Source organism: Heptranchias perlo, chromosome 44, assembly GCF_035084215.1.
Source record: "Heptranchias perlo isolate sHepPer1 chromosome 44, sHepPer1.hap1, whole genome shotgun sequence".
NCBI classification, from domain to species: Eukaryota; Metazoa; Chordata; class Chondrichthyes; order Hexanchiformes; family Hexanchidae; genus Heptranchias; species Heptranchias perlo.
Window position 1 is genome coordinate 2,814,854 of NC_090368.1, and position 140,677 is coordinate 2,955,530.

The window sequence follows — 140,677 nt, forward strand, 5'->3', positions numbered from 1 at the left end:
CTCCCCCACAAGTGGAAACATCTTCTCTCCGTCCACCCTATCGAACCCCTTCGTAATCTTAAAGGCCTCGATCAGGTCACCCCCTCAGCCTCCTCTTTTCTATAGAAAAGAGCCCCAGCCTGATCAATCTTTCCCGATTGGTTATAACCACTCAGTTCTGGGATCATTCTAGCAAACCTTTTCTGCACCTTCTCCAGTTCCCTACTCTCAGCATCCAACCGTGTCTCAAAACTATTCCAGGGATTTTGCCTCCACTTCCCTCCGTCCCACACGTCGATCACTCTCCGGGTGTGGAAACACTTCTGGAGGTCAGTCCTAAATCCCCCCGGACCTCAGTCTGACTCGGTGCCCTCTTGTCCTACTGTCATGGTTTGGGTTGAAGCCGACTTCTGAATCTACCTTTTCTACCCCGTTTACTACACAGAATTTTACAGCGCAGAAACAGGCCATTCTTCTCTTGTGTGGGATCTTGTCAAAGGCTTTCTGAAAGTCCATATACACCACATCCACTGCATTTCCCCCAGCCACCATATCTGCCACCTCTTTAAAGAATTAATAATCTCATGGGCACCAAAGAAAAAAAAAACTTGCATTTCTATCATGCCTTTCACAGCCTCAGGATGTCCCAAAGTGCCTTACAGCCAATGAAGTACATTTGAAGTGTACTCACTGTTGTAATGTAGGAATCTCAGCAGCCAATTTGCACACAGCAAGATCCCACAAACAGCAATGTGATAATGATCAGATAATCAGTTTTAAAAAAAATAAAAGTGATGTTGGTTGAGGGATAAATATCGGTCCCAGGACACCAGGGAGAACTCCCCTGCTCTTCTTCAAAATAGTGGCTGTGGGATCTTTTACGTCCACCTGAGGGGCAGACGGGGCCTCGGTTTAACGTCTCATCTGAAAGATGGCACCTCTGACAGTGCAGCGCTCCCTCAGTACTGGCACTGGGAGGGTCGGCCTGGATTATGGGGGGGCTCAAGCCTCTGGAGTGGGGCTGTGGCGATTTCTCCTCCCTCACTGCAGCTGACCTGTGCCCTCCCTGACCTGTGAGCTGGAGCTCTCCCGGTGGGAGCGCTAGTGCCAGCAAAGGGCTGGGGAAGATTGGGGAAATATACGTTACCAGCAGTGCGTGAAGAGATGTCGTCGCAGCCTTTCCGTCTGCGTCCAACCCGTCTCCGGCCGTGACGCCCGCAAGGCGAGGACACCGGATCGCGTGTCCCAGTCGGACCAGCTCGTCTCCAATGTCTAGGTTCTGTACCAACAGGAGAGGGCGAGAGACAACAGAGCCTTTCAATAGCTGCTTGACTGATCAGAGTTTATCAGATCTTAGATGGAGCAGTGGTGGGGGGGGGGCACTACAACTGAACCTCAGCATCCTGGGGCTACAGAGAAAGTGGGATGAGGTGGAATCAGCAGGGATCCTGCTCCTGATTGCTATCCAGTGACCCCCGCTATCAGGAGAGGTCGGAATCAGGCTCCACTGCAGTTCCCACACGGTTGCATAGCCTCCCAGTCTAGAGTCACACATGAACGATAGTCACTAGGCGAGGCGGTAACCAGCGCCCGTGTCCCAGCAAGTCAGCACCTTCCGGGGGAAGAGAGAAGAAACACATCCAAACCGGATTGCAAGCACAATCTCAATATTATAGACAGTTCACAGAATGGGAGAATTTTACAGCACAGAAGGAGGCCATTCAGCCCACTGCGCCCTCTCTCTGGACGAGCTCTCCACTCAGTTCCATTCCTCACACTAATTTTTCTTTTACAAATATTTCTCCTTTTAAAAAGGATTCTGCTTCCCCACTGTCTCGGATCAGGCAATCCACGTCCTAACAACCCTCTACACAAACAAAATAACTCTCCTAACCTCTCCCTTTGATCTTTTGGTGATGATTTAAAATCGTTACCTACTCACTGACCAATGGAAATAGCTTTCACCCGATTTACAGCACAGATACAGGCCATTCGGCCCTACTGGTTTATGCTCCACACGAGCCTCCTCCCACCCTATCAGCATATCCTTTCTCCCTCATGTACTTATCTAGCTTCCCCTCTATGCTATTCGTCTCAGCTGATTTACTTCATTAAAACCCCTCATAATTTTGAACACCTCATTCAGATCTCCCCTTAACCTTTGTTCTAACGAGCCCCAGTTTCTCTACCAAAATAAACAGAGAATCCTTGAAGCACTCAGCGGCTCAGTCAGCATCTGTGGAGAGAGGAGACTACTCAACGTTTCAGGCAGGGGCCTCTCCTCATAACTAAAGCCTTTACCCTGGTATCATCTTAGTAAATCTCTTCTGCACTCTTTTTAAAAAAAAGACAGGAGGAGGCCATTCAGCCCCTCGAGCCTGTTACACCATTCAATTAGATCACGGCTGATCTGTATCTTAACTCCATCTCCGCCTTGGTTCCCTAACCCTTGTGGAAGTGCATGAAGGGATACTTGACCATATTAACTCTTTATTAACTCACTTAACTCACACAACAGGTTTAGCTACAGTACACATAGAAGCACAATTGTGTAATTACGTTTAAGCCTTGGTATGTTGATAATTAAGTTAGTTGAACAGGTGCTTAGTACAGCCTGGCCTCTCTTAAAGATAAGGGTGTAGCTGACTACAAGAATATAATAAGAATACAGTTTCTTGAACGGCCATGTGGCCTTGAGACTAGCTTCAGCCCTACTGATAACAAGAGGCAGGAATGTAGGAAGGAAGGGAATGCTCAGGCCTACGTGCAAAAATAATAAGATGGCTATGGATGTTCTGGGGGCAGGCTCAGTACTTGATTGACCAACTACCTGAGCCAATAAAGAATGTACGTGTACGCCCATATTCTGTAACAGATGGGCGTTCCTTATTGAACTGTATAAACATGAGCTGTTTCACTGACTCGAGGAAGTTGTACCTTCAACCATTGTTTTGAGATGCTCTTCCAGTTGTATACAAGTTGGGCTCAATAAAGTTTCTCTTTGTACTACTTGTTTAGGTGTTAATGCATTGGTATAGTGTAAGTTTCGACACCCTTAACACCCTCACCCAACAAAAATCTCACTCTCAGTTTTGACATTTTCCAATTGACTCCCAGCCCCTCAACAGTTTTTTTTAGGGGTGGTGGGGGGGGGGGGGGGGAAAGAGAGTTCCAGATTCCCACTCCCCTTTGTGTGAAGAAATGCTTCCTGACATCACCCCTGAACGGCCTGGCTCTCATTTTAAGGTTCTGCCCCCTTGTTCTGGACTCTCTCCCACCGGAGGAAATAGTTTCTCTCCATCGACCCTATCGAATCCTTTATCCATCTTAAACACCTCTCCATGGCCTTTCTATGCTTCTTAATGTGAGGCACCCAAATCTAAGCACACGGTGGGGAAATGTTAACCTGACCCGCCCGTCGGGGAACTGACTGGATCGGGAGCAATGCTGGCTTCACACCCCGCCCGGTTTAACTCGCCAACTAAATCAGTATTAGGCAGGGTGTAAAAACCAGCATCCCACCCGACCCCATGAGATTCCTGCCCGGCGAGCTGAATTAAAATGACCCCCCCACCCCCCCCCCTCCAAGCGGTGAGTTGAGCGGACCGACTGTGGGTGTATTCCCTACCTGGTCACAGGTTCGGTCGAATAGTTGCACCTGCGGCCTGGTGACTCCTCCGCTCTGTGAGTAACTGCAGATCTTAGCCAGGAGAATCTTCCACTCAGCACAGTACGTGAGACGGTCGAAACAATTCATTGCTTCCTCCGACCACTGCTCCCCTGCAACGCACAACACAGGCCTCGTGTTCAGTCACTTGCTTCTTTTTTTAAAAAAAAATCTCCTTTTCCCTGCCACGCACTCCCCTCCCCTCCCGCCGATGATGCAATAGAACGATACAGCACAGGAGGTGGTCATTCGGCCCATCGTGCATGTGCCGGCTCTTTGAAAGGGCTATTCAATCAGACCCACTCCCGCCTGCTCTGTCCCCGTAGCCCTGCAAAAATTTTCCCCTTCGAGTATTTATCCAATTCCCTTCTGAAAGTTACTATTGAATCTGCTTCCACCGCCCTTTCCAGATCAGAACAACTCGCTGCGTAAAAATTTGTTTTCCCAATCGAGGTCTTTAAAATTACGAAGGGGTTCGATAGGGTAAATATAGAGAAGATGTTTCCACTTGTGGGGGGGAGACCAGAACTAGGGGTCATAAATATAAGAGAGTCACCAATAAATCCAATAGCGAATTCAGGAGAAACTTCTTTGGCCAGAGAGTGGTGAGAATGTGGAACTCGCTACCACAAGGAGTAGTTGAGGCAAATAACATCGATGGATTTAAGGGGGAGCTCGATATGTACACGAGGGAGAAAGGAATAGAAGGATATGCTGATAGGGTTAGATGAAGTAGGGAGGGAGGAGGCTCGTGTGGAGCATAAACACCGGCATAGACCATAGAATCGTTACAGCTCAGAAGGAGGCTATTCAGCCCATCGAGCCTATGCTGGCTCTTTGTAAGAGTAATCCAGTTAGTACCATTCCCCCACTCTTTCCCCGTAGCCCTACAAATTTTTTCCCTTCAAATATACCAGTTGAGCTGAGTGCCCCGTTTCTGCGCTGTAACTCCTATGTAATATTAAAAGACATTCTTGAAGCAGCGCCAGGCTATTTGACCACATGCTGCATCACAGCTGAGCCCAATCCTGCTCCCATGCAACCTCTGCACTTTTCAGCCGCATCAGAAAACCCTGGCTGATCTTTCTCCTCTCTAGCCCAGGGGCCGATGGCAGTGCCTCAGCCTCTGCCCTTGGCGAGCGAAGCTAACTCAGTACAGAACGAGCATCCAAGCAAGACCCTTCCTGGCCTGAAGGCCTCAGCTACCGTGAATGGTGACGCTCGAGGTGCGGGATGTTAGTGCTGGGGAAACGGAACGCTCTCCAACTCACGGGCCCGCCATCAATAAAAACGCCCAAGCCAGATAGCTAGGCGCAAAGCAAAACTCCCTCGCCACTGCCAAAAAAGTTTCTCCGCCTCAGTAAGGCACTTCCTGCTGCACCAGTGAGATTTCCTATTCCCTACACCAGCCATCCTCTGGGGAGATTCAATTTTGGGCAAAATTAGGGGCAACCTTTGGGCTTTGAGAGATGCCCACAAGAAACCAGAGGTGGTCGTGCTCAACTCTATTCTTGGAACAACTTCTGGAATTCCCTCCCTAAACCTCTCCGCCTCTCTCTCTCCCCCTTTAAGATGCTTCTTAAAACCTACCTCTTTGGCCAAGCTTTTGGTCACCTGTCCTAATATCTCCTTATGTGGCTCGGTGTCAAATTTTGACTGGTTTACACCCCTATGAAGCGCCCTGGGACGTTTCACTGAGTTAAAGGCACTGTATAAATGCGAGTTGTCTCCCTGCAGAACTGGACTTGCCAGAGTCCGATGACTCTTCAGGCCCACCCTTCTAGTTGGTCGAATGGTTGGATGAAAATAACTCACCGACTGGCTGGATTCCATCGAGGCTGCATTCCACGGCCTGGAACGGGAGGCTCAGGAAATCACTCCTGAAACCAGAACAGAAAAATCATTGCTAGATGTAAACTCCTTCATTGTTGAATTTCCTGGCATATTTCAGAGGATGGGAGTAAGTAAATTAAAAAAAATGCGAGGAAAAAAAAAAGTGAAAAAGGGCCGTAGCCCCCCCCAGCATGGCTCAGCCCGCCTGGGACTGAAGGAGAAGGGGGGGGAAACATCACACTGACCTCAGGATCTGCAGCTTCCCGATCGGAACCTCCCTGTTGTCTCCGTAATCGACGTAATATAGGTCGGCGTTCCCGCTCTCCAGGAAACCCAGCACTCGCGCTCGGTACCAAAAGCCGTCGTCCTGGAATGGAGCCGCCACGATGTTCCCCAGCTTTGGGGTGAACTCCTCCCCCTGCGGGCATTTTGTAAGGAAAGGAAGATGAAAAGAAAGGAGACAAAAAGGAAAGAGAGAAAGGGAAAGAAAGACTTGCATTTCTAACGTGTCTTGCATGACCTCAGGATGTCCCAAAGCGCTTTACAGCCAACGAAGTACTTCTGAAGTGTACTCACTGTTGTAATGTAGGAAATGCGGCAGCCAATCTACGCACAGCAAGATCCCACAAACAGCAATGTGATAATGATCAGATAATCTGTTTTAGTGATAAATATCGGCAAGGATACTGGGGAGAACTCCCCTGCTCTTATTCGAATAGTGGCAGTCGGATCTTTTACGTCCACCCGAGGGGGCAGACGGGGCCTCAGTCTCATCCGAAAGACGGCGCCTCCGACAGTGCAGCGCTCCCTCAGCACTGGCACTGGGAATGTCGGCCTGGAGTACGTGCTCAAATCCACAACCTTCTGACTCACAGGAGAGTGTGAGCCATGGCGGACACCCAAGGGAAGTTGGAGGGAACTTTTGTCATTGAAGAGGTAATCGAATTGTGGAGTAAGTATTGACCTGCACAGTACAAATGGGATCAAGATGCGTTTCTAGGGAGAGAGAGGATTGAGGGATGTGGTGAGAAGGTGGAGCAGATGCACTAAAAAGGAATGGGCTCCAGAGACCTTTTCCTGTTCCTAATAATTTTTGGCGATGTCGCTCTGGGCTGGATTTGAACACGTGTCTCAGCGATAGAAGAAGGAGATACATAAACTACCTCAGCCAGTGTCCTTTCTCTAACCCGTCTCCTCCACTGTAAATAGTGCTCCCTATCTCTGTGACCTCCTCCAGCCCTACAACCCTCCGAGATCTCTGCGCTCCTCCAATTCTGGCCTCTTGCGCATCCCCGATTTTCATCGCTCCACCATTGGCGGCCGTGCCTTCAGCTGCCTGGGCCCTAAGCTCTGGAATTCCCTCCCTAAACCTCTCCGCCTCTCTACCCTCCTTTAAGACTCTCAAAGCCTGCCTCTTGAACAATCTTTTGGTGACCTGTCCTAATATCTCTACGCGGCTCGGTATCAAATTTTGTTTGATTTACGCTCCTGCGAAGCGCCTTGGGACGTTTCACTGCGTTAAAGGCAAGTTGTTGTACAACCTGCACTCACCGTACCACTGACATTGCCATAATAGCGAGACATCTCGTAGGTCAGGTTGTCGAGTTGTAGACACCTGGAGCCCAGGATCTGGATCCAGAAGTGATTCGGGTTTTCTGCCGCCGAGACATAAACTTCCAAATGTTCGTCTGCCAGGAAGCTGAAGTCGGGGCTGGGAACTGCGGGAAAGGGAGGGGGAAGAAAATAAATCAATCAGGTTACGCATCCTGAATCAGTGCAGGAGAAATTGTACATGCAGGATTTTCCAAAGTGGGGGCTGTAGTTGCATTGGGTAAAGTACACTCTGAGGGACAAGTCTGGCTGAGGTTTAACTGGTTTTAATTCAGAAACCTGGGTGAAGAGCCCAGTCTGAAGCACGTTGCCATGACTGAAAGGATGAGAGGTAAATCAGGAAGTATTAAGAGTTTACAGCACAGAAAGAGGCCATTCAGCCCAACTGGTCTATACTGGCGCTTATGCTCCACACCTCTTCATCTCTCCCTATCAAGTACTGGTGAGGTGACGCCACCTTAAACCCCTCTAGATTATAGGACAAGGCGGCAGAGGGAGTTAAGATTTGAAGTCCTGTCCGTAATGTAGTTACTGGACTAGCAATCCAGAGGCCTGGACTAATAATCCAGACGACATTATCCCACCGCTGAACTTGAATTCAGATTTTGGAAATAAAAAGCTATCAGTAAAAAAAAAAAAGTGACTATGAAGCTGTGGAATGTCGTAAAAACCCAACTGGTTAACTAATGCCCTTTAGGGAAGGAAACCTGCCGTCCTTACCCGGTCTGGCGTGTATGTGATTCTAGTCCCCACAACACTCTTAACTCAAACTCAGGGCAACGAGGGATGGGCAATAAATGCCGGCCTTGCCAGTGATGACCTCACCCCCAGAATGAATTAAAAAAACAAAAAAGGAAACAGTGCAACAAGTCTTGATTTGAACACAGAGGCCGCAAGGCGGAGGCAGAGTGTGTTGGATGGGGTACTTGAAGCTGAGGAGGGGTAGGGCAGATATTACACAACCCAATAACTAACAGAGCAGTGTTAAATATCCTATAAATATTTTAACAATTTGCAAGGCTATGGGGAAAGAGCCAGGGGGGAGTGGGACTAATTGGGTAGCTCTTTCAAAGAGCCAGCACAGGCACGATGGGCCAAATAGCCTCCTTCTGCGCTACAGCGCTCTATAATTGCATAAACGTTTAAAAGAAAGGAAGTACAGAACAATCGGCTCGAAGGTGCCTGTGCAGAGTGTACTGAATACCAACCGTTCAGTCTTACCACTGCATTGAGCTATGGGTCCAGGAGGAAGTGATTCTCAAGGGGCTGCATACAGCTCTGATCTGAGCTACCCAGTTATCGAGAGCCTGGAGGGTAGGGGGAAGGGGTAAGCACTCACTAAGCGAAAGACACAAGCCAGCATGGGACTGCTCAACACTTTGGATGAGGGGCAGTGCACCAGTAAGTACGAGGCGTCCAGGTGAGGTCGGGGACACGCACACACAGGAGCATAAGGGTATCTGTTCCTGGTTATTACGAACAGCAGAATGTGTGATTCTTGAATAATTGCTCGCAGCATTGCCTTCTCAGCGATTAGTATTGTCAATTATTCTCAAAATAAATACACCATTTAATTTTTACCCTGGTCATCACATACCAGGCTCAAACTATCCGTCTGTTCGGCAGGATTAAAAGCGAGGTAGAAAAATGTAACCTGATGTGCAAATGGAGATTAACATTTTACATGTTGGAATTTGCTGCCCAATGTTTCTGTCACAATTGCCTTTGATTTGAAAGGTTTCTTTTTAAAAAAAAATCCATTCTATGCAAAACTTTCTTCCAAACACTAATCTGTGAAATCTGTCATTTGAAGGACTGCCTGCCATTGACAGGTTGCTGGTTAGCTTGCAATTAAGAATATTAACCTTCCCTTGTTTGCTACTTTTGTAAAGAAAAATATGTTACATTCTTCAAATAACGTAATTGGCCCTGTCTGGGATTTTGGGAAGTACACATATACCATCCTAACTCGGGTAAGACCAGGTTTATTTTTCAATATTACAGATCCTACCGAACCCTATCGATTTGACCTCTGATTTGTAAACTCCGCGGTTACCGATGTAAAAAAAAAGACATAGGAATTTCTGTTCAGTCCCCCTTTAATTGTGATATAACACTGAAATATATGAAGTGAACTAAAATGCCGAGTGCAGTGGGAATTAGCAGTAACTTTATGCAATTGCGAAGAGGGGTATTATGATATTCATAATCGAGGCAGAAACTATTTTAAACTCAGTACACTAGAAGGGATTGTGGGTTTGCTGTTCAAAATATATTTACTCAAGGTTGTAGGTCCAATCCCTGCCTAAAAAAGTAATTTATTTTGTTGAGAATGACATCTTTAATATTCTTTTTGATCACATTTAAAGCACACACTTGTTATTTTGTAAGAGGTTTATTCCGAAGTTGAAGACTTGCTAACTAAAAATATGTAGGATGGCGAGCACTTTAATGTATACACAGAGCCTGAAGCAGTGCTGATTTGGTGCAGTCTCATTTTTGGTCGTTGCAATTTATTGTATGGGTCTAATTATGGATTTTTGTATTCAGTGCCGTAAGTATGCTTTACTAAACACCCGTAACTTTTGCAAACTAATACTGTTGTAAAATATTTTACTGTACTAGGAGGAACTGATCTCACCACCTTAAATAAATTCAGCACAGTTATTTTGAATCTGTATTAGGTAAAAATACATCAAGGTTTGCTGCCTCTTACACTGCAAGTTAAAAAAAATAGCAGTTACTGATTTGTGCAACTTTACCAAATAAAATTTGATCATGATCTGAAGTTGTTGAACTCAAAACGTCGAGTCCGGAAGGATGTAAAGCGCCCCATCGAAAGACGAGACGCTGTTTCTCGAACTTCAACGGAGGCAGAGGGCGGAGAGGTCAGCGTGGGAGCGGGACGGAGAATTAAAACGGCGAGTGACTGGAAGCTCAGGGTCACGCTTGCAGACTGAACGGAGGTGTTCGGCAAGGCGATCAGGCAATCTGCATTAGGTCTCCCCAACGTAGAGGAAACCGTACAGTAAAATATTGAATGCAGAATACTAAGTTAAAAGAAGTACAAGTAAATCGCTGTTTAAAATCAGGGTTGGGCGGGGGGAGGAGGTGGTGGGGGGGACTTGGCAGCACCAAATTACTGGCTCTTACTCTCAAATTTGGACACTCTCTGGTCGTCTTCCTCAGCGTCTCCCTCATCCTGCTGCTCGACGGTGATGGTCGGGTTTGTTCGGCGTTCATCCTCCTCGTCCTCGTCTCCGCTCTCCGGTGAGGTCACGCCTCCGTTCCCGGAGTGGGCGCTCGAAGCCCGCTCCGTCGGCGCACAGATGGGGTGCTTGCGCTGGCGCCTGCTGGCAGCGGAGCAGGCCAGCTCCTGGCGGAACGCTGCCTCCTCGTCCACCTTCGCCGCGATCAGCGCCTGAGGGGGCGGGGGGGGGGAAGAGAACAGGAGGGGGCCGTCAGACGGAAATAAGACGCTCGGCCACAAGAGAAACCGGTGCGGAGCTTTTTTGTTTGGAAGCTGCATCTCAGAAACCTTAATAAAAAAAACAAGGCGTCCAGCTCTCCCGACTGTAACAGAGTCTCGCTCAGTTCCTGGTCTGTGTGGAGTTAGCGGATCTCAGGCAGGGTAACAATACAGGAGACACTCCCGATCTGACTATTTAGGCTCCCAGTTCACACCTAACCAGAGTCTATAAGATTTTTAAAAAATGCCTCATGACTACTTAAACAAAGATAATGTTATAAATTGGAGAGGGAGCTCCCCCTGATGGTTTAATTAGTAACTGGACCACCCAGAGTGGCACTGAGCACACTGACCAGGAAGATCCTAGATTTCATCCTGGTGTTTTGATCACTTCACTGATCTCAACTGAGTCAGTCAGTCTCCGTGCGCTGGGCTAAGGACGGGAAAAGGCAGGCAGGGTTCCTGCTCCTGATCGCTATTTAAAAAAAATTCATTCTGGGGATGTGGGCATCGCTGGCGAGGCCGGCATTTATTGCCCATCCCCTAGTTGCCCCTTGAGAGGGTGGTGGTGGGCCGCCTTCTTGAACCGCTGCAGTCCGTGTGGGGAAGGTACTTCTGTGGGGAGTTCCAGGACTTTGACCCAGCGACGATGAAGGGACGACCAATACTTGTCCAAGTCGGGATGGTGTGTGAGAGACTTGGAGGTGGTGGCGTTCCCCATGCACCTGCTGCCCTTCTAGGTGGTGGAGGTCGCAGGTGCTGTTGAAGCCTTGGCGAGTTGCTGCAGTGCATCCTGTAGTTAGTACACACTGCAGCCAGGGTGCGCCGGTGGTGGGGGGAGTGGGTGGGCTATCAGTGGCTCTTGCGCCTCGACCCAGTTCTTAAGCCAGCCCCCTCGCCACTTGCGAGTAGCACCAAAGAACATCGACTAGTGTTCAATAAAAAAAAGCAAACATACACACAGACTTACCTTGGCTGCAGCCACTTCTTGCCTCGTGCCACTGATCCTGACAGAGCGCCTCATATCCAGAATCTGCTCACAGGTCTCCTTCTCGCACACGATCTTTGCCCCCGTGTTCCGACAGATCGCACGGATACTCTCCCCTCCGCGACCTGGTGCGAGGTCAAAACGGTTACTGCTCAACAGCCAACAAATCCCGCACTAACCTTCCATCTAAAATAGCGCAAGGCGGCAACGCAAATTAACTTTCTGGTCACTTCCTAATATTACTTTAAGGTTTAGCTGCGGCTCAGCGGGTAGCACTCTTGCGCCTCGGAGTCAGAAGATCTTGGGTTCGAGCCCCACTCCCAGAACTTGAGCACAAAATCCAGGCCGACGCTCCCAGAGCAGTACTGAGGGAGTGCTGCACTCTCGAAGGTGCTGTCTTTCGGATGAGATGCTAAACCGAGGCCCCGTCTGCCCCTCTCGGGTAGGCGTAAAAGATCCCGTGGCCACTATTTCAAAGAAGAGCAGGGGGAGTGCTCCCCAGTGTCATGGCCAATATTTATCCCTCAACCAACATCAACAAAAACAGATTATCTGGTCATTTATCACATTGCTGTTTGTGGGATCTTGCTGTGCGCAAATTGGCTGCCGCGTTTCCTACATTACAACAGTGACCACGCTTCAAAAGTACTTCATTTGCTGTACACCCTGAGGTTGTGAAAGGAGCTATATAAATGCAAGCTCTTTCTTTCAGGAGAACGAGAGGAGCATCTAAATTAGTTTAAAGTAAATTTAAAACAGAGCTCAGAAAAGGGCTTTTACTTCAGAAAGGGGTTAAATGTAGCAGGTAAGGTTGTGGAATCAAGGATATCCGGGGGTTCAGCATACAGTGAGATGGACGAGTTGGAAATGCTGGAGGGAAGCCCTTACTGAGCTGAATGGTCTGTCTTATCCTTGACGATTTATGTTTTCCCCCTCTCTCTCTCTCCGTCCCTCCCTCCCCAAACTACTTGCGATCCAGTGTCCCAGAGGCCTCCCCCACCCAAGAGTTGCTCTATCTAAACGGCTGGAAGGAGCGCCCTTATGGCCGAGTGAGTTAAATCAGTGAACTGCTAAGTTTGTTGGTCTCCTTGTTGCACACGATTGTCTCTCGATCCACCCCGTCTAATCCTTTAAATCATCTTAAACACCTCAAATCAGATCACCCCCTTAATCTTCTATACACGAGCGAATACAAATCTGAGCTGTGCGGCCTGGCTGTTTTGAACAGCTGGTACTTTGGTCTGTTGGGCGCATTACCTATGATGCGTCCCACCGCTCGATGCGGGACGTGCAGCTCCTCTGTTATCTTTACACCTTCAGCCAGGAGCTGGTGGATGGCGACCTTGGCTTTGCACACTTGTACCGGCGACCCGACGATGGTGAGCAGCCGCTCCGCTGCCCCCTCGTCCCCGTCCGCCTCCTCGCTGTCCTCGATCTCAATCCGGGCCCCCGTTTCCTTCCGCAGCTAGAGGCGGAAGGAAAAGGAGAAATGTTGGTGAAACAATTAGGAGACCGCTTTGTGCAAGAGGGATCTCACCGAATTCCATGCTCACCTGTTTGACGGTGGAGCCCTGCCGTCCGATTATGATCTTCACCGTATCCCGAGGAACTCTCATCTCCATGGCAATCTGACCATCACCGACCAGCACACAGTGCTCATCTAGACCAGAAACACAAGCACAGTCATCGCAGGATGGAGACTGCCCTGAAAAATACAGTGTGCTGCTGAGCCGTATGGACCGGGCTCAGTTGCTGCAGTGTGTACCATCCGCAGGATGCACTGCAGCAACTCGCCAAGGCTTCCTCGACAGCACCTCCCAAACCCGCGACCTCCACCACCTAGAAGGACATGGGCATCAGGCACATGGGAACACCACCACCTGCACATTCCCCTCCAAGTCACACACCATCCCGACTTGGAAATATATCGGCCGTTCCTTCATCGTCGCTGGGTCAAAATCCTGGAACTCCCTTCCTAACAGCACTGTGGGAGAACCTTCACCACACGGACTGCAGCGGTTCAAGAAGGCGGCTCACCACCACCTTCTCAAGGGCAATTAGGGATGGGCAATAAATGCTGGCCTTGCCAGCGACGCCTGCATCCCATGAACGAATAAAAAAGTCTGGACCGAGTGGTTATGATCTGGAACTTGCTGCCGGAAAGAGCAGTGGGAGCAGATTCAATAGCAACTTTCGAAAAGGGAATTGGATAAATACTTGAAAAAAAAAACATTTGCAGGGCTATGGGGAAAGAGCAAAAGGGAGTGGGCCTAATTGGATAGCTCTTTCACAGAGCCGGCACGGGCACGACGGGCCGAATGGCCTCCTTTTGCGCTGCATCATTCTATGAAGGTCTCAGCCGGGATGATTGTGGGGGCTCGACAATTAGCCATAGTACCTGGGCTAGACAAGGAGGTAATGAAAAACAAAAGGCCGGACTGCTGTACCTGATAGATATCCGGGACCCTTACTGGAAAGTGCGTTCGTGTGCACAGGATTGGGCTAAGCTGTGATGCCTCGTCATGGTTTAATATCCCACCAAAAGTAAGGCCTAAGCTTAGAGAGAGAAATCACTTCCACCTGTTGTTACAGAGATGCCCCCCTCAAGCCCCACCAGAAAGAGGGAGGAGTTCTGATGCGAGCTGCCCATGGCTGTGACCTCCCACTCTACGATTTGTACCAGTGCTTGCCCTGGTTCTAGCCGTCACGTAAACGTTGTTCTCCCCGCTCCCCGTCAACCGCTGGCTCTGGTGGGCAGCGTTTAAACAGGGTGCTCCATTTGCACTGTCTGACGTACACCCAGGCATGCGCTGAGAGGACCAGCCGGCAGCAATTGTGGGGGGGGGGGGGGGGGGGGGGAGGGGTACGGAGGCAGGACGCAGCGGAGTGAGTCACACATTGCCTCTTCGCCACCCCCACCACCTGATCCACTGAAAAGTCGGTGCATGGGAGGGAGAGGCAGGGAGGACACGTGGTCAGAAAGCAGAGATCGGGGTTGTGAAGAATGGGCACTTGGTGTGAGACTGGACGGCAACCGTGGCACCCATGCCCGCGCAAGAGGGAGCAGCAGAGAAAACCGGGGAAGATTCACCTGCAGAAACTACCGATGGGGTAGCCAGCGGGAATCAGAATTAGCTTCGAAACGCATTCAACGCTCTCCAGGTTGGCTGCCCGCCCTTACCTCGGGTCTCCCGGTATCTCCTGTACAGTATATACAAAGCAGCAGCGCTGGCTGGGATCCCGACAGCTAACATCACCTTCTGTGTTGCCGTGAGGCTATTCCAAGGGTTTCTGCCCGACATCTTCCCCGCACGCCGTGTAAACCTAGACCCTCCTGCGGGAAAACAAATCTCCGTTTAACCAAGGGAGTAAAGTACATCAGCACCACACAACCCTGAGACCAATTCCCAGAGTAGCAGCATCGGTACTAGGATTCCAGTACAGCGTAACGCTGAGACTTTCGTACGACGTCATCCCGTGTGAGAGAATGACAGTGCACTTCTAGATTCCACCCGTCCACACTTGTGTCCGGAGAGAGGTGTACAGCAGCAGGGTGGAGTATCACAGACCTACCGAGTGGATACAGACCTGTAACTGGAGTTGGGAACAACTCGAGGGGATGAATTGAGTGTCTCACACAAGAAGAGTAACACATATTGACCCAAAGTATGATTTTCCCCCGCCTATTAAGATATTAGTACTAATCATCTCCACTCCCCAGCACCAATTAATCTACTTCCACTCCCTGGCACTAACATCTCTTGCCTTGAGGGACGCAAAAAATTCACCAGAACAAAACTTCATAAATAGATGGCTGATCTGTATCTTAACTCCATCCACTCGCCTTTGCTCCATATCCCTTAATACCCTTACCGTACAAAAATCTATCAATCTCAGTTTTGAAATTTCCAATTGACCCCCGGCCTCAACAGCTTTATTGGGAGAAAGAGAGTTCCAGATTTCCACTCCCCTTTGTGTGAAGAAATGCTTCCTGACATCACCCCTGAACAGCCTGGCTCTAATTTTAAGGTTATGCCCCCCATGTTCTGGACTCCCCCCCCCCCCCCCCCACCAGAGGAAATAGTTTCTCTCTATCCTCTTCAGGAGAGAGTTGGAGGGGAAATCAGGAAATAAAACTCAAATATTTCTCTACTCCATATTATACTCAGTCGCTCCTCAGCTTTGCTGCAAATAGTTGCATTTTCTTTTATTTCTTCATCAACTCAGTTTCTAGATTTTTCACAGCAATTAACTTTGAGGCACTCTTGCTGGGACTCAATATTCACCTACGTTTGCAAATTTAAAAAATTAGTTTTTTTCACTACCCCTGTCTCCTGATGAACTCATAAATGAGAAGATGGAGCAGAGACTTGCTCCCCTATTGCTGCCACGGTATATTAGTCATGGAGCTGTAGCCAAAAACTGACCAGCATAGACCAAAGTTCCCTGACCAAACAAGTGAACTCTGACTGACCCGAGCCTGTGCTTACTTAACAGCTAGACTTCGTAGCCTTAAAAAGGGACATAGATGCACCTTAGCATCAGAATAATACATATTGCATTACATGGGATAACACTCCTGATGTTATAGAACCATACATCAAACTACTTCTATGAAAAACTCCCAGGAAGATTTGTTTATATTATACAGTATTTACAGCACAGGCCATTCTGCCCAACGGGTCTATGCCGGTGTTTATGCTCCACATGAGTCTCCTCCCACCCCTCTTCATACCTCCCTATCAGCATAGGCTTCTATTCCTTTCTCCCTCATGTACATATCCAGCTTCCCCTTAAATGCATCTGTGCTATTCGCCTCAACCACTCCATGTGGGAGCGAGTTCCACATTCTCAACACTCTCTGGGTAAAGAAGTTTTTCCTGAATTCCCCATTGGATTTATTAGTGACTCTCTTAAAGTTATGGCCCCGAGTTCTGGTCACCGCCACAAATAGAAACATCTACCCTATCGAACCTCTTCATGATCTTAAAGATCCCTATTTGGTCACCACCTCAGCCTGTTCAGTCTTTCTCCCAGCCTGTTGAATATATATAATGAATAACTATTAATAAGTGATCTGGTAGGGTGTGACATGGAGCGTATTTCTACACTTGGGTAGCAAATTGTGCTTCATGTGCTAAGTGACAATGTCTGCATTAAAAATTGCCAGAAGCAGTTAAAGTATCAGTATGAGTGATAATACATATCATACATAGGTCAATATGGATATTACAGCTCCTCTAAACTTTTCTCTCATTCATCTTAGAAGCTCCAAAAGCCCCATCCCAAACAGAAGACTTTTTACAGCTTCTCTTCTTATTCTTTCCCAGACCCTCAAAAGCATGGAGACCCTTACCTCCCCTCAGTCTACAGGCTTTTACACCCAAGCTCAGTGCCACCATATTGATTTTATTCCCCAGGGAGTTACCTCAGGCTCCAGCACTATCCCCCACCCCCACCTTTTTATATTGAGATGTCTCTTCCCACCCAGGCCCCCAACACTGCCTCCAGGCATCCAACACATCCCATCCCTGCCCCCAGTATCCCAACTCATCCCCCCCATACCCCAACTCATCCCACCCACGCCCCCAGGCATCCAACTCATCCAAGCACCCAGTACCCCAGCCCACCCCACCCATGCCACCCGACTCATCCCGTCAATGCCCCCCACACCCGACTCATCCCGCCCATGCCCCCCACACTCGACTCATCCCGCCCATGCCCCCCGACTCATCCCGCCCATGCCCCCCGACTCATCCCGCCCATGCCCCCCGACTCATCCCGCCCATGCCCCCCGACTCATCCCGCCCATGCCCCCCGACGCCCCGACTCATCCCACCTCTGCCACCCAGCTCATCCTAACCCTGCCCCCAGTACCTCACCTCATCTTATCCCACCCCTACTCATCCCCACCATCCCCTCAGTATCCTCCGCCCCGCCCCATCCCCCATTCATTGGCTGCAGCCTCTCCATCCCATCCGTCCCACCATCTCTTCTCCGCCCAGCCCCGGGGTCCCGGTACCTCAATCCCTTGTGTCTCTCTCTCTCTCTCCCCCCCCTCACGATCTCTACCGGCCGCTCCTCCTCCTCGGTCTCCAGCCCGCCCTGGGGCCGGCCCTTTAATCGCCGCCCGTCCACAGGCGCCGCGGCCCCTCCGGCCCCCAAAACGGCCAACCAGCGGCGGGGGCTGGTCCCGCCTTTTAATCCTGACCAATCAGCGCGGCCGTTGGCATCACATCCGGGACACCCAGCGGGCCCCGAACTGCACGCTGGGAGTTGTAGTTTTCCCGCTCGGCTGCCAGTCCTTCAGGGGGGGGGGGGGGGGGGGGGAGCAAATCGAGGCCGCAAGTCCGCTTTCCCAGCTAATAACCATCTTTTTTTTCCCCAATCCGCATCCCCCTTCCCGTTCTGTCGGCGCGGTTCCCGGGATAGTTTTTCCTATTTTTATTTTCGCGGCGTCGGCGCACGCACGCCAATTCTGCGCATGCGCGGGACGGTTTTATTAGGGAGGGGGAGGGTGGAAGAAACCAAACGAAACGGCTTTGTTTTACCCAGCGCGCACGCGCAGAAGAGACGGAGGCGATCAACCAGAGGCTGAGGAGGTGCGGGCGGTCGGCGAGGTACGGACTACGCGTGCGCAGTAGGGGCGGAGGGAAGGTGAGTCCCCGCCCTCCGCCACGAGCGCTCCCTCCTGACAACACGTGATGTGTTTGCCGCGCGCTGTTTTCCCGCGCTCCCGGGGCCCCCGCGCGTCGTTGGCCCGAGAGGGTTTTTTGAATGGAGTGACGGTTGGAACCGGAGCGCGCGCTGGCGCGAGGAGGGGGGAGGGGCGAGTCTGGGCGGGAAAAGGGAGAGGAAAATGGCGTCTGTTGCCCGCCTTCGTTCACCTTCCTCCCGTTACTAGTTTTACATCGTTTTTTTAAAATCTCGAAGCGTGGTGGGGGGGGGGGGGGGGTGTAAAGGAAGAATCGTGATGCCAACTGAAGAGAAGCCGCCTCCCTTTCACTTTGGGTGAGTGTCCCAAATAGAGTTAGTAGCCATTCGGCCCACCGTGCCCGTGCTGGCTCTTTTGAAGGAGCGATCCAGTTAGTCCCACTCCTCTACTCATTTCCCCATCGCCCTGCAATTTTTTTTTCCTTTTCAAGTATTTATCCAATTCCCTTTACTATTGAATCTGATTCCACCGCCTTTTCAGGCAGCGAATTCCAGATCAGAACAACTCGCTGCGTAAAAAAAATTCTGCTCATCTCCCCCCTCTGCTTCTTTTGCCAATTATCTTAAATCTGTGTCCTCTGGTTACCGACCCTCCTGCAACTGGAAACAGTTTCTCTCTATCTATCTATCAAAACCCTTCATGATTTTGAACACCTCAATTAAATCTCCCCTTAACCTTCTCTGCTCTAAGGAGAACAATCCCAGCTTCTCCAGTCTCTCATAATGAAGTCCCTCATCCCTGGTACCGTTCTAGTAAATCTCCTCTGCACCCTCTCCAAGGCCTTGACGTCTTCCTAAAGTGTGGTGCCCAGAATTGGACACATTAGTCCCAGCTGAGGCCTAACCAGTGATTTATAAAGGTTTAGCATAACATCCTTGCTTTTGTACTCTATGCCTTTATTAATAAAGCCAATGATCCCTTATGTCTTTTTTAACAGCCTTCTCAACTTGTCCTGTCACCTTCGAAGATTTGTGTATATACACTCCCAGGTCTCTCTGTTCCTGCACCCCCTTTTAAAATTGTACTGTTTAGTTTATATTGCCTCTCCTCATTCTTCCTACCAAAATGAATCAGTTCACACTTCTCTGCATTAAATTTCAACTGCAATGTGTGCCCATTTCACCAGTCTGTCTGTGTCCTCCTGAAGTCTGTTACTATCCTCTTCACTGCTTACTACATTTCCGAGTTTTGTGTCGTCTGCAAACTTTGAAATTATTCCCTGTATACCCAGGTCCAGGTCGTTAATATATATCAAGAGGAGTTGTCAACTATTGCCTGGTCTAAAAGGAGAGCGGGGCAGGGCAGAAAGTGGCCTCACGACTGGGGATCTGGCACCTTCTTCGCTAATGAAAACTAGTTTAAAACATTAATCAATAACCAGTCCACCTCCATTGGCATTGCACATTGTTCAAGATCAGCTGTAGTCACAGGAACAGGAGGAGGCCATTCAGCCCCTCGAGCCTGTTCCGCCATTCAGTGAGATCATGGCTGATCTGTATCCTGACTCCATCCATCCTCCTTGGCTCCATATCCCTTAATAAACCTTGGATAGCAAAAAAATCTATCGCTCTCTGATTTAATTGAGCTAGCATCTGCTTTTTATGGGAGAGAGTTGCCACACTTCTACCACCTTTTGCATGATGAGAATTTTAAACTTGGGGCATTGTGGAACGAAGAGGTAACGTAGGCCAGCAAAGACATGGATGATGGGTGAGCGGGACTTTGTGGGGGATAGGATACGGGCAGCAGAGTTTCAGATGAGCTGAAGTTCATGGAGGATGGGAGACCGGCCAAGAGGGCATTGGAATAGTCGACAAAGGAATAGATGAGAGTTTCAGCAGCAGATGGGCAGAGGTAAGGGAAGAGGTGGGTGATGTTACAGAGGTGGAAGTAGGTGGTGGCTTAACTGCCTGACAGTGTAATATTTACAGCCTTCTAGACTGGACAGGAGAGCCTGGTGGGCATCCCACATGGTCACCAGTGGTAAGCCTGTGGTAAAAGAGGAATTGATAGTCATGTTCACTGCACGTACAGCTTTCTCAATCATTACATGTACTGCTCTCCCACTCACTGCACGTACAGCTCTCTCAATCATTACACTTACAGCTTTCCCATTCACCGCACGTACAGCTCTCTCAATCATTACATGTACAGTTCTCTCAATCAATATATACTGCTCTCCCATTCACCGCACGTTCAATCACGTACAGATATACAAGATACACAGATATACAAATGATTGGACAAAAGGCAGACACTATTAACATTCAGTCCTTTATTTAAACATTCATTTATGTTGGACCAGATAATCCGATCACAGTCACGGTGCTAATACACTTACAAAATTAAACCGATACCGTTTAAAAAAAAAAGAGGCCCTAATTGGACCTGGAGTGTAACATCCATTACAGTTCAAGGCATCTTCAATGGGAAATACAGTTTTAAAATGCACTGGCCCCAGTAGGCAGGTCGCATAAAGGCCAATATCACTGCTTTAAGTATTAAGTGACTCTTTTGCCTAGGTGATATTAGAAGTTTAACACTAGTGGCTGTATATTATGGAATGCTTACAGGGAGGGGGCATGGAACCTAGTGAGCACAGAAAGGAATGTGTCTTTCCGAGGGGCCTGGTGTACTCAGAGAGCGGCAAAGCTGGTCACGCACAATAGGCAGTTCTTCTATCACCGCCAACCTTTTATTGGGATATAGTATTCCCCCTCCTCTTGCTCGATTCCACAGGCCCCGGTTGCCCCAAATGGCCATTAGTCATGTGCGAGTCTTGACGGTAAGAGTGAGCAGGCTGTTCGACTGAAGGGGCATCACACCCGAGCCTGATCCTGTCCTCACTCAACATTTGTCAAATCTTATCTGCTCCTGTATAATGTGTAATTATCTGCTCCTGTGTAATTGGGAAGTTAGAGACGCTATATAAATGCAAGTTGTGGTAATGGTATGTGATTGAATCTTAATGCCTTCTGAAATGGCCTAGCAAGCCACTCCATTATACAGAAAAATGGGTAATAAATGGGGACTTGCCAATCAAATTTTTAAAAAAGTTGACACCCTGGCAGCCGATCCCTGTTAGTAGAAAAGAGAGGCGATCACAAAAATTTTCAGCAGCACCATGCAGGAACATTCTGTCCTTGGAAGGTACGAAAGTATTTAATCCTTAGCCCAGAGCCCACTGTTCAAAAAAAAAAATTGCACTCTGGTTCCTGTAAATATTTTATAAATGCATGTCACATCCTAAAATCATGCATATACACACCCGAAATCATGGTACATCGGTAATAACCATTCCCTGGCAGTGAAGTAATTTATCACTCCTGTCTCCTGTCTCCCTGCTTAAAGAGGCATACCATGCTTATCCAAAGGATGAATTTCTTGTCTATGCTTGGGATGGCAGTGCAGTTTTCAGTAGAACTAGCAAATCTCTGATTTCCACCCCCCCCTCCCCTCCCTGTGAGTCTCGTGCCCACTGCTGTTGCTTTACTGAGCGACACTGTTCAGTGTTGTGACATCCTGATTAGGAGCAAGTCAGTCAAGAGGCACGGGGCAGTGACACTGATCAGTGTTGCGACAGCCTGATTAGAAGCAGGTCGGGCAAGAGGCATGCAGTGCTGAGCAACTCTCTGGGTACACACAGTTCCCGCCCCCTCCGCCCTGCCCCAAAAAAAAAGCATTTCTATTCCAACTCTACCACGTCCTCTCTTTGTAAGGGCGCTCGAGGAAATTAGTTTGGGCAGTCTCAGCCCAGGTCCCAATCGGCGGGGAGTGTGTGGAACAGACAGTGGACGCAAAGGGACGGACTGTAATAGCCCCGCACATCCTTGTCTTTATTGGAGTCGATGATCGGGAATCAGGGCTGCCTTAGCAGTGAGTGCCAGGTGATGGCAGTGCTGAGGTCACCAGGCAAAGATTGGTACTGCAGAGCAGGAGAATAGAATAATAACAAAGAAAAAAACTCATGGATAATAATACATACATATCATACGAGTAACTTTAATATCTAGATTAGCATTCCCTGCACAATTGGGGATTATATACTGTTTGATTACTCTGGGCTCGTGCAGCACGAGGAATCAGTGAGTGCCAAGTGTTTGTGGTGGTCTATGATTTACTCTACATTTCTTGTCCAGGCAGTCGCCACAAGGACCTATATGTGACGGGACCACTCTCATCTCGTGTGAGGAACACACATATCTCTCAGTCTGGGGAGACTCTTCTCTTTTTCTGGAACTTTCAGTCTTTCTCCCCTCCTGAAGATGCTGATTTGTGCCCAGGTAGTTTCACAGGCACCAAGCCGCTCTCTGGTGCGACACCCCAGGACCCAAGTGTTGGCAGGCTATCCATATGTGGAGGGTTTTACGGGAAACTCTGACACTTTCCTCATCTGACACACACACACACACACACACACACTACAGCAGGAGTCACTGGACAGTGGTCAGTAGCGGGAACCTTGGCTTGTTTTAATTTACCGAACCCTGGGGAGCGGAGACAAATTGTAGCACTCTGACTGAAATCAGCATAGAACGGAGATCTCACCTGTGGCTTTCTTGGTCTGTGTGGCTCAGTACCACGATGAGCAGTGCTGTTACCAACTGAGCCATCAGGAGGAGCTCTACTGGGGTGGGGTGGAGGGGGGCTAATGGGACTGGAAAAATTACATTCACCCCTCTTATTTCACAACATCCCTGAATGGGAAGACAGAAAATCCCATCTAATTTGTGGAAAGCTGAAAACAGATGCAGTGTGTGTTGATGGGTGCCCTGCTTTGATACCAATTGTGTTTAAATGGAAATGGGTTAGTTAGAAAGTAAAGCTCCCTCTACACTGCCCTATCAAACACTCCCAGGGCAGGTACAGGGTTAGATACAGAGTAAAGCTCCCTCTACACCGTCCCATCAAACACTCCCAGGGCAGGTACAGCACGGGTTAGATACAGAGTAAAGCTCCCTCTACACTGTCCCATCAAACACTCCCAGGGCAGGTACAGCACGGGTTAGATACAGAGTAAAGCTCCCTCTACACTGTCCCATCAAACACTCCCAGGGCAGGTACAGCACGGGTTAGATACAGAGTAAAGCTCCCTCTACACTGTCCCATCAAACACTCCCAGGGCACGTACAGCACGGGTTAGATACAGAGTAAAGCTCCCTCTACACTGTCCCATCAAACACTCCCAGGGCAGGTACAGGGTTAGATACAGAGTAAAGCTCACTCTACACTGTCCCACAATGTCCCTCCATTCCCAACTGTAAATGAGCACCCCCCTCCCCCTCCCATTGCACCTGTGTGATTTTAAAAAAATCTTTCCCCCCCACCACCTCCCAATGTCGCTCCCCGTAGTGTCTGAGTGAACACTCCAACTTAGTGCCAGGTTAGAGGTAGTTCTGTGGAGCCACCCCATTAGCAATTGGATGGAGCGTGCCACAAACTCATTTCAGATTGAAATCACCAGGCACCTGCCCCTCTCCCCGGCACTAACAAAGGTTCAGCATCAGACCGACCAACGAAGGCGGGATCCTAATTACCCGAATTCACTGAAACAGGGTGAGCCGCTCCTATAGACCTGTAATCCTTCACTGATCGAGAGCCGGAGTTCGGCTGCACTTCACAGAGCTCTGGCCAGTCACCGTTGGGAGAGTGTAGATGGGTGTTTGGGTGGGCAAAGAGGGGGGGGCAGGTTGGGAGGTTTGATTGGCTAATTGAGTTGGAGAGACTGTGATCGATTCATAAATAAATCACCTTTCAAGATAAGATGCCAGCTTCCTTTTTCCAGTGGGAGAGAGTTTACATTCAGTATGAAATTCTCTGACTCTATGCGTGCATCCGCCCCCTGACTTTCTCCCTACATCAGGGAGAAAATAGCAGCAAGACCGAAAACTACCACCCCGTGCTCCAGCGTGTTTCCGTCGTTCAACGTGACTTTGTAGGCGGCCAGTTCTTCCTTCAGACCGTCCTCGCTGGCGGTGCACTTGAAAAGCCCCTCGCTCATCGGGACCTCCCCGTTAAATATCAGCGGGCAGGAGCCATCCTTGATGGTGCAGGCAAACTGATCCTTCTGGTTGTAGCTCCACGTGTAGACGGCATGGTACGACTTCACCGGGCACGGCAAGTAGAGGTAGGCACCTGAATTGATGGTCAACTCTTTTGGCTGCTCGCCAAACACCTCGACATCTGTGGGGGGAACAGAGAAATTCATTGAAATTCTTTCCTACTCATTCGATTAGGTTCCCTTCCCCCCTCCCTCCACCCCGTCAACCACCACTTCATATAACATTGCCCCGACAGGGGAAGCTATACACGCAAATAAGGAAAGGAATATTCCACCTCTATTGGGAGGGGCGGGGAATTGAATATTTCACCAATTGTTGCACTCACTGTTAGCATCAAGTAGACCCAGGTCAGTACAACACGGGTTAGTTGCAGAGTAAAGCTCCCTCTACACTGTCCCATCAAACACTCCCAGGGCAGTACAACACGGGTTAGATACAGAGTAAAGCTCCCTCTACACTGTCCCATCAAACACTCCCAGGGCAGTACAACACGGGTTAGTTGCAGAGTAAAGCTCCCTCTACACTGTCCCATCAAACACTCCCAGGGCAGGTACAGCACGGGTTAGTTGCAGAGTAAAGCTCCCTCTACACTGTCCCATCAAACACTCCCAGGGCAGGTACAGCACGGGTTAGATACAGAGTAAAGCTCCCTCTACACTGTCCCATCAAACACTCCCAGGGCAGGTACAGCACGGGTTAGTTGCAGAGTAAAGCTCCCTCTACACTGTCCCATCAAACACTCCCAGGGCAGGTACAGGGTTAGATACAGAGTAAAGCTCCCTCTACACTGTCCCATCAAACACTCCCAGGGCAGGTACAGCACGGGTTAGTTGCAGAGTAAAGCTCCCTCTACACTGTCCCATCAAACACTCCCAGGGCAGGTACAGCACGGGTTAGTTGCAGAGTAAAGCTCCCTCTACACTGTCCCATCAAACACTCCCAGGGCAGGTACAGCACGGGTTAGATACAGAGTAAAGCTCCCTCTACACTGTCCCATCAAACACTCCCAGGCCAGGTACAGGGTTAGATACAGAGTAAAGCTCCCTCTACACTGTCCCATCAAACACTCCCAGGGCAGGTACAGGGTTAGATACAGAGTAAAGCTCCCTCTACACTGTCCCATCAAACACTCCCAGGGCAGGTACAGGGTTAGATACAGAGTAAAGCTCCCTCTACACTGTCCCATCAAACACTCCCAGGGCAGGTACAGCACGGGTTAGATACAGAGTAAAGCTCCCTCTACACTGTCCCATCAAACACTCCCAGGGCAGGTACAGCACGGGTTAGATACAGAGTAAAGCTCCCTCTACACTGTCCCATCAAACACTCCCAGGGCAGGTACAGCACGGGTTAGATACAGAGTAAAGCTCCCTCTACACTGTCCCATCAAACACTCCCAGGGCAGGTACAGCACGGGTTAGATACAGAGTAAAGCTCCCTCTACACTGTCCCATCAAACACTCCCAGGGCAGGTACAGCACTGGTTAGATACAGAGTAAAGCTCCCCCTACACCGTCCCATCAAACACTCCCAGGGCAGGTACAGCACTGGTTAGATACAGAGTAAAGCTCCCTCTACACTGTCCCATCAAACACTCCCAGGGCAGGTACAGGGTTAGATACAGAGTAAAGCTCCCTCTACACTCTCCCATCAAACACTCCCAGGGCAGGTACAGCACTGGTTAGATACAGAGTAAAGCTCCCTCTACACTGTCCCATCAAACACTCCCAGGGCAGGTACAGCACTGGTTAGATACAGAGTAAAGCTCCCTCTACACTCTCCCATCAAACACTCCCAGGGCAGGTACAGGGTTAGATACAGAATAAAGCTCCCTCTACACTGTCCCATCAAACACTCCCAGGGCAGGTACAGCACTCCCTCTACACTGTCCCAACAATGTACCTCAGTCACAACCTTACAAAAGCACCCTCTACTGCACCAGTGAGACATTTTCTTTTCCATTTCCCACACCATCCATCCTGTAACCTCGAGTTGGATTGGCAATGTAGTGCTAAATTATGGACAGTCTGCGCTTCGGGGCCAGTTAGATCTGGGTGTAGACGACCCCAAACTCGTTTCACGTTGGACCCTTACTTTCAGCAGAAAGAGACCTTCATCGGATCATTCATAGAATCATAGAATGATACAGCACAGAAAGAGGCCATTTGGCCCATCATGCCTGTGCTGGCTCTTTGGTAGAGCTATCCAATTAGTCCCACTCCCTCCCCAACCCAGGCTCTTTCCCCATGGCCCTGCAAATTTTTTCCCTTCAGGTATTCTGGACTGAATTTCAACTTGGGTCCCGAAGTACAAAGCCAGTCTAACCTGCTCCTCCTTGCAAACCTTTCAATCCCTTCGAGAACAGACTGGAGCTGTTAGTTTCCCCTGCTCCTTGTCCTGTGGAACATCTGCACAATTCATTTTCTGCCCATTTCTGTAAAGGCTCAGAAGCTCTGAATTAGAAAACTGCACTGAAACATGTCAAAGCACCACTCAGCTGCACCGCCTGCTCTGGTACTTAGACAAACAGAACAGGAAGATCCCCAGTTCCTTGCCTGGTCTGCGTTTGGTTAGCTTTTTAAAAATTCATTCTTTGGCTGTGGGCGTCGCTGGCAAGGTCGGCATTTATTGCCCATCCCCTAGTTGCCCCTTGAGAAGGTGGCGGTGAGCCGCCGCCTTGAACCTCTGCAGTCCGTGTGGTGAAGGTACAGTTAGGTCGGGAGTTCCAGGATTTTGACCCAGCGACGTTGAAGGAATGGCCGATATATGCGGGATGTGTGTCACTCGGAGGGAAGCTTGGAGGTGGTGTTGTTCCCGTGCACCTGCTGCCCTTGTCCTTGTAGGTGGTAGAGGTCGCGGGTTTGGGAGGTGCTGTCGAAGAAGCCTTTGCGAGTCGCAGCAGTGCATCCTGTGGATGGTGCACACTGCAGCCACAGTGCGCCGGTGGGAGAGGGAGTGGATGTTTAGGGTGGTGGATGGGGTGCCGATCAATGGGCTGCTTTGTCCTGGATGGTGTCGAGCTGCTTGAGTGTTGTTGGAGCTGCACTCATCCAGGCAAGTGGAGAGTATTCCATCACACTCCTGACTTGTGCCTTGTAGGTGATGGAGAGGCTTTGGGGAGTCAGGAGGTGAGTCACTCGCCGCAGAATACCCAGCCAATCTCAGCTGGAGCAGCAGTTTGGTGGGAACAAATGACCCCTGGGTTTGGGAGGGAGAAAAATCAGCCAGGGCTCATCTGTGGATCACTGTCCAACTGGAAAGGGCAGGTGTGTAAAGACAGGATCGGGCTTGGTTGTAATGCCCTTCACAGTTGAATAGCCTGTGCAAACTCATGGCCTAAGTGCACACCTGAAACATGGCCCCTGGGTGAGGTGCCTGCGGCACTGTAAGGCAGCAAGAGTCGGCAGCTTCGAGAGGGGGAAGCAGTTGGAAAGGGGAGAAACCGTCAGCCATGCGCACTGAGCTGATGTAAGCTGGGTAGCCAGGGTCCGTCTCTGAAACTGAAGCAGGGATTACCTGATGCGCCGTCACAAATGGAGACATTGAGCTGCTCAACATTCTGGAGGATCTCACTGCAATGGGAATAAAACACTCAGTGAATGCCCCGTAACACGCTCAGTCCTGTAATACAATCAGGACACAGTTATTTGTAAAGCACATTGTGTTACAAGCCATCAACAATAAGAAATGAAATCAGAAGGTTGGGCTTATTATTTAAATTTGTCATTTTTTTTGTGGGGGAGTAAGTTCTGTACACGTTGAGGTGAGAGGTGTCAAAGACAATGGAACACTTTTTCATTTCAGGCCCTCACTGTCAGCATCAAACACTCCCAGGGCAGGTACAGCACGGGTTAGATACAGAGTAAAGCTCCCTCTACACTGTCCCATCAAACACTCCCAGGGCAGGTACAGCACGGGTTAGATACAGAGTAAAGCTCCCTCTACACTGTCCCATCAAACACTCCCAGGGCAGGTACAGCACGGGTTAGATACAGAATAAAGCTCCCTCTACACTGTCCCATCAAACACTCCCAGGGCAGGTACAGCACGGGTTAGATACAGAGTAAAGCTCCCTCTACACTGTCCCATCAAACACTCCCAGGGCAGGTACAGCACGGGTTAGATACAGAGTAAAGCTCCCTCTACACTGTCCCGTCAAACACTCCCAGGGCAGGTAAAGCACGGGTTAGATACAGAGTAAAGCTCCCTCTACACTGTCCCATCAAACACTCCCAGGGCAGGTACAGCACGGGTTAGATACAGAGTAAAGCTCCCTCTTCACTGTCCCATCAAACACTCCCAGAGCAGGTACAGGGTTAGATACAGAGTAAAGCTCCCTCTACACTGTCCCATCAAACACTCCCAGGGCAGGTACAGCACGGGTTAGATACAGAGTAAAGCTCCCTCTACACTGTCCCATCAAACACTCCCAGGGCAGGTACAGCACGGGTTAGATACAGAATAAAGCTCCCTCTACACTGTCCCATCAAACACTCCCAGGGCAGGTACAGCACGGGTTAGATACAGAGTAAAGCTCCCTCTACACTGTCCCATCAAACACTCCCAGGGCAGGTACAGCACGGGTTAGATACAGAGTAAAGCTCCCTCTACACTGTCCCGTCAAACACTCCCAGGGCAGGTAAAGCACGGGTTAGATACAGAGTAAAGCTCCCTCTACACTGTCCCATCAAACACTCCCAGGGCAGGTACAGCACGGGTTAGATACAGAGTAAAGCTCCCTCTTCACTGTCCCATCAAACACTCCCAGAGCAGGTACAGGGTTAGATACAGAGTAAAGCTCCCTCTACACTGTCCCATCAAACACTCCCAGAGCAAGTACAGGGTTAGATACAGAGTAAAGCTCCCTCTTCACTGTCCCATCAAACACTCCCAGGGCAGGTACAGGGTTAGATACAGAGTAAAGCTCCCTCTGCACTGTCCCATCAAACACTCCCAGGGCAGGTACAGGGTTAGATACAGAGTAAAGCTCCCTCTACACTGTCCCATCAAACACTCCCAGAGCAAGTCCAGCACGGGTTAGATACAGAGTAAAGCTCCCTCTACACTGTCCCATCAAACACGCTCAGGGCAGGGACAACAATAATGTTGAAGCTTTTCACCTTCATGGGCTTCTTGTAAGGTGCATAACGTGGAGCTTTGGGGACACAAGTAAAGTTGAAGATCATGCTCCCATTAATCTGTATATATCTCTCAAACTGCTAATACTAAAAGATCTTGGTTTTCTGACCTAGGATTTATCCACCAAGGAGACAACAGCACTAAGCATAGTCCTTTTCCTTCGAGCGACACACGGACAGAACAAATACGAGAGGCAGAGAACGATTGAACAGTTGAACAAGGGAGAGACGGAGGACAATGAAAGCTGTCAAATGAGGTTGGTCAAAGGCAGTCTGGAAATGAGGTCTGTAAATTGAGGCCCTACCTGTCACTAACATTCAGCTCCCGAGGAATGGACGCACACTTCTCTTTGGCTGTATCCCATCCACAGTACGGGTCTCTGGCAGCGACACACTGCTTACAGGTGTTTCCGTACCCCTCACAGTTTGCTAGTGGTAGACGAACCGTCTCCAGTGGGGTCCCAACAAATAGGTGGCCCTGAAAGGAATCAGTCAACAAATCAGTCAGAGTAAGCACTTTGTGTGCTGTGTACAATGTGCTGGCACCAATTGCACATTCTGTGACCAGTATGGTTGCAAAGGGACATGGATGGATTGCCTGAGTGGGCAAAACTATGGCAAATGGAGTTCAGTGTCCCTAATGTTGCTATGTGATGTTACTGCATGTGGTTTCATGTAGAAGGAGCTGTATCTCAAGTGAATCCAATACAAGCTGTGTGATGCATCCCACCTCCCCAATAACTTGATGGGTAAATGCACCCCCCATTGTGGTACTGAACCACACAGAACAGGAAGACCAGAGTCTTGATTCCCAGTCTGGACTGATCCCAACTGGGGGAGCAGTAGGTGGCCTCAGTGGAGGGGGTGCGTAAATCAGCTTAAGTCCCAGTTCCCGATCTCCATCTCGTGACTCTGACTGGAAATTGCACGGGTGATGACAGGATAGGGTTCAGCTCTGATACTCCTGTGGGTGAATAGCTTGCTGGCACTATCTAGGCTCACACATGAAAAACTGTGATGGTAAGGTACAGGAGGGGTGCCCGTCCAGAAAAGTGACTTCAGAAACTTTCCCCACAACGCCACTATTGTCCAGATCCTGGAACTACATCGTTACAGTCAACTGTTTACATGCAAGATTAGCATTCTAACCTCATTCCTAACAACAACTTGCATTTATACAGCACCTTTAACACAGTAAAATGTCTCAAGGCGTTTAACAGGAGTGATTATCCAACAAAATTTGACACATAGCCATATAAGGAGATATTAGGACAGGTGACCAAAAGCTTGATCAAAGAGGTAGGTTTTAAGGAGCGTCTTAAAGGAGGAGAGAGGTGGAGAGGTTTAGAGAGGGAATTCCACAGCTTAGGGTCTAGGCAGCTGAAAGAGGCAAAGAGAGTAGGGGATGCGCGAGAGGCCAGAGTTGGAGGAGCACAGAGATCTCGGAGGGTTGCAGCTTCAGTGTTAAAGGTCGACGTAAAAGGGTGACCAAAAATCATGAGAACAGGAAGTTGGACGGGGAGCGTGCACGTACACAAGTTTATTTTAATAATACAAGAGATTATTCTCCAATTTGCCCGTCCCCATCTCTCCTGAAGGAGCTGTCTCATGCTGGGCACGTGTTCCACAGGTTCCCTTTCCGTAGGTCACCCAAGTGGGCATTTTTCACACGTGAATCTGGACAGTGAGTTGGCAGGGCGTCAGACCATGAAAGGCATCACGGCTGAGCCCGATCCTGCGCTCATTTGATGTGTACACACACACACACACACACACGTTCCCTTTCCTGCAGGAGTCCCTGGCTCGCAATCAGAAACAGGAGTCCTGATTTTTTTTTTCTCCTGTCCTTCCCAGGGATGCTGAGGTTGAATGTGGCATCCCAGTTCCTGTCCCAGCTGAGATGACTTAATTCAGCACCGCCTGGTCTGTATGGCTCAGTGCCACATTGCACTCTCACCCCGCTATGCATCAGGGAATCGGGTGACATGCTGCTTATCTGAATATTACCGTTCCAGAGTCCAGAGTCATGGCGGAGATGGGAGCTTCGGTCTGAAAGGGGCTGAGCTCAGAAATGATGAAGGATTTCCCATTGCTGTGAAGAACTTTATGGATCTTCCCGTTTCCTTTAAAAATAAATCGAAACAAATAACAATTAAAAACATACACACACATTTACCACACCCACAGAATATATGCCAACTACATATCTGACCCATAGAGCCTAAATCCAACCTACAGTAAAGGCACCCAACCACAGAACTTGTAGCCTGGTCCCACCTGGCACAATTAGTGTATATACCTCAGTCCCACCTGGTGCAGGTTAGTGTATGTACCCCAGTCCCACCTGGTGCAGGTTAGTGTATATACCCCAGTCCCACCTGGTGCAGGTTAGTGTATGTATCCCAGTCCCACCTGGTGCAGGTTAGTGTATGTATCCCAGTCCCACCTGGTGCAGGTTAGTGTATATACCCCAGTCCTACCTGGTGCAGGTTAGTGTATATACCCCAGTCCCACCTGGTGCAGGTTAGTGTATGTATCCCAGTTCCACCTGGTGCAGGTGAGTGTATACATCCCAGTCCCACCTGGTGCAGGTTAGTGTATATACCCCAGTCCCACCTGGTGCAGGTTAGTGTATATATCCCAGTCCCACCTGGTGCAGGTTAGTGTATATATCCCAGTCCCACCTGGTGCAGGTTAGTGTATGTGCCCCAGTCCCACCTGGTGCAGGTTAGTGTATGTACCCCAGTCCCACCTGGTGCAGGTTAGTGTATGTACCCCAGTCCCACCTGGTGCAGGTTAGTGTATACATCCCAGTCCCACCTGGTGCAGGTTAGTGTATGTATCCCAGTCCCACCTGGCACAATTAGTGTATACATCCCAGTCCCACCTGGTGCAGGTTAGTGTATGTACCCCAGTCCCACCTGGTGCAGGTTAGTGTATGTATCCCAGTCCCACCTGGTGCAGGTTAGTGCATATACCCCAGTCCCACCTGGTGCAGGTTAGTGTATGTGCCCCAGTCCCACCTGGTGCAGGTTAGTGTATATATCCCAGTCCCACCTGGTGCAGGTTAGTGTATATATCCCAGTCCCACCTGGTGCAGGTTAGTGTATGTGCCCCAGTCCCACCTGGTGCAGGTTAGTGTATGTGCCACAGTCCCACCTGGTGCTGGTTAGTGTATACACCCCAGTCCCACCTGGTGCAGGTTAGTGCATGTACCCCAGTCCCACCTGGTGCAGGTTAGTGTATATATCCCAGTCCCACCTGGTGCAGGTTAGTGTATGTACCCCAGTCCCACCTGGTGCAGGTTAGTGTATGTACCCCAGTCCCACCTGGTGCAGGTTAGTGTATGTATCCCAGTCCCACCTGGTGCAGGTTAGTGTATGTATCCCAGTCCCACCTGGTGCAGGTTAGTGTATGTACCCCAGTCCCACCTGGTGCAGGTTAGTGTATGTATCCCAGTCCCACCTGGTGCAGGTTAGTGTATGTACCCCAGTCCCACCTGGTGCAGGTTAGTGTATGTATCCCAGTCCCACCTGGTGCAGGTTAGTGTATGTACCCCAGTCCCACCTGGTGCAGGTTAGTGTATGTATCCCAGTCCCACCTGGTGCAGGTTAGTGTATGTATCCCAGTCCCACCTGGTGCAGGTTAGTGTATGTATCCCAGTCCCACCTGGTGCAGGTTAGTGTATATACCCCAGTCCCACCTGGTGCAGGTTAGTGTATATACCCCAGTCCCACCTGGTGCAGGTTAGTGTATGTACCCCAGTCCCACCTGGTGCAGGTTAGTGTATATACCCCAGTCCCACCTGGTGCAGGTTAGTGTATGTACCCCAGTCCCACCTGGTGCAGGTTAGTGTATACACCCCCGTCCCACCTGGTGCAGGTTAGTGTATGTATCCCAGTCCCACCTGGTGCAGGTTAGTGTATACACCCCCGTCCCACCTGGTGCAGGTTAGTGTATATACCCCAGTCCCACCTGGTGCAGGTTAGTGTATATACCCCAGTCCCACCTGGTGCAGGTTAGTGTATGTATCCCAGTCCCACCTGGTGCAGGTTAGTGTATATAACCCAGTCCCACCTGGTGCAGGTTAGTGTATATACCTCAGTCCCACCTGGTGCAGGTTAGTGTATACACCCCCGTCCCACCTGGTGCAGGTTAGTGTATATACCCCCATCCCACCTGGTGCAGGTTAGTGTATGTACCCCAGTCCCACCTGGTGCAGGTTAGTGTATACACCCCCGTCCCACCTGGTGCAGGTTAGTGTATATATCCCAGTCCCACCTGGTGCAGGTTAGTGTATATACCCCAGTCCCACCTGGTGCAGGTTAGTGTATGTATCCCAGTCCCACCTGGTGCAGGTTAGTGTATATACCCCAGTCCCACCTGGTGCAGGTTAGTGTATGTACCCCAGTCCCACCTGGTGCAGGTTAGTGTATATATCCCAGTCCCACCTGGTGCAGGTTAGTGTATGTATCCCAGTCCCACCTGGTGCAGGTTAGTGTATATACCCCAGTCCCACCTGGTGCAGGTTAGTGTATGTACCCCAGTCCCACCTGGTGCAGGTTAGTGTATGTACCCCAGTCCCACCTGGTGCAGGTTGGTGTATGTACCCCAGTCCCACCTGGTGCAGGTTAGTGTATGTATCCCAGTCCCACCTGGTGCAGGTTAGTGTATGTATCCCAGTCCCACCTGGTGCAGGTTAGTGTATGTATCCCAGTCCCACCTGGTGCAGGTTAGTGTATGCACCCCAGTCCCACCTGGTGCAGGTTAGTGTATGCACCCCAGTCCCACCTGGTGCAGGTTAGTGTATGTACCCCAGTCCCACCTGGTGCAGGTTAGTGTATGTACCCCAGTCCCACCTGGTGCAGGTTAGTGTATGTACCCCAGTCCCACCTGGTGCAGGTTAGTGTATGTATCCCAGTCCCACCTGGTGCAGGTTAGTGTATATATCCCAGTCCCACCTGGTGCAGGTTAGTGTATACATCCCAGTCCCACCTGGTGCAGGTTAGTGTATACATCCCAGTCCCACCTGGTGCAGGTTAGTGTATGTACCCCAGTCCCACCTGGTGCAGGTTGGTGTATGTACCCCAGTCCCACCTGGTGCAGGTTAGTGTATATACCCCAGTCCCACCTGGTGCAGGTTAGTGTATGTATCCCAGTCCCACCTGGTGCAGGTTAGTGTATGTACCCCAGTCCCACCTGGTGCAGGTTAGTGTATGTACCCCAGTCCCACCTGGTGCAGGTTAGTGTATGTACCCCAGTCCCACCTGGTGCAGGTTAGTGTATGTACCCCAGTCCCACCTGGTGCAGGTTAGTGTATGTACCCCAGTCCCACCTGGTGCAGGTTAGTATATGTATCCCAGTCCCACCTGGTGCAAGTCACTGCCTGTTTACTAATGACATAGCATGTAACATACCCGTGCCAAGGAACAAGACATGATAGAAGTTCTGGCTGACACCCTTGACTCTGTCAGCAGTGATCCTGGTGTAGCTGCTGTGCTTCATGACATAGAGAGGGTGCCTCTTGATAGGGTAGATGGGGTCCTCAATCTCTGGGTGGTTCCTGATCGCTGTCAGAACATTTTTATGCACGTTGCTGGTGGTGCACTGAGAGAATGGAAACAGATCAGTAGAATTTATGAAACATACGAGACTGTCCCCCGTTCCTGGTTTTGATCCCACCTCCCAAATATCAGTTATTCTATATGTGGTCCCTGTGCATGAAAATAAAATTTTGCTTGTAATTAAACTTAAAACATCCTAGTTTAAGCACACATATTTATAGATTATTTCAGTTTGACAGATTGGGGAGGACCAGGGAACACGAGCTTAAACTACACAAGAGTGGGAATAGACTGGGTATTAGGCAGTTCTCCTGTTCCCAGAGAGTAGTGAGCCTCTGGAATGTGTTGCTGGTGGGTGCTGACTCTGCACACCTTAAAGAGGGAGCTGGACCCATCCTTGACTGGGACAGAGATCGCATCATCTGGAAGGTTAGTGGCTTTACAGGTAACACCTGGTCCATGTGATCTCCTGGACTGGTTTTGAGCATCTGAGGAGGTCGGAGAGGAATTTACCAGGGTACTTTTTCCCCTTATGGCCCTGGGTTTTTCTCTTTTGCCTTTCCCAGAAGCTTACATGGTTGCAGAGCGAAAGTGGGGGAGGTGGGGGTGTGTGGTGTCGTCACGATGTCCAGGCATCATGAATGTGGGGCAGGCTTGATGGACCAGCTGGTCAGTTCCTGCCCAAGTGTTCATAAATAGTATAAAATAAAATATGAATATAGGAAAGCAATGGAGTGCAATGGTGTCTCCTGCAGCACGACACAAAACATTAGTCAAGGTTTCACCACCAACTGAAAATTGTAGTTCACTATTACATTTTTAGAAAACTAGTGGATGCCCCATGCATTTCCCATGGTAAGCTGGATGATACACTGCTTCACATGGACAGGAACGGTACCACATGATGCACAATGTTTTAATCTGCTGCAAATATAGAGCTACCTGGCTCTTAAGGCCACAAAAATCTGTTTTTTGTTAAGTAAAGGGTCTTCCACAATCAGAGTTTAATTGTTTGGTGAGGGACTGGCACGGGGTGAGGTAAATCAGTTTATCTGAAATCAGACATTCTGGCTCCCTTGTCAATTAGGTATTTGTTGGTAGTGGAGTTTATTTGTACATTACCTTTTTTTAAAAAAAAATTGTTGAAGACATTTCCATATGAGCTAATCAGTGTCAGAAATTTGCCTAGAATTGTGAGACGGGAAATGCTAGCTGCTGAACAGGAAATGGATGCATGTGTAAAGTTTATAAATGTGTTACAATATACCAGCAGGGCTGTGGTGTTGCTCGTGGTAATTTGGATGATGAGGACGGGAGCGTTACACCGTATGTATCATCTTGCTGCTAAGTTGAACCTGTTTCTTTAAGCCTACAAAGTCTAATTGATAAGTGAACACTGGGCGACTTCAAAGGCTAATTGCTATTTTGGCTGGGGATCAGTACCCTGACTTTGTGGGAATGCTGGTTAAGAGCCTGCAGATATTGTGGCTCTGGTATTTTCTGTTCCTGGAGAATGTCATGTACAATGCAGATGGCTGCCTTTGTTTGTACTTTGAAAAAAAAAAATGATGTGACAAATGAAATTTGCATTAGACCGTGTGTGATGTCTGACGTGTGACAGACGGGCAATACTAGACGTGATTTTTTTACCACGTTTCTAACCTCAAAATAACTGCATTTGAATACAAAACTGAATCATTTATCTGCTGTATAACACAGATGTTCTTATGCAAAACTCCACCCGTTTCTCAACTGTAACTGAACTTTTACTACAATCCAAACCAGCTTCTATAAAGCAAGGGAGATAATAACACGGGTTTCCTGATCACCATCCCAGGCAGTTTTACTTTTTCCATTAAGAATATATTTTCTATCTGGCCGCAAGTTGGATCATCGGAACTCCTCGATTAGATTCCAGTCTGTAACTCACTCCCGGGTCTCTGTTATTCTATATATTAACTCCCCCGAACCCCTCGATTAGATTCCAGTCTGTAACTCACTCCCGGGCATCCGTCATTCTATATATAAACCCCCCGAACCCCTCGATTAGATCCCAGCCTGTAACTCACTCTCGGGTCTCTGTTATTCTATATATAAACCCCCCCGAACCCCTTGATTAGATTCCAGTCTGTAACTCACTCCCGGGCATCCGTCATTCTATATATAAACCCCCCGAACCCCTCGATTAGATCCCAGCCTGTAACTCACTCCCGGGTATCTGTTTTTCTATATATAAACCCCCCGAACCCCTCGATTAGATTCCAGCCTGTAACTCACTCCCGGGCATCCGTCATTCTATATATAAACCCCCCCGAACCCCTTGATTAGATTCCAGTCTGTAACTCACTCCTGGGCATCCGTCATTCTGTATATTAACTCCCCCGAACCCGTTGATTAGATTCCAGCCTGTAACTCACTCCCGGGTCTCTGTTATTCTATATATAAACCCCCGGCCCCTCTCCATACTGTAATCCAGTGTGTGTTGTTTGACTGCGGAGGGGATATTGCAGCTGAGCCTCACCCTGTCTTCATACAACACACGTGAACTTTCCAGCAGGGGTCACTGGATAGGGATGAGAAGCAGGAACCCTGACTGGTTTCCTCCTCCCTTCCCCCTCCCCGAGATACTGACCATCTCCCTAGCAAAGATCATCTCACTCGACGGAGACTGGAAGTTGAACTTCGAGATCAGTTCAGTTGCCGATTCTCGAGCTGAGCCACGGGAGAGCTAGGACAAACTCAATTCATACAAAACACTCTCGTACCGTTCCTGGCCTCTGATTCCCCGCCAGGTTGCCAGTGAAACCCTTCAGTTTGGAGGTTTTAAATGCCCGGTCTATGTCCCCTTGTGAATAGGCGCAGACTGCAGTGGAGTTCCTAGAGAAAACAGAATATCAGCAAGTCAATTCCGAGACTGCCTACTGTCCCACAGTGCCACACTTTCTGTTTGTATCAGGCACCACGTCCTATCCCCTTTTCATCCTTCAACTGAAGGGTCTCTTGGATAACCAACTTTGGTTTTCAGCTCATGCACTGCAACACTGGGCACCATGCATATTAGGCCCAATGCAGCCACTGCAGATGCACCCGGTTCATCGCCCTGGAGAGCTTGGCCTCCACTTGGAACCAGCTGTGAACCCTGCCCTGTGTGCGCTCCAAGATCAGAAACTCTCCACACAGGGAACAGCAAACCATGATTCTACCAGTGGGTTTTGCCGCCTTCATCCATATTCTGCCCGTGTCCCGGCTGGCACAGTCTACTCTTCGTGCCCTGCTCCGACATCAGCTGGTAATCTGTCACCCACAACACCCTCTTCCCCGATCCATTTCACCTTGTTGCATCTCCTTGTTTATTACGGTGTGTAACAGGTTGTTCCTGGTACCAGTCTTTCTGAAGCAGTCCAAAGGGTGTGTTTTTATTCAAAGTATAGAGAAGGAGCTTGGGGCTCCCGTCTTTCGTTCTCATGCTCATCTACATTCCTCTCACCTGTGAGCCCACAACACATGGTTCAAGCCATGGAGTCTCACGGGCAACCTAAAAGGGTATAATCACCAATCTCGCACTCCCAGCGGGGGGGCTTTGCTCATGGGTCAGAGAATTCAGTGCTCCACCCACCTCCAACCCACACTCCCTTCAAACGCAAATCCTCATGGAAGCAGTGAATTTACGCTATGAGTATAAATCTACGGTCCTATTCATTCGCATCGATCTCAAACTGCTGATAAACATAAGAACATAAGAAATAGGAGCAGGAGTAGGCCAACCGGCCCTTCGAGCCTGCTCCGCCATTTAATAAGATCATGGCTGATCTGATCCTAACCTCAAATCTAAATTCATGTCCAATTTCCTGCCCGCTCCCTGTAACCCCTAATTCCCTTCACTTCTAGGAAACTGTCTATTTCTGCTTTGAATTTATTCAATGATGTAGCTTCCACAGCTTCCTGGGGCAGCAAATTCCACAGACCTACCACCCTCTGAGTGAAGAAGTTTCCCCTCATCTCAGTTTTGAAGGAGCAGCCCCTTATTCTAAGATTATGCCCCCTAGTTCTAGTTTCACCCATCCTTGGGAACATCCTCACCGCATCCACCCGATCAAGCCCCTTCACAATCTTATATGTTTCAATAAGATCGCCTCTCATTCTTCTGAACTCCAATGAGTAGAGTCCCAATCTACTCAACCTCTCCTCATATGTCCGCCCCCTCATCCCCGGGATTAACCGAGTGAACCTTCTTTGTACTGCCTCGAGAGCAAGTATGTCTTTTCTTAAGTATGGAGACCAAAACTGTATGCAGTATTCCAGGTGCGGTCTCACCAATACCTTATATAACTGCAGCAATACCTCCCTGTTTTTATATTCTATCCCCCTAGCAATAAACGCCAACATTCCGTTGGCCTTCTTGATCACCTGCTGCACCTGCATACTAACTTTTTGATTTTCTTGCACTAGGACCCCCAGATCCCTTTGTACTGCAGTACTTTCCAGTCTCTTGCCATCAAGATAATAACTTGCTCTCTGATTTTTCCTGCCAAAGTGCATAACCTCACATTTTCCAATATTGTATTGCATCTGTCAAATCTCCGCCCACTCACCCAGCCTGTCTATATCCCCCTGCAGGTTTTTTATGTCCTCCTCACTCTCTACTTTCCCTCCCATCTTTGTATCATCTGCAAACTTTGATACGTTACACTCGATCCCCTCCTCCAAATCGTTAATATAGATTTTAAAGAGTTGGGGACCCAGCACCGACCCCTGCGGAACACCACTGGCTACTGGTTGCCAGTCCGAGAATGAACCATTTATCCCAACTCTCTGCTTCCTGTTAGATAACCAATCCTCCACCCATGCCAGAATATTACCCCCAATCCAGTGCTTCTTTATCTTGAGCAATAATCTTTTATGTGGCACCTTGTCGAATGCCTTCTGGAAGTCTAAATACACTACGTCCACTGGTTCCCCTTTATCCACCCTGTACGTTATGTCCTCAAAGAACTCAAGCAAATTTGTCAGACATGACTTCCCCTTCATAAAGCCATGCTGACTTTGTCCTATTAAATTATGTTTATCCAAATGTTCTGCTACTGTCTCCTTAATAATAGACTCCAAAATTTTACCCACCACAGATGTTAGGCTAACTGGTCTATAATTTCCAGCCTTCTGCCTACTACCCTTTTTAAATAAGGGTGTTACATTAGCAGTTTTCCAATCTGCCGGGACCTTTGCCGAGTCTAGAGAATTTTGGAAAATTATTACCAAAGCATCCACAATCCCTACTGCCACTTCCCTCAAGACCCTAGGATGTAAGCCATCAGGTCCAGGGGATTTATCCGCCTTGAGTCCCATTAATTTACTGAGTACCAATTCCTTAGTGATTTAAATCGTATTTAGCTCCTCCCCCCCTAGAGCCCCCTGTTTGTCCAGTGTTGGGATGTTCTTAGTGTCCTCTACCGTAAAGACTGAAACAAAATATTTGTTCAGCATTTTTTGCCATCTCCATGTTTCCCACCATTAATTTCCCGGTCTCATCCTCTAAGGGACCTACGTTTGCCTTAGCCACCCTTTTTCTTTTTATATAACTATAGAATCTCTTGCTATCTGTTTTTATATTTTTTGCTAATTTATTTTCATAATCTATCTTCCCTTTCTTAATCAATCCTTTAGTTACTTTTTGCTGTCTTTTGAAGACTTCCCAATCTTCTATCCTCCCACTAAGTTTGGCTACCATATATGTCCTTGTTTTTAGTCGGATACTATCCTTAATTTCTTTACTTAGCCACGGATGGCTGTCATTTCTTTTACACCCTTTTTTCCTCAGTGGAATATATTTGTTTTGAAAGTTGTAAAATAACTCCTTAAATGAACACCTAAGATGCTAACAGATCTTGGTGTTCTGACTCATGATTTGCCCGACTATGAGGCAACAGTGCTCAGAACAGCCTTCCAGGCCCACAAAATTCAAAGAGGACAAACCAGCGAGTAAGAAATCTAATCACCAAAAGTTACCTGGGCTTTCATGGGCTGGAATGCTGGGACTTGGGGGGCCAAATGTGGCTCATGGACCACCGTTTGGACAGCCCTGGTCTAAACCCTCATGGAGGCTTCAAAATTAGTACCAAGACATCTCCACTGTGGTGTAAAGAAATCTGGAATGGGACCGTATGACCTGCACAGGAAACTGCTTCGTATTGAGCAGTTTCTGAGAATGCAATTTCATGAGTGGGTTGTTAATTACAGAGCAATACAGGCACTGGAGGTGATGGCACACACAGTGCGTGTCTGGAGTGAGTAAATGGGCAGAGCTCGGATATATTGTGTCTTCTGTTTGCGACACCATCTTCATCAGGCACCTGCTCTTAGCTCACATTCCTCTGTCTGTGTAACTCAGTTGGTAGCACTCTCACTGCTGAGTCAGAAGGTAGTGCATTCAAATCTCACTTGAGCACATTATCTAGGCTGGCACTCCAGTGAGGGGTTGCTGCACTGTCAGAGGTGCCATCCTTCAGATGAGATGTTAACTCACGGTCCCATCTGCCTGTTCCAGTGATTCAGATAGATCCCATGTCACTATTTGAAGAGCCGCAGGGAATTTGGCAATGTCGGCTGAAGAAGGAATGTCGGCCAGACCGGGATAAAATTGGTTAAATGGCCATTCGCGTCATTGCTGTTTGTGGGATCTCACTGTGCACAAAATAGCTTATATTGCAGCTGCACTTCGAAGTAACTTTCGACAACACCTCCCAAACCTGCGACCTTCACCGCCTAGAAGAACAAGGGCAGCAGGCACTTGGGAACACCACCACCTGCACGTTCCCCTCCGAGTCACACACCATCCCGACTTGGACATATATCGGCCGTTCCTTCATCGTGGCTGGGTCAAAATCCTGGAACTCCCTTCCTAACAGCACTGTGGGAGAACCTTCACCACACGGACTGCAGCGGTTCAAGAAGGCGGCTCACCACCACCTTCTCAAGGGGCAACTAGGGATGGGCAATAAATGCCGGCCTCGCCAGTGACGCCCATGTCCCAAAAATGAATTTTTTAAAAAAGATGGGTGGCTGCATCTGTCACAATAATTGAATGGAGTTGACTAAGGCTAACAGAGTGGATAGTCAATCACAAAGCACGGAATGGGTCCACAATGCCTAAACCCTGCAAACTCCTTTCTTCCCCTGGAGAGTTTCCACTCACCACAAGCTGGAGAAGATTCCATACACGACACTGTTCTTTGTGTCATCGTCCACAAGGAGGACAAAAGCATCTTCGATCTTGTTGAAATGCCTCGATTCAGTTGGGAAGCCACAGATTAGTCGAGCCTTCAAGAAGGTTGTCCACGAGTCTTGAAGAGCAGTCTTTGATCCTGCCTCATCAACCTGGAAAAACCCAACAGAAGGTAAATGGAGTTAGTCGTATTCAAGTCATGACCAATCTGTTGGGAAGATGGAAGGGCGTTGGGGGTGGGGTTGGTGGAGAAAGCGAGAGGGGAAACAGCTTTTGAAAGGAATTATCCTTCAAGGCCTAGAGTGGTCAGCTCGTCTGCTAAACTATAAACAAACTGTAATTTACCCACACTTCCAATTTCAGGTTCTTCCCAGGCATCGCTGGCTGCTTGAGCCCCTTCAAATCAATTTGATAATCCTTCTGTTTACCATTATGGCCTCGACTTACCCTGCCTCAGTGGTGTTCCTCAGCCCTATATCCTCACTCCCAACCATTGTTCCTTTGACACTGGTTCCTTGTTCCCCATCTATCCTCTAGACTTCACCACAGTTGGCTGCCCTGGAGGAAATTATGTCTTGACTTCACTTCCCCTTTTGAATTGCATCTAGATAACATTGGCAGAGGCCTTAGCTGAGTTGCCCGAGTTTGTAATGGACAGAGTCCCGAGCTGAGTTGATGGAGGTCTTAATAAAGGCCCTAGTTGAGAACTGGTTTTAATTCTGAGCTGGGTCTGCCTTACCTTACACACACGCCCAATCCGGGACTTGTAGGGCTCCCCGTCCAAACCAACACTGTCTTCAGTCTCACTGAAGAAAAAGTAAATTTCATCCTTGCTGCTGTCCTTCCCTTTAATCCAAGCTGAACCCACAAACGTTGGATCTAATTTGGAAGATATAAGAACCTTATTGAAACCACAGTTGAGGCTGCTGATTGAGCATGGGAATTACTTATTAACAAAAAGTACTGGAAATACAGCATTTGAAAAGACAGGTTGATGTTCTGGTGCAGACTCGTTTTTTTCTTTAATCTTAAGGTCACTGGTCAAATCTATAAAAAACCGTTTCCACAATTTCTCCAGGGTTTCCGCGGATCTTCTGCCACAGTAATGGCAGTGGATCGGGAAACCTCGGTGGAAATTAATGGCGATTGTCTCTACCTGCCCCACTTTCCAGCTTATAAAAAAAAAATCTATTTCCCAGGGTATTAAACCCATTAGCTTCTGCCTTGTGCTAGTTATCACAGCCCAGCTAATGCCCGAGGTGATATCAGCTAGCTCAGTACAGAGGGTGGGAGGTTTGGAGTTTGGGAACTTCCTGCTTTGTACCACATTAAAAGAAGGAACTTGCACCTTTCATGACCTCAGGACACCCCAAAGCGCTTTACAGTCAATTAAGTACTTTTCTGAAGCATAGTCACTGTTGTAATAAAGGAAATGAGGCAGCCAATTTTGCGCACAGCAAGCACCCACAAACAGCAATGAGATAAATGACCAGATCATCTGTTTTTTTACACGGGATAAATATTGGCCAGAACACTGGGGAGAACTCCCCCTGCACTTCTTCAAAATAGTGCATTGCGATCTTTTACATCCACCTGAGAGGGCAGACGGGGCCTTGGTTTAATGTCTCATCTGAAAGACAGCGCCTCTGAGGGGGCAGCACTCCCTCAGTACTGCACTGGGAGTGTCAGTCTGGATTTTGTGCTCAAGTCTCTTGAACCCTCAATCTTCTGACTCCGAGGCGAGAGAGCTACAGCTGGCACCGTGCTCCTCCCCTCCTCAAAATCAATTTTTCACTCCGGTCTCTTTTGGGGAAATGTTGGGAACAACACAGCAGATCAGTCGAGGACAGCACATTTACTCACTGCACCATTGCGGTGTCTCTGGAGTCTGTTTGAGTCTGGGTGATACTTACTCTGAAGCCATTTGTCCTCGGTCTTCATGTGCTTTATCCTTCCGTAACTGCGCTGAATCCCACCACTGCTCTGGCCGGTGCTGGTAATCGCTGAGTACAGATTTCCCTCTGTAGCCGAGAGAGGTGAAGTAAAATTGAATAATGTTTGTCGCTAAATCCAGCTGGGTCTCCACTGTCGTTCAGTTCATTAGCGATGGAAAATAGGCAGCCTATCGTATTGGCGCACGTGGGATTGGCGCGCAGAGGCATCAGCGCATGGGTAGGTTGCATCAGTGCGCAGACACACTGTCGGCACAGGGACACGTCGCAATGGCACTCAGCCATATACAGAAACCCATTGGACCCAACCCCTTCCCATTCGCTCCCATTGTACAGAAACCCATTGGACCCAACCCCTTCCCATTCACTCGCATTGTACAGAAACCCAATGGACCAAACCCCTTCCCATTCACTCCCATTGTATAGAATCCCAATGGACCAAATCCCTTCCCATTCACTCCCATTGTACACAATCCCAATGGACCAAACCCCTTCCCATTCACTCCCACTGTACGGAATCCCAATGGACCAAACCCCTTCCCATTCACTCGCATTGTACAGAAACCCAATGGACCAAACCCCTTCCCATTCACTCCCATTGTATAGAATCCCAATGGACCAAATCCCTTCCCATTCACTCCCATTGTATAGAATCCCAATGGACCAAATCCCTTCCCATTCACTCCCATTGTATAGAATCCCAATGGACCAAATCCCTTCCCATTCACTCCCATTGTACAGAATCCCAATGAACTCAACCCCTTCCCATTCACTCCCACTGTACCGAATCCCAATGGACCAAACCCCTTCCCATTCACTCCCATTGTATAGAATCCCAATGGACCAAATCCCTTCCCATTCACTCCCATTGTACAGAATCCCAATGGACCAAACCCCTTCCCATTCACTCCCATTGTATAGAATCCCAATGGACCAAACCCCTTCCCATTCACTCCCATTGTATAGAATCCCAATGGACCAAATCCCTTCCCATTCACTCCCATTGTACAGAAACCCAATGGACCAAACCCCTTCCCATTCACTCCCATTGTATAGAATCCCAATGGACCAAATCCCTTCCCATTCACTCCCATTGTATAGAATCCCAATGGACCAAATCCCTTCCCATTCACTCCCATTGTATAGAATCCCAATGGACCAAATCCCTTCCCATTCACTCCCATTGTACAGAATCCCAATGAACTCAACCCCTTCCCATTCACTCCCACTGTACCGAATCCCAATGGACCAAACCCTTCCCATTCACTCCCACTGTACAGAATCCCAATGAACCAAAACCCTTCCCATTCACTCCCATTGTATAGAATCCCAATGAACCAAAACCCTTCCCATTCACTCCCATTGTATAGAATCCCAATGAACCAAAACCCTTCCCATTCACTCCCATTGTATAGAATCCCAATGGACCAAACCCCTTCCCATTCACTCCCACTGTACAGAATCCCAATGGACCAAACCCTTCCCATTCACTCCCATTGTATAGAATCCCAATGGACCAAACCCCTTCCCATTCACTCCCATCGTATGGAATCTCAAAGGACCTAAACCCCTTCCCATTCATTCACATTGTGTAGAGTGTTCCAATTTTCCTGCTCAGTAACAGTGAAGCACTGATAAACATCAAACACAATAGGTACCAGTATATTTGGGAGCATATATTTGAGGAAGGGGCCCCATCCTCAAAGAGCAACCAATGGAAAATGTACCCAACTCGCTAGAGTACATTTTCCATTAGCTGCTCTTTGCTACGATTCTTCTTGTGTGAGCCCCCACACTGAGTTGCTATTCAGCTTTGTGGGCATCACAGCCAAGTCAGACCCCGTCTTCACTCAACAAGCAGACACATGTACTTTCAATCATTGCATCACTGGATGGTGACCAGGGAGAGGAAAGTGACTGATTTCCCTTCCCTCCTCCGGGAGCAGTGAGAATTTTGGCACCTTCCCCTGCCCTGGCTGAGATCAGCTCAGAGACTGAACGGGAGACCCTCGTGCTCTGCAGGGCTCAGTGCCGTACCAGGTGGTGCATTCACCCAAAGAAAAAGTCCTGAAACCTCCTTTCGCTTTCATACTGACCAACTGCGATGGTGATAGGACGTTGAATTGGTGATGGGGGTGAGATTCCTTTCCCATCCTGCGTGACCCCATGTCCCTCGTTGTCACTTGCCAGCTGTGTTCCGTTATTACGCTGAAAGAGGCAGATAGAAGTCATGTAGATTCGCTTTGGGACAATCACGGGCTGGCAGTGACCCTGCTCGTTAAACAGGGACTAATCGTTACTACGACTGACTAAACGGGTTAGTTTTAACTTTACAAAGTAACAAAAGCTTTTACCAAAAACCAGCATGTGGGATTTCCAGCGTGGGTTCCACAGACGATAAGCGTGCTGCCATTGATTCTCTCTATCACTGTGATCACATTCTCACAGAAGTCCTGTAGCAGGGGAGCAAAAGCTGAGCGTTACAATCAAGGTTGACGGCCTTAATAAGAACCAGTTCATCTACACTGGCAGTGCCCGCGGGCAAAATGTTCTAGGAATTGAGCAAGCTGCTTACTCATAAATTGAGTCCCAGGCTGTTCCAGGGACCCAAGGCCTCACCAGGAGCAGGCTATCAATTTAGTTAAACCTCTTAGAGTTGTTTCAACTTACTCATTCCAGCTTTTGATGCTAAACTAGCACGGCTGCCTTCAGTGTTTGTTGGGAATGTGATTTTCACGTTGAATTTTCGTTGTTAACCGAGAGGGCTGACAGGGCCTCGGTTTGGCGCCTCATCCAAAAGACGGCACTGCCGACAGTGCAGCGTTCCCTCAGTACTGCACAGGAGTGTTAACCTACAGTCTGTACTCAAGTCTCTAGAGTGGGGCTCAAACTCTGACTCAGGCGAGAGCATGCTACCCATTGTCACCTAAGATAAGATCTGATAAGGCCATATAGAAGTGTAAACAATGTACTGGGGTTCATTTCTAGAGGAATAGAAAGAAAAGCAGGGAGGTAATGTTAAATCAGACCACTCTTGGAATATTGTGCACAGATCTTGTCTCCATATTACAAAAAAGGATATAGAGGCACTAGAGAAAGTGCAGAAAATATTTAAAAGAATATTACCAGAATTGAGAGGATTCAACTATCAGGAAAGATTGAACAGGCTGGGGCTCTTTTCTCTGGAAAAGAGAAGACTGAGAGGAGACCTGATAGGGGCCTTTAAGATTATGAAGGGGGTTCGATAGGGTGGGATTGTGGAGACACTGTTTCCAATTGTGGGCGAGTCCGGGTACAAGGTATAAGATACTCACTGACAGATCAATTAAAGAATTGAGGAGGAATTTCTTTACCCAGAGAGTGCTGAGAATGTGGAACTCGCTATCACATGGAGTGGTTGAAGCATATAGCACTGCTACATTTAAGGGGAGGCTTGATGCATACATGAGGGAGAAAGGAATAGAGGGATACAGGGGCTGGGTGGGAAGAGGTAATTAGAATGGGAGGCTCACGTGCAGCATAAACACCGGCAGAGGGCAGTTGGGCCGAATGGCCTGTTTCTGTGCTGTAGATTCTACGTAATTCTATACAGGAGCAGCCAAACGTCTAACGATGCGCAATTAGGGTGAGTGATTAACGTCAGTTATCAGTGTGTTCACGGGATCAAACCTGGAACACACTGAGTAATGGAGGTACAGATCAGCCATGATCTAGCAGAATGGCGGGACAGGCTGGAGGGGCTGAATGGCCTCATCCTGCTCCTGTGTGCAGTGTGGAACAGGTGGAACCCTGTGAATCAGAAACAATTGCAACTACACTAATAGCAGCATCGCAATCTCCAACCAGATATCCGCTCGGTTAATGTATCAATATTCCCTACAGCAGTGCTTTATGGATGGGGCCTGATGCCCCGTAACGCCCAGTGACGGTGACCCTCCAACGTCCAGTGGCGGTGACCCCGTAACGTCCAGTGACGGTGACCCTCCAACGTCCAGTGGCGGTGACCCCGTAACGTCCAGTGGCGGTGACCCCGTAACGTGCAGTGACGGTGACCCTCCAACGCCCAGTGACGGTGACCCTCCAACGTCCAGTGACGGTGACCCCGTAACGTCCAGTGGCGGTGACCCCGTAACGTGCAGTAACGCGCAGTGGCGGTGACCCCGTAACGCCCAGTGACGGTGACCCCGTAACGCGCAGTGGCGGTGACCCCGTAACGCCCAGTGACGGTGACCCTCCAACGTCCAGTGGCGGTGACCCCGTAACGTCCAGTGACGGTGACCCTCCAACGTCCAGTGGCGGTGACCCCGTAACGTCCAGTGGCGGTGACCCTCCAACGCCCAGTGACGGTGACCCTCCAACGTCCAGTGACGGTGACCCCGTAACGTCCAGTGGCGGTGACCCCGTAACGTGCAGTAACGCGCAGTGGCGGTGACCCCGTAACGCCCAGTGACGGTGACCCCGTAACGCGCAGTGGCGGTGACCCCGTAACGCCCAGTGACGGTGACCCTCCAACGTCCAGTGGCGGTGACCCCGTAACGTCCAGTGACGGTGACCCTCCAACGTCCAGTGGCGGTGACCCCGTAACGTCCAGTGGCGGTGACCCCGTAACGTGCAGTAACGCGCAGTGGCGGTGACCCCGTAACGCGCAGTGACGGTGACCCCGTAACGCGCAGTGACGGTGACCCCGTAACGTCCAGTGGCGGTGACCCCGTAACGCGCAGTGACGGTGACCCCGTAACGCCCAGTGACGGTGACCCCGTAACGCGCAGTGACGGTGACCCCGTAACGTCCAGTGGCGGTGACCCCGTAACGTGCAGTGACGTGCAGTGGCGGTGACCCCGTAACGTGCAGTGGCGGTGACCCCGTAACGCCCAGTGACGGTGACCCCGTAACGCCCAGTGACGGTGACCCCGTAACGTCCAGTGACGGTGACCCCGTAACGTGCAGTGACGTGCAGTGACGGTGACCCCGTAACGTCCAGTGGCGGTGACCCCGTAACGTGCAGTGACGGTGACCCCGTAACGTCCAGTGGCGGTGACCCCGTAACGTGCAGTGACGTGCAGTGACGGTGACCCCGTAACGTGCAGTGGCGGTGACCCCGTAACGCCCAGTGGCGGTGACCCCGTAACGCCCAGTGGCGGTGACCCCGTAACGTGCAGTGACGGTGACCCCGCAGCGCCCAGTGACGGTGACCCCGCAAACGCCCGGCGCCGGTGACCCCGCAAACGCCCGGCGCCGGTGACCCCGCAAACGCCCAGTGATGGTGACCCCGCAAACGCCCAGTGACGGTGACTCCGCAAACGCCCAGTGACGGTGACCCCGCAAACGCCCAGTGACGGTGACCCCGCAAACGCCCAGTGACGGTGACCCCGCAAACGCCCAGTGACGGTGACCCCGCAAACGCCCAGTGACGGTGACTCCGCAAACGCCCAGTGACGGTGACCCCGCAAACGCCCAGTGACGGTGACCCCGCAAACGCCCAGTGACGGTGACCCCGTAAACGCCCAGTGACGGTGACCCCGCAAACGCCCAGTGACGGTGACCCCGCAAACGCCCAGTGACGGTGACCCCGCAAACGCCCAGTGACGGTGACCCCGCAAACGCCCAGTGACGGTGTTTTTTTGAATGGGTGCAGCAGCGTAAAACTAGCAACAGATTCTGAATGTTTAACATCTAGCATTCATTTGTAGAGCTGGGTTGCAGATGCCATCCCCCTGTCTTACCTGGGTCAGGGGCCCTCTGCTCTTACAGCTCTCCCTTGCGTTGTCATCCAGAGATAAAGGGATCTGATTGAAACAAATTTTAGATTAAATATTTCACTTACAGCACTTGTTTCAATCTTCCCTCTTGTGGTGGATCCTCTCCTAACCCAATGCAGTTAGAAGCACTCAATACTGATCTCCATCTTGCTATTTCTCCCATCCTAGTGGGGGACATCTTCCCTCTTTAGATGAAGTGGGGCCGGATGGAGAGATCCCCCCCACCACCACCACCACCACCACCAAAAGGAAGTCCCTGCATCATTGAAGATCTTTCTATTTTCCATATTTTTTAAAACACAGGTTATTTTCACAACCCAATACCAACTCGGCTGTCAGCCCACGAACCCACCGAGTGTCACCCAGTGCCAAACGTACACATTGCGCCCTCACCTGAACCCACAACCCCGCCCCCTCTGCTGTCAACCCCCTAGATCTCCCAGTGCAAAGTACAAAAAGGCAACACGAGGGCCAGTCAGTACCAGTGTATGAGAGGCATTGAATTCGGTGAAGGACACGAGCAGTACAGTCCCCGTCGCTCCGATGTAGAGTGTCTCCGATCTTTCGTCGTGGAATTGCACCGTGTGCTTTTCCAGAGTCTCAAACTCCACACGGGGCAGATCTGGAGAAGAGGATAGAAATGGTAAACGATCTGCACCTCACTCCCTCCCTCTCTCCCTCTGCATCGTCAAACGCATCTCTGCAAAAAAAATATACATTTACAAACAGCAACAGTTCCCTTCTGCCTCTCCGATCTCCCCGGGATCTATAAAGCTCTCCCAACCGCAGTAGCGATTAACTATGAACGAGATTTCCCCCCTCTCTCCATCTGGGAGGGAGGGGTGCAATTTTGTCGCATTGGGTTCGGAATTGCTGCATTGCAGCTTGCGGCAGAGCAAGATCCCAGGACAGGAAAAAGGGATCATTATGAATTAAAATATTACATCCAGTTAACCAGCAGAGCTAAGGAGGATTATTAGGGAGACGGGTGAACTTAAAACAATGTTATCAATACATACAAGATTTTTTTTTTTTGCAGGGATAAAAAAAACATCTGGAACATCTGGCATTATAAATTCTACTTTGAAATGTACCTTTCAGCGTAAATTTCAGTCTGGGAATCCTTTCTGCTGACCCCAGGAGCAGGAGGTGAGCCAGCACCAAAAGCTGTGCGTTCAGCATCTCGGAGCCTTATCTCCTCTCCCGATCTCCTCCTTCTCTGCTTCTCTTTACGTGGAAGCGGATGCGCCGAGGTCCCTCTCTCTCCCTTTCTCACTCACCCCCTGGCGACGTGTCTCTACGTCTGCGGTTACGGAACGCAGCCTAAAGATGTTAGCGGCTGGGCTGCACCGCATTTTTTTTTCCTCTTGCCTAGGGTGGGGTCCCTATGACACAGGCAAGGGAGAAAAAAAGAACTACCCAGTGCTGCAAATCTCCTCCCTGCAATGGCTTTAGTGTTTAAGCTAGAGCCCTCCAGACTGGGAAGGTGCCAAGTTCATACTCTCCCCAGTCCATGCTGGGAAAGCTGATTAGAGTACTTTATGTTTTGTTACATTATTTTATACTATGTCACATTATGCTTTATGTTATGTTTTACGCTAATTATGTTTTACGCTAATTATGTTTACCCTAATTATGTTTTACGCTAATTATGTTTTATGTTACGTTATGTTTTACGTTATGCTTTATGTTACGTTATGTTTTATGCTATGTTTTGTTACGTTATGTTTTACGTTATGTTTTATGTTATGCTTTATGTTACGTTATGTTACGTTTTATGTTATGTTACATTTTATGTTATGTTATGTTTTAAGAACATAAGAAATAGGAGCAGGAGTAGGCCATACGGCCCCTCGAGCCTGCTGCACCTTTCATTCAGATCATGGCTGATCTTTGACCTCAACTCCACTTTCCCGCCCAATCCTCATATCCTTTGATTCTCCGAGAGTCCAAAAATCTATCTCAGCCTTGAATATAATCAATGACTGAGCATCCACAGCCCTCTGGGGTGGAGAATTCCAAAGATTCACAACCCTCTGAGTGAAGAAATTCCTCCTCATCTCAGTCTTAAAATGGCCGACCCCTTATCCAGCGACTCCACCCTCTAGCTCTCGACTCTCCAGCCAGGGGAAACAATCTCTCAGCGTCTACCCTGTCAAGCCCCCTCAGAATCTTACATGTTTCAATGAGATCACCTCTCATTCTCCTAAACTCCAGAGAGTTTTGGCTCAACTTTTATGTTACATTATGTTTTATGTTACGTTATGTTATGTTGTGTATTCATGACAAGAAAAGGTTGTCAGGCCCTTATCTGCTCGCTCTGTTTCTTACTGGGTTCGTCTCCATGTCCCCTCCCCAATACCCATCTACCTCCACCTCCTTGGCGAGGCAAAAAACAGAGACCTGTAACCAACTCAGGAGCCTCTGTCAAGGGCATTCAGGGGGGCTCCAGCCAGTTGGTTGTTACCCCAAAATCCTCCTTTCTTTCTTTATGTCTGTCTATCTGTCTGTCTTTCTTGATTTTGTCAATTTCCAGAAATGCCTTCTTGAAGGACTCCTCACTGAAACCTCCCACATTAGGGTAGGGGAGTGGGAACTACACTTGACACTGGCACCCCTGAATTAGGAGATGGGGGGGGGGGGGCGCACAGGGGGAAGAAATCAGCCAGGGTTCCCGCTCCCGCCTGAGGTGAGGACAGGATCAGGCTCGGCGGTGATGCCTGCCACAATGGAATAGCCCACTGCCAACTCACCAGACGTGCACGTGAAGACCAAGCCACCGCGGCAAGCCGTCCGAGTAGAATATTAACCCGCCTCTTGTTCTTACAGATGGCCACCAGCCCGCTGTGAATTTTCTGGGTCCTTCTCCCTATGATGTCGCCTCCCCCCCCCCCGCCCCTCCCCCAAGTCGGTTCGAAGACGGGGTACATCGGAAGCCCCCCTCCCCCCCCAACCCACCACTAATCTGTCGCAGGTTTCTGAAGGATGCACAGTTAGTTACGTGTAGTTGGATGGATGAGTGAATCGGTCAGTATACCTGACAGCAGAGACCGTGCTATTACCCCACAGGAGTGTTGGGAGAGTGGCCCCACATGAGTCGGCCTGTACAGCTCCCCTTTGGCTCCCAGGGCCTGGTGATAGGCAGAAGATTCGGAGCAGGTCAATTAACTGCGCACTTTGACAGAGGCTGCTCAAAGGTACGTAAAGGAAAGAAAGACTTGCCTCAGGACGTCCCAAAGCGCTTTACAGCCAATGAAGCACTTTTGAAGTATAGTCACTTGTCATGTAGGGAAACGCCATAAAGGGGCACATTTTAACCGAGTCAGCTCCAGTAATTCAGGGTGAATGACTGCCCGGTGCGGTACTGAGGCACACAAACCAGGAAGAATCACCAGCTCCATCCCTGGTCCGAGCCGAGTTGTGCTGATCTCAGTTGGGGCAGGATTGCGATTTGCTACAGTTGGCCTCAGCCACCCCTTGGGCCAGCGAGGGGAATCAATCAACCTGATCGCTATCCAATAACCCCTGCTGGAAAGTGCAAGTGTGAACATTGGATGAGAACAGGCTTTGATGCCACCCCCGGCATGGTTGAATGGTTGGACAACACTCACTGTCCCGGCTGACACGTGAAGAACGACCACTTCAGTGCGTGAGCTAACACAGGATGTCTGTGGAATCCGTACCCCAGCAAGAGTCAGCGTCCTCGGGAGGAAGGAAACACACTCTACAAGGAAAGTAGAGAGTAATTCAAGTCCAAGAGTGATGGGGTTAAACAGGAGCCTGGAGAGGGAGCTGTGTTGCTGGGAGTGGCACCAGGACATTCTCCTGAAATAACCAGGCCTGGAATGGACCTGAAGCCCTTTTATTGCTTGCAGTACATCTGTAGCAGTGGAAATCTCAGCAACCACTTCAGTTTGATTGAGGCCAGCTATTGACTGGACCCTGGTTGGGATCATTTAGAAAGCTGCTGTCTGGCAGACATTATTTTGCTGGGAATATGATGCTGTGTGGATGTAAAGATAATTGGAAGGTCTATAACTCTCTCCTACTGTTACCCATGCTATTCTCTTGTTACTGGATTCCACCACTTCGCTGACACGAGGTGTATGTCACCTGGTCCCAATAACCAAGGAGGTGAAGGCACCACTCGTTATGGTACTGGTTTTATCACCGGTCTGTGCTGAGAATCCCAGGGCAAGTTACATACAGAGTAAAGCTCCCTCTACACTGTCCCATCAAACACTCCCAGGGCAGGTACAGCACAGGTTAGATACAGAGTAAAGCGTCCTCTACACTGTCCCATCAAACACTCCCAGGGCAGGTACAGCACGGGTTAGATACAGAGTAAAGCTCCCTCTACACTGTCCCACCAAACACTCCCAGGGCAGGTACAGCACGGGTTAGATACAGAGTAAAGCTCCCTCTACACTGTCCCATCAAACACTCCCAGGGCAGGTACAGCACGGGTTAGATACAGAGTAAAGCTCCCTCTACACTGTCCCATCAAACACTCCCAGGGCAGGTACAGCACGGGTGAGATACAGAGTAAAGCTCCCTCTACACTGTCCCATCAAACACTCTCAGGCCAGGTACAGCACGGGTTAGATACAGAGTAAAGCTCCCTCTACACTGTCCCATCAAACACTCCCAGGGCAGGTACAGCACGGGTTAGATACAGAGTAAAGCTCCCTCTACACTGTCCCACCAAACACTCCCAGGGCAGGTACAGCACGGGTTAGATACAGAGTAAAGCTCCCTCTACACTGTCCCATCAAACACTCCCAGGGCAGGTACAGGGTTAGATACAGAGTAAAGCTCCCTCTACACTGACCCATCAAACACTCCCAGGGCAGGTACAGGGTTAGATACAGAGTAAAGCTCCCTCTACACTGTCCCATCAAACACTCCCAGGGCAGGTACAGCACGGGTGAGATACAGAGTAAAGCTCCCTCTACACTGTCCCATCAAACACTCTCAGGCCAGGTACAGCACGGGTTAGATACAGAGTAAAGCTCCCTCTACACTGTCCCATCAAACACTCCCAGGGCAGGTACAGCACGGGTTAGATACAGAGTAAAGCTCCCTCTACACTGTCCCACCAAACACTCCCAGGGCAGGTACAGCACGGGTTAGATACAGAGTAAAGCTCCCTCTACACTGTCCCATCAAACACTCCCAGGGCAGGTACAGGGTTAGATACAGAGTAAAGCTCCCTCTACACTGACCCATCAAACACTCCCAGGGCAGGTACAGGGTTAGATACAGAGTAAAGCTCCCTCTACACTGTCCCATCAAACACTCCCAGGGCAGGTACAGCACGGATTAGATACAGAGTAAAGCTCCCTCTACACTGTCCCATCAAACACTCCCAGGGCAGGTACAGCACGGGTTAGATACAGAGTAAAGCTCCCTCTACACTGTCCCATCAAACACTCCCAGGGCAGGTACAGCACGGGTTAGATACAGAGTAAAGCTCCCTCTACACTGTCCCATCAAACACTCCCAGGGCAGGTACAGCACGGGTTAGATACAGAGTAAAGCTCCCTCTACACTGTCCCAATATTATGCCTCAGTCCCCATCTTAGAAGAGTGTCCCTTACAGCCCACTGTGAAATTTCCATATATTGCTATATAAATATAAAACTCTTGCTTCTTTCTTCAGTTCTCTCTTAAATAAATGATCCTGTGCCCCCATTTTGGCAAAACAAATTCCTGCTGACACAGCAAATATAATCGTTAGTCTGATGGAATGGAAATATCCTTCCATACCGATGTTAATGAAAAGGTTGAACAGGATGCTGGCAGACAGTATTAAAGCACTCTTATTGTTGATGACACTCACAGCCAAACAAACAACCAGACCACTTAGAACTAATCTAGCTCTCCGATTACCCCCATTCCCTAACGTCCTGGAGACGGGCACGGGTTACAGTTCTGTGCATGCAGGCCGCCCTCCAAGTGACCAGCTTCATGTGTGTTGGCTGGGCCTTCGATACAAGGGGATATCCCAGTCCTGCCCTCGCCTGATGTCCAGACGTGAGCCCACAACCTGGGCTGGGTCTGTACCTGGTTAACTTCCTATTTCAACAGAATTGGATTTCACAACAGCAGACAATTGCCCCTCCCCAAAAAATGCCTCAGTGGGTGAATGTACCACTCGATGTGGTTCACGAGCCATGTGGACTGGAAGGTCCCAGGTCCGATCACTGGTCTGTGCCGAGTTTGCTGGTGCCTGCAGGAGCAGCAGTTGAGGGCGGTCCAATTGGGGTTTTCAGGAGTGGAAACAAGTCAGCCTAGACTCCTGCTGCTAACCTGGCGACCCCTGCTGAAAGTGTGCATGTGAGTGTCGACGAGGACGGCCTCGGGCTCGGCCGTGATGCCTTCCACATGCAAATAGCCACACATCACTGCCCAGGCTCACTGAGATTAGCTGCCTCAGCCCTGATTGGGGATGGGACCCAAGGGGCCATACTGGTCTGTTGGGCTCAGTAGCCCACCTGGCAGTGCATATACCCACAGAGCCATCGGGCGGAAGTTGTTTGATGAATGTCTCCACAAGAAAACACTGCACCCTGTGAGTCTGTGCAAAATACTTTATTGAAAATAAAATTAATTTTTAAGAAGGTGTGACAATCCCATAATATTTTGAGGTAAACATTGCTGTTAGGATTTTAGTAGCCACGGTAACATTAATTTAATCCAGATTTTTACTCCATGGGTCCAACACTTTTAGTCACCAATGAAGGAGGCCGCAAGTTCTCTTCTAGTCATCGAGGACCCTACATAACATGTCGAAAGGCACAACCAGCACTGCCAGGGGCAGGACGATGCCCCCTGTGTTATGGAGAGGCCCTCTCTTTCCCCCCCATTCACCACAAACATGTTGACAATGAGGCAGATTTTTGTCCACTGCCTGGGTGGTAATTTGGCACGGAATAAAAGGCGGGTTCTATGAAGGGTGTGTGATCATCTCCGCCTGATTACCATCTACCCCAGTGTGTCTGCCGGCTGGAACTGTTGACTGTGGCCTCGGCCTAAGGCTGGATTAATACCCAGCAGTGTAGACTCTGTCCTGGAGGCCTAAAGAACAGAACTCCTCTCACCAACTCCACAGAGAGATGGGGAAAAGGCTGCTAGGAGAGGGAAGATAGGAGTACACTCCCGGCCGGCTCCAGGCTCCACAAGAACAGTGCCCATCCTGACGGAGTCCCTGGAGAAAGTAACGGAGCCTTTTTAGACCCCATCCCTCTCTTTCTCCCACCCATGGCCACCACCACTGACCCCGAGGTGTGTAAAACTACCATCCCACTCGTGTAAATAGTGTGTCAAACGTACAACAGCTGTACCCCTGGAGCAAAAATCTGACCTAGCCTTGGAACTGCACTAATCTTAGTCAGGATCATGGGAGGGTAGGCCACCAGTGAGTGATGCACCAGAGTTGGGGGATACCTGAATTCTGCCCCTCTCCCTCTCCTTCCCACTGGTGAGTTCTCAATCTCAAGCCGTAGTGCTCGAAAGGAAGTGCCCCAGTACTCAAGGCGAGGCAAGACGGGAAATTCAGGGACACGGGTCCAAACTAACAAAAGATTAGTCAAATTCTTCACATAAATAGCAGAGGAGTGGAGGCAAAAAAAAACCCCTGGAATCATTTAAGGGACGGTTAGATTCTGAGATGGGAGCAGAGGGGTGAGGAGGAGGGGGCATAGGATGTCCTTGGTTGGATGAGTTAGGCTGGGCAGTGTGCCCTTGTGATCTGCCTCAGTGTTCACAGGGCTGCCCTTTCTTTGCCCCCCCCCCCCTCCAGTGGCTGGTTTCGGAGGAGCATTGGGGGAGAAGGGGATGATGCTTGCCAAGCAAGGAAGAGAGAGCAGGATGCACCTTAAAGAAAGGGAGTGCCACTCTTAACAAAAAAAAACAGCTGGAAAGACTATTAACCTTCTGTCAGACTCTTACCAGTTTTACTAGGTATTGACTCTCGCCAGGTTCCACAGAGCCCCCAGCACCCCACCTAAGGGGCCATTCTTCACGTCTGAGCCTAGGTAGCAAGTGCCAGTGTGTTTGACCGTAGGGTTACCACAGCCAAGCCCAGTACCGTCACTGGATAACACTTTGGCAGCCCCTCCCAATCCCACCACCTAGAAGGACAAGGGCAACAGGTGCATGGGAACACCATCCCCCTCCAAGCTCCCCTCCAAGTCACGCACACACACCATCCCGACTGGGACATATATCGGCCATTCCTTCATCGTCGCTGGGTCAAACTCCTGGAACTCCCGATCTAACAGCACTGTGGGAGAACCTTCCCCACACGGACTGCAGCGGTTCAAGAAGGCGGCTCACCACCACCTTCTCAAGGGGCAACTAGGGGATGGGCAATAAATGCCGGCTTTGCCAGCGACGCCCACTTCCCCAAAATAAATTAAAATAACTAGCGATCAGGAGCAGGAACCCTGCCTGCCTTTTCCCGTCCTTAGCCCAGCGCACAGAGATCGACTGCAGCCCCAGTTGAGATCAGTGAAGTGATCAAAACACCAGGATGAAATCTAGGATCTTCCTGGTCAGTGTGCTCAGTACCACTCTGGGTGGTCCAGTTACTAATTGAACCATCAGGGGGAGCTCCCTCTCCAATTTATAACATTATCTTTGTTTAAGTAGTCATACCATCATGAGAGGAATTGGCAGGGGAGGGGTTACACTGAGCCCGACAGGACATCGAACTTGAATTAAAACTCACAGCTCAAATCCCCTCCCAGTTCGCGCTGCTCCGCCCATCCCATGATGTCGTTGGCATTCTCTAAACGAAAGCATTCATAAAACAGAAATTGCGAAAAAGAATAATGACCAAGACTCGGAATTGTTTGGGATTTAAAAGGGGCCTTGATAGTGAGATTCCCTCTATAAAGGGGGTCCTGATAGTGAGATTCCCTCTATAAAGGGGCCTTGATAGTGAGATTCCCTCTATAAAGGGGCCTTGATAGTGAGATTCCCTCTATAAAGGGGGTCCTGAGAGTAAGGTTCCCTCTATAAAGGGGGTCCTGAGAGTAAGGTTCCCTCTATAAAGGGGGTCCTGAGAGTAAGGTTCCCTCTATAAAGGGGGTCCTGAGAGTAAGATTCCCTCTATAAAGGGGTCCTGAGAGTAAGGTTCCCTCTATAAAGGGGGTCCTGAGAGTGATTCCCTCTATAAAGGGGGTCCTGAGAGTAAGGTTCCCTCTATAAAGGGGGTCCTGAGAGTAAGATTCCCTCTATAACGGGGGTCCTGAGCGTAAGATTCCCTCTATAAAGGGGGCCTTGATAGTGAGGTTCCCTCTATAAAGGGGGCCTTGATAGTGAGATTCCCTCTATAAAGGGGGCCTTGATAGTGAGATTCCCTCTATAAAGGGGGTCCTGAGAGTAAGGTTCCCTCTATAAAGGGGGTCCTGAGAGTAAGATTCCCTCTATAAAGGGGGTCCTGAGTAAGATTCCCTCTATAAAGAGGGTCCTGATAGTGAGATTCCCTCTATAAAGGGGGTCCTAATAATAAGACTCCCTCTGTAAAGGGGGCCTGATAGTGAGACTCCCTCTGTAAAGGGGTCCTGATAGTGAGACTCTCTATAAAGGGGTCCTGATAGTAAGACTCTCTATAAAGGGGTCCTGATAGTAAGACTCTCTATAAAGGGGTCCTGATAGTAAGACTCTCTGTAAAGGGGTCCTGATAGTGAGACTCTCTCTATAAAGGGGTCCTGATAGTGAGACTGTCTCTGTAAAGGGGGCCTGATAGTGAGACTCCCTCTGTAAAGGGGTCCTGATAGTGAGACTCCCTCTGTAAAGGGGTCCTGATAGTGAGACTCTCTATAAAGGGGTCCTGATAGTAAGACTCTCTATAAAGGGGTCCTGATAGTAAGACTCTCTATAAAGGGGTCCTGATAGTAAGACTCTCTGTAAAGGGGTCCTGATAGTGAGACTCTCTATAAAGGGGTCCTGATAGTAAGACTCTCTATAAAGGGGTCCTGATAGTAAGACTCTCTATAAAGGGGTCCTGATAGTAAGACTCTCTATAAAGGGGTCCTGATAGTAAGACTCTCTATGAAGGGGTCCTGATAGTAAGACTCTCTGTAAAGGGGTCCTGATAGTGAGACTCTCTCTATAAAGGGGTCCTGATAGTGAGACTGTCTCTGTAAAGGGGGCCTGATAGTGAGACTCTCTCTATAAAGGGGTCCTGATAGTGAGACTCTCTCTATAAAGGGGGTCCTGATAGTGAGATTCCCTCTGTAAAGGGGGCCTGATAGTGAGACTCCCTCTGTAAAGGGGGTCCTGATAGTGAGACTCTCTCTGTAAAGGGGGTCCTGATAGTGAGACTCTCTCTATAAAGGGGGTCCTGATAGTGAGATTCCCTCTGTAAAGGGGGCCTGATAGTGAGACTCCCTCTGTAAAGGGGGTTCTGATAGTGAGACTCTCTCTATAAAGGGGGTCCTGAACATGAGACTCTTTATAAAAGGGTCCTGATAGTAAGACTCTCTATAAAAGGGTCCTGATAGTGAGACTCTCTCTATAAAGGGGTCCTGATAGTGAGACTCTCTCTATAAAGGGGTCCTGATAGTGAGACTCTCTCTATAAAGGGGTTCTGATAGTGAGACTCTCTCTATAAAGGGGGTCCTGATAGTGAGACTCTCTCTATAAAGGGGGTCCTGAACATGAGACTCTTTATAAAAGGGTCCTGATAGTGAGACTCTCTCTATGAAGGGGTCCTGATAGTGAGACTCTCTATAAAAGGGTCCTGATAGTGAGACTCTCTCTATAAAGGGGTCCTGATAGTGAGACTGTCTCTGTAAAGGGGGTCCTGAGAGTGAGATTCCCTCTGTAAAGGGGTCCTGATAGTGAGACTCTATAAAGGGGGTCCTGAAAATGAGACTTCCTCTATAAAGGGGTCCCAGATTATGACTCCCTTTCTAAAGGGATCCCTGATAGTGAGATGCCTTTCTTAAAAGGGGTCCTGATGGTAAGACTCACTCTTAAAATAGGGTCTGATTCTGAGACTTCCTCTCTGAGAGGCGTCACTGATGGTCAGATTCCCTCTTTTAAAGGGATCTCTGATGGAAAGATGCCCCTTTCATAAAGGATCCCAATGGAGAGACCCTTTAAAAGAGACCTTAATGATGTGACTCTTGAATGGGCCCTCTGGTGAGACTCTCTTTGTACTACAGCTAGATGGGCAACCCATTCCCCTTATCATGCATAACAAATTAAAGAACAGTGCCTGACTAATCCTTGTTTTAACACAAAATATTCTGGTCTTTCAGCGTATTTTGTACACAGGGTAGTTCATGGGTGACGCCTAATCTAGGAACACTGCAAATCAAAGCAGCCAATGAGACGCTAAGCATGTCCAAGCAGTTCCAAGGACTTTTATTCCCTGTCAAACTCACTATGTACGGTGCTGTTCATGACTGTCAGTGTGTTCCTGTTGGACGAGTATTACAGGGCAGGGTAACAGAAGTCCTATGGTACACATGCTGCTGTTGGCCAAAGTCAAGGGCAATTGATGTCAAATGAATAGCCAGTTGGATCTTTAAGATGGGCAGTGGTTGGCAGGTTTGCCTTCTTCCATTCCTCTCCTGAGGGTGCTAGCGCATGTTGGGGTTCAGATTCCACGGGCACTGTTCACCCCTCCTGTACCTTCGAGTGAGAGCCTAGACAGTACATTCAACAGACAGGCCATAACAGCGAGGAGCCAACGGTAAAAAAAAACATTTACCAGCAGGAGTCACTGGATAGCAATCAGGAGCAGGAACCCTGGCTGATTCCTCCCCAGGGGTGCTCAGGCCAATTGTAGCAACCACCTTAGTGCTGCCCTGGGTGAGATCAGCCAGTTCAGCACAGTCAGGATATAGAACCCAGGACCCTGTGGTCTGTATACTTCAGTAATCACACCAAGCCGTGCATTTACCCACTCAGCCACGAGAGGGAACTAGTTCTGCAGTGTTGAAAATAATTTTTGCCCTTCTTCCCCTCTTCTTCACATCATTTTCGTTGTGTACTTGATGGCTTCTGACTGTACGTTTCCCCCGGTGGAGTGCAGCATCGCCTCGAGTTCGCTGGTGCGTTTAATTGGCCCTTTCACCTTGCTCCAGAAGAACAATAGTGTGAAACAAAAGGCAACGATGCTTAGAAAGCATGCCAAACCCATGGTGAAGATGACCCATAGTGTCTTCTCATCGAGGACATAGCCCAATGGGGTATGACTGGTGTCGACCCCCGGCTGACTGGTGGAAAGGTCAAGGGTTATGTTTGGCCTAAACCTTTGCACTTGGAGAGTGGCCATGGTGGTATCGTTGCCAGCTGCATTGCTGGCGGTGCACTGGTAGGTGCCAGTGTCCTGCGTCTGTGCATACCAGATCTCCAAGGAGCCGTCACTGAGCACCCTGAGCCTGCCACTGTTCGCACTGTTCAAGACTTGTTGCTGAGGAGTGGACCACTCGATGGCAGGAGTCGGGTCCCCTTTAGCTTCGCACCGGAAACTCGTCGACTCCCCTTCGCCCACAGTGACCGCCTGCAGCATCTTGTCCGGAATCCTTGCTTTGCTGCAGGCGAAATGACCGGGCAGAAGTATTGCCCCAAAGTCCTTGAATGCCACGCCGCGCACAGGCTCGGGGCTGGCGCAAACGGGCTCGTGGCCCTGGAAGTTCAGCTGTGTCCTCCTCACGACAAGCCACAAGAGCCTGCAATCGCAAGATAGTGGATTGGCGTCCAGTCGAAGGGTCGCCAAGCTCCCTGAGGAGTGGAACACGGACTCCTCCAGGGTCTCCAGCCTGTTGCCGGAGACGTTGAGCACCAGAAAGCGACTCAGGCCCTGGAAGGCGGTCGCTTCGATCGCAGAGAGCTTTCCGCCGACCAGATGCAGCTCCTGAAGGTGGATTAGCTCACGCAGTAAGCCCCCCCGGACCACCGTGATAGGATTGTAGGACAGATCTAAAAATTGGAGATAGATCATGTGCTTCATGGAGTCATAGGGGACTGAGGCAAGGTTGCAGTTGGTGATGGAGAGCGAAGTTAGGTTTAGACCATGGAGAGAGCCTGGGGTCAGAGTGCCGAGCCACGGCCATCGCTCGATCTCCAGAACGCGGAGCTTGTACAAACGCTGAAACGAATTGTCCTGGAGCGTGCCAGCGTTTAACCTACGAAACCTCAACGTCGTCAGATTGCGGAGGTGAGAGAGTGCGGCGGTGGGGACAGTGCTGGAATTAGCCTTTCCCAGGGTGAGCCACTGCAGACCGCCCAAACCGACGAAGGCCCGTGGCCCTACGTAAACCAGCTTCTCTCCCAGCTCTAGGTGGTGGAGATTAGGAAGTGTTTTGAACGTCTCGTCCAGCAGAATGACGAGAGGATTCTCTCGGACGTCCAGCACGGTGAGATTGGGCATCGCTCCAAACACGCCTGGCCAGATAGTTTTCAGACGGTTGTTTTTCAGCCGGAGTGTGCGCAGGTTCAGCAAGCCATCAAAGGCTCCGGGATCGATGTTGGAGACCAGGTTCTCGCTGAGGTCCAGCTCCTCCAGCTCCAGGAGGTTGTCAAACTCGCCCTGTCTGATTGATGCGATGAGGTTCCTGCTGAGGTCCAGTATTTTTGTCTCCAAGGGAACTCCTTCAGGAGCAGCGGTGAGCTCCTTCCCACGACAGAAAACAGTTCCATTCCCCGTCCAACAGTCACAGGATGAAGGGCATCCCTGTGCACAACCGCAGAGAAACACCAGAAGGATCAGTACAAGACCAGGCCGCACGCACGTCAGACTCTTGACGCACAGCTGGGCATTTCCAGTTGCCATCGCCTCTTCCATCTGAACATAGGAAAGCACAGAATGAGAAACGGTCATTCATTCATCAGGACAGTGGAAGCAGATTCAATAGTAACTTTCAAAAGGGAATTGGATAAATACTTGAAGGGGAGAAATTTACAGGGCTACGGGGAAAAGAGCAGAGGGAGTGGGACTAATTGGAGAGCTCTTTCAAAGAGCCAGTACAGGCACGATAAGCCGAATGGCCTCCTTCTGTGCTGCATGGTTCTATGATTCTACGATCATATCAACCCTATTTCTCCCATAAATCATGTACACGCTCCCCTATCATAGACTGTACCCTCCCATTCAATCTCCTCCCCACAGCCCATGTACACTCTCCCCTCTCACAGACTCTACCCACCCATTCAATCTCATCCCACAGCCCATGTACACTCTCCCCTCTCACAGACTCTACCCACCCATTCAATCTCATCCCACAGCCCATGTACACTCTCCCCTTTCATGGACTCTACTCCATCCATTTAATTTCCTTCCAAAGCTCCTCCTCTCATGGTCTCCAACCCACTAATTTAATCATGCAGTAGCCCTCCAGAAGATTGTAGGATGGGTCTAAACATTGGAGATAAACCATGTGTTTCACAAAGTCGTAGGGGACAGAAGTGAGGTTGTTCATGTACAGACTGACTGGCAGTGCCAGAGACCTGGGAGAAGATAGCAAGCTGCCCATTCGACTAGCAAATGGTCAATTACGCAGCAGGACCTGAAGAAGAAGGTTAAGGGGAGATTTAATAGAGGTGTTCAAAATTATGAGGGGTTTTCATAGAGTAGATAGGGAGAAGCTGTTCCCAGTGGCAGGAGGGTCGGTAACCAGAGGACACAGATTTAAGGTAATTGGCAAAAGAACCAGAGGGGAGATGAGGAGAAATTTTCTTACACAGCGAGTTGTTCTGATCTGGAATACGCCTGAAAGGGCGGTGGAAGCAGATTCAATAATAACTTTCAAAAGGGAATTGGATAAATACTTAAAAAAGAAAAATTTGCAGGGCTATGGGGAAGAGCAGGGGGGCGAGTGGGACTAATTGGATAGCTCTTTCAAAGAGCCAGCACAGGCACGATGGGCTGGATGGCCTCCTTCCGTGCCGTGTGTGATTCTATGACCTGGAGAGGAGGAAGGGAAATAACCGTTAATTAAGGGTGGAGCGTAAATTCCTGAATTGCTCCCTCGCCCCTGGATATTCAGAGAGAAGTCTGGCACGGGCAGCTGCTTACCTGTCGTCACCGACCTGGCGAGGTCGGGAACCTCCCCCCCTCAGCTCCCTGTCCTGGTGTGAAATCTCCACAGTCACAGCCAAATGGTTCCCCTCTGGCCCAACGTCAGCACGACCAAGTGCAAAGGTTCGTGGGATGTGAATGATTCGCACGCTGCCTGTTCCTTGGCGTTCCAAGCCCCAACTTTAGGATCGTTCGGAGTTGAGCTGTAATTGTTTCGTTAAACTTCCGGAAGTTTCTGTTTCGAATATCCAGCTGGGGGTAGAGGGGTGTAACGGGGTCGAATTAGAGACAGTCCCCCGGGAGCAAACTGAACAACTGGACCCATTTGTCATGATTCAGATAAACATGACACTCCCCGGGAGGGAGGGGGAGAGAGAGGCAGATTGAGCAAGACAGAGACCAAGAGGGACAGACTGACACGCAAACAGAAGAAAGAAACTCAGTGGGAGAGAAAAGCAAACATTAACAGAGAGAGAGAGAGAGAGAGAAGCAGACAGGAACGGAGGGAGAGAAGCAGACAGGAACGGAGGGAAAGAAGTGGAAGCAAAAAGAGAGAATATGTGATAAAACGTCATACACTTTATCAGAAGCCAGACACTTTCCGCAGCAAACCCTACACGTTGATATCAGGCTCACTAATGATCGCTAAAATGATTAATCATGGACTAATAATGCACACTAGTAATGGGATCCCATGTTGCTGGTTCCCTGGTCGCTTTCTGCCTCGGCATTTGGAGGGGTCAGCTACCAGCTCGATGTTGATGTGACAGCGTGTGACAGAGCTCGGACAGCTGCATCCATTTATACACTGGCATCTTAAACCTCTGAAAATGAGCGCCGGTGTCTGGTATCGAGCTGGCAGATGTTTACACTGCAACCACCTCACCCCACCCCCCAGCTCCTTGGAGACGGAAAACAGGGAGAGACAATCAATTGGAGCCTGGCAGAACCAATTTGAATCTTTTTCTGGTATTTTGTGCTGTGTGCCCATGCCCAGTGAAGTGGGCGGAGACTGCAAACTCATTTCACATACTTTTATCCTTCTAGGCTGGAATTAACCACTCCCTTCCTGTGCTTCTTGTGTCTTTGTTAATCTCCCGGAGGGTCCAGAACCCTGCCGTTAAGAGATTTAGGAACATGGGAATTGCTAGACGAGAAATGACCAAGGTTCACCTAGTTCGCCTTCTACCATCCTGGATGATACGACGATATTGGAGTTGTTGACTATAATCACAGCAATCAATCTCCATCAGTGAGTCTACAACAGACCCAGACATGAGGCGAGGAAAACCTCCAGTGGTGGAGAGCTTTGGGAACCAGAGGTCCAAAGTCACATGTTCCTCCCCAGCATGCTGCACTTACCATACGTCATGTCTCAAATTACTCACATACGGTATGCCAGAATGCGCGTGAATGAATCAGCACTATCTGTTTCCACCGTCTCCCTAGGGAGCCTGTTCGATAGATTGATCACTCGCTCACTGAAATATTGTTTCTGCAGATTAATTTTGAATTTCCCCCTCCTTCATGCACAGGCCGTGTCCTCTGGTTGTACTGTTCTGGACAAGGTGAAACAGCTTGTCATGGTCTACATTATCCAGTCCCTTTAGAATCCTAAAACCAGCAATCATATCACCTCTCAACCTTCTCTTTTCCAGTGAGAACGTGCTCAAGCTACATAATCGCTCCTCATAATCCAATCCCTCCATCCCCTCAATCATTCTGGTCGCTCTTTTCTGTATCCTTTCAATATCTGCAATATCCTTTTTGTACTGTGGTGACCAGAACTGTACACAGTATTTTAACTGCGGTCGCACCAATGATTTATAAAGTGGCAGGATTACCTCACTATTTTGGCTCAATGTTCACCTTTTAATACATCCCAACATCTGATTTGCTTTACTCACTGCCACCGAGCATTGTTGCATATTTGTTGTCAATCAGGATCCCCAGATCTCTTTCATATTCCATGCACATTATTTCCTTTCCATTTAAGAAACAGTCCCTTCCTGGATTCTTTTTTGTCCCCACGTGAAGCACTTTGCATTTCTCGACATCGAATTTCACTTGCCACCTGTTTGCCCAACTCCCAAGTGTATTCAAGTCCTCCTGTAGCTTATCCTTCATTAGCTTTGTATCATCTGCAAATTTAGCCACTGTACTTGTGGCTGCTAGCTCCAGATCACTTATGAAGATATTAAACGAAAGAGGTCCCGAGACAGTGGGGCCCCACTGGTAAGATTCTCCCAGGCTGATGACAGTCCCTGGAGCACTACCCTCTAAGTTGTATTGGACAACCAATTAGGTATCCTTCATAAAATATTCCCACTGATTTCTTAATTTTCAATTTTTTTATGGCTCAATTCTGGAGCAGCTGATTCTGAATCACCACTTGTGCCATATTGGATTCCGTTTGTGGAGTGACAGACCCTGTATCCAATGCGAACCTTTTCAGTTTCCTTTTGTGTTAAATTTCACTGAGACAAGCTCACCTTGTGACGCAGTGAGTGAATGCACCACTTGGTGTAGTAACTGAGGTTCGATCCCTGACCTGTGCTGAATCAGCCGAATTCAGCTGGGTGGGGGCATTTAAGGGGGTGCTACGGTTGACCTTAGTATCCGTGGGCTACAGAGAGTTAAAAAAAGAGGCCGAGTTCCTGTACCCGATCACGAGGTGTGTGCGTGCACATGTACATGTACACACACGCGCACAGAGACACAGACACACATTGCATATGAGTGCTTGTTCGGGCTCAGCTGTGATGCCGCCCATAGTCAAACAACCTGCCAGCACTGTCTGGGCTCCCACAGGAGGAATGAGCACTGAGGCGAGGAGGGCAGCCAGCACCTGGAACTTGAACCCCAGCATGAGTTAATGCCTTCGGTGGGAGGGGGGGCAAAAAACATGTTCAGCAAGGTGAGTAAAGAAATAAGTGCTTGCATTTATATAGCACCTTTCGTGACCTCAGGACGTCCCAAAGCACTTTACAGCCACTGAAGGACTTTTGAAGTGCAGTCACTGTTGTAATGTAGGAAACCCGGCAGCCCATTTGCGCACAGCAAGATCCCACAAACAGCAGTGTGATAATGACCAGATAATCTGTTTCAGTGATGTTGGTTGAAGGATTAAATATTGACCCAGGACACCGGGGAGAACTCCCCTGCTCTTCTAGTGCCCTGGGATCTTTCACATCCACCTGAGAGGGCAGACAGGGCTTCAGTTTAATCCAAAAGACGGCACCTCCAACAGCGCAGAACTCTGTCAGTACTGCACTGGGAACGTCAGCTTGGATTATGGGCTCAAGTCTCTGGAGCATGACCTTCTGACCTAGAGGCAAGAGTGCTACCCCCTGAGCCACAGCTGACACTGGCTGTGTAATGCATCTTGCAAACACTAAGTGTCACCCTGCCTTGTAGAGCTATTCCCAGTGCTGTGAACTGCATTACCCGAGTGGCTGACGGTCACGGCACTAATTCCCCTCTAGAAGGTTGCAGCCGTGTGAAAGTAAGTCCCTAATCTTCTTTTCTTTGCGATGCAGAGACCATATCACTTAGGCTTCAGCCTTTTGTACCTTCCGTGCTCGTCTTCCTGTTGGCAGAACTCCCCCCTCCTCTCTGCCTCCCCTCAACGGTGGATTCTGCAGCGTAGGGTGTACATAAAAGCCAGGAGCCCAGGTGAGGTGTGTGCAATGAGTGTGGGTCCAGTATTTTTCCCTCCTTTTTGATTTTAAGTTTTAGTTCGCCTGCTCCAGATGTGAATCAGAGGCCTGGTGCCACAGGCTGTGCGATCTTTCCTGTGAGACAGTAGGATTTCTCTTTGAAGGGGAGAAATTTGCAGGGCTACAGGGAAAGAGCGGGGGGAGTAGGACTAATTGGATAACTCTTTCAAAGAGCCGGCACAGGCACGATGGGCCGGAAGGCCTCCTTCTTCCCTGTAAGATTATGATGCTTTAAATCGGTGTCCCTAATACTCGACGTTTATTCAAAACTCTCTAGCCTCTAAACCCAAAGCCCAAAGCTTTGATTAAAAACAAATTCTTTAATATATTTCTTTAATTTCTGCTACTTCAGAGAAACCTCCTGTCTTCTCATTTTTTTTAGTCCCCCTTCCTTTAACATCATGGTTATACTTTCTAGAAATTTAGTTTCTGGTGTATATTTCTTTTTATAACATCTCCTCGATAGTTGATGTTTATTTTTATTCATTCTGGGGACGTGGGTGCCGCTGGGAAGGCCGGCATTTATTGCCCATCCCTAATTGCCCCTTGAGAAGGTGGTGGTGAGCCGCCTTCTTGAACCGCTGCAGTCCGTGTGGTGAAGGTTCTCCCACAGTGCTGTTAAGGAGGGAGTTCCAGGATTTTGACCCAGCGACGATGAAGGAACAGCCAGTATATGTCCAAGTCGAGATGGTGTGTGACTTGGAGGACAACTTGGAGGTGATGGTGCTCCCATGCTCTTGTCCTTCTAGGCGATGGAGGTTGGGGTTTGGGAGATGTTGTCAAAGAAGCCTTGGCGAGTTGCTGCAGTGCATCTTGTAGATGGTACACACTGCAACCACGGTGCGCCGGTGGTGGAGGGAGTGAATGTTTAAGCTGGTGGATGGGGTGCCAATCAAGCAAACTGCTTTGTCCCGGACACTGTCGAGCTTCTTGAGCTGCCCAGTGCGGTGCTGAGCTGTCCGGGTTGGCAAGGTCCCCGGTTGAGTCCCAGGTCTGCGTTGAGTTAGCTGACCCCAGTTGGTGCGACGGTGTGGGATGTCACGATTGGTCTGAGCATCCCGGCAGGGGCCTCTGCTCCTGAAGTGCTATCCAGTGACTCTGCTGCAAAGTGCAAGTCAGTTGAGGACAAGCTGAGATGCCCTGCATGTGTGAATATCCTGCTGGCACTGCCCAGGGTCACACACAAACTCGGAGCAAGGTACCAGCAGAGCCTGAAGAACCTCACACCACAGTGAGAGCCGGGGCCTTCTGGAGATTGGGAGAAAATTGGACAAGGGGGAATGAAAATTTCCAGGCCTTCCTCAGACTAGCCAACAGAATATTGGATATGGTGATGTACTGGCCATGTTACTGGTCTAGTAATCCAGTGACTTTGAGTTCAAATCCCACCATGGTAGAGAATTTGAATTCAGTTTTAAAAATCTGGAAATAAAACGCTGGTATCAGTAAATGTGACCATGAGTTTGTCGTTAAAAACCCAACTGGTTCACTAATGTCCCTTTCGGGAAGGAAACCCTGCCGTCCTTACCCGGTCTGGGCCTCTATGAGATTCCAGTCCCCACACCGACATGGTTGACTCTTCACTGCCCTCTGAATGGTCTAGCAAGCCACTCGGCTATATCAAACCGTGGAAGCACTTTCACCACATGAACTCCAGCAGTTCAAGAAGAGGGCCCAAAACCACCTTCCCAAGGGATGGGCAATAAATGCTGGCCTTGCCAGCAACGCCCACATCCTGAGAATGAATGATAATATTTTTTTAAAATGGTGATTCAAAAATTTTCCAAAAAATACCCTTCCAGGTGCAGCCCTTGCAGTCGTCTGAAGCCTTTCCGTCAGGCCCTAGGCCTGTGTGCGTTAAAATTTGATTGACAGGAAGTAAATCACTGTGTGGGGGAGGGGGGTGGGAATGAGGTGACAGCCCCTCAGGGGGGAGGGGGAAGGGAGGAACATCAAACTGAGTGAAGCAGCCAAGCATCAGATAGAAGCACAATGCATCAATGGGAGGGGACCCCATTATTCCTCCTGAAACTGTGAACTGCAACATCCAGCAAGTGACAATGGGTAAATAATCTAATCCTGTGATATCAGTGTATATCCTTGTTGTAATTTTATAAAATCTATTTTACGTGTGTGCTTGAGAGCGGCAATTCTTTGAGCTAGAAAGCCGTTGCCATGGTGATACCGCTCGTGAGAGAAAGAGTGATGGGTCCCAGTGTCAGTAATGAGTCCTGTGCTGGAATTTCGAGCTTCACTGGGGTGATTTTCACTGACCTTACTTGGTGCCTCACTGTCTTATAATTCAGATCAGAAGGCCTCAGAGGGGTCTGAGTTATGCGGAAGGACTTCAGAAACTCAGGCCTCGATTCTCTGCCTTTGTGATCGCCAGCCCTCGAATAAAGTGAATGGGCGGATATCCATGGGCTGGTGAACACAGAGGCCGAAAGAGCCAGCTCTAGGCTCTTGGGGCTTGAAAGGAGGTGATTGAGAGGGGACTTTGCCGGGTCTTATAAGGTATTGGCTGTGGCTCAGTGGGTAGCACTCTCATGTCTGAGTCAGATATTTGTGGGTTCAAGCCCCACTCCAGAGACTGAATCACATAATCCAGGCTGACTCTCCCAGTGCCAGTACTGAGGGAGTGGTAGATAAGATGTTAAACCGAAGCCCTGTCTGCCCCCCTCAGGTGGATGTAAAAGATCCCACGGCCACTATTTCGAAGAAGAGCAGGGGAGGTGTACCTGGGCCAATATTTATCCCTCATCATCACTAAAACCAAATGATCTGGTCATTATCACATTTCTGTTTGTGGGATCTTGCTGTGCGCAAATTGGCTGCCGCTTTCCCTACATTACAACAGTGACCACATTTCAAAAGTACTTCATTGGCTGTAAAGCTCTTTGGGATCTCCTGTGGAGTTAATTTCTTATTAAAATGGCTGCCCTTAGCTCCAGCGATGGCTCAGTAGCTACAGGTTATACCCTGTGTAGTGCTGAGCGATGCAGAGCAGAGGAACCCAGCATCAATTTCCAGTCTGTCATACCCAGCCAAGGCAAGACAATTGGCCTCTGCACCCTTTGGGCGAGCGAGGGGACAAATCACGCATGTTTCTTGCTCCTGATCACTCTCCTCCCTATCTCCATAGCCTCCTCCAGCCCTACAACTCTCCGAGATCTCTGCGCTCCTCCAATTTTGCCTCTTGCACCTCCCTGATTTTAATCGCTCCACCATTGGCGGCCGTGCCTTCAGCTGCCCGGGCCCTAAGTTCTGGAATTCCCTCCCTAAACCTCTCCGCCTCTCTGTCCTCCTTTATGATGCTCCTTAAAACCTACCTCTTTGACCGAGCTTTCACCAAGCTCTCCTTGGCTCAGTGTCAAATTTTGTCTGGTTACGCTCCTGTGAAGCCCCTTGTGATGTCTTACTACGTTAAAGGTGCTGTATAAATGCAAGTTGTTGCTGGAAAGAGAGTGTGTGCATGGACACCGGATAAGGACGGCATCGGGCTGAGCTGTGATGCCCTCCAGGATTGAATAGCTCGGTATCTGGACTCGTGCACGAGGAGGCACAGGAGCCTGTAGCGAGAGATTGTTTGACCTCGCTCGGAAGTGGCCAGCCAGAAGTTTGCCAGCGATCTCGTCAGAAGAGCCACAGACCCACTCGAGACTTGGGTCACTGAACGCAAAGGCCCAGCGAAACCTCAAGCTTGTGTTGTCTGCATTGCGAAAGGGAGCATGTGATGTGGGCATCACCTCCAAAGGTTTTTGCTAACCAGCAGAGCTTAGGCTTTGAGCTTTGCTGAGCTCAGCTCCTTCACGTTCGCCCGTCCTCCCCTCCCCCACCCCCCCCTCCGAACTCCTCAGTAGAGTTATGTGTGCATTGCGTGTGACAGTAGACTAACCACAAGTGCTTTGCGAGGGAGTATTCAGTTCCTGCTTTCACAGCGTAGCGACTGTTTAACTTCAGTGGTCCCAGAGACCCCTCCATCTCGCAGTAAAATAGCCACTAAATCTTCAGCCTGTATTCGGAGTCACTTTTTCCGAGAGTGATATTTCTCTGCCCCCAAATTTTTTCCACTCTTTGGATCAAGGCACTGACTCTCGCTGGGGTCCGGTACCTTGTGGCCATTCTTCATACATGGAGCCGAGACAGTGAGTGCAAGCAGGCTACTTCTCAATGGGAGATGCCATGGCTGAGTCCTCCCCTAACACTCACAGACACACACACACACACAATCACTTGTGGACACACACTCATGTACACACATGGACATGCTCACTCGTGTACACACATACTCGTAGACAGACACAATCGTGTATACACACACAGACAGACAAACACACACACACACACACACTTGTGTACACATAGACACACATACACACATACACAAACCTGATCAGCTAACTCAGCACAGACCAGGGATGGGCCTGGAATGTTCCCATTCTGCATGGCTCAGTGTCACACCATCTGGTGCGATTACCCACTGAGCCACTGGGTTGCTCCCCACTTCTGCCCCCTCCCCTCTTCTGAGATGTTTTACACCCTTCTGTTGTCTCTCTCAGGGTCAGACTGCTGCACCACTTTCCCCCAGCCATTAACAAGCCTGAAACTGCTTGATTCCTTCCCCTCCATCGGTGCTACTGGGCGGTTGGGTATGTGTGTACATGTGAACGTATGTACAGGTGCGTGCACAGACGCGATTGTGTGCATGTGCATGTTTTTGTTCTGTGCTGTGTTACTTAAGGTCTAGTCTTCAACTGCACATGCACATATAATTGTCTGTTTGTGCGCCTATACATGTGTGAGTGTGTGTATATATTATATATATATATATATATAAAAAACCACTGTGCTGTGATACTTAATGTAAGGAGTCGTACAACACCAGGTTATAGTCCAACAGCTTTATTTGAAATCACAAGCTTTCGGAGCTTTGCTCCTTCGTCAGGTGAGTGAAGGGTTCCACAAAGTCACAGCATATATAGTCAGAGAACAATGCCTGGTGATTACAGATAATCTTTCCAACTGCCCTTTATCACGCCTCGGCAGAGAGATAATCACAGCAATCAAAGGAGTGAATGGTGTTCAGACAGGTTAGTCAGGTAGTCAGGGAAACATTACATCCAAGAATACTGAATACACAAGGGGTCAGATCACAAAGACAGAGAGAGAGAGAGAGAGAGAGAGACCTGAAAGGCAGACAGAGAGAGAATGACCAGTTGTATTAAAAACAGGTAACTTTTTTTCACTGGTGGGATTACGTGTAGCGTGACATGAACCCAAGATCCCGGTTGAGGGCGTCCTCATGGGTGCGGAACTTGGCTATCAATTTCTGCTCGACGATTTTGCGTTGTCGTGTGTCTCGAAGGCCGCCTTGGAGAACCTATATATATAGGTGCCCTTAAGTATCACAGCACAGTGGTTAAATGCATCATTAAATGCCATACTGAGCCACACAGACCAGGGGGTGCCCAGGCCTGGCCTCTGCTGAGCCCAGCCGTGGGCCGCTATTCGAGCCACACCTGCACACTGGGGTAGGGAGGGAGAGGGGGACAATTAGTCAAAATCTCCTGATCACCATCGAGTGACTCAGCGTTTGTGTGAATGTCGCACGAGGACAGGGTCAGGCTCGGCCGAACACCCTGCTGATTCTCGCTCTCCGAGCTCCCTCAGTGGGCGAGCTGCACACCTAGACCAGCGAAGCAAACGCAGGCAGCGATCTTTATCAGGGCGCTTATTAAAAAAAAAAGTCCTGTGTAAAATAGAATGAGGTCTGCTGGTCTGGTCCTCTCCAACCACAGTCGCATGCACAGTGAGCTGTGTGCAGAGTGAGAGAGCCTTGATGGCTCAGGGAGGTACAGGCGCTGCCTGCTGTGATACTGAGCCGTTTCGGTCCCCGGGAGGTCTCGGGTTCCAGGTCCAGCCACCAAGGCAGCCTCAGGGGGCGCCACAATTGTCCTCAGCATCCCTGGACTACAGCAAGAGGAAAATAAGCCAAGGTTTTCCCCTTCCTCATCGGTATCCTGCTGGAAAGCGAAAGGACATTGGGCACTGTCATTGGCCACAGTGCCCCCGGCTTAGGGAGGGGGAAAAGTAATCAAAGTAGGTTCCTGCTCCTGATCGTTATTTGGTGACCACCCCCCACCCCCCCCCCCCACACAACCTGCTGGAAAGAGGGAGGGGGGGGCATCAAGCGAGGACAGGATCAGGCTGTGTTGCAATGCACCCCTAGGTCGAATAGCCCGCCAATACTCGCTCTCCACGCGCTGACACATGAAGAGCGGCCACTTGGGCAAGTTGATGCCCGTGGAATTGTGCCTCGCAGAGAGTCAGCACCGCCAGGAGAGGAGGGGAGAGATAGATCGGAAACATAGAACTGCAACAAGAAATCCCGTTCCTCAGTTTCAAAAACTACACCCATTGGGCCAGGCTGGAAAATCAACCCTGGTGGGGGAACAGTTCAGACTTGGACCCAAATAAATTCACCACCTCGGGGAGAGAGGGATTGATGGGACAGTGTAGAGGGAGCTTTACTCTGTATCTAACCCTGTACCTGCCCTGGGAGTGTTTGATGGGACAGTGTAGAGGGAGCTTTACTCTGTATCTAACCCTGTACCTGCCCTGGGAGTGTTTGATGGGACAGTGTAGAGGGAGCTTTACTCTGTATCTAACCCTGTACCTGCCCTGGGAGTGTTTGATGGGACAGTGTAGAGGGAGCTTTACTCTGTATCTAACCCTGTACCTGCCCCGGGAGTGTTTGATGGGACAGTGTAGAGGGAGCTTTACTCTGTATCTAACCCTGTACCTGCCCTGGGAGTGTTTGATGGGACAGTGTAGAGGGAGCTTTACTCTGTATCTAACCCTGTACCTGCCCCGGGAGTGTTTGATGGGACAGTGTAGAGGGAGCTTTACTCTGTATCTAACCCTGTACCTGCCCCGGGAGTGTTTGATGGGACAGTGTAGAGGGAGCTTTACTCTGTATCTAACCCTGTACCTGCCCTGGGAGTGTTTGATGGGACAGTGTAGAGGGAGCTTTACTCTGTATCTAACCCGTGCTGTACCTGCCCTGGGAGTGTTTGATGGGACAGTATGGAGGTGAGGACCAGGCTTAACCCTGATATCTAACCCATGCCCAGCCTATATTCAGTGTCTAGACTCCTGTATGAAGAATGGCCATGTTACTGAGTTACTGTAGGGAGGTGGTCACCTTCAGAACCTGTACCTTGACCGGAGTCAGCCCCTTAAGGTGAGGAGGATCGAGAAAATTGGGAGAAGAAAGATGAGGCATATTTTATAAGATCCTTTTTATATAAAAAAAATCTTTGCAGGCCCCTTCTCCGATGAGTAAACAAGCAAAGCACAGGAAATTGCCTCATCTGCTGCTGCGGTTGGTGTGACAGCAGCGACAGTGCCTTCCAGACAAGGTGCTGCAGCTTCCACGGATTGAAGAGTGGCAAGAAGACGAGGCTCGGCTCACTCGCATCGCCATGGACTCCTGGCTGGGTGTGGTGATTCTCGGACTGGCTGTGCTGAAGGGCGCTGTCCTGCCCCAACCTACGGGGGACGTGATTCCTCGGATCTCCTTTTCCGACGGTGAGTGTAGACTACCGCCTCACTCCACTGCCTCAATCATTCCGGGGTTGCCTCCTCCTCCTCCTCCTCCGTGCTTTGCATTGATAGTCCTGTTTTCCCTCCACACCACACTTGTCTCCGTCGATCCAGGAAAGTCTCGTTCCGATTGCCAGGTTAACTCTCCTGAGTTAAAAGATATCAGCCAGGGCACCGGAATTGGCCTCAGCACCCCCGGGTCAGGAAGGGGAACAATCGACCCGGGTTCCTGCTCCTGATCGTTATCTTGTGGCCCCCTCCCCTCCAACCTCCCACTTGCTACAAAGTGGGTGGGGGGGCATCAAGCGAGGGCAGGATCAGGCTGGGTTGTGTTGCCCTGCCGAAGTTGAATAGCCCGCCAATACTAGCTCTCCACGCTGACACATGAAGAGCGGCCACTTGGGCAAGTTGATGCCCGTGGAATTGTGCCTCGCAGAGAGTCAGCACCGCCAGGAGAGGAGGGGAGAGATAGATCGGAAACATAGAACTGCAACAAGAAATCCCGTTCCTCAGTTTCAAAAACTACACCCATTGGGCCAGGCTGGAAAATCAACCCTGGTGGGGGAACAGTTCAGACTTGGACCCAAATAAATTCACCACCTCGGGGAGAGAGGGATTGATGGGACAGTGTAGAGGGAGCTTTACTCTGTATCTAACCCTGTACCTGCCCTGGGAGTGATTGATGGGACAGTGCAGAGGGAGCTTTACTCTGTATCTAACCCATGCTGTACCTGCCCTGGGAGTGTTTGATGGGACAGTGTAGAGGGAGCTTTACTCTGTATCTAACCCGTGCTGTACCTGCCCGGGGAGTGTTTGATGGGACAGTGTAGAGGGAGCTTTACTCTGTATCTAACCCGTGCTGTACCTGCCCGGGGAGTGTTTGATGGGACAGTGTAGAGGGAGCTTTACTCTGTATCTAACCCGTGCTGTACCTGCCCGGGGAGTGTTTGATGCTGACACTGAATGCCTGAAATCTGCGTTGTCACATCCCTCAGTATTAAGATCCCTGACCTCGATGTGCACATGAAATTGTTTTGACGAACACTTTTGTGAAGGCAGTTTCACAATTTTAACGACTGCTTCATGGCTGTTCGGTTTGAATTGTGCACTTGCCCTGGATCTTGTGTCTGAGACAGAAGTCTGTGGCTGCATTGATACCAATTGCAATCCTGTCAACTCAATATGAGAATGGGGAAGGAAACGAATGATTTGAAACTAGTGTTCTTTGAATGTTACCACAACCTGTAAGTCCCATGTTCCCCCCCTCAACCCTGGCCCCTGGTCTCTTCTTATCGTGTGCCAACCCCACCAGAGTGTGTGAGTCTCTGCCTGCGTTGATCTGCAACCAGCTCCGAGGTGTTCAGTGGGGAAGACCCATCCTCAGGTACCCATCCAGGCTTGGACAGGGTGGTGCTATTTTTGAGCAGGAGAATCTGGAACGTTCCAAGTTCCAAAATCTGTTTTTACTTTCAGATAAAAGTTCTCCCAGTTATTCCTGTTTCTCGTGCCGTACAGATATCAGTTAATGATCTGACTCTGAGCTTTGCTAAGTTTTCACGTGCGATAAAGTGAGTTTCAGGGCTGAAGCCACGATTGGATTCCCCGCCCCAATCTCACTCCCCCCTCCCGTTTTAGACTCGGCAACATGTGGCACCCACAGTCTTTCTGCACAGCGAGGTAACTTGAGTGGGAGGCCACAGGCCATCCCAGGGCCTCCCTCTCACTGGCTCAGCTTGTCCGAGCGGCCTTGGCAATGTCAATGAGGCCGTTTTGGAACACGGTGAGGGAGCAGGTCAGTTCCCAGTCCTACTGAAGGCACTTCAGAATGGCGCTGTAGACGGCGCTGAGGGGCCTGGTCGCTCAGGCCTCTCCGTAGGCCACGGTTCCCTGACTTCTCGTTCTCTTCACTGCAGGTGACCCCAGTAGGACAATCACACAGTTTTCAAAGGAAAGCTACCAGAATTACAGCACGCTGCTGCTCAGTGAAGATGGGAAGAGGCTTTATGTGGGCGCCAGGGACGTCCTCTTCTCTGTTGACACAGCTAGCTTCGGGAACATGGAGTTAATAAAAGAGGCAAGTATCACACCTTGTTGTTTCTCCGTAGCACTCTCCCCCCTGAGTTGGAAAGTCGTGTGTTCAAGCCCGCCCTCCAGCGACTTTAGCGCAAAATCCAGGCCGACACTCCCAGTGCAGTACTGAAGGAGCGCTGCACTGTCGGAGGTGCCGTCTTTTGGATGAGGCGTTAAACTGAGGCCCCGCCTGCCCTGTCAGGTGGGCGTAAAAGATCCCACGGTCACTATTTCAAAGAAGAGCAGGGGAATTCTCCCGATATTTATCCTTCAACCAACATCACTAAAAAACAGATGTACGGGTCATTATCACATTGTTGTTTGTGGGATCTTGCTGTGCGCAAATTGCCTTTCCTACATTACAACGGTGACTACCCTTCAAAAGTACTTCATTGGCGGCAAAGGGCTTTGGGACGTCCTGAGGTCGTGAAAGACGCTTTGGAAATGCAGGTTCTTCATCTTCTCCATATGTTTCCCCTTTGACCTATGTGGGCGTGCCCAGCCTGCGAGATCAGAGTCCTTCACTCTGCGTCGAGCACCAATGCCCGGCGGCCTGTGTAAGGATGGGATGTAGAATTATACAATATTGAGCTAGCGGTATTGGGTTAAAGCACACTTTAGAGAGAGACACACAGCTGGACCAGACGGGTTTTCATCACAGCAGGGGGGGGGAGTGTGAAGGAGGAATGTCCTTGCCAGTGAAAAGCGTACCTTTCTTTTGCAATAAAGATTGGAAGAGATAAGACATCAAAGGTATACACAACCAAGGATAACAGCTAATAACAGCTGGATCAACAACAAAAAAGTGAGCTATCATTGAGCTTTCATTTGAGAAGCTTTATATGCTACAGTCCTCAAACAAGAAATCCTCTGTCCTGTTTATTTGGTTCCACAAGCTTTCGGGGGCTTTCCCCTTCCTCAGGCAGTGTGGACTCCACACTGCCTGAGGAAGGGGAAAGCCCCCGAAAGCTTGTGGGATTAAAAATAAAATCGTTGGACTATAACTTGGTGTTGTAAAATTGTTTACAATTGTTAACCCCAGTCCATCACCGGCATCTCCACATCATGTTTATTTGGGGCTGGATTCATACTAAACTCCCCAGAGGTGAAAAACAGGAATTTAACCCAATGCATCATCCCCAGGATCTCATTTTTAAAAGTTGGGAGGATTCCTCTGAAAGCAATATACTTGTAGCAATGACCTTGTGCACTCGTTAGTTTATAGTATCAGTACGAACTTTGAGCATTAAACTACCACCAGAAAAGATGGCTGGCTGTATTTACTTCAATCACTGGGGGTTCCAGTTCCCCAAAAATTATCAGTGCAACACTGCGCAGTGGTTCACTAAATTTAAGTAAACCTCAGCCACACATTTCATCTTATTTGGATGAGAGACAAACATTAGTAAGTAAAAAGGCCGGATTCAACGTGTATAACTTTAGGTGCTGCGTTGACTGTAGCTATTAAATTAGAGTCATCACATCTGAATCAGATTGAAACTTGGCTACTCTATGAGAAACCGAGATCACCACAACTGGATCAGACCTAAACTTGGCTGATTTGTGCAAGTAAACAAGCCTCTAGCAGTACTCTAGAAGGCTTAAGAGAGCATTAATGACATTGTAGTTCTACAATATGTAGCTTTGATTTCGCGAAATAATGCAGAACAAAAAAACTTATGTAAACACTGAGTGATGAGAACTGCAACTGCCAAGCTCTGCAAATCCCATGACTATGTAACTAATCACCACTAGTGAATTCAATGCACTAAAATTAGATTTTGGACCATGTTAGATCATCAGTCTTCATTCAAATCCACTACTATGTTAACCTTAAAACACTAGTCACTGGATTTAGGAAAGCCATAGTGACTTTAAAAAATAAGAATATGGTAGAGGAAGTAGCTTGTGATTTTCAAATAAAACTGTTGGACTATAACCTGGTGTTGTAAGATTCCTTACATTTGTCCACCCCAGTCCATCACCGGCATCTCCACATCATCACAACAAACAGCAGAGAGATAGTAATAAACACAGAAAATACTGGAGAAGCTCAGCAAGTCGGGCAGCATCTGTGGAGAAAGAAACAAGAGTTAACGTTTTAGGTCGAAGGCCTTTCGTCAGAACCGGAAGATGTTTAAAGAGTTAAAGTTGTTGAGCAAGTACAGAGCCAGGGAAAGGAGGGGGGGGGGTGGAGAGGAGGGGAGGGGGGTGGAGAGGAGGGGAGGAAAGAACAAAAAGTGATAGGGTAGAGGGCACGAGTGATTAAATGACAAATTGATGATGGTGCAAGGCAGGGAGGGTGGTAATGGGACAGGTTAAGAAACGAAAGATTGATCAGGAGTAGCTGTAAATGGCAGCAGCAGAACCATTATCAGCACTAGCTGACCGAAAAAATGGGAGCAGTGGTTCTGATCTGAAGTTATCGAAATCAATGTTGAATCCGGAAGATTGTAAAGTGCCTAAACAAAAGATGAGGTGCTGTTCCTCGAGGTTATGTCGAGCTTCATTGGAACAGTGTAAGGGGCCGAGGACAGAGAGGTCAGAGTAGGAGTGGGACGGGGAATTAAAATGGCAAGCGACCGGCAGGTCAAGGGTCACGATTGCGGACAGAGCGGAGGTGTTCAACAAAGCGATCACCCAGTCTGGGTTTAAAGAGAGATAGTGATCGTTTTTTTAAATGAGGGATAAAAAGGAAAACACAGAAACTTTAGCTACCTTTAAGAAGAGATACCGTAAAGGGCCTGGACAGGCAATCGTTCACAATTCCCGGGGGGCTCTTTACACGTGAGTTTCTAGGCATAGGACTGCATGTACTGCTCTGTATGTAGTCTTAAGATGAATGTTTTAAAATAATGATAAATGAAGTTAATTGTCAGACATATTAGAATCAACATACAGCCCAGAAGGAGGCCATTCGGTCCATCATGCCTCTCTGAAAGAGCTGTCCAATTATTCCCACTCCCCCCTGCTCTTTCCCCATCGCCCTGCAAATTTCTCCTTTTCAAGTATTTATCCAATTCCCTTTTGAAAGTTATTATTGAATCTGCTCCCACCGCCCTTTCAGGCAGCGCATTCCAGATCAGAACAACTCGCTGTGTAAAAAGAAATCTCCTATTTGCCTCCTCCTGGCTTTTTTGCCAATTACCTTAAATCTGCCACTGGAACATAGGAACAGGAGTAGGCCATTCGGCCCCTCGTGCCTGCTCCGCCATTTGATAAGATCATGGCTGATCTGTGATCTAGCTCCATATACCTGCCTTTGGCCCATATCCCTTAATACCTTTGGTTGCCAAAAAGCTATCTATCTCAGATTTAAATTCAGCAATTGAGCTGGCATCAATTGCCGTTTGCGGAAGAGAGTTCCAAACTTCTACCACCCTTTGTGTGTAGAAATGTTTTCTAATCTCACCGGAAACAGTTTCTCCCTATTTACTCTATCAAAACCCTTGATGATTTTGAAAACCTCTATTAAATCCCCCCTTAACTTTCTCTGCTCCAAGGAGAACAATCCCAGCTTCTCCAGTGTGTCCACATAATTGAAGTCTGTCCTCCCTGGTACCATTCTATTAAATCTCCTCTGCACCCTCTCCAAGGCCTTGACATCCTTCCTAAAGTGTGGTGCTCAGAATTGGACACAATACTCCAGCTGAGGCCTGACCAGTGATTTATAAAGGTTTACTATAACTTCCTTGCTTTGTACTCTATGCCCCTGTTTATAAAGCCAAGGATCCTGTATGCTTTTTTTACAGCCTTAACACCTTCAAAGATTTCTCTATTACTGTCTCCACCTTTCACGAATCTGTTATTAAAAGGATAAACACCCTCACGTAGTCATCTCAGTGAGCTCCTGGCTGCCTCAGTTCCCCAACAGAATAATCCGATGCGCCAAAGGTGCCCAGCACTGCTTTGCCGGTGAAAGCTTTGGTCAGTGCCCTGCTGGTACACAACGGTCCCAGGTACGAGCAGATGCGGGAGCTGATCTCAGCCAGGGTGGTGGTTGGAGCGCTGCACCAGACCTCAGTGCCTCTGGACCAGGGAGAGGATTAAAAAAAAAACCATGCTCCCGGCCGTATCCAGTGACCCGCCCGCCAGCCGCAAAGTGTGGGCATCGACCGAGGAGGGTGGTCAGGCTCGGTCAGGGTTGAATGGCCCACCAACACCCACCGTCCAGGCTCACACATGAAGGGTGGCTGCTTGTGTGAGGCACCAGAGGTTGGCAGACGTCTGTGGAACCCGGATCCCAGCGGGAGTCAGCGCCTCCTGGAAGGGTGGTGGGCATTTGTCAATGGTGAGGCGCCATCTTACCAAAGCATTTCACACGGTTTTTGCTTATTTCAGCTACACTGGAACGCGACGGAGACCAAGGTGCAGGAGTGTTCCTTTAAGGGGAAGAGCAAAGAGGTGAGGCATGTATATTTATCCCTTTACCCCAACCCCTGAGTGTGACCGCAACATGAGACGTAGAACACAACGTCAATCCCCCGCCTGCCTGGTCGTCTCATGGTCCAAAAATAACAGACTGTTGTTGATTTTTAAATAAAATGTCACATGATATTTTCTTGTTACTGTGGGTGTGATGCGGCTCCATGTTCATCCCGTGGAGCACTCCTGTTCCTCCCGGCCCCAATAAAAGTAAGGAAAGAAAGACTCACTTCTCGGGCTGTTCTTGGGCTGATCCGCCAGCTGAAACTGCAGAGTGTGAACAGGAACGTTATGTGACTCCGATATGCAGATTAAACGGGCTCACCGTCTGGCTCAGGCCGATGCTCCTGCCGCCCAACGGTGAGCCCGGGGGGAGATGGCGTTAACAGTAAGTCATACCCCACCATCTCGAGACACTATCGCCCTGTTTCTGCCAGGCGGGAAGCCTCATAATCTACCATCCCTGCATGATATCATTAGGTGTGTTAATCATAGAATGATACAGCACGGAAGGAGGCCCCATTCGGCCCATCGTGCCTGTGCCAGCTCTTTGTAAGAGCTATCCAATTAGTCCCACTCCTCCCCCCCACCTTGCTCTTTCCCCCAGAGCCCTGCATAACCCATCTCCTGGGTCACTGGCAACAGTGACCCCGAGATTGATCTTTAATTCCTGGAGACTCCAGGACAACCTGGGAGGGTTCAGCAACCCCCTATCTGAGTCTGATGAGGGGAAAGGAGGGTGTACTAACTCACAGTGCCATGCTGTATCGAAGGTCCAGGCTCCCAACTCACACCGAGGTCAGGGTCAACTGCCTCCTCCCCAGCCCTTAATTGTCATGGAAGATCCAAGATTGCTTCCCTCATCTGTGCTGAGCTAACTGCTCTGAGCCAGGGCATGGGTTGGGACACTGCAGTCAGCCTCGGTGCACTGGGCTAAGGAGGGCAGGAAATTATCCAGGGATCCTGCTCCTGATCGCTATCCAGCGCCCTCTGTGCAGAGTGTGGGTGAATGTTGGTGAGAACAGGATCTGGCCATTCAGCTGAGGTACCGGACAGTGCCGTACTGGGATTAAAAAGTATTCAGTCCGTGAATATGCTTAAATTGCTGACCCTCCTGTCTGTGTGAATACACTGACTGTCCAAATGTTCCTGGTACAGTAACATGTACTTCTTGTATTTTTCCTCACAGACAGATTGTTTTAACTTCATCCGCATTGTGCTGCCAGTGAATGAGAGTCACATTTACACCTGTGGGACCTACGCATTCGGCCCGACCTGTGCCTACATCGTAAGACTCAAATCCTCGACATTCAAAGTGGAAACACAAACAGGGCCCAGCTCGACCTGCAATCATGGGGAGGTTCTGCTAATCCCTCTCACATACCTGCACAGCATTTCACAATACCATATCCCGTTTTACTTTGTCTTTGTCTCCGTATTGCTCTCTCTGTCCATGTGTGTGTGTTTGTGCCTCTCTCTCTGTCTTTCACTCTTCCCTCTGTGCATCTCTCTCCTTATCTCTCTCTCTCTTTGTTTGTCTCACTGTATCTCTCTGTTTGAGTGTGTCTCTCTCTATCTTTCTGTTGTGTGTCTCTCTCTATCTTTCTGTTGTGAGTGTGACTTTCTGTTTATGTGTGTCTCTGTATCTCTCTCTCTCTTTGTATCTCCCACTGTTTATGTGTGTCTTTGTATCTCTCTCTCTCTGCATCTCCCTCTGTTTGTGTGTGTGACTCTCTGTCTCTCTGTGTATGTGTGTGTCTCTGTATCTCTCTCTCTCTCTTTGTATCTCCCACTGTTTATGTGTGTCTTTGTATCTCTCTCTCTCTCTGCATCTCCCTCTGTTTGTGCGTGTGATTCTCTATCTCTCTGTGTATGTGTGTGTCTCTGTATCTCTCTCTCTCTCTCTGTATCTCCCACTGTTTGTGTGTGTCTCTCTCTGTACCTGTGTGTGTCTGTCTGTCTGTCTCTCCCTCTTTCTCTGTGGGGATGGAGATGGTGAATGCTGCTTCCCATCACTCTGTGGGGATGAGCAGTAACTCTGACCCTGCTGCAAAAATAGAAATTGAAACAGATACTGTGTTTGTACCTTCAGCTGAGCCTTTGAAGGCAAAAAAAGACCAAGGTGGGGGTGGGGGGGGTAGTGGATAGAGAGCAGCCACGGAGAGCCTGGTCTGATGCAGCTCACCAGCACAATACAGTGTGTCGGGTGGCGGGGGTGGAATTAAAGGCGCATCACATTCCGCACATTGCAACTTCAGGCAGACTCTGCCAAGCGGTTCAGGAAACTTTATTCAGGAGTGGTGCTGCACGCTCTGTACTGTGTTTTATTGTTTAATTAATTTTGTTTTGTTAACCTTAGCAACACAGGCGATGCCACTCCCATTGCACACATACAAACACCGCTGAGATAGTTTTGCCAGGCGCTTGACCACGTCCCCTTTAATTGTGCCGATTATTCCGTGTATGTGATATGGAGACTGCATGAACGAGTACAACACTGACAAATCGTTCCGTGTCTTACAGGATGTCAAAACCTTTTCCTTCCTGAGCGACTCGAATGGTGCCCCCCTAATTGAGGATGGCAAAGGCCGCTGCCCTTTTGACCCCATGCTGAAGTACACGGCAACCATGGTCGGTGAGTGCCACACGGGCAGTGGAAACCCCCCCACCCCCAAACAAGGTGGTCTCTGTCAGATCTAGCACAGGGATGAGTGTCGCACCTGTAGCCTGCCCTCCACAGTAGGTTCAACCCTTCTTCACTTGGACCTGGGTGTATATCCAGCTGAGACTGATGGGCGAATTGTCTGTCTCTGCTGGCTGCACGGAATGAGTTTGCAGTCTCAAAACAGTTCCCTAAATTCACAACCTCATTCAGAGAGGGTGGCTAATTTGGGAAATTAGAATGTCATACTGGGGAAGTAGAGTGTGCCTTTCTAAGGGGACCTGAGGAATACTGATGGGACTTTACTCTGTATCTAACCCATGCTGTACCTGCCCTGGGAGTGTTTGATGGGACAGTGTAGAGGGAGCTTTACTCTGTATCTAACCCTGTACCTGCCCCTGGGAGTGTTTGATGGGACAGTGTAGAGGGAGCTTTACTCTGTACCTAACCCGTGCTGTACCTGCCCTGGGAGTGTTTGATGGGACAGTGCAGAGGGAGCTTTACTCTGTATCTAACCCTGTACCTGCCCTGGGAGTGTTTGATGGGACAGTGCAGAGGGAGCTTTACTCTGTATCTAACCCTGTACCTGCCCTGGGAGTGTTTGATGGGACAGTGTAGAGGGAGCTTTACTCTGTACCTAACCCGTGCTGTACCTGCCCTGGGAGTGTTTGATGCTGACAGCGAGTGAGACTGAAATGGAAATTGTTCCAGTCCCCAGCACTGACGTCCCTCAGCTTGATGAGGACACAGGGAGTCAAGACCAAGTGTCGTCATCAGGTGAATTTGGTTAGAGGGTGGAGGATAATTGGACCAGGGCGTGTAGATACTACTCAGTCTCCATTTTAAAGTTCGCATTCACAGATTCCATGGGCTCTGGCCGCCTTTGGGTATCTCTCCCAAGGGTCCCATTCTTCAGCTGAGTGCCTTCTGGCTATTTGACCATGAGTGGCATTGGAACCCGATCCTGCTCTCATCTGATGTCCACACACATTACCCAGCAGGGCTCACTGAAGGAGTGGGCACCCATGCAAATTTCCCCAAGGGCGGTGGGACCAATTATAGCCCCCACGTTTGCCCCAATTGAACTCAGTAGAATAGGGTGGAACCCCCTGGCCTACACCTGGCCTGCAATGCTCAGTACTGCACTAGGCAGTGCCTTTACTCACTGAGCAATGGGACCGGTCTCCCAGTACTCTGTGCTGACATACACTGATGTCCCAATGTGTTGATCCCTAATATTGTTATTAACCACACCAGGACTTGAGCACCTAATCTAGGCTGACACTCCAGCGCGGTACTGAGGGAGTGCTACATTGTCAGAGGTACTCTACTTTGATTGAGACATTAAACCGAGGCCCCCATCTACCTGATCAGCTGGTGGATTAGAAGTTCTCCAACAATCTCCTGGCCAACATTTCTCCCTCAGCCAATGCCCCCCGAAAATAATTGACTGGTCATTCACCTCATTGCTCTTTGTGGGATCTTGCTGTGCACAAAATGGCTGCTGCATTTCCCTACGTGGCACCAGTCAGCACCCTTCAAAGTAATTCATTGTATTTGAAGCACTTTGCGATGTTTAGAAGATACATGATAAGTCTGCCTCTGCTTTATGGTCTAGATGGAGAGCTGTACACAGGGACAACCAGCACCTTCCAGGGGACTGAGTCCATCATCTCCCGCAACCTGGGGCACATAGTGGCATTAAAAACGGAGGCTTCCTTCAACTGGCTGCAAGGTAGGACATTGGCTCCTAACTGATATAACTGCAGAGTTGATATGACAACTGCAAGGACAAAAAACAAAGTGAGAGATTAGGACAGGTTTTTCACACCGAGGGTTGTTAGGACATTGGAATGTCCGACCAGAAATAATGGGGGAAGCAGAATCCGTGGTAACTTTTAAAAGGGAGTTGGATAAATATTTGAAAAAGAAAAATTTAAACGGGTGTGAGGAAAGGGCAGGGGAATGGGACTAAGGGGAGAGCTCTTTCAGAGAGAGGGCACGGGGCGATGGGCCGAATGGGGAAAGGGCAGGGGAATGGGACTAAGGGGAGAGCTCTTTCAGAGAGAGGGCACGGGGCGATGGGCCGAATGGGGAAAGGGCAGGAGAATGGGACTAAGGGGAGAGCTCTTTCAGAGAGAGGGCACAGGGGCGATGGGCCAAATGGCCTCCTCTGTGCTGTGCTGTAAAAGTCTATGATTCTATGACACAGCAGCTGTGAAGAGACCCAGGAATGGGGCAACTCGCAAACATCTGTAAATAAACCTGCACTACATGCAGACAAGGAGCAGTTTATTGCCTCTCAGTACAATCCCTCACCCTTTCCACCCTGGAAATTACTTGTATCCAACCCTTTTTACGTTGGTCTCACCTCCCTCCCTCTCTCTCTCTCTCTCTCTTTCTCCCTCTTTCTCCCTGCCGTAGCCCATTTGGCGGTGAGATTTGTGAGGTTTTTTTTTTGCTAGGGAGTCAGACACATGCTGGCGTGAGAGGATAATTCCCAGTGTGTGACTCCTGTCGGACAATCGGCTTAGGAAGGACTATGTGACCCCTTCTGATCACTGTGAGGTCCCTGAGCCTGGGCTGTGTGACTCTCACCAGACACTGTAAGGTCACTGGGCCTAAGCAGGACTATGTGACTCCCTCACCTGCGGCCATGTAAGTGAATCTCTGTTAATATTAGAGTGGGTTAGCATGTAATCTCTTAAGGATGTGTGCGTAACAGTGGAACAGTTAATTCCTGAAAGTATTATGCAGAGGTTAAGATGATGAACATTATTCGGTCATTGAGCCTGTGATACTGTTATCAGGAGTCAATTTTATTGGGAATGCCACAGACTGGATTTGGAGAATATGGAACCTCCCACCAACCCGCCCTCCCCCAACTCTCCAGTTTAATTCCCTCCTGTCCTGAAGGCACAGACGCTTGCTGGGGAACAAGTAGCACAGGCAGTATCTGACCTCTGCTACCGAACTTGTGATCCTGGACGAATAGTCTTGGTAGGGTATACTTACCATGGGGAGCATCACAGCCAAACATGGTCCTGTCCTCACCCGACTTTGGTTACATAAAATTGTTAATCCAAGTGAGACTTCTAATTATAAAGCTGTACCATTCCATCCCAATTTCCTGTTTCTGGAAGGAATGATGTATTCGCAGATGTTTCCTTCTGCAGAACTAACTTTTTAAGAGTTCTCTGAAACATATGAAGCATGTCTTTTAATTCGGTTTACTGAAGTGACTAAATTGACTATTGCTTTTAGGCCAGTCTTAGTTCAGCAGTTCAGTGGTCACTGCTTCTAAATTGACTTATATTTCCCTGCTTAACAGGCAAAGGCTGACGGTTACTATTACTACAATATAAAGAGAAATCAATAGCAGTATAACATTAGCAGACTTTAGGACAGTCAGATTAATCCTTTCCTCACAGTGTTTCTTTCTTAAAAATTTCCAAATTTATTTTTACATCAGGAGCGGATTGATTCTGCACCCAGCCCGCGAGAATATAGTGACTGTGATTCTGTGGAATGTTTGGAGGGCAGAGTTTGAGGCGTAAATTTACCTGAAAAATGCCACCCCAGTCAAAATTTACAGTGGAATTAAAGTGCCCAACAGTCCCTCAGTGTTTGTATTGTGATTGGCCTGGTGCCCTCTTGGTGTCAGCTGTGGCCAAGTACGTAGCACTCTTTCCCCTAAGTCAGAAGGTTGTGGGTTCATAGTCCCATTCCAGAGACTTGAGCACAAAATCCAGGCTGACACTCCCAGGGCTGCATTGTCAAAGATGCTGTCTTTTGGATGAGATGTTAAACTGAGGATCCCTCTACCCTAGTAAAAGATCCTATAGCACTATTTGCAGAAGCGTAGGGCAGTTCTCCCTGGTGTCCTGGCCAATATTTATCCCTCAACGTCGCTGGAACAGATTACCTGCTCATTATCTCATTGCTGTTTGTGGGAGCTTGCTGTGCGCAAATTGCCTGCCACGTTTCTCTACATTACAACAGTGACTGCACTTCAGAAGTACTCCATTGGCTGTAAAGCGCTTTGGGATGTCCTGAGGTCGTGAAAGACACGATAGAAATACAAGTTCTTTGTTTTAACCTCTTTGATCAGAAACCTTGTAGGGAACCGTATTTGTGTGAGATTTCATCAGCACGCTCAGGATTCTGGGTCTCTTGGCAATGACTCATTGGTGGAAAATTTCCTCGGAGCTGCTCCCACTCTGCCACTGTAACTCCGGCGGAACGGTTTCCAGCGGAACGAACGGGCAGGGCGGGAGCAGCTCCGAGGAAATTCCAGGCCATTCTGTCGAAACTTGGGCCGTGAGAAGCGACTCACAATTCCTGGGACTCCCAGCCTTGGGAATATGTTGCACTCCCTGGGAATCAGGACACTTGCAGAGTCTTCCTCTTGGGAATGACAAAATGTTCTCGGGATGGATTGTACCAGAGAGGTAAAACTTCCCATCTCCCGCCGGTTACTCCCAACAAGTCTCTTCCTTCAGATCCGATGTTTGTGGGGTCCACTTTCGTGCCAGAGAGCGAGGGCGACAAAATCTACTTCTTTTTCACTGAGACCAGAAGCAAGTCGGACTTTTTACAGAAGATGAGTGTGTCTTTGGTGGCACGAGTGTGTAAGGTGAGGAGACGCGCAGAAACGGCTTCCCCCCCCACCCCGAACGTGGCTCAGCCCATGACCCCTGTGGATTCTTTAAAAAACCTTTTATGTAAATGTTTGCGCTCATTAAGCTGAGGGATGTTCGCACTGGGCACTGGATAGAGAGAAACTATTTCCTCTGGTGGGAGAGAGTCCAGAACAAGGGAGCATAACCTTAAAATTAGAGCAAGGCCGTTCAGGGGTGATATCAGGGCTGAAGCAGTTCTTCACACGAAGGGTAGTGGAAATCTGGAACTCTCTCCCCCAAAAAGCTGTTGGAGGTATTAAGGGTTACGGAACCAAAGTGAATACATTTAGTCAAGATACAGATCAGCCATGATCTAATCGAATGGCGGAACAGGCTCGAGGGGCTGAATGGCCTCCTCCTATTTCTATATTCCTATCCAAGGCATCACTAATACATCAGGTGAGCACAGGGTTGGGTTCAACTGTAATTGCCCCTTATGGTTGAATACTGTTCTGACGCTCCCTGGCTGGGCTTACTCAAGGATGGCCATCTGGTTGAGGACTGCCACTGCTGCCCACTGAATCCCAGGTCCACTGCCAGTAGCTTTCAAATCATGCTCAGTGTCCTCAGGAGTGGAGGGAGTGAAAAAAAGATTTGGAAGAGAGAAAGAGAACGCAGTGCAAGAGATGGAGGGCGAGAGAGAGAGAAAATGAGAGATTCGGAAAACCAATGTGGAAAATCATAATGTAAAAGGTTTTAAGGCTTTTTAAGTCAGCATAAACTAAAAGGACTTGCCTTCTTGACACAGAACGACGTTGGTGGAATGCGGGTGCTGCAGAAACGGTGGTCCACCTTCCTCAAGGCTCAGATATTGTGTTACCTCCCCGAAGACCAATTCCCATTCAACATACTGCAGGATGTGTTTGTTTCTGAGGATGAGGAGGATCCAGTGTTCTATGGAGTCTTTAGCTCGCAGTGGTATGTCAAAAACCAAATCAGTACATGTTGGATGTTGTGTGTTGTTGGATGTTATGTGTTGTCGGGTGTTGTATGTTGAGTGTTGAATATTGGTTGTTGGGTGTTGAATATTGGTTGTTGAATGTTGTATGTTGGGTGTTGTATGTTGAGTGTTGAATGTTGGATGTTGTATGTTGAGTGTTGAATGTTGGTTGTTGCGTGTTGTATGTTGGGTGTTGAATGTTGGGTGTTGTATGTTGGTTGTTGGGTGTTGAATGTTGGTTGTTGGGTGTTGTATGTTGGGTGTTGTATGTTGGGTGTTGAATGTTGGGTGTTGTACGTTGGGTGTTGTATGTTGGGTGTTGAATGTTGGATGTTGTATGTTGAGTGTTGAATGTTGGTTGTTGCGTGTTGTATGTTGGGTGTTGTATGTTGGGTGTTGAATGTTGGGTGTTGTATGTTGGTTGTTGGGTGTTGAATGTTGCGTGTTGTATGTTGGGTGTTGTATGTTGGGTGTTGTATGTTGGTTGTTGGGTGTTGAATATTGGTTGTTGGGTGTTGTATGTTGGGTGGTAGAAGTTTGGAACTCTCTTCCGCAAATGGCAATTGATGCTAGCTTTTTGGCAACCAAAGGTATTAAGGGATATGGGCCAAAGGCGGGTATATGGAGTTCGATCACAGATCAGCCATGATCTTATCAAATGGCAGAGCAGACACGAGGGGCTGAATGGCCTACCTGTTCCTATGTTCCTATGAATGTTGTATATTGGGTGTTGAATGTTGGGTGTTGAATGTTGGTTGTTGGGTGTTGTATGTTGGGTGTTGTAGGTTGGTTGTTGGTGTTGTATGTTGGTTGTTGTAGGTTGGTTGTTGGTGTTGTATGTTGAGTGTTGAATGTTGGTCGTTGGGTGTTGTATGTTGGTTGTTGTAGGTTGGTTGTTGGTGTTGTATGTTGGTTGTTGTAGGTTGGTTGTTGGTGTTGTATGTTGAGTGTTGAATGTTGGTCGTTGGGTGTTGTATGTTGGTTGTTGTAGGTTGGTTGTTGGTGTTGTATGTTGAATGTTGTGTGTTGGGTGATGGGTAGGTGTTTGTGGGTGTTGCGTGTTATATGTTAGGTGTTGTATGCTGGCCGTTGTGTGTTGTATGTTGGGTGTTGTTGGATGTTGTGAGTTGTTGGCTCCTGGATGTTGGGTATTTTAAATTAATTTGTGAAAGCCCTGTGACCTCTGATTTGAGAAGCAATATTTTATTAATATGTTTATTCATTGAAGACTTAATTTCCTTTTTAATTTTGTGGCTTTTTTCAGTTTTATCTGGCAAACACTGTAATTATTGTAAGTGTGGAAGTCGCATTGAGCTTGATATGACTTTGTATAACTTTAGAAACATGACCAGGCCATTAAGCTCTTCAAGCCCATCCATTTCCTATAGATAAACCCCACATTCTCAACATATCCCTCAGTCTCTTCTCTTTTGTCATCAACACCAATAATTAACAACCAACAACAACCAACACAGCAAGACATTCAACACTCAAAAACAATCAATACCCAAAATAGTCCAACACTGAACAGTGCTCAATGATATCCTACACCCAATAATATCCTACACCCAATAATATCCTACACCCAATAATATCCTACACCCAATAATATCTTACACCCAATAATATCCAACACCCAATAGTATCCAATAGCCAATAATATCCTACACCCAATTATATCCAACAACCAATAATATCCTATATCCAATAATGTCCTATACCCAATAATATCTGACACCCAATCATATCCTACACCCAATAATATCCAATACCCAATAATATCCTACACCCAATTATATCCTACAACCAATAATATCCTACACCCAATAATATACTGCACCCAATAATATCCTACACCCAATCATATGCTACACCCAATAATATCCCACACCCAATAATATCCAACAACACCCAAAAATATCCTACACCCTATAATATCGAACAGCACCCAATAATATCCTACACCCAATAATATCCTACACCCAATAATATCCTATACCCAATAATATCCTACACCCAATCATATCCTACACCCAATAATATCCTACACCCAATAATATCGAACAGCACCCAATAATATCCTACACCCAATCATATCCTACACCCAATAATATCCCACACCCAATAATATCCAACAACACCCAAAAATATCCTACACCCTATAATATCGAACAGCACCCAATAATATCCTACACCCAATAATATCCTATACCCAATAATATCCTACACCCAATCATATCCTACACCCAATAATATCCTACACCCAATAATATCCCACACCCAATAATATCCTACACCCAATAATATCCTACACCCAATAATATCCTACACCCAAAAATATCCATCAACACTCAGCATCCAATATCTCACCCCCAATATCCACTTATATGGTGCGTTTATCATAGTGAAACATCCCAAAACATTTCACAAAACCATGGAATAAGGAGAATTTGACTGATTTTTTAGGATAGGGTAAAATATGACAAAGCAGAAGGGTTTAGGAAGAAAATTTCAGAGCGCAGGGCAAGGAACACAACTAACTGTCTCCATTTATACTGTGCGCTTCATTATCCTTCCCTGGTAACTTATTCCCCAACTCAATTACCCCTTGGGTGAAAAGGTTCCCCAGAATGGTCTTCTTATTCCTAACTTTCAGTCCCCTAGTTTTCTTTCCTCAGTGTTATCCATGCCAATTGTTGCTTTCTAGGTTCCGTGGCAGTTCTGGCAGCTCTGCAGTCTGTGCCTTTTCTTTACGCGACGTTCGAAAGGTGTTTAATGGACAGTACAAAATACTGAACAGAGAGACGCAGAGCTGGTCAACATATACTGGTGACTTATTGGAGCCCAGGCCTGGGGCTGTGAGTACATTTCATTTCAATAGAAGAACTCATCCTTTCAAATAAATAATGAGGCACTGATCTGTAAATTTTAATTAGAATCACAATATTTTGTGTACATATATTCACATTTAATTGGACCTCCCGTGGCCTCAGCTCCCACTAACTTGGAGGCTATATTGCTTTATAAAGACACGAGTGTTATACTGTGTAACACGCAGTGTATTACTTTGATGCTAAGGCACTGCAGTGTTTCACCTGACCTGTCGCTTTATGTTCACAAAGTCCAGCTGCTATAAATAAGGACGTTCTGAGATCAATTAGAGGCTATTTGCTGTTGAGGAGGAGACTTTGCAGCTAGGCGGATGCTTATAAACTCCTGGCTGCAGGATCAGGAGAGACCAACATGAAGTGACTGGCATTCTATCTCTTTACTGTTACATTTTTGCCACTTTCAAGTGTGACACCTGGAGTGTGACAGACTCAAAATCTTTATAGGCAGGGGTAGAAATTGGTATGTATTGCGCCCATTTTTCAGGCGTAAAATGGGTGCAAATCATACCAATTTAGCAGTGGGACTGGCGGCCTGTGCAGACACTGGTTCCACTGCTGAATTTCTGGGGCCGATTTTCTAGGCGTCCCGGGCAGCTTCCTAAAACCAGCATTAGGCCGCTTGAAAATGTTACTTAGGGGTCTGATGCCTGTCAAAGGAACCCTTTGTGGGATGGGCCGGGGCAGCTCAGTATTCTTCATTAAAAAAGCAACTTTTCTGCGGAGCAAGGAGGAGCAGGAGTGCTTCTCCCATCTCCACATTCCTGGCGATCTCCGCCCCCCTCCCCCATTGCCCACTCCAATGCTGCCCTCCTGGAACATACCCAGGGGCTGCTGCCAGTGATTTTTCTTGGGGGGTGAGGTGCCTGTGAAGGCTGGGCTTGAAAACCAGAACCCACATAGATTTCCAATTGGAGAGCGAGGGTTACGCCTGGCCTCAATGTTCATTGGCGAGAATCAGACAAGATTCCTGCTCCTGTTCACTGCCAAGTGACCCCTGCTGGAAAGTGCGGGCGCGGGTGGAGATGATATGTGATGCCCTCACAGTTGAATAGCCTGTCAGCACTCCGAATCCCAGCTGAAGGATGCCCACTTGGGCAAGGTACGGGCGAACAGTTGCTGCCGGTGGAACCCAGACCCCAGCGCGAGGGAGAAACTGGGGGTTGGGGAAGGAATCACTCCCAGGTCAGGTAGAGGAGCCGTTGGATACAGGGGGGGAGAAGGAATTCTGCTTCCATTCTTCTCACAGCTGAGTTGGCATTGAGTCAGCTCCTCGGGCGTCCTCCTTCCTCACCTCATTCCTGTGTGTCCCTGGTTCCTGCAGTGTAACACGAAACCCTCAATGGATGCGACTCTCAACCTCGTCAAAGACCTTTTCCTAATGGATGGAGCGGTGCATCCCATTGAACGGCAACCACAGCTGGTCAGGAGGAATGAGATGTATGTGAAGATCGTGGTGGACCATGTCCAGTCACTCAACACAATGAGGCACCGCATAATGTTCCTCATCACAGGTAGGGACATGTCTCTGAGATACTGCAGCATAAACCAGCAAATCGTTCACAGTTGCATTTATTTCTTTTGTGCTCATCATGGTAGGGATGTTAGTGCCAGGGGATGCCAGCAATCAGCACTCCCAGGGCAGGTACAGCACGGGTTAGATACAGAGTAAAGCTCCCTCTACACTGTCCCATCAAACACTCCCAGGGCAGGTACAGCACGGGTTAGATACAGAGTAAAGCTCCCTCTACACTGTCCCATCAAACACTCCCAGGGCAGGTACAGCACGGGTTAGGCACAGAGTAAAGCTCCCTCTACACTGTCCCATCAAACACTCCCAGGGCAGGTACAGCACGGGTTAGGTACAGAGTAAAGCTCCCTCTACACTGTCCCATCAAACACTCCCAGGGCAGGTACAGCACGGGTTAGATACAGAGTAAAGCTCCCTCTACACTGTCCCATCAAACACTCCCAGGGCAGGTACAGCACGGGTTAGATACAGAGTAAAGCTCCCTCTACACTGTCCCATCAAACACTCCCAGGGCAGGTACAGGGGATTAGATACAGAGTAAAGCTCCCTCTACACTGTCCCATCAAACACTCCCAGGGCAGGTACAGCACGGGTTAGATACAGAGTAAAGCTCCCTCTACACTGTCCCATCAAACACTCCCAGGGCAGGTACAGCACGGGTTAGATACAGAGTAAAGCTCCCTCTACACTGTCCCATCAAACACTCCCAGGGCAGGTACAGGGTTAGATACAGAGTAAAGCTCCCTCTACACTGTCCCATCAAACACTCCCAGGGCAGGTACAACACGGGTTAGGTACAGAGTAAAGCTCCCTCTACACTGTCCCATCAAACACTCCCAGGGCAGGTACAGCACGGGTTAGATACAGAGTAAAGCCTCCTGATGTGTTGATGTTGGTTGAGGACAAGGTTGAGCTGTGAGCCCCCCCACCCTTTCCGGTGCCGTAGCCTGTTGACACTTGGTGTCTGGTTGAAACAAGATCAACAGTCATTCTTTTGAGGTACTAGGGGACGGCAACAGGCCATAAAACATTTGAGGGAGCGAGTCAGTGCGGGGGTGAAGGGAGTCAGATAAAGCGGAGAAGAAATCACCGAAATGCCCTGCCTATTTGACCTTGTTCTCCTTCTTCACCAGACCGTGGTCTCTTGCACAAGGCCCTACGGGTGAATAATGCCTCTTACATCATCGAGGAGATCCAGCTGTTCCCAACCCCGCAGCTGGTACACAGCCTCCTACTCTCTCCTGAGAAGGTGAGTGTCCTATCTTCCACTTCCCCCCTCTCTCAGTTTGTGGGCAGAGACTTGGATATGAATGTAAAAGGTATGATCAGTAAGTTCGCTGATAATACAAAAATTGGTAGGGTGGTAAATAGCGAGGAGGATAGCCTCAGTCTGCAGGACGATATAGATGGGTTGGTCAGATGGGCGGAACAGTGGCAAATGGAATTTAACCCGGAAAAGTGCGAGGTGATGCACTTTGGAGGGACTAACAAGGCAAGGGAATACACAATGAATGGGAGGACCCTAGGCAAGACAGAGGGTCAGAGGGATCTTGGTGTGCAAGTTCACAGATCCCTGAAGGCGGCGGAACAGGTAGATAAGGTGGTAAAGAAGGCATATGGGATACTTGCCTTTATTAGCCGAGGCATAGAATATAAGAGCAAGGAGGTTATGATGGAGCTGTATAAAACACTGGTTAGGCCACAGCTGGAGTACTGTGTGCAGTTCTGGTCGCCACACTACAGGAAGGATGTGATCGCTTTGGAGAGGGTGCAGAGGAGATTCACCAGGATGTTACCAGGGCTGGAGCGCTTCAGCTATGAAGAGGGACTGGGAAGATTGGGTTTGTTTTCCTTGGAGCAGAGGAGGCTGTGGGGGGACATGATTGAGGTGTACAAAATTATGAGGGGCACAGATAGGATGGATACTAAGGAGCTTTTTCCCTTCGTTGAGGGTTCTATAACAAGGGGACATAGATTCAAGGTAAAAGGCGGGAGGTTTAGAGGGGATTTGAGAAAGAACTTTTTCACCCAGAGGGTGGTTGGAGTCTGGAACTCACTGTCTGAAAGGGTTGTGGAGGCAGGAACCCTCACAACATTCAAGAAGCATTTGGATGAGCACTTGAAATGCCATAGCATACAAGGCTACGGACCAAATGCTGGAATATGGGATTAGAGTAGACAGGGCTTGATGGCCGGCGCGGACACGATGGGCCGAAGGGCCTCTATCCGTGCTGTATAACCCTATGACTCTATGACTCTAACCGCGGGACAGGTTGTGCCGTAGAAAGTGACCGATTGGAAAGTCGGGGTGCTACAGTTCACCTCAGCGCCCCTGACTAGGGAAATGTCAGCCAGGGATCCCCCTCCTAATCCCAATCCAGTGACCCCCTGCTGGCAAGTGAGTGTGTGTGTGTGAGCAGTGGGTGACCACAGCATTGGGCTTGGATTTGACAACCACAACAGTCGAATAGCCTGAAAACGCTCACTATCTGGGCTCACACATCAAGACTGGACAGTGTAGAGGGAGCTTTACTCTGTATCTAACCCGTGCTGTACCTGCCCTGGGAGTGTTTGATGGGACAGTGTAGAGGGAGCTTTACTCTGTATCTAACCCGTGCTGTACCTGCCCTGGGAGTGTTTGACGGGACAGTGTGGAGGGAGCTTTACTCTGTATCTAACCCGTGCTGTACCTGCCCTGGGAGTGTTTGATGGGACAGTGTAGAGGGAGCTTTACTCTGTATCTAACCCGTGCTGTACCTGCCCTGGGAGTGTTTGATGGGACAGTGTAGAGGGAGCTTTACTCTGTATCTAACCCGTGCTGTACCTGCCCTGGGAGTGTTTGATGGGACAGTGTAGAGGGAGCTTTACTCTGTATCTAACCCGTGCTGCACCTGCCCTGGGAGTGTTTGATGGGACAGTGTAGAGGGAGCTTTACTCTGTATCTAACCCGTGCTGCACCTGCCCTGGGAGTGTTTGATGGGACAGTGTAGAGGGAGCTTTACTCTGTGTATAACTTCTGGTGCACCTCTAAAGATTGGCATGGTCTTGTAATGTATGCAATTGAGAGAGAGAATGAGATGTGAAACCAGGAAGCACCTGCTCCAGGACAGGGTGGGATGAGGATTAACGAGTTGGATTTTAGTGAAGAGTCCCTGGTTCTAGTGTTCACTCCAAGGACTGTCCCAACACTCTCTGTGTTTTGTGTTTTATTATAGGGGGTTCTCTACATTGGATCGTCGACAGGAGTGCTGCAGGTGCCCGTCTCTAACTGCACTGCTTACCAGAGCTGCGGGGAGTGTGTGTTATCCAGAGACCCCTACTGTGCCTGGGACCAAAAGGACCTGGCCTGCAAGGAGACGAGATGGCAACCCAATATGTGAGTACAGCAAAGGCGCTGGGCAGCAACATCGACCATGTGTCACAGCCCAACCCGTCACGGCCCAACCCGTCACGGCCCAACCCGCCACGGCTCAACCTGCCGCAGGTCGAGGATGGTGCACAGTCGTGCTGGCAGTGGGTCTGAGGCTGGGACTAGGCCCTGTGTCACTGTGTCACCCAGCGTTGGACTCTGCTGTGACTCCGAATCAGAGCTCTGTGTGTTAAAGGTGTCACAGTGGCTTCGCGAATGATAGTAATATTCATCACTCTGTCCTGTGGGCATAACCCTTTCAGCAACCAGGCTGAGTCATGTCTCTGTGTCTTCCTCTTCGTCTCTCGCCATCTTTTCCTCTCTCAAGGTTACTCTCTGGATCAGTGTGTTTCTTTGTCTTTCTCTCACTCTCTCACATTCTGTCTATCTCTCACTTTCAGTCTTTCTGCCCATCTCTCACTTTCGGTCCTTCTCTCTCTATCTGTCTCTCTAACTTTGTTCTGTCCCTCAGTCTATACCTCTGACACTATCTCTCTTTCACTGTCTTTCTTTGTCTCTGTAACTGAGTGTATACGCCAGTGTGCCTCTTTCTATTTCTTTCCCCCGAGCCCTCGATCTCTCTGCGCTAACACTTTTTAGGCCAATATTTAAGACACACTCTATCTGAAATCAATTCTTCTTTTGAAGGGACGAATGGATTCAGGACATTGAGAACGCAGATGCAGCTACTGTCTGTTCACCCCCGGTGAAGGCAAGACCGAGAATGTTTGTACCAAATGGAAGCCCTAAAGGTTTGATTAATATCCAATTTGACTTAAAGAAACAGGCCATTGGCAAGGAAACCTGAATCAGTGTGTGTGTGGTACTGAGCCCTGTAAACCAGGAAGATCCCTGGTTCCATCCCTGGTCAGTGCTGCGTTAGCTGATCTAGTGAACCAGAGTTGGCCTCAGTGTCAGGGAGAGGGGAAATCAGCCAGAGTTCCCCTTCCTCATCACTGTCCAGTGACTGTTCCTGGAAAGTTTGCATGTCGACCTCAGGTGAGGACAGGATTGGCTGTGCTGCACCCACAGCTAGACAGCCTGCAAACACTTGCTGTTTAGCCTCATCCATGAAGGCTTGAGGGATATTCTGTAGGGTGACCAGTGCCTGTGGAACCTGTACCCCAGCGGGAGTCAAAGGAGGGGATGGGAGAGGTGGAGAAAAGATTTAAAACATGAGCTCCAACTAGTAAATACAGGTGTGCAGTTTCATGGTGGAATGTGGAGAGTTTGCAGTTTATTTTCCCATGTTTATTTATTTATTTATTTATTTTTGTAGGTCCCGTAATCCCTCTTGAGAAGGTTGTCCATGCAAACTCCTTTGTGACCCTGTCCTGTGAAGCTAAGTCAGACCTGGCCCAAATAAGCTGGACACACAATGGAGGAGTTGTGCTGGCGTCAGAGTTGAACAGCCAGCCTGAGAGCCTCACGTTTGTTGCCACCGCCGGGCGGCAGGGCCGGTGGGAGTGCTGGGCCACGGAAAACCAGCCCAAGGCATTGTTGGTGAGTTTCATCCTTAAAATTATTGACGGTCCTGTGGAAGGTCCCAGCTCGAGAAACAAGGAAACCATTTTGTTTTCGGCTAATGGAGGCCAGCAGGTTCACACGGACGAAGTGAAGACCTACTGGAGCGAGCTGGTGCTGGTGAGCGTTCTCTTTGCATTGTTTGCCCTGGTGGTGGTTGGTTGGGCTCTGTACGGTCACTGTGGCAGGCTGAGGTCAAAGGGGAAAGTGCAAGAGGGCGGTTCACCTCAGCCAGGGAATGTTGTGGTAAGTGAGAGCCATTACGAGACCATGCCTTTGAACAAAGACCCGGTCGGCAATGGAAGCTACCAGAACCTGCAGTTCAAAGAGCATGGCACGAGCCCAGCCTACAAAGAGCAGGAGGATCCTTCGGAGGTCAAGGCCGAAACCGCAGCTAGCTCGGACTCCCTCAAAGGCATCGCACAACCCAACGCTCAGACGAAAGTGGACATCTAGGAGAAGGTGATGCCAGTTACTGAACTCTGCGCTTTCAAGGAGGAGAGTGATGCCATATGATTGAGGAATGAGCGAGGGGCATAAGGGAGTACAACTCGGGGCGAGTTACCCCCCCCCGCCCCAGTGTTCCCCAACCTAGGGGGCCGCGCTCTGCACCCTCGACGATTTTCGTTTTTGTTTTTGTAGATTTCTCGTGCCGCGCTTGTGCGGGATGTCACCATAATGTGGAAAATGTGTTCTTTTTGTAACAATCTTCTCGCTCAGGGACCTGTGTGTTGGAGTTTTACGCTCTTGTATGTTTTTGGTGTCGGTTTTTGGAGTCCATAACGTGACCGCCTGCCATCCAATACCTGTCTAGACTTGGTGAGAAAGCAGCGCATCAAATGGGGTGCGTTGCTGTCCCATAACGAATGCTGAGTTGGGGAGGGATGTCAGGGGAAATTTCCAAGTAGGGAAGGGAAAAGAGGACATGATCCACGCCAAAATGATTTGAGAGGAACATGTGCTCCCCCTTGCCCCTCCTCCCACACTAGGAACCAATACATGGTGGGCCCGGTTAGAAACCAATGGTTGCTTTTCCTCCTTGCTCGGTGGTTTAACTACGAGAGATGCCAAAGTAGATATAAAAAGGTGGGGGGGAATCGGAGAAATGACAATTCCCGAGAGGACCAAGCAGCTTGGAACACCTCGCGCACCCTTCGCAGTGAGGTGTCCCAGAGAGATCAGTTTCCGGGCAGGATTTGGGAGAAGGTTAGGGGCAGGAGCTCGCGGAGCGCACGGGCAAGGTGGCTGAAGCTGAGGGAGGGGGCCAGGCCCAGTCGACCCACAGGATGGAGGGCGTGACAGAGGACAGGACTGGAGGAGTCTGCCGAGCCAGGCCACGGAGGGATTGTAGACAAGAACAAGTATTTGGAAATCAATGGGCTGGAGGTTGGATTTATCCCCAGAGTCCTGGGCCTCCCGGGCAGCTGTGTGTTGCAAATGTGACATTTTAGTCAGCATTCTGTACAGTCACCCAGGCAGGGGAGCAGGAGGGTTGGCTGAGTGCGGCACTGTGTAGGGAGAGACTCTTTCTGTTAGTGTCTTTTTTTCACTTGTGATTGTGTGGGATAAGACCCAAGTATTTTTGTAAACGTAATGGAACTTAATCTGTGCTCGTTTCGAACGCAGCTTGATCAAAGAGGAATGTTTCTGCAAAAGCATCATTGTATTAAAATCTTGTGAATGTCTTCAATGTCTGTACCAATATTCAATGTCTGGTCAATATTTATCCCTCAACCAACATCACTAAAACAGATGATCTGGGCCATTACCACATTGCTGTTTGTGGGATCTTGCTGTGCGCAAATTGGCCGCCGCGTTTCCTACATTACAACAGTGACTACATTTCAAAAGTGCTTCATTGGCTGTAAAGTGCTTTGGGACGTCCTGAGGTCGTGAAAGGCGCTGTAGAAATGAACGTTCTTTCTTTTTTTTTTCCTATTCGTCATTTTTTGTATCTTCGTATGAAAAAGCAAATGACGGCAAACCTAGTGCGACGGCAAGTGGCAGAGCAGGGGGAGCGCCCGACCCCTGTTTGGTGGCTGGGGAAGTGGAGCTGCTGATGTGAGGTGGGTCGCCCTATTTGGCACTCTAGGGCATCCATCTCACAAGCTGGCAGTCAGCGCAGCTTGCCTGGCTGGAGCTGGGGAGCCCGTGCTGCGTAGGGTAGCTGCAGGGCCCAGGAACAGGTGGAGGAGACCTGACCAGGTAAGACTACCCAGCAGTAGCCTGTACCAGGTGGAGGGCACATGGCACAAAATGCTGCCTCTCAACCTGTTCCATATTTACTGCTTGGCCATGCCAAGCCCTCACACTGCCTGACAGCTTTTCCATTGCATCTAATCAGCAGGGCACACATGCAAGCTGCAACTTACAATGGAACGTCTTTCCACATTCGCTTCTTCCAAGGGCTTCACGCATCAAACCATTGTAGCACATGGTAACTTACTGACACCCCCAGAGTGGGCTTCGTGACCCCCTGTACATTGGGAAATGCAGAAGTGTAGTGACATCGAGGGGTGTGTCACTCTATTCCGTGGGAAAGGAGATGAAAATGCTGGCCGTACTGACCTGATGGGTGTGAGCAGCTGATATTGCATTGCTCGCCAGGAATCAGCCGCAGACACACTACACGAGGGCAGGGTTGACATCTTTCCATCGCTGAGAGACTCCAGCAGCGTGAGGCAGACTGCGACTTGATGTCAATTCTAAAATTTAGCAACAACGAAATTGCAGTCTTCCAATCAGAGCCGGAGAAGAACTCCCCCCCGGGGAATTCCCGCGGTTCGCACAGAATGCTGCCGTTGAAAGAGAGATCATTTCTTGCCTTTGCCCCCTTGCCTCACATCGTTCCTGCCCAAGAGGATCGTCCCAGAGATCAGCTCCCAGCTCTCTGCCCGTGTCGTTCCATAACAGGCCCCCCTTTCTCCTCCCCTTCCCTCCCCTCTCCTCCTCCCCACCAAGGAGGTAGGCAGGAAGGGCTGGGTTGGTTCTTATTTGCAGACCTCAGGATTGGGCCTCCACTGCACATCCACAGTACTGAGGACCATGTGAAGATGTCTGTAACTGCCTCTGTCTCTGTCTCTCCTGTTGTCCCTGCCCTGCCACTGTCTGTCCTTCCCCTGTCTGTGTCTATCTCTCTCTCCTCCTGTTTCTGTCTTTCCCCCCTCTATCTGTCTCTCCTCCTGGCTCCATCTTTCTTTGTCTCCATTTCTGCCTCTCCTATGTCTTTCTCTTTCTCTCCTGTTCTCTGTGTCCCTCGACTTTCTTTCCTTTTCTTTCTCTCTCTCTGCCTCTGTCTCTCTCTCTCTGCTTTTCTTTCTTTGTCTCTCTCTGTTTCAGTAGAGATCCACGGAATCAAGTCTAAACTTTTACTGAAAGTTGACAGGACAGAGGGGCAGGGCCAGAAAACATGAGGGCTTTGTTTATTCTTTTTGCAGTCTCCTGTGGGAGCCTTGATGTCCAACCGTAGACAGAGCAGCGTGTGTGTGTGTGTGTGTGAGCATCAGAAATCCCCTACTCACTTACGAGATACAAATAGCGGCAGCAGGCCGCAACCCAGACAGACGAGATTTGATAGATAGACCTGGTGCTCACAGACAGCGCTGTCCCTGACACACGTCCTCTGGTTTTGAAAGTTCTAAGCACAAGTCACGAACACAAGGTGAATTATTTCACTCTCCGTTCCCGAGAAGCATTCAGTGGAAATGTAAGTTGTGAGACAGCCCGTGTGACACTGTGTCAGCTGCCCATGGATTAACGAGCTGATTCCACTCCCCCCCACCTCCCTGTGCTCCCTGCTGGGAGGGGCGCACGCAGGGGGCAGATGGCAGGAGGTCGTGGTTGATTACCCGCTGGCATCGCGTGATTGGCGCCCATATCTGCACGTAGGGTGGCCACGACCTCCTCAGCCTCTCCCCTCTTCCTCTCTCTAAAGGTGCTGGGGACCGGTTGCCATGGGCACTTTACCTAAGTGGCCATTCTTGTTGCGTGAGCCCAGACAGTGAGTGTCGGTGGGATATTCCACCACAGGGAGCATCGCAACCAAGCCCTCGCCCAAAGACCGGAGGTCACTGGGTAGCAGTGAGGTGCAAGAACCCTGACCGATTCTTCTCTAGTCCAGGGACACGGCGTAGCCCCAACCTCTGCTAACTCAGCACAGGCTGAGGATGGAGCCTCACTCGCTCCCAGTCTGAATGGCCTGGCTCTTCGGTGCCAGCTGTGGCTCAGTGAGTAGCTCTCTCACCTCTGAGTCAGAAAGGTCGTGGGTTCGAGCCCCCCCCGCCCCCCCATTCCAGAGACTTGAGCCTGTAATCCAGGCTGACACTCCCAGTGCCGGCACTGAGGGAGCGCTGCACTGTTGGAGGTGCCGTCCTTCGGGTGAGATGTTAAACAGAGGCCCTGACTGCCATCTCAGGTGGTTGTAAAAGATCCCACGGACACTATTGGAAGAAGAGCAGGGGGAGTTCCCATCAGTGTTCTGGGCTAATATTTATCACTCAATGAACATCACTAAATACAGATTATCTGATCATTATCTCATTGCGGTTTGTGGGATCTTGCTGTGCGCAAATTGGCTGCCGTGTTTCCTGCATTGCAACAGTGACTGCACTTCAAAAAGTGCTTCATTGGCTGTAAAGCGCTTTGGGACATCCTGAGGTGCAAGTCTTTCTTAGGTGATGTATATTTACATGGCGTCAGTATTAATGGGAGACAGGCGAATATCTAACAGGAGTTGGGGGTACATTGGCGTTTTATCGTGAGGCCTGGGGATGGGGAAGTCGGCTGTCTGTGTTTCTGGGGCTGGGTGCACGTCTGGCACAGTCTGCACCACAGCCACCCAGCACTGACAGCCTGTTCCAGCTTATCTACTCATCTTGACGTTCAGCACAGCTGCTGTTCTTATCAACGTGTGAAGTAAATCATTGCAAGGCTGCACAGTCTCAGCTCTCTCAGGGCAGTGTCCTAGGCCCAACCATCTTCAGCTGCTTCATCAATGACCTTCCCTCCATCATAAGGTCAGAAATGGGGATGTTCGCTGATGACTGCACAGTGTTCAGTTCCATTCGCAACCCCTCAGATAATGAAGCAGTCCGTGCCCGCATGCAGCAAGACCTGGACAACATCCAGGCTTGGGCTCATAAGTGGCAAGTAACATTCGCGCCAGATAAGTGCCAGGCAATGACCATCTCCAACAAGAGAGAGTCTAACCACCTCCCTTTGACATTCAACGGCATTACCATCGCCAAATCCCCCACCATCAACATCCTGGGGGTCACCATTGACCAGAAACTTAATTGGACCAGCCATATAAATACTGTGGCTACGAGAGCAGGTCAGAGGCTGGGTATTCTGCGGCGAGTGACTCACCTCCTGACTCCCCAAAGCCTTTCCACCATCTACAAGGCACAAGTCAGGAGTGTGATGGAATACTCTCCACTTGCCTGGATGAGTGCAGCTCCAACAACACTCAAGAAGCTCGACACCATCCAAGATAAAGCAGCCCGCTTGATTGGCACCCCATCCACCACCCTAAACATTCACTCCCTTCACCACCGGTGCACTGTGGCTGCAGTGTGTACCATCCACAGGATGCACTGCAGCAACTCGCCAAGGCTTCTTCGACAGCACCTCCCAAACCCGCGACCTCTACCACCTAGAAGGACAAGGGCAGCAGGCGCATGGGAACAACACCACCTGCACGTTCCCCTCCAAGTCACACACCATCCCGACTTGGAAATATATCGCCGTTCCTTCATTGTCGCTGGGTCAAAATCCTGGAACACCCTCCCTAACAGCACTGTGGGAGAACCGTCACCACACGGACTGCAGCGGTTCAAGAAGGCGGCTCACCACCACCTTCTCAAGGGCAATTAGGGATGGGCAATAAATGCCGGCCTTGCCAGCGACGCCCACATCCCATGAACGAATAAAAAAAAAAGATCGCGATAGTGAGACTCCCTCAATTAAAGGGTCCCTGACAGTGAGACTCCCTCAATTAAAGGGTCCCTGGCAGTGGGAGTCCCTCTATTAAAGGGTCCCTGACAGTGAGACTCCCTCAATTAAAGGGTCCCTGCCAGTGAGAGTCCCTCTATTAAAGGGTCCCTGCCAGTGAGAGTCCCTCAATTGAAGGGTCCCTGACAGTGGGACTCCCTCTATTAAAGGGTCCCTGACAGTGAGACTCCCTCAATTAAAGGGTCCCTGACAGTGAGACTCCCTCAATTAAAGGGTCCCTGACAGTGGGACTCCCTCTATTAAAGGGTCCCTGCCAGTGGGACTCCCTCTATTAAAGGGTCCCTGACAGTGAGACTCCCTCAATTAAAGGGTCCCTGACAGTGAGACTCCCTCAATTAAAGGGTCCCTGACAGTGAGACTCCCTCAATTAAAGGGTCCCTGACAGTGAGAGTCCCTTAATTAAAGGGTCCCTGACAGTGAGACTCCCTCAATTAAAGGGTCCCTGACAGTGAGAGTCCCTCAATTAAAGGGTCCCTGACAGTGTGACTCCCTCAATTAAAGGGTCCCTGACAGTGAGACTCCCTCTATTAAAGGGTCCCTGACAGTGAGACTCCCTCAATTAAAGGGTCCCTGACAGTGAGACTTCCTCTATTAAAGGGTCCCTGACAGTGAGACTCCCTCAATTAAAGGGTCCCTGACAGTGAGACTCCCTCTATTAAAGGGTCCCTGACAGTGAGACTCCCTCAATTAAAGGGTCCCTGACAGTGAGAGTCCCTCTATTAGAGGGGTCCCTGACAGTGAGACTCCCTCAATTAAAGGGTCCCTGCCAGTGGGACTCCCTCTATTAAAGGGTCCCTGACAGTGAGACTCCCTCAATTAAAGGGTCCCTGACAGTGAGACTCCCTCAATTAAAGGGTCCCTGACAGTGAGAGTCCCTCTATTAAAGGGTCCCTGACAGTGGGACTCCCTCAATTAAAGGGTCCCTGACAGTGAGAGTCCCTTAATTAAAGGGTCCCTGACAGTGAGAGTCCCTCTATTAAAGGGTCCCTGACAGTGAGACTCCCTCAATTAAAGGGTCCCCGACAGTGGGAGTCTCTCTATTAAAGGGTCCCTAACAGTGAGACTTCCTCTATTAAAGGGTCCCTGACAGTGAGACTCCCTCAATTAAAGGGTCCCTGACAGTGAGACTCCCTCGATTAAAGGGTTCCTGATAGTGAGAATCCCTCTATTAAAGGGGTCCGTGATCTTGAGAATCCTTCCATTAAAGGATCCCTAATACTGAGACTCCCTCTATTAGAGGGGTCCCTGATATCGAGAATCCCTCTATTAAAGGGGCCCCTGATACTGAAACTCCCTCTATTAGAGGGGTCCCTTAATATGAGACTCCTTCTATTAGAGGGGTCCCTGATAGTGAGACTCCCTCTATTAGAGGGGTCCCTGATAGTGAGACTCCCTCTATTAGAGGGGTCCCTGATAGTGAGACTCCCTCTATTAGAGGGGTCCCTGATAGTGAGACTCCCTCTATTAGAGGGGTCCCTGATAGTGAGACTCCCTCTATTAGAGGGGTCCCTGATAGTGAGACTCCCTCTATTAGAGGGGTCCCTGATAGTGAGATTCCCTCTATTAGAGGGGTCCCTGATAGTGAGACTCCCTCTATTAGAGGGGTCCCTGATAGTGAGACTCCCTCTATTAGAGGGGTCCCTGATAGTGAGACTCCCTCTGCCCTGCAGTCCATTCTCTATAATAACCCCCTGTCCAACGGTCCAGTATAACCAAATGGTCCTGCTGTCTTTCGTCTCTCCTGCCACGATTTGCGATTGGCATTACAAATACAGAACTCGTCCGTGGTACGTTCAGGGCTGATTCATAATTCAGCTGCAATTAACTAAAATCAGTCAGTCCGACTCCAGCGCCTCAGCAACACCGCAGGCCCAGCTGGAGATTACAACCCGAGTGAAGGGGGAAGAGCATAAAACACATCCTGTAAAATGAATGAGGATATGGGGGGGGGGGGGGTTGTGGGAGCGATCACTTACCCAGCACCATTCCTGAGCAGGGAACCAAAGCGAGGACTCTTAATAATCCGTCAGCACAAAGCCACGTTCGTAGACTGCCATTCCCTTTCTGAGATTGGGTACAGGGAGAGGGAAAGAGATGGAGAGAAAGGGACAGGAAGAGAAAGAGAGACCAGAAGAAATAGAGGGAGAAAGAGGCGGAGAGAATTAGAGATAAAGAGAGAGAAATAGAGACTGAAAGAGAGAGAAAAAGGGAGAGAATAGAGAGTAATATAAACAGACTGAGATAAAGACAGAGACAGAAGCAGAGTCGGAAAGACAGAGAATAAGAGAAGAGAGCCAGAGAAAATAAGAAACATAAAGATCCTGAGAGATAGAAAGGCGGCATTAAACACAATGAGAGAAGCAGAGAGAAAGTGAGAGGGAGAGAGACACACAGAGAATAATGGTCTCAGCCTAGTGATTTTGGGGCCTTATCTCTCAGTTGTTGCTAAGAGGCCAGTGTGAGTGACAGCTTTAGCCCAGCTCGTCCGAATCACCTCACAGGTGGTGACAACTATAGCCAATGATTTCTGATTTCCTCTTGTAAACAATTTTACAACACCAAGTTATAGTCCAGCAATTTTATTTTAAATTCACAAGCTTTCGGAGGCTTCCTCCTTCCTCAGGTAAACATTTACTTGTGAATTTAAAATAAAATTGCTGGACTATAACTTGGTGTTGTAAAATTGTTTACAAACATTTACCTGAGGAAGGAGGAAGCTTCCGAAAGCTTGTGAATTTAAAATAAAATTGCTGGACTATAACTTGGTGTTGTAAAATTGTTTACAATTGTCAACCCCAGTCCATCACCGGCATCTCCACATCATGATTTCCTCTTCACAGTAAGAGCCCGAGGGCTTTGAATAGTTAGGGAGTCTTGCCTCCCATCCTGGTGTTGCATTACCTACTCAGTCTGCTGCTCTGAGTTAGAGAGACTTTCCCCAGCACTTTGATTCTGAACCTCATCAATGCTCACACTGTCAGTTACTGCGGAGACTTGCTCTCCTCCCCATTTATAGTGAAATCATCAACAGCGATATGCAAGAGGCGCCTTGTAATTCATGAGAAATAGGGAGCAAAGGAACTCGCCCCTCCCTCCCTCCACCATTCTAAAGTGATTTGGTACGTTTTCAAAAAGGATTAAATGCACGGGTTAGATACAGAGTAAAGCTCCCTTTACACTGTCCTATCAAACGCTCCCAGAGCAAGTCCAGCACGAGTTAGATATAGAGTAAAGCTCCCTCTACACTGTCCCATCAAACACTCCCAGGACAGGTACAGCACGGGGTTAGATACAGAATAAAGCTCCCTCTACACTGTCCCATCAAACACTCCCAGGACAGGTACAGCATGGGTTAGATACAGAGTAAAGCTCCCTCTACACCGTCCCATCAAACACTCCCAGGACAGGTACAGCATGGGTTAGATACAGAGTAAAGCTCCCTCTACACTGTCCCATCAAACACTCCCAGGGCAGGTACAGGGTTAGATACAGAGTAAAGCTCCCTCTACACTGTCCCATCAAACACTCCCAGGGCAGGTACAGCACGGGTTAGATACAGAGTAAAGCTCCCTCTACACTGTCCCATCAAACACTCCTGGGGCAGGTACAGCACAGGTTAGATACAGAGTAAAGCTCCCTCTACACTGTCCCATCAAACACTCCCAGGGCAGGTACAGGGTTAGATACAGAGTAAAGCTCCCTCTACACTGTCCCATCAAACACTCCCAGGGCAGGTACAGGGTTAGATACAGAGTAAAGCTCCCTCTACACTATCCCATCAAACACTCCCAGGGCAGGTACAGCACAGGTTAGATACAGAGTAAAGCTCCCTCTACACTGTCCCATCAAACACTCCCAGGGCAGGTACAGGGTTAGATACAGAGTAAAGCTCCCTCTACATTGTCCCATCAAACACTCCCAGGGCAGGTACAGGGTTAGATACAGAGTAAAGCTCCCTCTACACTGTCCCATCAAACACTCCCAGGGCAGGTACAGGGTTAGATACAGAGTAAAGCTCCCTCTACACTATCCCATCAAACACTCCCAGGGCAGGTACAGGGTTAGATACAGAGTAAAGCTCCCTCTACATTGTCCCATCAAACACTCCCAGGGCAGGTACAGGGTTAGATACAGAGTAAAGCTCCCTCTACACTGTCCCATCAAACACTCCCAGGGCAGGTACAGTGTTAGATACAGAGTAAAGCTCCCTCTACACTGTCCCATCAAACACTCCCAGGGCAGGTACAGGGTTAGATACAGAGTAAAGCTCCCTCTACACTGTCCCGTCAAACACTCCCAGGGCAGGTACAGCACGGGTATAACACCCCAGCCTGTGTGTCATCCTGCGTTTAACAGATGTGGAAATCACGCAGCAAGACAGTAGTGAAGAGAGATGGAGATAAGAAGTAGAGAAAGATTAGGGGGTGTATCAAACAGCTGAGTTCTGCAGGGTGGACCCCTAGCCTGCACAGGCTAGGATCATCGTCCTTCACAGGAATCAGTGAGACTTTCACACAGCACTAGCTGGAGACTTCTCGGCGAGGAAAGAGAGTCGAGGAAAGGAGGATGAGGAAGAGGAGGGAGCCGTATACATTAAAGCCCCTCGGCCCATGCGATGACTTCCAGTTTAAATGTATTTTTGTGATGGGGAACCTCCCGGGCCAGACCTGCTGGTGATTGCGAGCCTCACCCCCAGGATTTACTGGGATTCCTGCATCTCAGTGGCATCAGGGTACTCCCAGCAGGGGGCAGCAGCACCACATACAGCGCAGCCCTTGGCTGAAGGGCCTTGGTTTGTGCAGAAGGAGATGTCACTCCACACTCCGATTCATTGACCCTGGTCCTGTTCTGTGCCCAGCGAGGCTCAGCACGCCACCGGAGGAGCTGAGCCCTTCGCTACATCAACTGTCTTTAATAGAGCTCCCGAATTATTTATCTCTACCCACCCCCCACCCCTTTATGCCCCAAAGGCGCTGCCTCTCACTGGGGTTCGGAGTCCATGGGCACCAGCTGTCCTCTGGTGTCAGTGGGTAACGTTCTCGCCTCCGAGTCTGAAGTTCATAGCTTCAAGTCCCCGCTCCAGAGACTTGAGCACAAAACCTCAGGACGTCCCAAAGTGCTCTACAGCCAATGAAGTACTTTGTGAAGTGCGGTCACTGTTGTAATGTAGGGAACGTGGCAGCCAATTTGCGCACAGCAAGATCCCACAAGCAGCAATGTGATAATGACCAGATAATCTGTTTTTTTAGTGATGTTGGTTGAGGGATAAATATTGGCCCCAGGGACACCGGGGAGAACTCCCCCCTGCTCCTCTTCGAAATAGCGGCCGTGGGATCTTTCACGTCCGCCTGCGAGGGGCTGACGGGGCCTCTGTTTAACATCTCATCCAAAAGACGGCACCTCCGACAGTGCAGCGTTCCCCTCAGTACCGGCACTGGGAGCGTCAGCCTGGATTACGGGCTCAAGTCTCTGGAGTGGGGCTCGAGCCCACGACCTTCTGACTCAGAGGCGGGGGGGAGAGAGAGTGCTACCCTCTGAGCCACGGCTGACACCAGATTAAACGGTCACTTTCTGTGCGTGGGATTTTGCTGTGCGCAAAATGGCTGCTGCGTTTGCCTACATAACGACAAAGAAGCAATGCCTTTCTGGATAAAGATGGTCGATGCATTTCGGACGATGTCTCTTGCCGTCAAAGTGCAGAGCTATCAAAAAAGTACTGCCCTGTTTGACTGTTTGCTTCTGTCGATCAAACCCTGAGTGACGGCAGAAATCCAAAATGGCTGCCGGCGCTGCTGGTTTCCAGACGCGGCAGCTTTCTTTTATTTTGCGTTATCAGAATGTTTGCGAGAAGTCTCGAGGGGGGGGGGCGGAGGCCGTGGGGTGGGCAGCGGGATAGAGCAGCACTAAAAACTGCCGGCTCGTTAGGGGAGAAAAGACGGGAGTTGCATTACTCAGTCTGACAGACAAGCAGGAACCTAAGGACAATTAGTCAAAGATTGATGGGCCCATTTCGCAGCCTGTTATAAATTCCGCGTGGCCACCGGAGGGGCGGTGGCGGGGAGAGGGGGGGTGTCGATGGGAGAAGGACCTGTGCTGTCCATCCAAGATGAAGTGTGATGTTTATTGCTGCTGTCAAGCAATCATCGCAGGCTGATTTGTTGACGTCTCATGTCGTGCCATAAAACAATTGGGACAAAACAGTATAGAATTCTTTTCCACATAATGACGGGGTTAACGGATAGGCAGACTGAACAGGCCTGCCGGGGGTTTCAAACTCCGCCGTCGGTCACCCGACCCCGCAGTGTTTGTTGTGAGGTGCAGTGAGAAAGATAGTTGGTGTTTTCTCTCCTTTGTTGGAGGTGTGCTCTGATTTAAACCCATCTCTGCCCTGAAGGTGCTGACTCGCAAAAGGACTAGCGCTGATATCGCACCTTTCACGACCTCAGGGCGTCCCAAAGCGCTTTACAGCCAATGAAGCACTTTTTTTGCGAAGTGTAATCACTGTTGCAATGTACGAAAGGCAGCTGCCGCTTTTGCGCACAGCAAGATCCCACAAACAGCGATGTGAAAATGACCAGAACATCTGTTTTTTTTTCAGTGATGTTGGTTGAGGGATAAATAATGGCCCCAGGACACCGGGGAGAACTCCCCCCCTGCTCTTCTTTGAAACAGCAGCTGTGGGATCTTTTACATCCACCTGAGAGGGGTGGATGGGGCCTCGGTTTAACGTCTCACTTGAAAGACGGCACCTGCGACAGTGTGGCGCTCCCTCAGTACTGCACTGGGAGTCTCAGCCTTGATTTTGTGCTTAACGTCTCTGGAGTGGGGTCTATGAACCCAGGAACATCTGACTCGGAGGTGTGAGTGCTGCCAACTGAGGCACGGCTGACGCCTTAATCATATAGAGGTATAGATTCCCCGGGGGGCTCCCGTCTCTCTGCCCCACCCAGCATCTTGCCATCGCCTCATGTGTGAATTCAGGCAGCGACTATTTAACCGAGGGGGGGGAATCACAGCCGAGCTCGATCTTGCCCTCGCAGGGGCGAAAGTTACGTGTCATTCACCACATGAATATAAGAGCAGGGAGGTTATGCTGGAACTGTATCAAACACTAGTTAGGCCACAGCTTGAGTACTGCGTACAGTTCTGGTCACCACATTACAGGAAAGATGTGATTGCACTAGAGAGGGTGCAGAGGAGATTTACGAGGATGTTGCCAGGGCTGGAGAATTTTAGCTATGAGAAAAGATTGGATAGGCTGGGGTTGTTTTCTATGGAACAGAGGAGGCTGAGGGGAGATTTAATTGAGGTGTATAAAATGATGACAGGACTAGATAGTGTGGATAGGGAGGACCTATTTCCCTTAGCGGAGAGGTCAATAACCAGGGGGCATAGATTTAAAGTAATTGGTAGAAGGATTAGAGGGGAGCTGAGGAGAATTTTTTTCCCCCAGAGGGTGGTGGGGGTCTGGAACTCTCTGCCTGAGAGGGTGGGAGAGGCAGAAACCCTCAACTCATTTAAAAAGTACCTGGATGTGCACCTGAAGAGCCGTGACCTACAGGGCTACGGACCAAGAGCTGGAAAGTGGGATTCGGCTGGGTGGCTCTTTTCCGGCTGGCACGGACACGATGGGCCGAATGGCCTCCTTCTGTGCAGTAACTTGTTATGATTTTATGATTCCCTCTTTTGCACAAGGAGCAGCTGTGTGATCCCAGCATTGCAGCCTCCATTCTCCGACCCTGCTCCCTGTGCACACAGTTCCACTGCCGGGAGTGCAGGATCAGGAAGTCGCTCCCATGGTTTTTTCAGCACTGATGTCTGTAATCTCTCTCTCTGTAACCTCTCTCTCTGTAACCTCTCTCTCTGTAATCTCTCTCTCTGTAATCTCTCTCTCTGTAATCTCTCTCTCTGTAACCTCTCTCTCTGTAATCTCTCTCTCTGTAATCTCTCTCTCTGTAACCTCTCTCTCTGTAATCTCTCTCTCTGTAATCTCTCTCTGTAACCTCTCTCTCTGTAATCTCTCTCTCTGTAACCTCTCTCTCTGTAATCTCTCTCTCTGTAATCTCTCTCTCTGTAACCTCTCTCTCTGTAATCTCTCTCTCTGTAACCTCTCTCTCTGTAACCTCTCTCTCTGTAACGTCCTCCAGCTCTACCACCCTCCGAGATCTCTGCGCCCTCCTCCAATTCTGGCCTCTTGCGCATCCCCCGATTCCCATCGCTCCACCATTGGCGGCCGTGCCTTCAGCTGCCTGGGCCCTAAGCTCTGGAATTCCCTCCCTAAACCTCTCCGCCTCTCTCTCCTCCTTTAAGACGCTCCTTAAAATCTACCTCTTTGACCAAGCTTTTGGTCACCTGTCCTAATATCTCCTTACGTGGCTCGGTGTCAAATTGTGTCTGATTTACGCTCCTGTGAAGCGCCTCGGGACGTTTTACTGCGTTAAAGGTGCTATATAAATGCAAGTTATTGTTGTTGAGAGAGGGTTAAGGGGGATGGGGGTGTGATTGTGTAGCTGTCTCTCCTGGTGTCCATTAGTGTTTGTGTAATCTGCAGTGATCGCATTCTCTGGAGTGTGGAGCAGTTAGTGGAAAGCCCGCTCGATAATGGCGTTCAACAGCTCCCTGGGACACATGATTAATTAGAAACTGCCAGCCTTGCACACTTGTCGTCATGCACTTAAAGGGACACACGCTACCTGCAGCATCGCTGGAGGCGGGGTTCTGGAGGGGGGGTGAATGTGCCATCAAGCCGTACTGACCGGAAGGTCCCAGGTTTCGCTCTCGGTCCGTGCTGAGTTAGCTAGTCTCAGCCGGGGCCTAAAATTGGCCTCAGTGCCCCTGGGTTAGGGAGGAGGATAATCGGCCAGGGTTCCCCGATCCCCCCCCCAACCCCCAGAAAATGTGAGTGTGTAGATTTTAGGCGGGGGACAGGATCAAATTCATTTCTAACTCCCTCTATCTGGCTATGACTGCAACTCTCTCTCTGCATCTCCTCTCTCTCCCCCTGTCTGGCTCTGACTGTAACTCTCTCTGTGCGTCTCTCTCACTCTCTCTCTCTCTCTCTCCCCACCCTCCCACCCCTGTCTAGCTCTGACTGTGACTCTCTCTCTGTGTCTCCTCTCTCTCCCCCTGTCTGGCTCTGACTGTAACTCACTCTGTGCGTCTCTCTCTCTCTCTCTCTCCACCCCCCCACCCCGGTCTGGCTCTGACTGTGACTCTCCGTGTGTCTCACTCTCTCTCCCCCCTGTCTAGCTCTGACTGTGACTCTCTGTGCGTCTCTGTCTCCACCCCCCCACCCACCCCGGTCTGGCTCTGACTGTGAGTCTCCGTGCGTCTAGCTCTCTCTCACCCGTCTGTCTCTGACTGTCACTCTCTCTGTGCGTCTCTCTCTCTCTCCCTCTCTCTCTCTCCCCCCTGTCTGGTTCTGACTGTCACTCTCCCTGCGTCTCGCTCTCTCTCCCCCATCTGGCTCTGACTGTGACTCTCTCTGTGCGTCACTCTCTCTCCCTCTCCCCCCTGTCTGGCTCTGACTGTGACTCTCTCTGTGCATCTCCCTCTCTACTCCCGTCTGGCTCTGACTGTAACTCTCTTTGTGCGTCTCTCTCTCTCTCTCTCCCCCCAATCTGGCTCCGACTGTAGCTCTCATTGTGTATCTCTCTCTATCCCCTCCTGTCTGGTTCTGACTGTGATTCTCTGTGCGTTCTCTCTCTCCCCCACTGTCTGGCTCTGACTGTAACTCTCTCTGTACGTCAATCGTTCTCTCTCCCTCTCGTCTGCCTCTGACTGTGACTCTCAGTGCGTCTCTCTCTCTCTCTCTCTCTCTCTCTTTCTCTCCCCCCCGCCCCACCACCATCTAACTCTGATTGTGACTCTCAGTGAATCTCTCCCTCTCTCTATTTCCCCCCTGCCTGGCTCTGACTGTGACTCTGTGCGTCAATCTCTCTCTCTCCTCCCCTGTGTGGAGTTTATATCAGAGTGTTGCAGTGAGGGGTGTGGGGTTGAAATCAGAGTGTTGCAGTGAGAGGTGTGGGGTTTATATCAGAGTGTTACAGTGAGGGGTGTGGGGTTTATATCAGAGTGTTACAGTGAGGGGTGTGGGATATATCAGAGTGTTACAGTGAGGGGTGTGGGGTTTATATCAGAGTGTTACAGTGAGGGGTGTGGGGTTTATATCAGAGTGTTACAGTGAGGGGTGTGGGATATATCAGAGTGTTACAGTGAGGGGTGAGGGGTTTATATCAGAGTGTTACAGTGAGGGGTGTGGGGTTTATATCTGTGTGTTACAGTGAGGGGTGTGGGGTTTATATCAGAGTGTTACAGTGTGGAGTGTGGGGTATATATCAGAGTGTTAAAGTGAGGGGTGTGGGGTTTATATCAGAGTGTTACAGTGAGGGGTGAGGGGTTTATATCAGAGTGTTACAGTGAGAGGTGAGGGGTTTATATCAGAGTGTTACAGTGAGGGGTGTGGGGTTTATATCAGAGTGTTACAGTGAGGGGAGAGGGGTTTATATCAGAGTGTTACAGTGAGAGGTGTGGGGTTTATATCAGAGTGTTACAGTGAGGGGTGAGGGGTTTATATCAGAGTGTTACAGTGAGGGGTGAGGGGTTTATATCAGAGTGTTACAGTGAGGGGTGTGGGGTTTATATCAGAGTGTTACAGTGAGGAGTGTGGGGTATATCAGAGTGTTACAGTGAGGGGTGTGGGATATATCAGAGTGTCACAGTGAGGGGTGAGGGGTTTATATCAGAGTGTTACAGTGAGGGGTGAGGGGTTTATATCAGAGTGTTACAGTGAGGGGTGAGGGGTTTATATCAGAGTGTTACAGTGAGGGGTGAGGGGTTTATATCAGAGTGTTACAGTGAGGGGTGAGGGGTTTATATCAGAGTGTTACAGTGAGGGGTGTGGGGTTTATATCAGAGTGTTACAGTGAGGGGTGAGGGGTTTATATCAGAGTGTTACAGTGAGGGGTGTGGGGTTTATATCAGAGTGTTACAGTGAGGGGTGTGGGGTTTATATCAGAGTGTTACAGTGAGGGGTGAGAGGTTTATATCAGAGTGTTACAGTGAGGGGTGTGGGGTTTATTACAGAGTGTTACAGTGAGGGGTGTGGGGTTTATATCAGAGTGTTACAGTGAGGGGTGAGGGGTTCATATCAGAGTGTTACAGTGAGGGGTGTGGGGTTTATATCAGAGTGTTACAGTGAGGGGTGTGGGGTTTATATCAGAGTGTTACAGTGAGGGGTGTGGGGTTTATATCAGAGTGTTACAGTGAGGGGTGAGGGGTTTATATCAGAGTGTTACAGTGAGGGGTGAGGGGTTTATATCAGAGTGTTACAGTGAGGGGTGTGGGGTATATCAGAGTGTTACAGTGAGGGGTGAGGGGTTTCTATCAGAGTGTTACAGTGAGGGGTGTGGGGTATATCAGAGTGTTACAGTGAGGGGTGTGGGGTTTATATCAGAGTGTTACAGTGAGGGGTGAGGGGTTTATATCAGAGTGTTACAGTGAGGGGTGTGGGGTTTATATCAGAGTGTTACAGTGAGGGGTGAGAGGTTTATATCAGAGTGTTACAGTGAGGGGTGTGGGGTTTATATCAGAGTGTTACAGTGAGGGGTGTGGGATATATCAGAGTGTTACAGTGAGGGGTGAGGGGTTTATATCAGAGTGTTACAGTGAGGGGTGTGGGGTTTATATCAGAGTGTTACAGTGAGGGGTGTGGGGTTTATATCAGAGTGTTACAGTGAGGGGTGTGGGGTTTATATCAGAGTGTTACAGTGAGGGGTGAGGGGTTTATATCAGAGTGTTACAGTGAGGGGTGTGGGGTTTATATCAGAGTGTTACAGTGAGGGGTGAGGGGTTTATATCAGAGTGTTACAGTGAGGGGTGAGGGGTTTATATCAGAGTGTTACAGTGAGGGGTGAGGGGTTTATATCAGAGTGTTACAGTGAGGGGTGAGGGGTTTATTACAGAGTGTTACAGTGAGGGGTGAGGGGTTTATATCAAGAGTGTTACAGTGAGGGGTGTGGGGTTTATTACAGAGTGTTACAGTGAGGGGTGTGGGGTTTATATCAGAGTGTTACAGTGAGGGGTGTGGGGTTTATATCAGAGTGTTACAGTGAGGGGTGTGGGGTTTATATCAGAGTGTTACAGTGAGGGGTGAGGGGTTTATATCAGAGTGTTACAGTGAGGGGTGTGGGGTTTATATCAGAGTGTTACAGTGAGGGGTGAGGGGTTTATATCAGAGTGTTACAGTGAGGGGTGTGGGGTTTATATCAGAGTGTTACAGTGAGGGGTGAGGGGTTTATATCAGAGTGTTACAGTGAGGGGTGTGGGGTTTATATCAGAGTGTTACAGTGAGGGGTGTGGGGTTTATATCAGAGTGTTACAGTGAGGGGTGAGGGGTTTATATCAGAGTGTTACAGTGAGGGGTGAGGGGTTTATATCTGTGTGTTACAGTGAGGGGTATGGGGTTTGTCTCAGAGTGTTACAGTGGGGGGTGTGGGGTATATCAGTGTTACAGTGAGGGGTGTGGGGTTTATATCAGAGTGTTACAGTGAGGGGTATGGGGTTTGTCTCAGAGTGTTACAGTGGGGGGTGTGGGGTATATCAGTGTTACAGTGAGGGGTGTGGGGTTTATATCAGAGTGTTACAGTGAGGGGTATGGGGTTTGTCTCAGAGTGTTACAGTGGGGGGTGTGGGGTATATCAGTGTTACAGTGAGGGGTGTGGGGTTTATATCAGAGTGTTACAGTGAGGGGTATGGGGTTTGTCTCAGAGTGTTACAGTGGGGGGTGTGGGGTTTATATCAGAGTGTTACAGTGAGGGGTGAGGGGTTTATATCAGAGTGTTACAGTGAGGGGTGTGGGGTTTATATCAGAGTGTTACAGTGAGGGGTGAGGGGTTTATATCAGAGTGTTACAGTGAGGGGTATGGGGTTTGTCTCAGAGTGTTACAGTGAGGGGTGTGGGGTTTATATCAGAGTGTTACAGTGAGGGGTATGGGGTTTGTCTCAGAGTGTTACAGTGGGGGGTGTGGGGTTTATATCAGAGTGTTACAGTGAGGGGTGAGGGGTTTATATCAGAGTGTTACAGTGAGGGGTGTGGGGTTTATATCAGAGTGTTACAGTGAGGGGTATGGGGTTTGTCTCAGAGTGTTACAGTGGGGGGTGTGGGGTTTATATCAGAGTGTTACAGTGAGGGGTATGGGGTTTGTCTCAGAGTGTTACAGTGAGGGGTATGGGGTTTGTCTCAGAGTGTTACAGTGAGGGGTGTGGGGTTTATATCAGAGTGTTACAGTGAGGGGTGTGGGGTTTATATCAGAGTGTTACAGTGAGGGGTGTGGGGTTTATATCAGAGTGTTACAGTGAGGGGTGTGGGGTTTATATCAGAGTGTTACAGTGAGGGGTGTGGGGTTTATATCAGAGTGTTACAGTGAGGGGTGAGGGGTTTATATCAGAGTGTTACAGTGAGGGGTGTGGGGTTTATATCAGAGTGTTACAGTGAGGGGTGAGGGGTTTATATCAGAGTGTTACAGTGAGGGGTGAGGGGTTTATATCAGAGTGTTACAGTGAGGGGTGTGGGGTTTATATCAGAGTGTTACAGTGAGGGGTGTGGGGTTTATATCAGAGTGTTACAGTGAGGGGTGAGGGGTTTATATCAGAGTGTTACAGTGAGGGGTATGGGGTTTGTCTCAGAGTGTTACAGTGAGGGGTGTGGGGTTTATATCAGAGTGTTACAGTGAGGGGTATGGGGTTTGTCTCAGAGTGTTACAGTGGGGGGTGTGGGGTTTATATCAGAGTGTTACAGTGAGGGGTGAGGGGTTTATATCAGAGTGTTACAGTGAGGGGTGTGGGGTTTATATCAGAGTGTTACAGTGAGGGGTATGGGGTTTGTCTCAGAGTGTTACAGTGGGGGGTGTGGGGTTTATATCAGAGTGTTACAGTGAGGGGTATGGGGTTTGTCTCAGAGTGTTACAGTGAGGGGTATGGGGTTTGTCTCAGAGTGTTACAGTGGGGGGTGTGGGGTTTATATCAGAGTGTTACAGTGAGGGATGTGGGGTTTATATCAGAGTGTTACAGTGAGGGGTGTGGGGTTTATATCAGAGTGTTACAGTGAGGGGTGTGGGGTTTATATCAGAGTGTTACAGTGAGGGGTGTGGGGTTTATATCAGAGTGTTACAGTGAGGGGTGAGGGGTTTATATCAGAGTGTTACAGTGAGGGGTGTGGGGTTTATATCAGAGTGTTACAGTGAGGGGTGTGGGGTTTATATCAGAGTGTTACAGTGAGGGGTGTGGGGTTTATATCAGAGTGTTACAGTGAGGGGTGTGGGGTTTATATCAGAGTGTTACAGTGAGGGGTGTGGGGTTTATATCAGAGTGTTACAGTGAGGGGTGAGGGGTTTATATCAGAGTGTTACAGTGAGGGGTGAGGGGTTTATATCAGAGTGTTACAGTGAGAGGTGTGGGGTTTATATCAGAGTGTTACAGTGAGGGGTGTGGGGTTTATATCAGAGTGTTACAGTGAGGGGTGTGGGGTATATCAGTGTTACAGTGAGGGGTGTGGGCATTTTTGTGTGTGTGTTTTAAGTGGAGGATGTGTAGGGAGTCGCAGCATCCCAAGGAGGGGGCCCGTTGAGCTGTTATCAGTGAGTGCAGGAGGTGATATGTTTGGATGGATTCAACTAGAATTTAATGCCTGTTATTAATTATTAATTGAAAAATCAATGGAATAGGGTCACAGCGCAGAAAGGGTCAGGAGACAGATGTACCAGCTCGACATGGTATGTGGGTCTTTCATTCTGAACTCCACTGTCTAATGGATTAACCCCAATCTATAATTAGCCAACGGTGGAATCATCGCAGAATGCTCTTTCACCGTCTCATCCTCACTGCCTCACTCGCTAATGGAGCCCAAGACTGATTATTATTAACTCATTATTTCCAAGGGCCTCAAAACTGTGGAACTCCTCCCGCTCCCTTCGCCTTCCCTCCCCCCAACTCCCCCCCCCCCCGCCCCACGTGCATTTATACAGCGCCTTTAATGTAGTAGGCGTTTCACAGGAGTGTAAATCAGACACAATCTGACACCGAGCCACATAAGGAGATATTAGGACAGGTGACCAAAAGCTCGGTCAAAGAGGGAGGTTTTAAGGAGCGTCTTAAAGGAGGAGAGAGAGAGAGGCGGAGAGGTTTAGGGAGGGAATTCCAGAGCTCAGGGCCCAGGCAGCTGAAGGCACGGCCGCCAATGGTGGGACGAAGGGAGTGAGGATGCTGAAGAGGCCAGAATTGGAGGAGCGCAGAGATCTCGGACGGTTTACAGTCCACAGGCTTTTAAAACCCAAACTTGGCATCGCCTCACCAATCATTTAGGTGTCGGCCGCAGCTGAGTGGATAGCACACTCTCTCGCCGCTGAGTCAGAAGGTCAATGGTTCAAGTCGCACCCCGGAGACTTGAGCACAAAATCTCGTGCCGGTACTGAGGGAGTGCTGCACTGTCGGAAGTGACGTCTTTCGGATGGGAGGTTAAACTGTAGCCCCGTCTGCCCGTCTCAGGTGGATGTAAATGATCCCACTGCCACTATTTCAAGGAAGAGCAGGAGAGTTCTCCCTGGTGTCCTGGGCCAAAATTTATCCCTTGACCAACATCACTAAATTATCTGGTAATTCATCTCATTGCAGTATGTTGGGATCTTGCTGTGTGCAAATTGGCTGCCGCGTTTCCCGACATTAAAACATCGACTACACTTCAAGAAAGTGCTTCATTGGCTGTAAAGCGCTTTGGGATGGCCCGAGGTTGTGAAAGGTGCGATAGAAATGCAAGTCTTTTCTTTTCCCTCTCGCTCCAGCAGCCTGACCATGTGAACATTTGTACCTGGTATCTTCCCCTGCCTTTTTACTTCCTTCTCCATTTCCTAAGCAGGGGCCATCTGCTCAATCAAGAGGAACAGTAACCAGACATTGAACAGCTATTTTGGAATATTGCGACTTTAAACTATATTATCATGTTTCTCAGGTGAAAAGATAAGATTTAACACAGCTGCAATGCGCTCAGTGATCCTATATAAAAAAAGCAAAGCACAGCAGAGATAAACTAACAAATCCCCTTAAAAAATCAATCAGGCTGGCCGCAATATTCCCGCTGCTACTCTGATTAACCCGTTCCATTCTGGTCTATTATATTCATCCATCAGTGCAGGGGAATGAAACACACCATTAAAGGCACCCGGTGTCACCATCAAACACTCCCAGGGCAGGTACAGGGTTAGATACAGAGTAAAGCTCCCTCTACACTGTCCCATCAAACACTCCCAGGGCAGGTACAGCACGGGTTAGATACAGAGTAAAGCTCCCTCTGCACTGTCCCATCAAACACTCCCAGGGCAGGTACAGCACGGGTTAGATACAGAGTAAAGCTCCCTCTACACTGTCCCGTCAAACACTCCCAGGGCAGGTACAGGGTTAGATACAGAGTAAAGCTCCCTCTACACTGTCCCGTCAAACACTCCCAGGGCAGGTACAGCACGGGTTAGATACAGAGTAAAGCTCCCTCTACACTGTCCCGTCAAACACTCCCAGGGCAGGTACCGCACGGGTTAGAGGGTCAGATACAGAGTAAAGGCCCCTCGATGCTGCCCCTTTGAACTGATGTCAGCCCCAATCTGAGAAGAGCACCCCCTCCTCACTGTGACATTTTCCATTTCCCCACAGCAGGAACCCCCTGTCCTCTCTGGGTGAGATTGGTCACTTTTATTGCCAGTTAGTGGTAGTTTTGTGCCATTTGTTTGTCCCCAGTAGGAACTGGTTTGAAACTGCACCAGACCCATTTCACACGGGACCTGTGCAGCCAGCAGGGAGTGGTGACTTCCATTCCAACAGTCTGGAGTGGATTTGAACCCAGGTCCCAGAGATGAAAGGGCCTGCATTGTTATCCTCTCTCCGTCTCTGCATCGCTTTCTCTCTTTGTTTTTTCTCCGTCTCTATCTCACTCTGAATTCCTGAATGTGTGACTCTCTTTCTCACACTGTTACGCTGTCTCTCCCTGAATGTGTGTGTGTGTGTGTGTGTGTGTTGCTCTCTGTTTCTGCCTTTGTCAGCCCATTTCTACATGTGTCTGTCCATCTCATTTTCTGAGCATCTCTGTCCGTGACCCTCTCTGATTTCCTGATGCTTTGGCTATGTGTTTTTCTTTGCTTCTCTTCTCATTGCCTTTCTGATGCTCTGATGCTTGTCAGTGCCTATGTTTATCTTTCTCTCTCTCTCTTTCCTTTCTTGCTTTCCATCCTTCCTTCCTTTCGATCGTTCGTCCGTTTTCTCCTCATCTCCCCCCTTGATTCTTTTGCTTGTTACCTTATTCCGACCAACATTTTCACTTCGGCCCGGATTTCATTGCTCCGCTTCCCTGCTCCCCGCCGCAGATCCCGACCAACTGAGTCCTGTCCCCGGTCTCAATTTTCGCGATGTGACAGCGTCCAGAAACTGCGACGGGAAAATCAGGCTCCCTCCATCAATTCAGGGTTACCGACCCCGGTGAACGGTTTTCTGCCCTCTTCTCCGCAAGGCATTGTCTCCTGGTTGGAGCACAGTTTCACAGGCACCGGCAGAAGTGGGGAGGGGGGGCCGGTGGGGCGACGATTGACCTCAGCACCCTCTGGGGTAGGGGTTAGTACGGAAACAAAAAAATCGGCCAGGGTACCTGCTCTTGATCCTGCTGATCAGTGACCCCTGCTGGAAAGAGCATGTGGGTGCTGGGTGAGAATCAAACTTAAGAACATAAGAAATAGGAGCAGGAGTAGGCCAATCGGCCCCTCGAGCCTGCTCCGCCATTCAATAAGATCATGGCTGATCTGATCCTAACCTCAAATCTAAATTCACGTCCAATTTCCTGCCCGCTCCCCGTAACCCCTAATTCCCTTCACTTCTAGGAAACTGTCTATTTCTGTTTTAAATTTATTTAATGATGTAGCTTCCACAGCTTCCTGGGGCAGCAAATTCCACAGACCTACCACCCTCTGAGTGAAGAAGTTTCCCCTCATCTCAGTTTTGAAGGAGCAGCCCCTTATTCTGAGATTATGCCCCCTAGTTCTAGTTTCACCCATCCTTGGGAACATCCTTACCGCATCCACCCGATCAAGCCCCTTCACAATCTTATATGTTTCAATAAGATCGCCTCTCATTCTTCTGAACTCCAATGAGTAGAGTCCCAATCTACTCAACCTCTCCTCATATGTCCGCCCCCTCATCCCCGGGATTAACTTGACTGTGATGCTCCCCATGGAGGAATAGCCTGCCATCCCTAGGCTCACACCCGAAGAGTGCTTCTCCGTATTCCCACCTGTTTCTCGTTTTGTGAGTGTGAGTGTGTATGTGTATCTTTCAATCTCTGATTCCCCATTTTTCTGTGTTTTTCATCCTTGTGTTCAAATCCCTCCATAGCCTCACTCTCTATTCTCCTCCAGCCCTACAACCCTCCGAGATCTCTGCGCTCCTCCAATTCTGGACTCTTGCACATCCCCGATTTCCATCGCTCCACCATTGGCGGCCGTGCCTTCAGCTGCCTGGGCTCTGAGCTCTGGAATTCCCTCCCTAAACCTCTCCGCCTCTCTCTCTCTCTCCTCCTGTAAGACGCCCCTTAAAACTTCCCTCCTTTTGGTCACCTGCCCTAACGTCTCCTTGTGTGGCTCGGTGTCAAATTTTCTCTGATTAGCGCCCCCTTCTGCTGTGTTCAAGGCGCTCTCTTTTCTCGCATCTTTCCGCCTCTGTGACTCTGCCTCTTACGAGTTTGAGCATTGTGTCGGAGGGCACCCAGCACCAAAGGGGCCCTTACCCAGCAAGAGGCAGCCAGCTGGTTCCACAGGAGAGCAGGGAGAATCACATGCCGCGCATTGTGTTTGAAAAAATCCATACTGACTAACAGTAATCAGTGTGCCCTTTGAGAGCACTACATTAACACTGAGAGAGCACAGTCCTGGTTAATTTATAATTCTATTTGGCAAAAAAGAAAGCAGAGGCGCTGCAATCTCGACAGGTTACAGACACAAGGGACCAAGAAGGCATCAGAGGCACCATCCCTTTAATTTGCACACTTCCCTTTAAGAGCGGGTAGGTGACTGCCCTCTTTTACAGCCCGTGATTCAGTGATACTGTTGTTTGCTGCTGTAAACTGGGAATGTGTAGTGACTGACGGTTTCTCTCTCTGTCTGTGTGTGTGTGTGTGTGTGTGTCTCTCTCTCTCTTTCTCTTGTGCTGCGCAACCCCCACCGCCCCGGAGTTTGCCTCAGTGTCCTGGAGTTTAGATGCGAAGAATGGATTTTAGTTTTCCCTCTCCCGGGCTCCTCGTTCGGGCTCTGCTGCTGATCCAGGTCTCCTGTGGGATGGTGACTTCTTGTCCCACTTACTGCAAGTGCTCAGCATCCTTCATCCAGTGCTCTGAGGCAGAGCGGGTGAGCTCCTTCCCCTCGCTCGGTCAGGAGGAGAGGACCAATGTCACGGAAATGTAAGTGCTGCGATCCGTTAATTCGGATCTGATCTTTTTCATTTGCACCCCCTCCTCCTCCTCCTCCTCCTCCCCCCCACCGAAGGTGCCCACTCTTGCCGGGGTACCAGCCTCTGACCACCCTCCGGCACCTGGCCATGTGTGAGCCAGACTATTCGACTGCAGAGGGCATCATACCTGAGCCTGATTTTGTCCTCCCCCCAACAACAACTTGCATTTATACAGCACCTTTAAAGTAGTAAAACGTCCCCCAAGGCGCTTCACAGGAGCGTTAATCAGACAAAATTTGACACCGAGCCACACAAGGAGATATCAGGACAGGTGATCAAAAGCTCGGTCAAAGAGGTAACTTTTAAAGAGCGTCATAAAGGAGGAGAGAGATGCGGATAGGATTGGAGAGGGAATTCCAGAGCTCAGGGCCCAGGCAGCTGAAGACAGGGCCGCCAATGGAGGGGCGCGGGGAGTGGGCGACACGCAAGAGGCCAGAATTGGAGGAACGCAGAGATCTCAGAGGGTTGTAGGGCTGGAGGAGGTTACAGAGATAGGGAGGGGGGGGTGAGACCGTGGGAAGATTTGAAAACAAGAATGAGAATTTTAAAATCGAGGCGTTGCTGGACCGGGAGCCGATGTTGGCCAGCGAGCGCAGGGGGTGATGAGTGAACGGGATTCCACACACAATTTAAGCACTCGATAGTGACCCCTGGCTAATTTGTTTCCCCGCTTCCTAATCCAGAGTCGAGGAGCTCACTCGTAACCCCCATTGTTTACCTCCCCCACAAGCCGGTCGAGGCGGGACGCTGGATTTGAACATTTCCCCGTTTCTGTCTTTGCGGCATCCCCTCACCATCTCGCACAGCGCAGGGCACGGACTGAGTGCCAACCCACGTGCCACCGCCAATCTTCTGGAAAGACAACTGCTTTCCAAACGGTACCCGAGACCCCCCCCCCCTCCCACCCACGGTCAGACATTACCCCTCCGTCTGTACCCTTCTATCTGTATCCCTCCGTCAGTACCCCCCTCTTTGCCCCTCCTTCTTTAGCCCTCCGTCTGTACCCCTCCGTCTGTACACCCCCTCTTTGCCCCTTCTTTTTTAGCCCTCCGTCTGTACCCCCTCTTTGCCACTCCTTCTTTAGCCCACCGTCTGTACCCCTCCTTGTACCCCCCTCTTTTCCCCTCCTTCTTTAGCCTTCCGTCTGTACCCCTCCTTGTACCCCCTCTTTACCCCTCCCATTCCCCAACCAGAGAGGCCAATCTCCGCTTAGCACCAGGACTGAAATGAAGGACTGAACCTATGTGTGTTGGAAGGGGGTCGAGCTCTGAGATACCAACAGCGTGTCCCAGCACAGTGACCCTCCAGAATAACACGGCTCGAAAACCTCCAGAGCACCACACTGACCGAAAACACAGGGAGATCTCTGCGCCCCTCCAACTCTGGCCTCTTGCGCATCCCCTACTCTCTTCGCCTCCGCCTTCAGCTGCCTAGGCCCTAAGCTCTGCAATTTCCTCCCTAAACCTCTGCGTCTCTCCACCTCTCTCTCCTCCTTTAAGACGCTCCTTAAAACTTACCTCTTTGACCGAGCTTTTGGTCACCTGTCCTAATATCTCCTTATGCGGCTCGGTGTCAAATATTTGTCCGATTACACTCCTGTGAAGCTCCTCGGGGACATTTTACTACATTAAAGGCGCTGTATAAATGCAAGCTGTTGATGTTGTTGGATGTCAGGTGATGAAGAGTTGTGATGCCTCCCATGAGAGAATATCTTGCCCACACTCACTGTGTAGGCAGAGGGAAGCAGAATGGCGAGGTACTGGAGGCCGATTGGTGCGCGGGTAACTCGAACCCCAGTGCTTTTGGGAGAGGAGGGTGGAGGAAAAATTCTGTTTCTTCTAGAATGAGTTTTACACGTTTCTTAATTCTCCCTTTTTACTGACAGAACCTTTTTAAAAGTCCAACTTAATTTTTTTTTACTCCATTTAAAAAATATATATATTTTAACCCTCCTCCGTCTCATTAAATTATTCTTCCTCCCATGGTGGTCCTGCCCTGCGGGGAATTCCACGCCTTTGAGGACTTTTACCCAATCTCAGGATTACTGTCTGTCGTGCCTGGGAGTCCTGAGACTTTCCTGTTCCGTGTGCCTGAAAACCACACAGAGTCACTTCAAAATTAATTTAACATATTGGCCAAGATAAAAATGACATGAGAAAAATGAAATTCATCAAACTGTGTGAGCGAGTAACAGCAATGAGAACTGAAGTAAGTTTTCACACTGTTGGACGCGCTGTTTCATCGGAACGCTACTCCTTTAGATACTGTGGATGGACTTGGGCTTGCATCATAGTCATGTCTCTGTTTAGGTTTATTGCAATATATATCGCAGGGCCGAGCCTCTGGTCTCTGATTAATACAATCACGAGGAGGACCACTGAACCGTGTTAGAGAGGCAGGTGTTACAGGGAATGTGTGTTACAGGGAGTGTGTGTGTTACAGAGAGTGTGTGTTACAGGGAGTGTGTGTGTTACAGAGAGTGTGTGTTACAGGGAGTGTGTGTGTGTTACAGGGAGTGTATGTTACAGGGAGTGTGTGTGTTACAGAGAGTGTGTGTGTGTTACAGGGAGTGTATGTGTTACAGGGAGTGTGTGTGTTACAGAGAGTGTGTGTGTTACAGGGAGTGTGTGTGTGTGTTACAGGGAGTGTGTGTTACAGGGAGTGTGTGTGTGTTACAGGGAGTGTATGTGTTACAGGGAGTGTGTGTGTGTTACAGGGAGTGTATGTGTTACAGGGAGTGTGTGTGTGTGTTACAGGGAGTGTATGTGTTACAGGGAGTGTGTGTGTTACAGGGAGTGTGTGTTACAGGGAGTGTGTGTGTGTTACAGGGAGTGTGTGTGTGTTACAGGGAGTGTGTGTGTGTTACAGGGAGTGTATGTGTTACAGGGAGTGTGTGTGTTACAGAGAGTGTATGTGTTACAGGGAGTGTATGTGTTACAGGGAGTGTGTGTGTGTGTTACAGAGAGTGTATGTGTTACAGGGAGTGTGTGTGTGTGTTACAGGGAGTGTGTGTTACAGGGAGTGTGTGTGTGTTACAGGGAGTGTGTGTTACAGGGAGTGTGTGTGTGTTACAGGGAGTGTATGTGTTACAGGGAGTGTGTGTGTGTTACAGGGAGTGTGTGTTACAGGGAGTGTGTGTGTGTTACAGGGAGTGTGTGTGTGTTACAGGGAGTGTATGTGTTACAGGGAGTGTGTGTGTTACAGAGAGTGTATGTGTTACAGGGAGTGTGTGTGTGTGTTACAGGGAGTGTGTGTTACAGGGAGTGTGTGTGTGTTACAGGGAGTGTATGTGTTACAGGGAGTGTGTGTGTTACAGGGAGTGTGTGTGTGTGTTACAGGGAGTGTGTGTTACAGGGAGTGTGTGTGTGTTACAGGGAGTGTGTGTGTTACAGAGAGTGTGTGTGTGTGTTACAGGGAGTGTGTGTTACAGGGAGTGTGTGTGTGTTACAGGGAGTGTGTGTGTTACAGAGAGTGTGTGTGTGTGTTACAGGGAGTGTGTGTTACAGGGAGTGTGTGTGTGTTACAGGGAGTGTGTGTGTTACAGAGAGTGTGTGTGTGTGTTACAGGGAGTGTGTGTTACAGGGAGTGTGTGTGTGTTACAGGGAGTGTGTGTGTTACAGAGAGTGTATGTGTTACAGGGAGTGTGTGTGTGTGTTACAGGGAGTGTGTGTTACAGGGAGTGTGTGTGTGTTACAGGGAGTGTATGTGTTACAGGGAGTGTGTGTGTTACAGGGAGTGTGTGTGTGTTACAGGGAGTGTGTGTGTGTTACAGGGAGTGTATGTGTTACAGGGAGTGTGTGTGTTACAGAGAGTGTGTGTGTTACAGGGAGTGTGTGTGTGTGTTACAGGGAGTGTGTGTTACAGGGAGTGTGTGTGTGTTACAGGGAGTGTGTGTTACAGGGAGTGTGTGTGTGTGTTACAGGGAGTGTATGTGTTACAGGGAGTGTGTGTGTGTGTTACAGGGAGTGTATGTGTTACAGGGAGTGTGTGTGTGTTACAGGGAGTGTGTGTTACAGGGAATGTGTGTTTGTTACAGGGCGTGTATGTGTATTACCGGGAGTGTGTGTTACAGGGAGTGTGTGTGTGTTACAGGGAGTGTGTGTTACAGAGTGTGTGTGTGTTACAGGGAGTGTGTGTTACAGGGAGTGTGTGTGTGTTACAGAGTGTGTGTGTGTTACAGGGAGTGTGTGTTACAGGGAGTGTGTGTGTGTTACAGAGTGTGTGTGTGTTACAGGGAGTGTGTGTTACAGGGAGTGTGTGTGTGTTACAGGGAGTGTGTGCTACAGGGAGTGTGTGTGTTACAGGGAGTGTGTGTTACAGGGAGTGTGTGTGTGTTACAGGGAGTGTATGTGTTACAGGGAGTGTGTGTGTGTGTTACAGGGAGTGTGTGTTACAGGGAGTGTGTGTGTGTTACAGGGAGTGTATGTGTTACAGGGAGTGTGTGTGTGTGTTACAGGGAGTGTGTGTTACAGGGAGTGTGTGTGTGTTACAGGGAGTGTGTGTGTTACAGAGAGTGTATGTGTTACAGAGAGTGTGTGTGTTACAGGGAGTGTGTGTTACAGGGAATGTGTGTTTGTTACAGGGCGTGTATGTGTATTACCGGGAGTGTGTGTTACAGGGAGTGTGTGTGTTACAGGGAATGTGTGTTACAGGGAGTGTGTGTTACAGAGTGTGTGTGTGTGTTACAGAGTGTGTGTGTGTTACAGGGAGTGTGTGTTACAGGGAGTGTGTGTGTGTTACAGGGAGTGTGTGTGTTACAGAGTGTGTGTGCTACAGGGAGTGTGTGTGTGTTACAGGGAGTGTGTGTTACAGAGTGTGTGTGCTACAGGGAGTGTGTGTGTTACAGAGTGTGTGTGTTACAGGGAGTGTGTGTTACAGAGTGTGTGTTACAGAGTGTGTGTGCTACAGGGAGTGTGTGTGCTACAGGGAGTGTGTGTGTTACAGAGTGTGTGTGTTACAGGGAGTGTGTGTTACAGAGTGTGTGTGCTACAGGGAGTGTGTGTGTTACAGGGAGTGTATGTGTGTGACAGGGTGTGTGTGTGTTACAGGGAATGTGTGTGTTACAGGGAATGTGTGTGTTACAGGGAGTGTGTGTTACAGAGTGTGTGTGCTACAGGGAGTGTGTGTGTTACAGGGAGTGTATGTGTGTGACAGGGTGTGTGTGTTACAGGGGGTGTGTGTTACAGGGAGTGTGTGTGTGTGACAGGGTGTGTGTGTTACAGGGGGTGTGTGTTACAGGGAGTGTGTGTTACAGAGTGTGTGTGTGTTACAAGGAGTGTGTGTTACAGGGAGTGTGTGTGGGTTACAGGGAGTGTGTGTTACAGAGTGTGTGTGCTACAGGGAGTGTGTGTGTTACAGGGAGTGTATGTTACAGGGTGTGTGTGTTACAGGGTGTGTGTTACAGGGAGTGTGTGTTACAGGGTGTGTGTGTGTGTGCTACATGGAGTGTGTTCTGTGTTAGATGGGGTGTGTATGATACAGGAAGCGTGTATGTAACAGGGAGTGTGTGTACTACAGGGAATGTGTTTGCTACAGGGAATGTGTGTGTTACAAGGAGTGTATATTACAGGGAGTGTGTAACAGAGAATGTATGTTATAGAGAGTGTGTTATAGAGTGTGTATATTATGGAGAGTGTGGGTAAGAGAGAGTGTGGATTATAGAGAGTGTGGGTTATAGAGTGTGGGTTATAGAGTGTGGGTTATAGAGAGTGTGGGTTATAGAGAGTGGGTTATAGAGTGTGGGTTATAGAGAGTGTGGGTTATAGAGTGTGGATTATAGAGTGTGGGTTATAGTGTGTGGATTATAGAGTGTGGATTATAGAGTGTGGGTTATAGAGTGTGGGTTATAGAGTGTGGGTTATAGAGTGTGGATTATAGAGTGTGGGTTATAGAGTGTGGGTTATAGAGAGTGTGGGTTATAGAGTGTGGGTTATAGAGTGTGGGTTATAGTGTGTGGGTTATAGAGTGTGGGTTATAGAGTGTGGATTATAGAGTGTGGGTTATAGAGTGTGGGTTACAGAGTGTGGGTTACAGAGTGTGGGTTATAGAGTTTGGGTTATAGAGTGTGGGTTATAGAGTGTGGATTATAGAGTGTGGATTATAGAGTGTGGGTTATAGAGTGTGGGTTATAGAGTGTGGGTTATAGAGTGTGGATTATAGAGTGTGGATTATAGAGTGTGGATTATAGAGTGTGGGTTATAGAGTGTGGGTTATAGAGTGTGTGGGTTATAGAGTGTGGATTATAGAGTGTGGATTATAGAGTGTGGATTATAGAGTGTGGATTATAGAGTGTGGGTTATAGAGTGTGGGTTATAGAGTGTGGGTTACAGAGTGTGGGTTATAGAGTGTGGGTTATAGAGTGTGGGTTATAGAGTGTGGGTTATAGAGTGTGGGTTATAGAGTGTGGGTTATAGAGTGTGGGTTACAGAGCGTGGGTTATAGAGTGTGGGTTATAGAGTGTGGGTTACAGAGTGTGGGTTATAGAGTGTGGGTTATAGAGTGTGGGTTATAGAGTGTGGATTATAGAGTGTGGGTTATAGAGTGTGGGTTATAGAGTGTGGGTTATAGAGTGTGGGTTATAGAGTGTGGGTTACAGAGTGTGGGTTATAGAGAGTGGGTTATAGAGTGTGGGTTATAGAGTGTGGGTTACAGAGTGTGGGTTATAGAGTGTGGGTTATAGAGTGTGGGTTACAGAGTGTGGGTTACAGAGTGTGGGTTACAGAGTGTGGGTTATAGAGTGTGGGTTATAGAGTGTGTATTATAGAGAGAGTGGGTTATAGAGTGTGGATTATAGAGTGTGGGTTATAGAGTGTGGGTTACAGAGTGTGGGTTACAGAGTGTGGGTTATAGAGTGTGGGTTATAGAGTGTGGGTTATAGAGTGTGGATTATAGAGTGTGGATTATAGAGTGTGGATTATAGAGTGTGGGTTATAGAGTGTGGGTTACAGAGTGTGGGTTACAGAGTGTGGGTTATAGAGTGTGGGTTATAGAGTGTGGATTATAGAGTGTGGGTTATAGAGTGTGGGTTATAGAGTGTGGGTTACAGAGTGTGGGTTATAGAGTGTGGGTTATAGAGTGTGGGTTATAGAGTGTGGATTATAGAGTGTGGGTTATAGAGTGTGGGTTATAGAGTGTGGGTTATAGAGTGTGGATTATAGAGTGTGGGTTATAGAGTGTGGGTTATAGAGTGTGGGTTATAGAGTGTGGGTTATAGAGTGTGGATTATAGAGTGTGGGTTATAGAGAGTGGATTATAGAGTGTGGGTTATAGAGTGTGGATTATAGAGTGTGGGTTATAGAGAGTGGGTTATAGAGTGTGGGTTATAGAGTGTGGGTTATAGAGTGTGGGTTATAGAGTGTGGGTTATAGAGTGTGGGTTATAGAGTGTGGGTTATAGAGTGTGGGTTATAGAGTGTGGGTTATAGAGAGTGGATTATAGAGTGTGGGTTATAGAGAGTATATTATAGAGTGTGTATTATAGAGAGAGTGGGTTACAGAGTGTGGGTTATAGAGTGTGGGTTATAGAGTGTGGGTTATAGAGTGTGGGTTATAGAGTGTGGGTTATAGAGTGTGGGTTATAGAGTGTGGATTATAGAGTGTGGATTATAGAGTGTGGGTTATAGAGTGTGGGTTATAGAGTGTGGGTTATAGAGTGTGGGTTACAGAGTGTGGGTTATAGAGTGTGGGTTATAGAGTGTGGGTTATAGAGTGTGGGTTATAGAGTGTGGGGTACAGAGTGTGGGTTATAGAGTGTGGGTTATAGAGTGTGGGTTATAGAGAGTGTGGGTTATAGAGTGTGGGTTATAGAGAGTGTGGGTTATAGAGTGTGGGTTATAGAGTGTGGATTATAGAGTGTGGATTATAGAGTGTGGGTTATAGAGTGTGGGTTATAGAGTGTGGGTTATAGAGTGTGGGTTACAGAGTGTGGGTTATAGAGTGTGGGTTATAGAGAGTGGGTTATAGAGTGTGGGTTATAGAGTGTGGGTTATAGAGAGTATATTATAGAGTGTGTATTATAGAGAGAGTGGGTTACAGAGTGTGGGTTATAGAGTGTGGGTTATAGAGTGTGGATTATAGAGTGTGGGTTATAGAGTGTGGGTTATAGAGTGTGGGTTACAGAGTGTGGGTTACAGAGTGTGGGTTATAGAGTGTGGGTTATAGAGTGTGGGTTATAGAGTGTGGGTTATAGAGAGTACATTATAGAGTGTGTATTATAGAGAGAGTGGGTTACAGAGTGTGGGTTATAGAGTGTGGGTTATAGAGTGTGGATTATAGAGTGTGGGTTATAGAGTGTGGGTTACAGAGTGTGGGTTACAGAGTGTGGGTTATAGAGTGTGGGTTATAGAGTGTGGATTATAGAGTGTGGGTTATAGAGTGTGGGTTATGGAGTGTGGGTTATAGAGTGTGGGTTATAGAGTGTGGGTTATAGAGTGTGGGTTATAGAGTGTGGGTTATAGAGTGTGGGTTATAGAGTGTGGGTTATAGAGTGTGGATTATAGAGTGTGGGTTATAGAGTGTGGATTATAGAGTGTGGATTATAGAGTGTGGGTTACAGAGTGTGGGTTATAGAGTGTGGATTATAGAGTGTGGGTTATAGAGTGTGGGTTATAGAGTGTGGGTTATAGAGTGTGGGTAATAGAGTGTGGGTAATAGAGAGTATATTATAGAGTGTGTATTGTAGAGAGAGTGGGTTACAGAGTGTGGGTTATAGAGTGTGGGTTACAGAGTGTGGGTTATAGAGTGTGGGTTATAGAGTGTGGGTTATAGAGTGTGGGTAATAGAGAGTATAGTATAGAGTGTGTATTGTAGAGAGAGTGGGTTACAGAGTGTGGGTTATAGAGTGTGTGTTATAGAGTGTGGGTTATAGAGTGTGGGTTATGGAGTGTGGGTAATAGAGAGTATATTATAGAGTGTGGATTATAGAGTGTGGGTTATAGAGAGTATATTATAGAGTGTGTATTATAGAGAGAGTGGGTTACAGAGTGTGGGTTATAGAGTGTGTGTTATAGAGTGTGGGTTATAGAGTGTGGGTTATAGAGTGTGGGTAATAGAGAGTATATTATAGAGTGTGTATTGTAGAGAGAGTGGGTTACAGAGTGTGGGTTATAGAGTGTGGGTTACAGAGTGTGGGTTATAGAGTGTGGGTTATAGAGTGTGGGTTATAGAGTGTGGGTTATAGAGAGTATATTATAGAGTGTGTATTATAGAGAGAGTGGGTTACAGAGTGTGGGTTATAGAGTGTGGGTTACAGAGTGTGGGTTATAGAGTGTGGGTTATAGAGTGTGGGTTACAGAGTGTGGGTTATAGAGTGTGGGTTATAGAGTGTGGGTTACAGAGTGTGGGTTACAGAGTGTGGGTTCCAGAGTGTGGGTTATAGAGTGTGGGTTATAGAGTGTGGGTTATAGAGTGTGGATTATAGAGTGTGGGTTATAGAGTGTGAGTTATAGAGAGTATATTATAGAGTGTGTATTATAGAGAGAGTGGGTTACAGAGTGTGGGTTATAGAGTGTGGGTTATAGAGTGTGGGTTATAGAGTGTGGATTATAGAGTGTGGGTTATAGAGTGTGGGTTACAGAGTGTGGGTTATAGAGTGTGGGTTATAGAGTGTGGGTTATAGAGTGTGGGTTACAGAGTGTGGGTTATAGAGTGTGGGTTATAGAGTGTGGGTTATAGAGTGTGGGTTATAGAGTGTGGGTTACAGAGTGTGGGTTATAGAGTGTGGGTTATAGAGTGTGTGTTATAGAGTGTGGGTTATAGAGTGTGGGTTATAGAGTGTGGGTTATAGAGTGTGGATTATAGAGTGTGGGTTATAGAGTGTGGATTATAGAGTGTGGGTTACAGAGTGTGGGTTATAGAGTGTGGGTTATAGAGTGTGTGTTATAGAGTGTGGGTTATAGAGTGTGGGTTATAGAGTGTGGGTTATAGAGTGTGGATTATAGAGTGTGGGTTATAGAGTGTGGGTTACAGAGTGTGGGTTATAGAGTGTGGGTTATAGAGTGTGGGTTACAGAGTGTGGGTTACAGAGTGTGGGTTCCAGAGTGTGGGTTATAGAGTGTGGGTTATAGAGTGTGGGTTATAGAGTGTGGATTATAGAGTGTGGGTTACAGAGTGTGGGTTATAGAGTGTGGGTTATAGAGTGTGGGTTACAGAGTGTGGGTTATAGAGAGTGGGTTATAGAGTGTGGATTATAGAGTGTGGGTTACAGAGTGTGGGTTATAGAGTGTGGGTTATAGAGTGTGGGTTACAGAGTGTGGGTTATAGAGAGTGGGTTATAGAGTGTGGATTATAGAGTGTGGGTTACAGAGTGTGGGTTATAGAGTGTGGGTTATAGAGTGTGGGTTACAGAGTGTGGGTTATAGAGAGTGGGTTATAGAGTGTGGATTATAGAGTGTGGATTATAGAGAGTGGGTTATAGAGTGTGGGTTACAGAGTGTGGGTTATAGAGTGTGGGTTATAGAGTGTGGGTTACAGAGTGTGGGTTATAGAGTGTGGGTTATAGAGTGTGGGTTATAGAGAGTGGGTTATAGAGTGTGGGTTATAGAGTGTGGGTTATAGAGTGTGGGTTATAGAGAGTGGGTTATAGAGTGTGGGTTATAGAGTGTGGGTTATAGAGTGTGGGTTATAGAGTGTGGGTTATAGAGAGTGGGTTATAGAGTGTGGGTTATAGAGTGTGGGTTATAGAGTGTGGGTTATAGAGAGTGGGTTATAGAGTGTGGGTTATAGAGTGTGGGTTATAGAGTGTGGGTTATAGAGTGTGGGTTATAGAGAGTGTGGGTTATAGAGTGTGGGTTATAGAGTGTGGGTTATAGAGAGTGTGGGTTATAGAGTGTGGGTTATAGAGTGTGGATTATAGAGTGTGGATTATAGAGTGTGGGTTATAGAGTGTGGATTATAGAGTGTGGGTTATAGAGTGTGGGTTACAGAGTGTGGGTTACAGAGTGTGGGTTACAGAGTGTGGGTTATAGAGTGTGGGTTATAGAGTGTGGGTTATAGAGAGTATATTATAGAGTGTGTATTATAGAGAGAGTGGGTTACAGAGTGTGGGTTATAGAGTGTGGGTTATAGAGTGTGGATTATAGAGTGTGGGTTATCGAGTGTGGGTTATAGAGTGTGGGTTATAGAGTGTGGGTTATAGAGTGTGGATTATAGAGTGTGGGTTATAGAGTGTGGGTTATAGAGTGTGGGTTATAGAGTGTGGGTTACAGAATGTGGGTTACAGAGTGTGGGTTATAGAGTGTGGGTTATAGAGTGTGGGTTATAGAGTGTGGATTATAGAGTGTGGGTTATAGAGTGTGGGTTATAGAGTGTGGGTTATAGAGAGTATATTATAGAGTGTGTATTATAGAGAGAGTGGGTTACAGAGTGTGGGTTATAGAGTGTGGGTTATAGAGTGTGGATTATAGAGTGTGGGTTATAGAGTGTGGGTTATAGAGTGTGGGTTATAGAGTGTAGGTTATAGAGTGTGGATTATAGAGTGTGGGTTATAGAGTGTGGGTTATAGAGTGTGTGTTATAGAGTGTGGGTTATAGAGTGTGGATTATAGAGTGTGGGTTATAGAGTGTGGGTTATAGAGTGTGGGTTATAGAGTGTGGGTTACAGAGTGTGGGTTACAGAGTGTGGGTTATAGAGTGTGGGTTATAGAGTGTGGATTATAGAGTGTGGGTTATAGAGTGTGGGTTATAGAGTGTGGGTTATAGAGAGTGGGTTACAGAGTGTGGGTTATAGAGTGTGGGTTATAGAGTGTGGGTTATAGAGTGTGGGTTATAGAGAGTATATTATAGAGTGTGTTTTATAGAGAGAGTGGGTTACAGAGTGTGGGTTATAGAGTGTGGGTTATAGAGTGTGGGTTATAGAGTGTGGGTTATAGAGTGTGGGTTATAGAGAGTATATTATAGAGTGTGTATTATAGAGAGAGTGGGTTACAGAGTGTGGGTTATAGAGTGTGGGTTACAGAGTGTGGGTTATAGAGTGTGGGTTATAGAGTGTGGGTTATAGAGTGTGGGTTACAGAGTGTGGGTTATAGAGTGTGGGTTATAGAGTGTGGGTTACAGAGTGTGGGTTACAGAGTGTGGGTTACAGAGTGTGGGTTATAGAGTGTGGGTTATAGAGTGTGGGTTATAGAGTGTGGGTTATAGAGTGTGGGTTATAGAGTGTGGGTTACAGAGTGTGGGTTATAGAGTGTGGGTTATAGAGTGTGGGTTATAGAGTGTGGGTTATAGAGTGTGGGTTATAGAGAGTGGGTTATAGAGTGTGGATTATAGAGTGTGGGTTACAGAGTGTGGGTTATAGAGTGTGGGTTACAGAGTGTGGGTTATAGAGAGTGGGTTATAGAGTGTGGATTATAGAGTGTGGGTTACAGAGTGTGGGTTATAGAGTGTGGGTTATAGAGTGTGGGTGAGAGAGTGTGGTTATAGAGAGTGGGTTATAGAGTGTGGATTATAGAGTGTGGATTATAGAGAGTGGGTTATAGAGTGTGGGTTACAGAGTGTGGGTTATAGAGTGTGGGTTATAGAGTGTGGGTTACAGAGTGTGGGTTATAGAGTGTGGGTTATAGAGTGTGTGGGTTATAGAGTGTGTGTTATAGAGTGTGAGTTATAGAGTGTGGGTTATAGAGTGTGGGTTATAGAGTGTGGGTTATAGAGTGTGGGTTATAGTGTGTGGGTTATAGAGTGTGGGTTATAGAGTGTGTATTACAGAGTGTGGGTTATAGAGAGTGTGGGTTATAGAGTGTGTGGGTTATAGAGAGTGGGTTATAGAGTGTGGGTTATAGAGTGTGGGTTATAGAGTGTGGGTTATAGTGTGTGGGTTATAGAGTGTGGGTTATAGAGTGTGTATTACAGAGTGTGGGTTATAGAGAGTGTGGGTTATAGAGTGTGTGGGTTATAGAGAGTGGGTTATAGAGAGTGTGGGTTATAGAGTGTGGGTTACAGAGTGTGGGTTATAGAGAGTGGGTTATAGAGTGTGTGGGTTATAGAGAGTGGGTTATAGAGAGTGGGTTATAGAGAGTGGGTTATAGAGAGTGGGTTATAGAGTGTGGGTTATAGAGTGTGGGTTATAGAGTGTGGGTTATAGAGTGTGGGTTATAGAGTGTGGGTTATAGAGTGTGTATTACAGAGTGTGGGTTATAGAGAGTGTGGGTTATAGAGTGTGTGGGTTATAGAGAGTGGGTTATAGAGAGTGTGGGTTATAGAGTGTGGGTTACAGAGTGTGGGTTATAGAGTGTGTGGGTTATAGAGAGTGGGTTATAGAGTGTGTGGGTTATAGAGAGTGGGTTATAGAGAGTGGGTTATAGAGAGTGGGTTATAGAGAGTGGGTTATAGAGTGTGGGTTATAGAGTGTGGGTTATAGAGTGTGGGTTATAGAGAGTGGGTTATAGAGTGTGGGTTATAGAGTGTGGGTTACAGAGTGTGGGTTATAGAGTGTGTGGGTTATAGAGAGTGGGTTATAGAGTGTGTGGGTTATAGAGTGTGGGTTATAGAGTGTGGGTTATAGAGAGTGGGTTATAGAGTGTGGGTTATAGAGTGTGGGTTACAGAGTGTGGGTTATAGAGTGTGTGGGTTATAGAGAGTGGGTTATAGAGTGTGTGGGTTATAGAGAGTGGGTTATAGAGTGTGGGTTATAGAGAGTGTGGGTTATAGAGTGTGGGTTATAGAGTGTGGGTTATAGAGTGTGGGTTATAGAGTGTGGGTTACAGAGTGTGGGTTATAGAGTGTGGGTTACAGAGTGTGGGTTATAGAGTGTGGGTTATAGAGTGTGGGTTATAGAGTGTGGATTATAGAGTGTGGGTTATAGAGTGTGGGTTATAGAGTGTGGGTTATAGAGTGTGGATTATAGAGTGTGGGTTATAGAGTGTGGGTTATAGAGTGTGTGGGTTATAGAGTGTGGGTTACAGAGTGTGGGTTATAGAGAGTGGGTTATAGAGTGTGTGGGTTATAGAGAGTGGGTTATAGAGAGTGGGTTATAGAGAGTGGGTTATAGAGAGTGGGTTATAGAGTGTGGGTTATAGAGTGTGGGTTATAGAGTGTGGGTTATAGAGAGTGGGTTATAGAGTGTGGGTTATAGAGTGTGGGTTACAGAGTGTGGGTTATAGAGTGTGTGGGTTATAGAGAGTGGGTTATAGAGTGTGTGGGTTATAGAGTGTGGGTTATAGAGTGTGGGTTATAGAGAGTGGGTTATAGAGTGTGGGTTATAGAGTGTGGGTTACAGAGTGTGGGTTATAGAGTGTGTGGGTTATAGAGAGTGGGTTATAGAGTGTGTGGGTTATAGAGAGTGGGTTATAGAGTGTGGGTTATAGAGAGTGTGGGTTATAGAGTGTGGGTTATAGAGTGTGGGTTATAGAGTGTGGGTTATAGAGTGTGGGTTACAGAGTGTGGGTTATAGAGTGTGGGTTACAGAGTGTGGGTTATAGAGTGTGGGTTATAGAGTGTGGGTTATAGAGTGTGGATTATAGAGTGTGGGTTATAGAGTGTGGGTTATAGAGTGTGGGTTATAGAGTGTGGATTATAGAGTGTGGGTTATAGAGTGTGGGTTATAGAGTGTGTGGGTTATAGAGTGTGGGTTACAGAGTGTGGGTTACAGAGTGTGGGTTATAGAGTGTGTGGGTTATCGAGTGTGGGTTACAGAGTGTGGGTTATAGAGAGTGGGTTATAGAGTGTGGGTTATAGAGTGTGGGTTATAGAG

General features: G+C 48.9%; 4 protein-coding genes across 8 annotated transcripts in view; 1 reads left to right on the plus strand and 3 right to left on the minus strand.

Annotated features, from left to right (window-relative positions):
• Positions 1 to 17,755, minus strand: part of tdrkh (tudor and KH domain containing) — a 21,309-nt gene extending 3,554 nt beyond the window's left edge. For 2 of the 3 annotated variants that reach the window (XM_067975889.1, XM_067975890.1), the window contains exons 1-11: positions 17,570 to 17,746; positions 14,729 to 14,881; positions 13,101 to 13,207; positions 12,805 to 13,012; positions 11,530 to 11,672; positions 10,244 to 10,511; positions 7,031 to 7,197; positions 5,725 to 5,897; positions 5,462 to 5,526; positions 3,608 to 3,759; positions 1,127 to 1,258 (exon numbers count right to left, since the gene is read on the minus strand). In XM_067975889.1, coding sequence (XP_067831990.1) covers positions 1,127 to 1,258; positions 3,608 to 3,759; positions 5,462 to 5,526; positions 5,725 to 5,897; positions 7,031 to 7,197; positions 10,244 to 10,511; positions 11,530 to 11,672; positions 12,805 to 13,012; positions 13,101 to 13,207; positions 14,729 to 14,849 — 1,536 coding nt within the window. In that variant the 5' untranslated portion in view covers positions 14,850 to 14,881; positions 17,570 to 17,746. Of the gene's footprint in view, positions 1 to 1,126; positions 1,259 to 3,607; positions 3,760 to 5,461; positions 5,527 to 5,724; positions 5,898 to 7,030; positions 7,198 to 10,243; positions 10,512 to 11,529; positions 11,673 to 12,804; positions 13,013 to 13,100; positions 13,208 to 14,728; positions 14,882 to 17,569 lie in introns of all 3 variants that reach the window. The other variant, XM_067975891.1, reaches the window with a different exon arrangement.
• A 5,851-nt stretch (positions 17,756 to 23,606) lies between these two features.
• On the minus strand, positions 23,607 to 51,218 carry si:ch211-113g11.6 (uncharacterized protein LOC559008 homolog). The gene is made up of 14 exons (XM_067975892.1): positions 51,051 to 51,218; positions 50,439 to 50,578; positions 49,921 to 49,983; positions 46,552 to 46,650; positions 46,294 to 46,405; positions 44,159 to 44,266; positions 42,985 to 43,124; positions 42,216 to 42,397; positions 37,792 to 37,903; positions 34,880 to 35,069; positions 31,470 to 31,585; positions 29,768 to 29,940; positions 27,841 to 27,896; positions 23,607 to 24,445 (listed from the first exon to the last, which is right to left on the minus strand). Exons 1-14 carry the CDS (start codon positions 51,136 to 51,138, stop codon positions 24,117 to 24,119), a joined length of 1,908 nt encoding a protein of 635 aa, XP_067831993.1. The 5' UTR covers positions 51,139 to 51,218; the 3' UTR covers positions 23,607 to 24,116.
• Positions 51,219 to 56,534: 5,316 nt separating this feature from the next.
• On the minus strand, positions 56,535 to 65,872 carry LOC137306597 (leucine-rich repeat and immunoglobulin-like domain-containing nogo receptor-interacting protein 1). Its single transcript, XM_067975893.1, has 2 exons — positions 64,997 to 65,872; positions 56,535 to 63,766 (listed from the first exon to the last, which is right to left on the minus strand). The coding sequence occupies exon 2, from the start codon at positions 63,764 to 63,766 to the stop codon at positions 61,949 to 61,951; it is 1,818 nt and encodes a 605-aa protein (XP_067831994.1). The 5' UTR covers positions 64,997 to 65,872; the 3' UTR covers positions 56,535 to 61,948.
• A 2,601-nt stretch (positions 65,873 to 68,473) lies between these two features.
• LOC137306598 (semaphorin-4B-like) lies at positions 68,474 to 102,139 on the plus strand. 3 transcript variants are annotated; one of them, XM_067975895.1, is made up of 15 exons: positions 68,474 to 68,674; positions 76,044 to 76,308; positions 78,237 to 78,397; positions 82,735 to 82,797; positions 84,008 to 84,106; positions 85,342 to 85,453; positions 87,099 to 87,215; positions 89,983 to 90,116; positions 90,911 to 91,080; positions 93,810 to 93,960; positions 95,315 to 95,504; positions 96,655 to 96,770; positions 98,737 to 98,897; positions 99,579 to 99,682; positions 100,210 to 102,139. In XM_067975895.1, the coding sequence occupies exons 2-15, from the start codon at positions 76,203 to 76,205 to the stop codon at positions 100,908 to 100,910; spliced, it is 2,385 nt and encodes a 794-aa protein (XP_067831996.1). In that variant the 5' UTR covers positions 68,474 to 68,674; positions 76,044 to 76,202; the 3' UTR covers positions 100,911 to 102,139. The 3 variants fall into 3 exon arrangements, with proteins under 3 accessions (XP_067831996.1, XP_067831997.1, XP_067831998.1); XM_067975896.1 differs by having other exon boundaries at positions 68,489 to 68,504; XM_067975897.1 differs by lacking the exons at positions 68,474 to 68,674; positions 76,044 to 76,308; positions 78,237 to 78,397; positions 82,735 to 82,797 and adding an exon at positions 83,024 to 83,206.
• Positions 102,140 to 140,677: the final 38,538 nt, after the last annotated feature.

Coding starts and splice junctions, on each gene's coding strand:
- LOC137306597 (XM_067975893.1), bottom strand. CDS start 63,766: ATGGAAGAGGCGATGGCAACTGGAAATGCCCAGCTGTGCGTCAAGAGT.
- si:ch211-113g11.6 (XM_067975892.1), bottom strand. CDS start 51,138: ATGCTGAACGCACAGCTTTTGGTGCTGGCTCACCTCCTGCTCCTGGGG. Junction 49,984..50,438: donor TCAATGCCTCTCATACACTG/GTACTGACTGGC, acceptor TGTTTCAATCAG/ATCCCTTTATCTCTGGATGA. Junction 27,897..29,767: donor GAGCTGAATGTTAGTGACAG/GTAGGGCCTCAA, acceptor TTCCCATTGCAG/TGAGATCCTCCAGAATGTTG.
- LOC137306598 (XM_067975895.1), top strand. CDS start 76,203: ATGGACTCCTGGCTGGGTGTGGTGATTCTCGGACTGGCTGTGCTGAAG. Junction 82,798..84,007: donor TTAAGGGGAAGAGCAAAGAG/GTGAGGCATGTA, acceptor TTTTCCTCACAG/ACAGATTGTTTTAACTTCAT. Junction 84,107..85,341: donor GCCCGACCTGTGCCTACATC/GTAAGACTCAAA, acceptor CGTGTCTTACAG/GATGTCAAAACCTTTTCCTT.